This window comes from Gopherus evgoodei, chromosome 4 (assembly GCF_007399415.2).
Source record: "Gopherus evgoodei ecotype Sinaloan lineage chromosome 4, rGopEvg1_v1.p, whole genome shotgun sequence".
Classification (NCBI taxonomy): domain Eukaryota; kingdom Metazoa; phylum Chordata; order Testudines; family Testudinidae; genus Gopherus; species Gopherus evgoodei.
Window position 1 is genome coordinate 122,613,438 of NC_044325.1, and position 110,652 is coordinate 122,724,089.

The 110,652-nt window shown below is 45.4% G+C and overlaps 1 protein-coding gene across 1 annotated transcript; it reads left to right on the forward strand.

Moving 5' to 3' along the window:
- The first annotated feature begins 8,543 nt into the window (after positions 1–8,543).
- LOC115651213 (NACHT, LRR and PYD domains-containing protein 12-like) lies at positions 8,544–95,529 on the forward strand. The gene is made up of 13 exons (XM_030562166.1): positions 8,544–8,646; positions 27,173–27,315; positions 29,108–29,393; positions 33,338–35,036; positions 43,759–43,875; positions 54,718–54,900; positions 68,503–68,673; positions 71,295–71,408; positions 73,750–73,920; positions 88,188–88,358; positions 93,566–93,736; positions 94,759–94,950; positions 95,493–95,529. The coding sequence occupies exons 3-13, from the start codon at positions 29,108–29,110 to the stop codon at positions 95,527–95,529; spliced, it is 3,312 nt and encodes a 1,103-aa protein (XP_030418026.1). The 5' UTR covers positions 8,544–8,646; positions 27,173–27,315.
- Positions 95,530–110,652: the final 15,123 nt, after the last annotated feature.

A 110,652-nucleotide genomic window follows, 5' to 3' on the forward strand; every position in this document is an offset into this window, starting at 1 on the left:
GTACAAATTGGTTAGTAAGTGTGAATTTAAGTGACTAAATAATTGTAAGGGGAGTTTAAGCAAGTCACAGAGGTTGGGACTTTTAGGGCAGTTGTGTGTCTAAGCGCCCTAGTCTGCTTTGAATATCTCTAGTGAGTATCCTGTGGACTTGTGAAGCAGAAATACAGAGACAGAAGGGCAGGGATTGATTAAAAGAATTTTCAGTAAAACCTTTTAGTTTGTGGTGCATCTGAGCTCACTTGGTTCAATCCTCCAATTTGATTTTTGCACTGAAGAACTGCTGCTGCTTTTTTGATGATTCATTGGCTCATTCTTTGTCTTCCCTGCTTCCTAGCTGTACTCCCTCTCTCACCACTATGTGAGACCTAACAATCTTTTATAGTCCTCATCATTAGTGACCAAGATGTACAGAAACAGCAGGACAAACGAATATGGAGGCCAGACAGTTTTAGGTTAAGTGTGTGCAGTCTTCTTTTATGAAATATTTTTGTCCCATTGCCATGATTCTCAGCTCAGATTCCCCATTTTATTATGTTGTGGGGAATCTCCTCTGTTTAATTTGTGTGTTATTTTCTGAAGTTTCATTTTTGAAATGGGAGAGAAATTCATATGCAAAAAATCCACCGGCTTGAAGTATAGTGAGTAAATTGTGCTTGGAAACATTAAGGACTTTTTAACCAGTCCCAGTGTTTGCTTTTATGAAAGTAATTAAACACTTCAGTGCATCTCTGCTGGAACTGTGGCTCCATCATTTCCAAGATACTGTCCACATGCTTGTTCCAGCCTTAGAGTTCAAAGCAACTATCTGGTATGATCTTTTTCAGGTACCAGTTTTAATGTATGTGGTTTAAAGGAAACTCCGAGGAACTTAGTAAATGTTGCCAGTTTGACATAGATTTGCCTCAGTTATTATCATAACAAAATCTGGCATTTTCCTTTCATACCTACTGTACCAACAATGGTAGTGATACATGGATTTCTTCTTTGTAATATTGAATTACACTGGTCTACAATTTTTGAGAAGTCGTCTGCTTCAGATATAAAATGTGCTATTTATTATGTATTTTGATGTGCTGAATTCAAATATGACAATTAAAACAACTGATTGGCTACTGTTTCTAAGATATTTAAGTTTTTACATTTTATGTCTATGTATATTGTGTAGATATTAGAGTTTTAATCATAAATTGTAAACCTAGGTCCTTTCATGTGTTTATGGTTGCTTTTTATATGATAATATTTCACCTGTCCTGTTTATGTAACACTTTAAAAATCAGCAAAAGGGTTTTATAAATAAAATTTATTATGAAACAAAAGGCAAAAAACTATTATGCACATAATTTAGTCCTATTCAGTGTCTACTCAGCACTTCTTGGCTTGTCTCTTGTATTCATTAAATGGAGCATCTCTTGCCACTGTCCAGCAATAGTCTGCAAGCAATGATGGACTCCATTTGCCCTGATAGCCTGCCAGGAGATTCCACTGCTGTAGTCTGGAGCCCAACAGCTCTGCCTTACTCTTGGGTAGTTCCAAATCCCTGACAAGGTCATTTAGTTCACCTTGTGTTATGAGGTGTGGTTCAGAGGAGGACGATGGGAGAAAATGTGGGTCCTGTGACATTGGTGATTCAGAACCGAAGTTTCATCCTCTTCCTCGTCTGACTCAAGTGAGAATGATTCTGGTGCATCAGGGACTGGCAGTCCTTCTCCGTGGGGTACTGGGCATATAGCTGATGGAATGTTTGGATAATGCACAGTCCACTTTTTCGTCTTTGACACACCTTTCCCAACTGGAGGCACCATGCAGAAGTAACAATTGCTGGTATGATCTGTTGGCTCTCTCCAAATCATTGCCACTGCAAAAGTCATAGATTTCCTTTTCCTGTTCAACCACTGGCGAAGATTTGTTGCACAAGTGTTGCAGCATATATGTGGGGCCCATCTCTTGTCCTGATCTCCAGTTTTGCAGCCAAAATAAAGGTGATAGGCTTTCTTAAGCATAGTGGTTATACTGCGCTTTTGTGATGCAATAGTCACTTCACCACAAACATAGCAGAAGTTATTTGCACTGTTCACACAAGTACGAGGCATCTCTGCTCACTTTGGCTAAACAGAAATGTGTCCCTTTGCAAAATCAAACACTGACAAATAAAAGAGCATGACACTGTATTATTTCTAGAGCTGATATAGGGCAATTTGTTCAGCAGAGTGATGTGAGCTTCGTTATGATTGCATCATCCATGACTTCTAGGAATAACGTGCAATTCATATCATGTATGACGCAATACCAGCTTCAGATTGCAACCATCATTGTTTTGCCTAAAAAGCAAGTACTATCCAAACCCAGTCATAGATTTATTCATAGATCCAGTCAAAGATATATTTTAGTCATTTCTGGTTTAAATTGAGATCCCTTCCCTTTATAACTCACTTATCCTCTGCCATTCCCAAGTCAAGGGTCGTATATACTAACCCAATAGCATATCTTGAAAACTAGAGCCAATCAACAATTTTAAGCATCATTTTCATTTTCAGTGACCCAGAATTAGTAAAGTTGGACTACATTTATTTCAGAAGCATTTTGGCTGTAGAGCAGTGTTATTAGTGTAAATGAATGACTTGTGCATTGATATAGTGTTTGTCATCCTATGATCTCTAAGCAATTTACCATCTAACCTTCATTATTTTTCAGTAATGTATCAAGTATAAATTTCAATAGCTAATTAGATCCTTTCCCAAATCAAGCCCTCTGCCTCCTGCACTATTAAAAGAGGATACAAACAGAGAACTGAACTGCTTTTGGTTTATTGGAATAAAAAGTTTAAATCTAAAACATCATCTGTGGCTTTTTTTATGCATTAGAGATTAAAAACTCTTGATCAAAGAATCAGGAAGAAGAGAAAATTAGAGAGAGGAAATCAACAAGAAGCAGTCAGCAGGTAGGATTATGATGATTTTTTCAGTGGTGCAGATCCATGGAGTTATGGTGCCTCTTAACACTTTGCCAGGATATTTTTCTGAAACAGAGATTAAGAACAGTGAATGGAGAAGGCTTGACTCTGCTAAGAAGATAATGCAGGTAAAATGCCGTACAACCAACTAAATTGAACATTAGGGTTCTAGTACAACGTTTTGGAGTGTAAGAGCATGTTGACTGGCCGCACAGTCACTTTTGTCGTGGTAGTATTAAATCTGGGTGTTCTTAAAACCATGAGATTTCATCTTTCAAACAGTAGGTTCTGCCAAGCACATTTTATTTTAAATATGCCTAAGTAAAATTGTCATGATAAGCAAGAAAGGAGCTATTTCTTACTCTAGAAGGAGGAGTAAAATCTCATTGTTATTTTTTTCACTAGTGTAACCCTTTGGACCTGAATATGCTTCACGTAGGGCCTGATACAAAACCCAATGAAGTCAGTGACAGTTAACTGACTTCAGTTTGTTTTGGATTAGGCCTTTACGTTGCTTTTACACAGGGGTATTTATTTTGACTTCAGTGAAGTTATTCCTGATTTACCCTGGTACCCTTTTATTTAATAATAATTTAATAAATGAAATTACCATCAGTTCCCCCATGGCTTCTGAATGTTCCTGTGAAATTTTAAGCATACATTTCTTGAACTTATGTATGTTAGTCTGGATCTGTAAAAGCAGCAAAGAATCCTGTGACACCTTGTAGACTAACAGACGTTTTGGAGTATGAGCCTTCGTGAGTGAATACCCACTTCGTCAGATGCATATAATGGAAATTTCCAGGGGCAAGTATATATATTTCTTGAACTTGTAAGCAGCAGTCTTCATCACATCACTGGTTACACAAGAAGCAATTGACTCCATGTATTCCGGAGGAGAGCCCAAGAGGTACTTGTTAAGAATGTTAATGAGAAGTGGACACGTATCAGCAGTAACTGGAATGCAAACACATGAAATAGAGTTAAGCAGGATAATATCAAAATATTTTAAACTATTTATTGCTAAAATATTTAGTGCAATTTCTCTACTGTCTTAAAACTCATGGTATCGATGCCATAGTAGAGGTTGTGATGGCTATTTTATTCTAAATGTCTGATCTTGTGGTTATACCTCTATCACAGTGTACGTGTGGCTGAAATTTTTCCTCATTTTCATTGAATAGGGAATACCTGTAGAATAAGGTACTATTTAATGAGAGTAAGGGTATTATAATTTGTCCTGTTGTGGATGGTTTCTTGCCTGGCGATAACTCCAAAACAATTATATTTTGAAAAATCAAACAGACCGTGGATGTATATATTTTTTCTCAGTAAGGCCAAGAACCTTGGATATTTTTGAAGAAATTTGGTTGAGTACAGCACAGTAAGCATGTCTACTATATTACTGTTTTTACTGATTTAAGCAAGATATGGGTGTAGATGTCTCAATGTACAGAAGTGGGATATACACATTCAAATAACATTAAAAACTGACATTGTGTAAATGGTCAGCCTTTCCCCAGCCTGCCCCACTTCTGAGGGAGGGGGAACGATGAAAAGATAGTATGACAATGAGTGAGCAGAAAGACTGAAATGCAAATAGAGAGAGAGAGAGAGACTGAAAAATGGAGATGAGATGGGGAATAAAAATTGTTCATTATTTCTTAGAATCGGTTAATCTATACTTAGGACACCCACTCATCCCAACCAAGCTTTTCAGAGAAGCTGCTCTTTCTAGGACTGGGGTTGGTCTCCTAGTACATAGTATAGGCTTTCTTCTACCAAATCACCCTGCCATTCAGTTTTTAAAAACTGAATCTCACTGGGAGAGTGGGGAAACCACATTGGTTTTAGTTTGCAAAGCAAAATGTTTTGTATATTCAATCTAATTTTGTGAACCTCAAGAAACAAAATAAAGCAGTGCATGAGGATCCCTTAACCTCTTAAGTTCCCCCCAAGTTCACTCATCCCTAATTTAATCAAACTCTAATAGCCCTTGCTAACCCAAATTCATAATATGTAAGGTAGTGTTACATGTTAGGCTACAATACCAATTTGATATACTAATGCCCATCTTTATCAGTGCTACTTTGAATCCCATATATACTTACATCAATTGACCAGATTCTGCTCCCAGTTTACCTGATGTAAATCAGGAGTAGCTCCAATAAAGTCAGTGGAGTTGCATCAATCTAAAGCCAATGTTTGATTAAGAAGCAACACAACATGATTCTGATCTAAGGTGGTAGAAGTTATGCACAGGTCAGAATTCCGATGTAGGTAATTAAATTGCACAGCTGTGTAGCTTCCACTATGTGACATTCAGGGCCAGATTCCACCACTATCACTAGTGTTGAGTAGTACCTTACTCCTTGAGTACCCTATTGATTTCATAGACTAAAGTGGCAGAATCTGGTCCTCAGTGAGTGCAAAATAAGTGTAACAGACCTCAGTTGTTTGTCTTTCCAGCCTAGAAACTGGAATGCATTTGCTGTGGGAACCTTATAAACTTCTTAAGGCTGATTTCAAATAGTTTGATTCTTGAGGCTTCAAGAATTTGAGGTTTCATATAAAGAGTGGACAATTATATAAGGCTCCATTGTGAAACACCTACTCATACAAATCATCCCATTGACTTCAGTCAGTAAATGTTTTACTGTCTGGCCTGTAAGTAATACTCACCAGAGTAGCAGCACAATGTCAGGCTGATCAGCAGAAGGGCAACTGGCAGTTTCATGGTGAAGATGATGATTTATCGCGTATCACAACTCAAACTGGAAGAGCCAATGAACTCGCTTAGGAACTTTGCATGCAGAGATCCAATATATAAGCACAGCAGCAACATCTGCTCCTGCCAGCAGACTCTATGCCAGACCACATGGCCTCATTAACACTGGAATCCATCCCATATTTGCCAGTGGAGTAGAAATAAGAAAAAAATGTAAATATTCCTCTTTGTTCTCTTGGGAATGAAATGATCTGAAGAGTTAAACATCTCCAGTTCTTGTTATGTAAAGGTGCAGCATGTGCACTAGAGATCAAGAAAAAGGGCAGGAAAGAATCAGATGTTATATAACGGACAGTTCTCATGGACTAGGTGACCTCACATAATTGGTCTCTTCCATCTGTAATTTCTATGAGTCTTCAGTATTTGTGCTAATATTTGGTTTGATACAAATAAACGTCCCCCTAAATTACTTGTATTGCCCTTCCCTAACTTAGTCTAATGACAGAGCGAACAGCATGTGCAAACTGAGTAGCCTTCTACACTTTCAGAGAGACAGATGGTCTCCTAAGATACCATCTGCCTAGATTCTCACTCTTGGATCTTAACTCCTTAGGAGGAGACCAGTGGAACACCCATGGTTGTTTAAAAAAAAAAAGTTGGCCTCTGAGCATAGCTGTAGCATGGTAGAGGGGTGAGCATAAGAACGGCCGTACTGGGTCAGACCAAAGGTCCGTCTAGCCCAGTGTCTGTCTACCAACAGTGGCCAATGCCAGGTGCCCCAGAGGGAGTGAAGCTAACAGTCAATGATCAAGTGATCTCTCTCCTGCCATCCATCTCCATCCTCTGATGAACAGAGGCTAGGGACACCATTCCTTATCCATCCTGGCTAATAGCCATTTATGGACTTAACCACCATGAATTTATCCAGTCCTCTTTTAAAAGCTGTTATAGTCCCAGCCTTCACAACCTCCTCAGGTAAGGAGTTCCACAAGTTGACTGTGCACTGTGTGAAGAAGAACTTCCTTTTATTTGTTTTAAACCTGCTACCTATTAATTTCATTTGGTGACCCTTAGTTCTTGTATTATGAGAATAAATAAATAACTTTTCCTTATCCACTTTCTCAACATCACTCATAATTTTGTATACTTCTATCATATCCCCCTTTAGTCTCCTCTTTTCCAAGCTCAAGAGGCCTAGCCTCTTTAATCTTTACTCGTATGGGACCCTCTCCAAACCCCTAATCATTTTAGTTGCCCTTTTCTGAACCTTTTCTAGTGCGATAATATCTTTTTTGAGGTGAGGAGACCACATCTGTACACAGTATTCGAGATGTGGGCGTACCATGGATTTATATAAGGGCAATAATATAGTCTCAGTCTTATTCTCTATCCCCTTTTTAATGATTCCTAACATTCTGTTTGCTTTTTTGACCGCCTCTGCACACTGCGTGGACATCTTCAGAGAACTATCCACAATGACGCCAAGATCTTTTTCCTGACTTGCTGTAGCTAAATTAGCCGCCATCATATTGCATGTATAGTTGGGGTTATTTTTTCCAATGTGCATTACTTTACAGTTATCCACATTAAATTTCATTTGCCATTTTGTTGCCCAATCACTTAGATTTGTGAGATCTTTTTGAAGTTCTTCACAATCTGCTTTGGTCTTAACTATCTTGAGTAGTTTAGTATCATCTGCAAACTTTGCCACCTCATTGTTTACCCCTTTCTCCGGATCATTTATGAATAAATTGAATAGGATTGGTCCTAGGACTGACCCTTGGGGAACACCACTAGTTACCCCTCTCCATTCTGAGAATTTACTATTAATTCCTACCCTTTGTTCCCTGTCTTTTAACCAGTTCTCAATCCATGAAAGGACCTTCCCTTTTATCCCATGAGAGCTTAATTTACATAAGAGCCTTTGGTGAGGGACCTTGTCAAAGGCTTTCTGGAAATCTAAGTACACTATGTCCACTGGATCCTCCTTGTCCACATGTTTGTTGACCCCTTCAAAGAACTCTAATAGATTAGTAATACATGATTTCCCTTTACAGAAACCATGTTGACTATTGCTCAACAGTTTGTTTTTCTATGTGTCTGACAATTTTATTCTTAACTATTATTTCAACTAATTTGCCCGGTACCGACGTTAAACTTACCAGTCTGTAATTGCTGGGATCACCTCTGGAGCCACTGACCTCCACTCCCTATAGGTATAAATGCTGCCTCTGAGCATTCCAAATAGTTGCTTCTTGTCGGTAGAGGAGCTCCCAGTTTGCTGTGCTTCTGCATTGCTCCAGCTTTTTCTGTTTCTCTGTCCTTTATAAGATTTATGCATCCTTCCAGTCAGTTTGGTAGGTTGCATGAATTCTGTTACCCTGGCCTCAGCAATGCTATGTATTTTTGTAGCACTTCAGGGTTTGTTTTGCCTGGGGGCTCTGGATTCCACCCCAGAACAGCCACTCCCACACTTTCTTCTTCCTCTTAGAGCACCTCTTCCTCCTCTGCGTTTTTGGTATGTGCCTCAGTCTCTCTTGGTGCTTGTACATTTTTACACTTGAGTTACCAGAGTTTGTTCCTTTCTATTTTCCTCACCAGGATTTGACTTCCAATTTGTAAAGGATACATTTTTGTCTCCAACCGCCTATCTTACTCTACTGTTTAGCCATGTTGGCATTTGTTTGGTCCTCTGACTTTTTCTTTTTTAATTTGGGATATACATTTAGTTTGAACCTCTATTATGGTGTTTATAGATAGTCTCCATGTTATTTTCAGGCATTTAATCCTTGTGACTTTTTGCAATAAATTTTCTGTTGTTGGGGTGTTTTTTATTACAGATTAGACCATTCGTGTTCAGACTGGACTCACGACATCCATGGAAGCAGATCTGTATCAGGAGAGGACAAATGCACACAGTCTCTGGTTGAAATTCATGATGTACTGATAGAGGTTTGAGCAGTTACTGGTAAGCTGGATCTGTGACTCTCCTGGCTGTTCAAATCAAGTAGACAGGTATTGTCAATTATTGACAATGAATTCTTCAAAAAGAGTATGCTGCTAGCAACCCTCAGACAAGCCTTTGCTAGCTCCTTGCTCAAAAGGTGCATCTTGGATTTGACACACAGACTGACTTGGTTGTGTTGGCAGAGGGTGGTGGATGAAGACCAGGTGTCATGATCATGACGCTTGATCTCTTGATCATGAGGTGTTGGCTCTCATGTGGCCCCTGGAAGGATTAAATGGATCTGTGTTAATGTAGCTCTGTTCTTTTTTTCTTGGAGAAGCCATGTGGAGTAGTTGTTGGCAATTGCTCTGCTTCCCCAAGGGCCCTCAGGTATGAGATTCTGCAGGCAGTCGTTCTGTTACTTATCTTATTTAATATGTTAAATGGAGCCATTAGGCTGGTTAATGATGAAGTATGGGGTTCAGTCTATATGGAGTATGCTGATGATACTCCGCTTTGTGTGTCTGCTTAATCTGACTAGGACAGTGCACTTAAGCTCCATAGCAAAGGTCTGGTTGAGATTTGGGCATGGAAAGGGGCAGGGTGGCCAAGACTTAATCCAGATGAGTGTGAGGTCATAGTAGGGAAAATGGGAGAAGCAGCTGAAGGACGAGGCAGAGGTAACGCTGTCCCTGTTGACTGTGAGTGTTCATCCTCCATTGATCACCTCAGTTCACCGTTTGGAGGTGGTGGTAGATCCCCAGGGACATATTGCAGCAATGACCAGGAATACTTATTTTCATCTACATGACCCTTTATCTCTCCTTTCTATTATTGTGCAGGCCTTTCTCACTCCAAGAAAAGACTAAACTTGCATGAGTTTTCAACCTGTGGGTTGCAAACCCTGAGAAGTTCGCAGATAGCTTACAGGGGACCCCACAACCACCTTCTCTTTCTTTATGGTTAGATGAGAGGGAGCATGACTCAAACCATGGGAGGGAGCATGATCCACCCACGGTCCTCCCCGAGGCCAGGCTCCACCCACTTGAGGTGCCAAAAATAGATTAAAGGCTTTATGAATAATACGATATCACAAATATCACATGTCATATTTCACATCACACACATCACGATATTACCCTTGCAATGAAAAAACTTCCATTACCACTGGAAAAAGTGTTAATGACAGGCCCACGAGCTCTGTCTGAACTAAGCAACATCCTTCTCTGCAGTAGCTCATGCTCACAGCTAACTCAGACAAATTCTGCTACCCTTTTTCTCATTCAGCATGGTCTTACTCCACAAATATTTCCATTTAAATCAGTTCTCAACATAAGGTGGCAGAATCTGGCCCTTGGTGAGGAAAAGACATGCAAGAGTATGTTACCTTGTCCACATCAAAGATAGTAAAATGTGAGATTTTCCTCTTTGCTTGTCGGAGAATGTGTTATACTTGATCGCTGAGCTTCCAGACATGTGAAACTTAGCCATGGTAGAGAATTTCCTTCCTGAATGAAACTGTGTGGCTCAGTAGGCCAACAAGCCTCTGGATGCCATTATCCTCCATAGTGCTGTATGGCTGCAGGGATAGGCAGGCGTTTCTGTTAATTGCTACCTCCCTGATGGTATTGGATGATGGGAGGACTATTTTCCCTCCTCCTTTAAACCACATGTCAGATAAGTTGTTGTTTTTTCCCATCTCATGATAAATTCTTTCTTAGCGGTGAAGCTCGGGGTGAAGTCGTGCCCATACTTGTTCCGATGCTTCATGCTAGCAACCTATTAGAAGATTGCAAAGCAGGACTGGCTCCATCCTCCATCTCCTCTTCTCTTGCAGCACAAGCTCACCTGGGCTGCATTACAGCCATCCTGCGGGGTTAGAAGCAAGCTCAGTTTTTTGTCTGAATCACATGAAGGTCCGTCAGCCTATGTACAATGAAAACAAACTACACAGCATGGATCTTCACCCTTGTGGTACCAGTGAGCCCACAGAGCTGAGGGCCTCCTCCTTTGAGGAGAACACCCTGATGTTGAGGAATAAAATAAGGGCACAAAACATGATTTAGTTCTTGTTCACATAGGTCAAATAGAACGAAGGTGTGGTCCTTAGTCCCCAAACGCAGCATAGCAGGTTTTTTGTTTGACTTGGATTCAGAAGTGTTAGGACAAATCTTCTCTTGTCTACACAGTGTAGAGTGACCAGACTTCCCAATTTTATAGGGACAGTCTCAATTTTGGGGTCTTGTTCTTATATAGGCTCCTATTACCCCCCACTTCCTGTCCTGGTTTTTCACATTTGCTGTCTGGTCACCCTAATACAGTGTAAATCTGAAGTAACTTCATTGAAGTCAGTGGAGTTATCTGGTCTTGCATTGATGTAGCAGAGCAGAATTTAGCCTACTGGAGTACTGGCTGTGTTTTGGCCCTTTCCCTGCATGATGCTAGCTTCTGTGTGATCTTTGCAGGTTTGGGGAGCAACATGGTGGTGTTGCCGAACCAAATTACTCCAGAGTTCCCAACAAAGGGGCAATACAGTCATCTTCAGTATGAGATTGTGCCAAAGTTACTTCAATCCTCTGTTTTGGGGTATGATTCTTCTCTCATTTACATTGCTGTACATTCAGCTAAGTGCAATGGAGCTCATTCTGATTTACACTGGGTTAAGTGAGAGGAAAATCAGGCCCTTGAATTTGTTCTTGCTCTTATTTTCTAGCTGGTTTAGAGAGTTTACAGATGTCAGCAGCCTGTTACAGAAACAGGCCTGAACAACTGTTTGGATCTGGATTCAGATTTTAACGTCTCCAGAGCTCTGGTATTCTGGCACAGGCTCATCTCTAATTTACAGCACAGGACCCAATTGATAAATAAGAGGAAAGGATAGAATGTGTGAAACTGACAAAGTGTGCTGCAGCTGGAAAGGTACAGTGCTTGGCAGAGTTAATGTTGCTACGAAGACCTGCCAGGCCCTGCATTGTCCACAGGGTTACTGTTACAGACACTAATACCTGTGGAACACTTCATACATTATTCACGCCTGCTTTTCTTGACCTCCTTGGGAGCTTTAATCACACTCCATCAAGCTGCCAATGAGGTACTTGTTGGGTTGAACAATCTCAGTATAAAGTTGCAAAGTGGTAGCCATGTTAGTCCTATCTTGGGGCCTCTCCTTCTGCCCCTCCACCCCCATGAACATGATACCATTCTGCAGTGACCTAGAATCGTACTTTCAATGTCTCTGACTCCAGGAATATTTGCAACAAACCTCTGAACTGCACACTAACCCACAGAAACCTTCCTACCAACACTACAAAAAGAAGGATTCTATGTGGACTCCTCCTGAAGATCAAAACAACAGATTGGACTTCAACATAGAGTGCTTCCGCTGACGTGAATGTGTGGAAATTGTGGAAAAGCAGCATCACTTGCCCCGTAACTTCAGCCGTGCAGAACACAATGCCATCCACAGCCTCAGGAACAACTCCAACATAATCATAAAGCCTGACAAAGGAGGTGCTGTAGTCATCTTGAATAGGTTGCAGTAGGAACGAGAGGCTGCTAGGCAGCTCTCTGATGCCATATTCTACAGGCCTTTACCCTCTCATCCCACTGAGGGTTACCAAAAGAAACTACACCATCTGCTCAAGAAACTCCCTGAAAAAGCACAAGAACAAATCTGCACAGACACACCCCTAGAACCCTGACCAGGGGTATTCTATCTGCTACCCAAGATCCATAAACCTAGAAATCCTGGGGGCCCAATCCTTTCAGGCATTGGCACTCTGACAGCAGAATTGTCTGGCTATGTACACTCTCCCCTCAAGCCCTACACCACCAGCACTACCAGCTATCTTTGAAACACCACTGACTTCCTGAGGAAACTGCAATCCATTGGTGATCTTCCAGAAAACACCATCCTGGCCACTATGGATGTAGAAGCCCTCTACACCAACATTCCACACAAAGATGAACTACAAGCCGTCAAGAACAGTATCCCCGATAATGTCACGGCAAACCTAGCGACTGAACTTTGTGACTTTGTCCCCACCCACAACTATTTCACACTTTGGGACAATGTATACCTTCAAGTCAGCGGCACTGCAATGGGTACCTCCATGGCCCCACAATATGCCAACATTTTTATGGCTGACTTAGAACAACGCTTCCTTAGCTCTCATCCCCTAACGCCCCCTACTCTGCTTGCGCTACATTGATGACATCTTCATCATCTGGATCCATGGAAAAGAAGCCCTTGAGGAATTCCACCATGATTTCAACAATTTCCATCCCACCATCAACCTCAGCCTGGACCAATCCACACAAGAGATCCACTTCCTGGACACTACAGTGCTAATAAGTGATGGTCACATAAACACCACCATATACCGGAAATCTACTGACCGCTATACTTACCTCCATGCCTCCAGCTTTCATCCAGACCACACCACACGATCCATTGTCTACAGCGAAGCTCTAAGATACAACCACATTTGCTCCAACCCCTCAGACGGAGACAAACACCTACAAGATTTCTATCAAGCATTCTTACAAGTACAATACCCACCTGCTGAAGTGAAGAAACTGATTGACAGAGCCAGAAGAGTACCCAGAAGTCACATACTACAGGACAGGCCCAACAAATAAAGTAACAGAATGCCAGTAGCCATCACCTTCAGCCCCCAACTAAAACCTCTTCAGTACATCATCAAGGATCTGCAACCTATCCTGGACAATTTCTCTCTCTCTCAGATCTTGGGAGACAGGCCAGTCCTTGCAGACAGCCCCCCAACCTGAAGCAAATACTCACCAGCAACCACACGCGACACAACAAAAACACTAACCCAGAAACCTATCCTTGCAACAAAGCCCGTTGTGAACTCTGTCCACATTTCTATTCAGGGGACACCATCATAGGACCTAATCATATCAGCCACACCATCAGAGGCTCGTTTACTTGCACATCTACCAATGTGATATATGCCATCATATGCTAGCAATGCCCCTCTGCCATGTACATTGCCCAAACCAGACAGACTCTACGCAAAAGAATAAATGGACACAAATCAAACGTCAAGAATTATAACATTTAAAAACCAGTCGGAGAACACTTCAGCCTCCCTGGTCACTCCATTACAGACCTCAAAGTCATTATACTCCAACAAAAAAACTTCAAAAACAGACTCCAACAAGAAACTGCAGAATTGGATTAATTTTCCTGGACACCATTAAATTAGGCTTGAATAAAGCCTGGGAGTGGATGGGTCATTACGTAAAGTAAAACCTATTTCCCTATGCTAATTTTTCCCCTACTGTTACTCGCACCTTCTTGTCAGCTGTTTGAAATGGGCCATCCTGATTATCACTTCAAACGTTTTTTTTCTCCTGCTGCTAATAGCCCACCTTAACTGATTACTCTCATTATAGTTAGTATGGCAACACCCATTTTTCATGTCCTCTGTGTGTGCATATATATCTTCCTACTGTATTTTCCCAATGCATGCATCTGATGAAGTGGATTTTAGCCGACGAAAGCTTATGTTTAAATAAATTTGTTAGTCTCTAAGGTGCCACAAGTACTCCTCGTTCTTTTTAGTATAAAGTTGCTCGTTTTTCTCTGGTTGTCTCACAAAACCTAAATAATACCCTTTCCATGGGCCTGATCCAAAGCCTACTGTGTGAGAAGCTTTCTATAAACTTCAATGGACTTGCATCGGGTCTCAAGTCCTTGCTGCTTGGTTTAGCGTTGATCAGAATATGTAGAAAAGTCTCTCAGTCACAAATGAACTTTAGGATTCATTCCTGCAAAAGAAAATCAAACATGGATTCTCCCCTCACTGAGTCCCTGTGATGGGATGAAAGAAGGGTACAATTCAATACGTAATAAGACTAGGATGTGGCTGAATTTGCTTTGCATAAAACCCCAGAAGAAGTGAAAACTAAATGACACAAAATGTACTGCAAGGGAAATGTTTCAGACACTGGAGGAAAACTGCTACCATGGAATGTGATTAAAATTTTCTAACCCAAATCACTCGGGTAGTTTTAGGGAAAAGGGTGGAAAAGCCATTCAGAAAATACAAAAAAAGTCTGATTGAGGGCCTGATCAAAGCCCACTGAAGTCATTGGGAGTTTTTCCATTGACTTTAGTGGGCTTTGGATCCATCTCTTAGCAAGTGCCTAACTCTGTCTTGCAAGAAACAGTTCAGGTGCCTAGGCTGCTTGACTCCAGGAAAGGGTTTCCTGGCTGTGGATTGCAAATAGAGAGAGGTGCCTCCCTGCTGCCCAATGCAGGCACCTAACTCCGTAAGAAGAGCGTGGCTCAATACACACCCCTATCATCAGCATCTCCCATTGGCTAGCTTAGGTAGGGATCTGTCCAGCCTGCTGCCTCTTAGGGATCCTATTCTTAGGCATCTCTCTCTCCCCATTCATTGTATAGGGAGCCGGGTCACCTAACTCAGGCTTTGTGGAAGCTTTCGTTCTTCCAATGAATTTCTAGGTGCCTAAAAGTTAGCCGTTGCCATGCTCAGCATGGCCACACCTACATCTTTGTGGACTCGGGCCAGAGACACCTGCTCTTCTGTGGGGTTGGGTTCTATCGCAAGCTGCCTAGCCCTTTCAGGGCAATCGGGCTCAACCTTGCCTGTGATTTAGCAGTTCACCACCACCGGATCTAGGGACTGCATTATAGCTGGTGATCTCTGCTGTAGAAGTGTCAGAGAGACTGAATAAGGGAACAGAAGAAGTTGGAGGAGATGACCCAGGAAGCTAAAAGGGCCTGGTGAAGGCAGCCTAAAGAACATAAGAATGGCCATACTGGGTCAGACCAAAGGTCCATCAAGCCCAGAATCCTGTCCTCTGACAGTGGCCAATGGCAAGTGCCCCAAAGGGAATGAACAGACAGTGATCCATGCCCTGTCGCCCAATCCCAGCTTCTAGCAAATAGAGGTTAGAGACACCATTCCTGCCCATCCTGGCTAATAGCCATTGATGGACCTATCTTCCATTAATCTATCTAGCTCCCTTTTGAACCCTGTTATAGTATTGGCCTTCACAACACCCTCTGGCAAGGAGTTCCAGAGGTTAACAGTGCGTTGTGTGGAAAAAATACTTTCTTGTGTTTGTTTTAAACCTGCTACCTATTAATTGCATTTGGTGGCCCCTTGTTCTTGTACTATGAGAAGGAGTGAATAACCCTTCTTATTTACTTTCTCTATACTACTCATTATTTTATAAACCTCTATCATATCCCCCCTAAGTCACCTCTTTTCCAGGCTGAGAAGTCCTAGTCTTATTAATCTCACCTCATATGGAAGCTGTTCTATACCCCTAATCATTTTTGTTGCCCTTTTCTGAACCTTTTCCAATTCCAATATATCTTTTTTGAGATGGGGCGACCACATCTGCATGCAGTATTCAAGGTGTGGGCATACCATGGATTTATATAGAGACAATATGATATTTTCTGTCTTACTATCTATCCCTTTCTTGATGATTCCCAACATTCTGTTTGCATTTTTGACTGGCAACTACACATAGAATCATAGAATATCAGGATTGGAAGGGACCTCTGGAGGTCATCTAGTCCAACCCCCTGCTCAAAGCAGGACCAATCCCCAGACAGATTTTTGCCCCGGATCCCTAAATGGCCACCTCAAGGTTTGGCAGGCCAATGCTCAAACCACTCAGCTATCCCTCCCCGATTGAGTGGATGATTTCAGAGAACTAGCCACAATGACTCCAAGATCTTTCTTGAGTCGTAACAGCTACTTTAGACCCCATCGTTGTATATGTATAGTTAAGATTATATTTTCCAATGTGCATTACTTTGCATTTATCAGCATTAAATTTCATCTGCCATTTTGTTGCCTAGTCACTTGGTTTTGTGAGATCCTTTTGTAGCTTTTAGCAGTCTTCTGGGACTTAACTATCTTGAGTAGTTTTGTATCATCTACACATTTTGCCATCTCACTATTCACCCCTTTCAGGGCCGGCTCCAGGCCCCAGCGGGCCAAGCACGTGCTTGGGGCGGCATGCCGCAGGGGGCGCTCTGCTGGTTGCCGGGAGGGCGGCAGACAGCTCCAGTGGACCTCCCGCAGGCGTCCTTGCAGAGGGTCTGTTGGTCTCGCAGCTGTGGTGGAGCATCCACAGGGACACCTGCGGGAGGTCCACTGGAGCTGCGGGACTGGCGAGCGGCAGAGCGCCCCTGCGGCGTGTCGCCATGCTTGGGGTGGTGAAATGGCTAGAGCCGGCCCTGACCCCTTTATCCAGCTTGTTTATGAATATGTTAAATAGGACTGGGCCCAGTACAGGTCCCTAGGAGACACCACTATTTACCTCTCTCCATTCTGAAAACTGACCATTTATTCCTACCCTTTGTTTCCTATCTTTTAGCCAGTTACCAATCCGTGAGAGAACCTTCCCTCTTATTCCATGACTGCTTATTTTGCTAAAGAGCCTTTGGTGAGGGACCTTGTCAAAGGCTTTCTGAAAATCTAAATACACTATATCCACTGGATCTTCTTTGTCTGCATGCTTGGTGACTCACTCAAAGAATTCTAGTTGATTGGTAAGGCATGATTTCCCTTTACAAAAACCATGTTGACTATTTCCCAACAAATTATGTTCATCTATGTGTCTGACAATTTTGTTCTTTATGACAGTAGACCTATGGGGAGCAGGATAGGCTGCTGTGAGGGCTCTGAAGTAGGGCCTGTTGGAAGCAGGACGGTGCCTTAAAGAAGCTGCTGGAGTTCTCAGGGTGAGGGAAGCAGTTGGGGAAACCTGCAGGGAAGAAGAGTCCCAAGTGACAAAGCCCTGAGAGGCAGTATTCTGTTTAAAGAAGCAAAAAAGAACTCTGCAGGGTCCAGGGGGAGAGGTGAAGAGCAGATCTGAGATGACAGAATCAGGACCCAAGGATCTTTTCTACAATTTCATGTCTTTTGACAAGTTGGAATTCTTCAGGGAACAAAAGGTTAATAGGATGACTTTGAAGGAGGTCTATCACCAGTACTTAGCTATACAAATTAACATAAGACAATTTGCTTGTTCCTCCACCATTCACAGTATATTTCAAAGAGAGATGAATACCAAGATCTCCCGTGTTTACAATTCATTTAAATGCTAGGATGTTCTTTTAGGGTGACCAGACGTCCTGATAAAATCGGGACTGTCCCGATATTTAGGGTTTTGTTCCATGTCCCGACTGATGTTTAGTTGGGATGCAATTTGGCCTGATATTTCATGGCACTCCTTTTTATTTTATTTTTTTTGCTTTGCCAGTGACCGCGCCGCCCCCCCCCCACCCTCAAGTGTCCCAATATTTTCTTCCTCTCATCTGGTCACCCTATATTCTTTTGATCTCAGAACTATCAGAATGCAGCATAGTCAGGGACTGTTGATTACATTGTCCACTCTACTCATACATATGTAAACACACAAAAACACAAACATTACCTCCCCACATGTCTTTTGAGGGTTATTTATTTTCCAGGATGTTTAACCCTTTCTGGCCATGTGTCGCCTCTGGGAAAAACAGTGTTGCCAGGATCCTGCAGTTAGGCTGACCAGATAGCAAGTGTCAAAAATCATGACAGGATGTGGGGGGTAATAAGTGCCTATGGGAGAAAAAGACCCAAAAATCGGGACTGTCCCTATAAAATTGGGACATCTGGTCATCCTACCTGCAGTCCTCACTCCCCAGCAACAAGAGAGAAGTACTAGGGACAGGGAGAGATATTTCAGAAGTAGCCTCCAGGGAGTAGCTCAGCAGTCATACCAACGTCTGGATGGGAGGATTCCTTCACTTGACCTCACGTATCTGCCCAATGTCCAGCTCAGATCCTGAGTGGGCATATATCTAAGAATTTGGCCCTGTGGAGCCAATTCTATTCTTACTGAAATCAATTAGATTTGCCATTGACTTAACTGAGAAAAAGATCACTCCCTTTGAGCATACTGGGCAGTTTATCTGTGCTAGTGATGAAGCCTGGATGAAGAATCCTATTCTATAACTCAGACTTTGCTTATTTTTTCTGCTTTTATCATAGCTAAATATGTAACAATCACATCCCTTCTGTGTCCTGACTTATATTTGCATCCCCCTGGACTACATGCTACAAAAGTGCAATAATTAAATGCAGTAGCCCCCTACTGGCTAGAAAATCACTGTCATATCTGAGAGTTAAAAAGAAGAATAATAGTTGAAAAAATTTAACCTAGAGGCAAATAGATATCTGGGGTTGGGAAAAAAGCTCCAGAAATGCAGTGTGCTCTCTTGGCAAGAGGTACCAGGGTTTGGTTTTGCAAGCTGCTTGGGGAGTTGTTCCTTTATTTGTTGTTCTAGGACCTGGTGCTATGTGTGACACAAACAATCGATTGGGCTAACATAAGGAAAAAGCTGAATTGAAAGGCCATAACAGGTGAAAAGGAGAAATCTCTTGGCCTGTGGAAAGGGACAGTTACAGACAGAAGGAGAGGCTAAGGAAGTTTTAATAAGTTGCACGATATTTATCTCCAAGGTCATTGTTACTGTGTTAAATGCTATGAGACAGATTAGGCCCTGCCATGGAAATTGGGGAGAGGGTACATGAAGCCTGCACCATGGCCAAACACAGTTCTGTGTGGAGACCATAGACCCTGGACCGGGCTATTTGTAATGCTCTGTCTTCTAGAAGGCCAGACATTAAAGATCAACTGTATAAATTTGCTTTCTAAAGATAAACGTCTATAAATTCGACCTAATGTCCTAGTGTAGACATTCCCTTAGTGATGAATCTGCTAAGAAATGAAACGTCTTTACTTTTCCCTATTGCATCAGGGGCTTATAGGGCACCAGGAAGGAGAACTGTCCATGCTGTTTTGGACGATGGTTGGGGAAGACTGGATCATAGTGGCAAGGTGTCTGGGGCTCTGGAACAGTGTGTGTTTGTTTAAGACAGTTGGAGACCAAAATGGACCGTGACTGTACTTAGTGTTCATACATAGTGGAAATAACTCCATGTCACTGATTTCTCCAACAACAACAACAACTAACCTATAGCAAGCCTCTCATGTTGATCTCCACTCAGCCAAGAGGCAACAATATAGTTCACAAAGCCAATGTTACAAAATTACACAAACCCTCCCTCACAAAAAATCCCAAACACATTATGCAATAGTTAAAGTTCATAAAGGAAAATAACACCCAAATCAAAACCACATAAACTACGAAATATAGAGTCACTCAGTAAGAACACTTTTCATGCCAAGAGGACTCTGACTAGTTACCGATGATCAGCTTTGGGTAAGAACAGGAGATATTTGTAGTGTATACGCATAAGAAGATGATATATGTAGTTGTATGGCTTTATTCCGTATTGTGGTTTTGCATTTGGTGGTATTTGCCATTAGCGATTGTAACCCTTCTCCCCCCACCCATTCCTGTTCACTGTCCCGGTATGAGGTTGTTCAAGGTAGTCTGCTTCGTGGTGTGTTATGCCGTATTGTTGTAGCTGCCCATGTCAGTCATAGGATATTGGGGGGGAGGTAGTATCTTTTATTGGATCATCTTCTGTTGGTGACAGAGATTATTTTTCATTGTGTAGCTTGAAAACTTCTCTCACCAGTAGAAGTTGGTCCATAAAACACATTACCTCACCCAACTTGTTGCTTTGTACACAGCTCTGGGGAACTGAGCCTGAGAAGCCTCGATACCCACTGGCACACGACGTAGCGTACATCACCTCTCAGACCATACCCACTCAGACAAAGCACCAGGAACAAAGTTTTATTCTGTAAGAAAACACAGAATAGGGTTACAGTGCTGCAGCCTCCTCTCTGCTTGCTTACCTTGGGCTCCCAGCTTCAGTCAGTGCTGAAATTTTCTGCTGGGGGGGTAGAGGGTGCTTCGTGACAGGAACCAGGCTGTTCTCTCAACATACAGCAGTTTGTATTAGGGTTACCAGCCCTTAAGGATTGTCCTAAAGTCTCCAGGAATCAAAGATTAATCTCTAATTAAAGATTGTCATGTGATGAAACTTCCAGGAATATATCTAACCAAAATGGCAACCCTAGTTTGTAGTGCACAAACTGTAGTTTTCGCTGCTGCGGCAACTGAGGCACATTGGACCTTGGGCTACACCCCCTTAATTGTTTTTAAAGATAGTTCACCTGTTTGAATTGTATGATACATATTTACAATTGTTATTTGACCTTAGCAAAGTTGTTTCCCCTCCCCACCCCAACCTCACTGGGATAGGGACTAAGCTAGTTAAGTGAAAGTGAAACTGTTTTCAGTTCTCAAAAGATTTCAGAGACCATTCTCCTCCATTTACTCTGGGGGAAATGATACAAATTCAACCTAAACAAGCTCTCTGCAGGCTTCAAGGTGAGTCTTCAATGTCGGTCTCATCTGTGACCCATTGGTCCCCTGAACCTATAAACCAAGCCACATCCAAAACCTTTGTGTTTAAAGCAGAGCAGAGCGGACAGGGAGCTGCAGACGGGAATTTGAGAGAGTTTGACAGAGGGAGGCTTACAATCGTTAGGAGGACCCGCAACAGCTGTGGCAGCACTGCTTCTGTATCCTCCACCTGCTCCTGTAGCCAGACAGAGCACCAAAGCATGAATGCTTTTACCCAGATTCTGGTGTGGGTTTGCAAAGACTGTAACTTGCAATTTCCACTTACTGATATCCAGGCTGGGGGTGGCATCCAATGTGAAAGGTGCCTACTGGTGGAATCTCTCAGGCAGCAGGTGGGAGAGCTACAGGAGGAGGTGGCTAGGCTGAGGAACATCCGTATCCATGAGCAATTCCTGGACAGTATCCATGTGGAGACAACTGTCGTAGCTGTCCCAGTTCACAGGACTACTGACACACCAGTGGAGGAGGAGATATCTCAGGGTGTATCTGCCACACCAGTGGAGGAGGAGATGGCTCAGGGTGGTCACTGGCAGCTGGTTACTTCTGGCAGCAGGCAGTGCTCCACTCCTGCTGCGAACCCTCCTGCTGTATAATAGATAACCGTTATGCTCTTCTTGATACAGGAGAGAAGGAATCACCCCCAACAGTTAAGGAGGGGAAGCTTCATACCCCTAAGGCTGGGAGGTCTGCTACCACCACTGATAATAAGAAACGTAGGGTAGTGATGGTCGGAGACTCTCTGCTGAGGGGGACGGAGACACCCATCTGTGGCCCTGACTGTTCATCCCGGGAGGTATGCTGCCTGCCAGGGGCCCATATCTGAGATGTTACAAGGCATTGTCAAGGATTATCCAGCCTTCTGACTACTACCCCATGCTACTCATCCATGTGGGCACAAATGATACTGTGAGGTGTGACACTGAGCAGGTCAAGAGTGACTACAGGGCTCTGGGAGTACGGGTTAAGGAGTTTGGAGCGCAGGTGGTATTCTCTTCGATTCTTCCTGTCGAAGGTAGGGGCCCGGGCAGAGACAGATGCATCGTGGAGGTGAATGCCTGGCTGTGAAGATGGTGTCACCAGGAGGCCTTTGGCTTCCTCGACCATGGGATGCTATTCGAGGAAGGACTGCTAGGCAGAGATGGCGTTCACCTTTCGAGGAGGGGAAAGGCCTTATTTGCGCACAGACTGGCTAACCTAGTAAGGAGGGCTTTAAACTAGGTTCGACGGGGACAGGTGAGCAAACCCCACAGGTAAGTGGGGAACCAGACCTGGGAGATGGGTCGGAAACAGGAGGGAGCATGGGCTATAATGGCAGAGAGAAAGGAGGGTCAGGGCAAAGCTGGGAGGCAAGATCAAAGCAGTATCTTAGATGCCTATATACAAATGCAAGAAGTATGGGTAATAAGCAAGAAGAGCTGGAAGTGCTAATAAATAAATACAACTATGACATTGTTGGCATTACTGAAACTTGGTGGGATAATACACATGACTGGAATGTTGGTGTGGATGGGTATAGTGTGCTCAGGAAGGATAGACAGGGGAAAAAGGGAGGAGGTGTTGCCTTATATATTAAAAATGTACACGCTTGGACTGAGGTGGAAATGGACATAGGAGATGGAAGTGTTGAGAGTCTCTGGGTTAGGCTAAAAGGAGTAAAAAACACGGGTGATGTCATGCTGGGAGTCTACTACAGGCCACCTAATCAGGTGGAAGAGGTGGATGAGGCTTTTTTCAAACAACTAACAAAATCATCCAAAGCCCAAGATTTGGTGGTGATGGGGGACTTCAACTATCCAGATATATGTTGGGAAAATAACACCGCGGGGCACAGACTATCCAATAAGTTCCTGGACTGCATTGCAGACAACTTTTTATTTCAGAAGGTTGAAAAAGCTACTGGGGGGAAGCTGTTCTAGACTTGATTTTAACAAATAGGGAGGAACTTGTTGAGAATTTGAAAGTAGAAGGAAGCTTGGGTGAAAGTGATCATGAAATCATAGAGTTTGCAATTCTAAGGAAGGGTAGAAGGGAATACAGCAAAATGGAGACAATGGATTTCAGGAAGGCGGATTTTGGTAAGCTCAGAGAGCTGATAGGTAAGGTCCCATGGGAATCAAGACTGAGGGGAAAAACAACTGAGGAGAGTTGGCAGTTTTTCAAAGGGACGCTATTAAGGGCCCAAAAGCAAGTTATTCCGATGGTTAGGAAAGATAGAAAATGTGGCAAAAGACCACCTTGGCTTACCCTTGAGATCTTGCGTGACCTACAAAATAAAAAGGCATCATATAAAAAATGGAAACTAGGTCAGATCACGAAGGATGAATATAGGCAAATAACACAGGAATGCAGAGGCAAGATTAGAAAGGCAAAGGCACAAAATGAGCTCAAACTAGCTATGGGAATAAAGGGAAACAAGAAGACTTTTTGTCAATACATTAGAAGCAAGAGGAAGACCAAGGACAGGGTAGGCCCACTGCTCAGTGAGGAGGGGGAAACAGTAACGGGAGACTTGGAAATGGCAGAGATACTTAATGACTTCTTTGTTTCAGTCTTCACTGAGAGGTCTGAAGGAATGTCCAATATAGTGAATGCTTACAGGAAGAGGGTAGGTTTAGAAGATAAAATAAAAAAAGAGCAAGTTAAAAATCACTTAGAAAAGTTAGATGCCTGCAAGTCACCAGGGTCTGATGAAATGCATCCTAGAATACTCAAGGAGTTAATAGAGGAGGTATCTGAGCCTCTAGCTATTATCTTTGGGAAATCATGGGAGATGGGGGAGATTCCAGAAGACTGGAAAAGGGCAAATGTAGTGCCCATCTATAAAAAGGGAAAGAAAAAGAACCAAGGAAACTACAGACCAGTTAGTTTAACTTCTGTGCCAGGGAAGATAATGGAGCAAATAATTAAAGTATCAGAGGGTAGCCGTGTTAGTCTGGATCTGTGAAAGCAGCAAAGAATCCTGTGGCACCTTATAGACTAACAGACATTTTGGAGCATGAGCTTTCGTGGGTGAATACCCACTTCCTCAGATGCATGTAATGGAAATATCCAGGGGCAGGTATATATATGTGTGCTAGCAAGCAAGCTAGAGATAACGAGGTCAGTTCAATCAGGGAGGATGAGGCCCTGTTCTAGCAGTTGAGGTGTGAAAACCAAGAGAGGAGAAACTGGTTCTGTAATTGGCAAGCCATTCACAGTCTTTGTTCAATCCTGAGCTGATGGTGTCAAATTTGCAGATGAACTGAAGCTCAGCAGTTTCTCTTTGAAGTCTGGTCCTGAAGTTTTTTTGCTGCAGGATGGCCACCTTAAGGTCTGCTATAGTGTGGCCAGGGATTTGCAGACGTCTGGCTCTGTTGATCTGTTTCCTTATTTCCTCATGCGGGTATTGTGCCCGGGATGGAAGCTGGAGGCATGAAGGTAGGCATAACGGTCGGTGGGTTTTCGATATAGGGTCAAAATTCAAAATGATCTGAACAAATTGGAGAAATGGTCTGAGGTAAACTGGATGAAGTTCAATAAAGACAAATGCAAAGTGCTCCACTTAGGAAGGAACAATCAGTTTCACACATACAGAATGGGAAGAGACTGTCTAGGAAGGAGTATGACAGAAAGAGATCTAGGGGTCATAGTGGACCACAAGCTTACTATGAGTCACATAGTGTGATACTGTTGCAAAAAAAGCAAGCGTGATTCTGGGATGCATTAACAGGTGTGTTGTAAACAAGACACGAGAAGTCATTCTTCCGCTCTACTCTGCGCTGGTTAGGCCTCAGCTGGAGTATTGTGTCCAGTTCTGGGCACCGCATTTCAAGAAAGATGTGGAGAAATTGGAGAGGGTCCAGAGAAGAGCAACAAGAATGATTAAAGGTCTTGAGAACATGACCTATGAAGGAAGGCTGAAGGATTTGGGTTTGTTTAGTTTGGAAAAGAGAAGACTGAGAGGGGACATGATAGCAGTTTTCAGGTCTCTAAAAGGGTGTCATCAGGAGGAGGGAGAAAACTTGTTCACCTTACCCTCCAATGATAGAACAAGAAGCAATGGGCTTAAACTGCAGCAAGGGAGATTTAGGTTGGACATCAGGAAAAAGTTCCTAACTGTCAGGGTAGTTAAACACTGGAATAAATTGCCTAGGGAGGTTGTGGAATCTCCATCTCTGGAGATATTTAAGAGTAGGTTAGATAAATGTCTATTAGGGATGGTCTAGACAGTATTTGGTCCTGCCATGAGGGCAGGGGACTGAACTCGATGACCTCTCGAGGTCCCTTCCAGTCCTAGAGTCTATGAGTCTATAAATTATTAATTCAGTTGGATCATATTTACAGTTGATGATGATAAGAAGAAAGCTAGAATCTTTCACATGTACAGAAAAAGACACCCAGAGGTAAAGTCAAGGGTTATGTTGCCTGAGGCATGATTTTCTGTAATCTCTGTTCTATAGCATTCATCAGATCTTCCAAACCTCCCCTGCAAATTGATACAATTTAAAGCAGACCAAGTCAGCTTTATGGGTTCATAGAATATGAGGATTGGAAAGGACCTCATCTAGTCCAACCCCCTGTTCAAAGCGGGATCAGTCCCCAGACAGATTTTTGCCCCGAATCCCTAAATGACCCCCTCAAGGATTGAGCTCCCAACCCTGGGTTTAGCAGGCTAATGCTCAACCCACTGAGCTACCCCTCCCTTTGCGTAACAGGGAGCTCCATGGCAATGGTAGTTTTGCCTCAGTCAGTAAAGTGAGCAAGAGCCCATGGTCTTTTCTTGTTTTGTCTTTTGCAGATGAGCAGAAAGGGAGGAGTAATGTTGACTCCTGCCTCTGACTGACCTATTATGCCAGCTTGAATTGCCCAGTTATTGGCTTTTCAAATAACGACCTTCGTGGTGTCTCCCATGCAGCCGCTTATAGAGTGCCCTATAATCCTCCAGCCTAGCTACTTCTTTTTCTTCCTTCATATGCTGTCTTAAAACTCCCCTTTGTCGTGATGCAAAGAACTTGACAAGTTTGCGTTACTGCAGTACAAATAATAGTAGCAATAGTTCTCATGTTTAGGAGATTTTTTTTTCCTGATGTTCATCCTAAATTTTCCTTTCAGCCAGTTACTCCTTTCCATAAACTGCCTTAAACAAATCCTGTCTTTGATGTTTATAGCCTTCAGATACAGTGCTTCATAGTGATCATGTTATATTATACATAGTTCGTTCTTTTAACCTATTATAAATCGGTGGAGGTATTTGAGTGCCTCAGCAGCATTTACAGATTATTTTTGCTGTTTTTGGTTTATCTCTATTTTTCTGGTGCTGAGAGTTTCCATAAATTAATACAGTGGCTCTGGTCCTCAAGTCTGATCAAGCTCTGCTAAACATGGGATCCAAGGACTGTATCTAACTGTATGCCAACTTTGCACTCCCCCAGTCCCTAAGATGGCTCAGTTTCAGCCCCTGGCAAAAGTTATGGTGGCTTCATGGCTACTATTACTTGCATCTGGACTAACAAGCCTCTTAGGGAAGGGCTGCTCTATGCACCATGCTGCTTCAGCTACTGGTGGGTATTGGCATAGGCAACTCAAGCATTAATGCTGATTGAATACGTAGTAATTCTCTCACTGATGCCTTCAAATCTCACTCAGAGACAGGCGTAAGGAGGCATCGAAGGTTTAGCTAATAGCCTATAGCTCGTAAGAAAAGTTGGTTGAAAAACACCAAATTAATCTATTTTTCCATATAGGCCCCCATTTTTTCAACCCCTTACTATGAAAAATATTTCCCTATTTAACTGTAAACAGTCCCTTTCCTCATTTTTGAGGCTTCCATTAGGTGCCCTCCAAAGACCCTGTTCTCCAATGAAATGGATTCTAGCTAGTAAAAATGAGTACTGTTCATTTGAAAGAATAGGATCATGAGGGGGAATTTGTACATTTTGACCTATATGTGGTATTAAGAAAAATACAGACACAATTATTATACCATAAAAAGGTGGAGAAACTATGTTACTGTTATTAAAATGGTAAGTGTCCAAAGTCCCAATGTTATCTAAAAGTCAGATATGAGTAAAAGAAAAACAGGATGTCTGTTAGGTATTGCTAAGCTACCTATCAGTGTAGTATTGCCACCTGTGCTAGTTTTATGGAAGGAATTTGCTTTTGTTACAGTGCTGATGTGGCTTTTTGGTGACAGTATTGCAGCTTGGACTTCCTGTTTTTTTTATTCATGCGTCTGACCACTGAGAAGATTGAAGGAGAAGAAGTACATTGAACTGATTATGTCTTGTGTATAACGTCTTCCTGGCCAACAGGTATTTATATGTGGATGCATTTTTATTTTAACTCGTTAAATTTTAGTAAGTTTGTCTCTTGAAATTTACAGCCTTGTTGGAATAGGGCCTCAACCTTGACCTTTCTGGTATGTGAACTTCAGCTTGCAGCCTGAAACTTCATGAGTCAGAGAGAGAACTATTGGTTTCATACGACCTTAATCTTTACCATTATTAAAAGTAACCGATTATATGTAACTTTCAGGTCATCACAGGCCACATAAACGCAGGACATCATTACAAAACAAGTTTGTTTAGTCAGTAGGGGTTAGATCAATGGAGGGAAACCTGTGGCCCATCAAGGTAATCTGATTGCAGGCTGCAAGACATTTTGCTGACATTGACAGTCTGCAGGAAGCCCTCCCCGCCCCACAGCTACCAGGGGCCGCAATTCCCTGGTTCCCATCCAATGGGAGCTGTGGGAGATGGCAGCCAGCATGTCCTACCACCCCTTTGCCTACAGGCACTGCTCCCAGTACAAGTTCTCCTGAGATAAGACAATAGTAGTGTGATATTTATGTTGAATGGTCCCATCCTAGAAACTCGGGTGCTCTGAGAACTGAATTCAGCAGAATTACTAAAAAAAAAAAAAAAAAAATCATTTTTAATAGGGGTTTGTGTCTGATCCCCACCATAACCTCCCACTTGCACTCTCAGTCCACTTAAGCACAGATATGGGGAAGATATATAATCCCAACCGGAGAAACATTAATTTCAGCACATCCCAGAATATGTCAATTTCTGCTGTCATCCTGATTTGCACAGTTCTCTCATCTGAACAATTATTCCCATACACACTTCTGTAGCAGGTGGCTAACTACTCTAGTGATGGTGAGTGGCCTGGGGAGAAGTCTGTTTGTGGGTGGGAAGCTGGTTTATAGCCCTTACCCTAACCCCTGCATTCTGCTGCAGCTTTGTGAGCTGGATGGAGAGTCTTCATCCTGCCACCCTTCACTTTTAGTTATACTGTTGCTACTACAATCCTGTGTTTCCAGAGATCAGCCAGTAAAAAGATCTCAGGCACTAAATAGCTGTTAACCCCTTATACAAAATTGGTCAAAATTTGTTCCCCTTTGATTGTCAAATATGAACATCATAGGCACACCATGGTTCAAATTAAGTCATGTGCTACACTACAGATGCAATTGACCCTGTGTTGCAATAGACTCACGTGGAGTCTGTTACAGCAGTGGGTGGGTGAGATTCTGTGGCCTGTGTTGTGCAGGAGGTCAGACTAGATGATCATAATGGTCCCTTCTGACCTTAAAGTCTATGAGTCTATCCCATCACTCATTTTTTTCTAGGCTGTAAAACCACTGCATATGTAATTCAAACTTCTCCTTCAGGTGAGCAATTCAGTTTAATATTCTCTCCTGAAAGAACATGCTGTATGAAACCCAAAGTAATTGGGTGGTAAAATTTATGAATTTATTATCTTAAACTGGTTACGTAATAATATTGTGTATTTACCGTCTATTTGAGGATCTCAAAGCACTTTACAAATGTTAATTGAGTTTAAAAATACCTGTGATATATGTACAGAAGCTACTACTGTGCTCATTTTACAGATAAATAAACAAGCCCCAGAGAAGTCAGTAGACATGGTCACATAGCAAGTCATTGTCAGAACTGGGAAAGGAACCCAGGAGTCTTGAAAGCTGTTCTAGGCTCTTCTTTTCTCTACAAGGAAAAATTGTGATTGTATGCTGATTCCTAGTAAAAGGACTCTAATCCTCAGTCCTACTGTTATATTTTTATTTCCTCCTGGTTCCAGATGATGGCAATTACAAGCAGCAAAATTAATGACCTTCTCTTATGTGCACTGGATGAACTCTCTCAGGAAAATTTTAAAAGATTTAAAGACAAATTATCTTTTATTGACTTTGATGGAGGAGGTAACATCCCCCAAGGTCCACTGGAGAATGCAGACAGAATAGATACGAAGAATCTCCTGGTGAAATTCTACGGTGAAGACACTGTGTTAGATGTAGCTATAGAAGTATTCACCCAGATCAATCTGAGAGACTCTGCAGTTAAACTCAAAGAAGAAAAAAGAAAAGGTAAATACATATCATTCCTGTAACTCCTTTAAACTTTTTTCCCCTTGAATATTCACAGATTAGGTGCGGTAAAAGAAGCAGCAGTAGGAACAGGCTTTTGACACCAATTTGAAATTCTAAGACAATAAGACTAAAAACCAAGATGCATACACTTCGTTGTCACAAAAAATAGCTAAATAAACATACATCTTTTCTAAGATTTTTAAAGACAGATTCAGGCAGGAACTTCTTCTACAAGATATATTATTATTAAAAAGATAAATTAGGCAACTACAAATATTCAAACAGCAGCAACAAAATCTGTAGAGCACAAGCCTGAAATGTCCCAGAATTTCTGTACTTTTCCATGTTCCTCAAGAATATAAGACATGACAGCATGGATTTACTCTATGGGGGAACTGCAAACTTCATTAAAAATATAAGGCATATATGAATTACAACCTGTGTAGGAACCTTACAATGCATTGAAGCAGAGTTTTATATGAACAGTAAAAGAGAAATTCATTCCAAAATGACCATATTTGTATGCCTAGACTTTGTTTGATCCAATATGTTTTAATGTCCGATAATGATTTACAGGAGACTGGAAAGTTTTAATTTTTTTTTAAAAAGCACAATTTTTAAATTTTACCTTGACAGAAAAGCATCCAAAGCTGGAAAACTCTTTTTTTCTCTTAATACTTAAAAATATAAAATCACTTTTTAAAAAAAAATCACTGCACAAATTAATCATTTTAACTCAATTTAAACTACAAGTTAATTTCATCTGAGCTACAAATCCTATTAAAGATGCCACATCAGTCCATCAGAGCCCTGTCTACAGTAGAACCTTTCTAATGTGCACTTCTTATAACTTACATCAAAAATATTAATTTCTCCTAACTTCTCAGCTAATTTAACAGCCTGGTCATGACATCTGATAAGACTTCATTATTTGATTAAATGTTTTACATTACACTTTACTCCTGGGATAATTCTGCACCACTGCAGAACACAGAATTTTGCACGATTCCGTTTCCCCCGCAGAATTTCTGGCCACCATAGGGGCTGCTGGACTCTGCAGAGCCCACCATGCAGTGAACTGGGCATCCAGCCTGGCAGGGGTGAAGGCTGCATGCTGTTTGTTCCTCATTTCTCCTGTGGACAAGAGAGAGCCTGGGAGATCCAGCCAGCTCTGGCAAAGTGTGAGGAAGAGGGATGCACCACACCATGTCCCCCAGCAGGACAGTAAAGAAGTTGGGGGGAGTAAAGGCTCTGGGGGTGCTAGTGTCTGGGCTGGGGGCTGCCCCACGACTGGGCTCTGTGGGGAAGGGAGTGCAGATGTCTGGACTCTTGGGGCTACACACAGCCCCCTCCAGTACCCCGCAACTGGAACTAGGTTGTTGTAGGGGTTTCTTTAACTCTTGTCCATATTGTTGACATACTTGTTGGCAGGTATTTTGAAATAAATTACCAAAATAATTGAAACTGGAGTGATTATACGGCGTTATTTTGACAAATAAAATTTGCAGAATTTTTAATTTTGGGGAACAAAATTGGCAGCATTTCGGCAGCGACGCCTCTGGATGACGCCGCTTGTCAGCGGCATTTCGGCAGATGCTCATCCGCTGACCAGTAGGCAGGCGCACTTGGATGCCCCGACGGGTGCCATGGCACCTGCAGGCACTGCGTTGGGGACCCCTGGTGTAATTCACATGGGGCTCTATTTCAGTGGTCACCAACCAGTTGATTGCAATCAACTGGTCGATCCTGGGGACTCTCCCAGTCAATCGTGATCTCCAGTGGTGGAGCGGGGCTGTCGCTAAGCAGGCTTGCTCCCTGACTGCCTCAGCCCCATGCTGCTCCCCATGTGGTCACTGCAGCCCCGTGGCCCCATGTAGGGGGGAGCAGGGATCTCAGCACACTGCTCCTGCCTGCAGGCACCACCCCCACAGCTCCCATTGGCCAGGAATGGGGAACTGTGGCCAATGGGAGCTGAGGAGGCAGTGCCAGTAGAAAGGAGCAGTGCGGCGAGCCACGTGCCCTACCCTCAGGGGCCACAGAGGTGTGTTGGCCCTTCTGGAAGCAGTGTGGGGATGGGGCAGACTGGAAGCCACCAACTGGGAGCTGCCTGTGGTAAGTGCCGCCTGGTGGGAGGCTGTACCCCAACCTTCCCTCCCAGACCCATACCCCCCTGCACCCCAAACCCCCTCCTGCACCCCAAGCCCCAGCCCTAAGCCCCCTCCCAGAGCCAGGCCAGCACCCATATCCCCTCCTGCACCCCAAACCTGATCCCCCTCACAGAGCCAGCACACAGCACCCCTTCCTGCACCCCAACCACCTGCCCCAGGCTCAGCCCAGAGCCCCCTCCCATACTGTGAACCCCTCAGCCCAGAGTCCACACACCCCTCCTCCAAACCTCAACCCCTTATCCCAGCCCAGTGAAAGTGATTGACATTGGGGGAGAGCGAGTGAGGGGGAGGAATAATGGAGTGAATAGAGCAGGGCTTCTTGGAAGGTGCAGAGTCTTGGGGAAGGGACAGGGTAGATCCTGGGTTGCCCTTAAATTCAGAAAGTGATCTTGGGTATACTGCTCTATTTATAGGAGAGGGGCCTTAGGTGCTAATTTGCAGAAATAAGTTATTTGAAATGTGTGTTTGTTTGTTTGTTAGATTGTGTTGTGGAGTGAGGCCACCAAAGCGAAAACACTTAGAATAGCTGAACCTCCAAGTCAGGAAATTATGTCGTAGATCTATTGATCTCTTGATAATCTTCTGCGTCTCTTTGGCGCTGCCCATATCACTCTGAGATTAAAACAATGCACGTTACAGAGTCGAATCCAAAGGGCCACGCGAGGAGCTAGTGTATATCCTTATGCAGTCAATTGACAGAGATTTTTCCTGCTGACAATTTTTTTTCTTTCCAAACATGGCCATGCATACGCCTGTTTTAGAGACAATTGTAATATAATTCTCACTGCCTATCTGTCTGGTTTTAGGGATCTCTCTTGACATTACAAATGGCATGTTTAAGAGGGATCTCCTTGGTCACCTAGTGGGTATCTTGCTTAGTATCACTTAAATCTCTGTTCTTTGTTAATAAACTTACCTTGTTTTATTACCAAACCATCTCAGTGCTGTGGATTAAAATGAAGTGAGAGTCTTTGGCTAATCTAACAGGCTGGTGTGTGCTCTGCCTCTTGGGAGGCAGCAATGAAGCTTAACAATTTCCGTGAGTGTCCAGTGAGAGGTACTGGATGCTGCTGGGAGACATGTCTGGGGAACTCGGGAGCTGGAATTATCTGCAAGGCAAGGTTGAAACTGACAGTGTCTTGAAGAGTGCACTGGCAAGGCACACAGACACACAGGGATCTGACACAGCTTAGTAGAAACGCTCTTACTCTTTCTAAGGCAGAGAGGTACACAGTGACTCATAGGTTTGGATCTCTTGAGCAGGACATCACAGTTCACCCCATGCAGCATTGTCCTCTGTGTTAATAATTTGTTTTCTTTTTTGAGCATGAGTGTTTCATTGTTCTTACTCTTTTGATTATTTTTTAAAGTCCATTAACCCTCTGGATATACCCATTTGCTGACAGCTGACTATGTGACTTAATATATGAACATATGATTTCTTTTTCAGCTCTGGATCCTAATCCAAAATCATTTGGGATAGCAGCAAACGGTATGTGTTATCTAGTTTGTATGTTGCATAATCAGTAAGGATTGAGCAGCAGTGGAATTGTGTGAGTGAGGGAGTGGCTTCATGGCATGAGAACCAGCTGATCGCTCATCCCCCCAGGAGTGGTCTGTGCTGTGGTCACACAGGATGTCAGTGATGTCCATGACCTAGTGTTTCAGGATTTCATGTCCATCTAAATGGCTTCATTATAATGTCTTTCCTTTTGTTGAATGTTTTTTGTATTGTATAGTCAAAGTTTCTCATGCTTCATGTCACTGAATTAGATTACAGGATGACATACAGTCAACATATACAGGAAGAATACCAATTTATAGAAGACAGGAATGCTCGTCTGGGTGAGTGTGTGAGTCTAAACAGAAGATACACACAGCTGCTTATTGTAAAGGAACATCGCCATTGGGAGGCCAAACAACATGAAATAATGGCAACAGGAAAGAGACATGCAGAGATCCTGGCTAAGACAGCTACTCCAACTAAGGTAGAAAGTTTGTTCAACATTGATAAACACAGACCAACACCACGAACCATTGTGCTTCAGGGAGCTGCTGGGATTGGGAAAACAATGACAGTAAGAAAGATCATGTTGGACTGGGCATCTGAAAAAATCTATCCTGGCAGATTTGATTATGTTTTCTACATAAGCTGCAGAGAAATGAACCTGTCTACCAAGCAGATAAGTGTTGCTGATTTGATTTTAAACAATTGCCCTAACAAAAATGCGCCAATTAAAGATATTTTGATGGATCCAGAAAAACTCCTTTTTATAATTGATGGTTTTGACGAATTTAAATTTTCATTTGATCAACAAATTACTAATTTGTACACTGATCCCTGTGAGAAGCAGCCAGTGGAAATCATATTGGGCAGTTTATTTAGGAAAAAAGTTCTTCCAAAATCATTCTTACTGATCACAACAAGACCGACTGCTCTGGAAAAACTCCAAAACTGTCTAAAGTTTCCGCATTATGCAGAGATCTTGGGATTTTCTGAGGAAGACAGGGAGGAGTATTTCCACAAGTTCTTTGAAGATAAAAAACAAGCAGCAAAAGCTTTTGGATTTGTAATAGAGAATGAAATTCTCTTTACAATGTGTTTTGTCCCAATTGTATGTTGGATTATCTGCACTGTGATCAAACAACAGATTGAAAAAGGTGAAGATCTCACACAAACTTCAAAAACAACCACTGCAGTGTATATGCTCTTTCTGTCCAATTTATTACGGGATCATAGCTGCATGTCAAAGCATTCCAGACAAACTAATCTGAGAAAGCTGTGCTCCTTAGCCAGAGAAGGAGTCTGGCGAAAGATAATACTGTTTGAAGAAGATGATCTCAAGAAGCATGGTTTAGATGTATCCAATATTCAATCCCTCTTTCTCAACAAGAGCATTTTTCAAAAAGATATTGACTGTGAACATGCCTACAGCTTCATTCACCTAAGTTTTCAAGAGTTTTTTGCAGCTTTGTTTTATGTACTGGAGGAAGAGGAAGAAACAGTGGAAGAGTCAGTGATAGTTACAAAAGATGTGTCTAAACTATTACAAAGTTATGAAGAACCTAAAAATGATTATTTAATGTTAACAGTGCGTTTCCTGTTTGGTCTCTTAAACATGGATAGAATGAAGGAGATTGAGAAATTCTTAGGTTGTAAAACTTCGCTTGAAACAAAGAGCAAAGTACTGAACTGGGTTGAAGAAGTAGGCATAGCATTGGCGTCTCTGTCCTCTAAAGACCGGAACAAAAATAAGTTCAAGTTTGAATTGTTCCACTTTTTGTTTGAGATTCAAGAAGAAGAAATTGTGACACATGCAATGGATTGTTTCCCATGTATTCACCTGGAACGGACTTGTTTTTCAAAAATGCAGTTTACAGTTCTTTCCTTCTGTTTGAAGAACTGTCGAAGAATGCAGTCACTTTTTCTGTCTTTTTGTTCATCTCAAGCCAGTGCAAGAAAACCAAAAAGGTAGGGAGAGACAGTTTGAGATTTTATATTTAGAAAGTAAATATAACTTCCTTATGACAACAATTAGTTCTTTTTCCAGTGCTTGCTCATGTTGATTCTATTCTAGGTGTGTGCGCACTCATGTGCACAGTCATCAGAGATTTTTGCCTTAGCGGTGTCCATAGGGATAGCTGTGGCACCCTGTTGTGCCGTGCTCATGTGTTGGTATATCAGGCACCACCGACCCTATGCCCTCTCAGTTCCTTCTTACCACCCGTGATAGTTGGTCTTAGCAACTTTCCTGGCCTATCAAGGACTAGCAGTTTTGTCTCTTCTCACTTCGAGCATTAGGGCCTTGTAAATAGTTTGTTTATAGTAGTTGTTAAGTATGTTTAGAAGTTAGACTCCCATCAGGGACTTTGCCCCAGGCAGGGCATGCCCCAGTCTCTGAGGTTTAAGGCCTGCTCAGATTGCAACAGGCCTATGCCTGTTAGTGACTCCCATGGCAGCTGCCTGAAGTGCTTGGGGAAAATCACGTGAAGGACAAGTGCCTTATTTGTAAAAACTTTTGACCCAGGACCCAGAAAGAGCATGAAATCTGTTTGCAGGCTCTCCTCATGAAGGCTGCCCTCTGCCCAGCTTCTGAGCCTTTCCAGCCAGTCTCTACCCCTAGTACCTTGACCTGGGTTTGTAGCACAGCCATGGCACTGGGCTCTGTCTGGCACCGCTCTCCATCACCGGTGCCCAAAAAGACCAAAAAACATGGCTCCCTGGCTCTGGGCAAGAAAGGCCATGGGGTGTCAGTCAAAGGTCCCAGTTTGGGCCACCCATCCACACCAGAGCCACATGGACGTGCCTCCCCAGTTGGGGCCCCTAGTCCCTCCAAAGGATCTGCCACTGACTTCTGGGAGCAGTAAGGGACCCAGACTTGTGGCTGGACCAATGCCTTCCCAGGCTTTCCTGGACCCTAGAGAGCAGAGGTCTCTACCAGCGCTGCCAGCATTGCGTGTGCCATAGAAAGTAGCAAAGGCTCTGTATGAGGGCAAGCCAGCCACCAAGACACCCCACAGAACAGTTGAGCATCACCAGTCCCCTGAGCGAAGGCAGCGCTCTGACTCCATGCTGCAGATCTCCAGCTTCGCAGCCCAGATCCTCTGGGGTTCACCCTAGATCACTGGCACTGCGTTCACGGTCTCTGCTTCCTTGACACGGGTCACCTAGTGGGAGGCACTGTCACCATATTGCCAGCACCGTTCACCCTCCTGCCAGTCGTCTTCTTGGCACAGATGGGAATCATCTCCATCGCAGTACCAGTCCCCCCAGCCCCATCCTCCTAGTCAAAGTTCTGGTCTCCAGTGGTGATGGTCAGCTGGCAAATGCTGGCATTGACATCCCCACCGTGGTCACTGGAAGGGGATTTCTCCCGCATGGAAAAGGAGGTTAGCCCCTCGCTGAGGCATCACCAGCGTGATTGGCCATCAAAGGTTGCGTCAACTTCTACAGTGCCACCTTGGCAACATGGCCAGTGGCCAGCGCAGTGGCCCTATTGCAGTGCATGGTGCATTCCTGCCTGTGATGCAGATGCCGATACCCCCTTTGCACCACTCATCTGCTGCTCCCTCACAGCAACAGTTGACAGCACCAGCAGCACCAGTCTCAGTGCGGGAAATGCACTTGGAGATTGTGGTAGAGGAGCCAGCATCAACTCCAGAACCCCTTTCCTCCACGGGGGATGATGCCCTGGGGCCTCACCAGCGATACAATCATCATCGTCCTCCCCGGACGAGGTGGTGGTGGGTCCCTCGAGAGCCAGTCTGCCAGACGATTCTAAAGAGCACAGGCCCTGCATTGACGGGTTGCCATAAACTTGGGCCTAGAGCAGGGCTAGGCAACCTATGGCATGCATGCTGAAGGCGGCACACAAGCTGATTTTCAGCAGCACTCTCACTGCCCGGGTCCTGGCCATCAGTCTGGGGGGCTCTGCATTTTAAATTTAATTTTAAGTGAAGCTTCTTAAACATTTTAAAAACCTTATTTACTTTACAGACAATGATAGTTTAGTTATATATGATAAACTTATAGAAAGAGACCTTCTAAAAACATTAAAATGTATTACTGGCACGCGAAACCTTAACTTACAGTGAATAAATGAAGACTCGGCACACCATTTCTGAAAGGTTGCCGACCTCTAGCCTAGAGATAGAGGAGATGGCCGAGCAGGCAGGCACCCTGTTCAATCTACTCTTGGGCATCTGCCCCTGCCTGTGTCATACTACCAGTGCATGATGGGATCCTAAAAATTGCCAAGGCCCTCTGGCAGACCCCCTCATCCATCCCTCCCACCTTCAAGAGGGCTGAGAAAAAGTACTTCATCCCAGCCAAAGGGATGACTTGTTGGTCATCTCTGCAGCCAATGAAAAGGACAAGCAGGGGCACTTCAGTTCAACCCCCAAAAACAGAGAGGCCAAGAGACTGGACCTTTTTTGAGAGGAAGATTTATTCTATGGCCAGCTTGCAATTCCGTGTGGCAAAACACCAAGCTGTCTTAGGCAGGTATAATTTCAATTTGTAAGACAACCTCTGTAAGTTCAAAGAGTCCCTGCCCCAGGATTTGGCGCAGAAGTTTGGCACCCTGGTGGAGGAGGGTACAGCAGCAGCAAGGTCCTCTCTTCAAATGGTGTGAGACGCAGCTGACTTGGCAACCAGGCTGGTCTCATTGGTGGTGGTCATGAAGCACAGTTCCTGGCTTCAGACCACTTGCCTGTCCCAAGAAATGCAGGCCTCGGTCCAGGATCTCCCATTTGATGGGAATGGATTCTTTGCAGAGCAGATGTATGTGAGGGTGCATGGGTTAAAGGACACTCAGGCCTCCATACACCGCAGTCTGCAAGGAAACAGTTCTAGCTGCCTCCTCCACCAAGGCTTGACAACTTCATAGGGATCTATGAAGAGAAGGGATAGAGACATGAGTGTTTGAGGGCTTATCCCTTCACCCTCCTACTTCCCTGATCCTTCTCACATAAACAGAAAGGAGCAGTACCCGAAGTCCAGAGATGCAGACAATTCGATGTTTGCTTGCTGGAAGTTAATCCCAATAATGATTCCAGTTTCCTTCCTCAGTGTTCCATTCCCAGCTCTGACACCGCAGAGCATTTACCCTGTGTCCCCCTTCCCAGCTCTGATGCCCCAGAGCCCTGCCTGTGTCCCTGTTCCCATTCCCCCCTTTAGCAAAATATGGTTCCAATTTCTCCCTTTACTTCCTGTTTGACCTCAGTCTCTATAGTAAAACTTGAGTTCTACTTAGCTATACCTTATCCAATCATTTTATTGAAATTTAACTAACCAACCCTAACATATTGTAACGTGATTATCTAACCAATTAGATCTCCAGCTTCGCAGCCCAGATCCTCTGGGGTTCACCCTAGATCACTGGCACTGCGTTCACGATCTCTGCTTCCTTGACACGGGTCACCTAGTGGGAGGCACTGTCACCATATCCTACCACCTTAATTGGTTTACACCCAGCAAAATTAATTATACAGCAGACAGAAACAATCAAATAACCAGACAGAGACCATACAGATAAACAGTAGAAAAGTGGGGACCATAAAGACAAAATAACAAGAAGTGAGTGTTTCACAATCACAACTATTGATAAGTGAGTTCTTGCCAGACAGAATCCTATCAAACCACGTTTTCTTTAAATCTTCTAGGCTCTTCCCTTTCTCTGGAGGTGATAGATTGGATCATCTTTTTAACAGCCCAAAATTGCCTTATTTCAATGTGACAAGTGAGGATGTGACCTTTCGCTTCCCAGCTTATGGCTACCCCTGCTGTTTAGCCACAGGCCTTAGCTTAAGAACAAGGCCTTAGACTATCATAGTGAGAGAAGGCCTATAAACAGGCAGACTGTGATTCTGATTTTTGTTTTATACCTCTATAACTGGCTAAGTGATAAGAATAGACCTAAATTCTTAAAGTATAGGCCTTTGCAGACAGGCCTGAATATCTATATCCTAACAATGAGCTTTTGTCGTCGCCACCCTTCTTCCTCCTACTCTCCCAGTCTGGCAAAGCATCCAGGGGGGCAGAAGTGCTCATTTTGAGGGTGCACTCAAAAGCGACACTCCAGTCAACTCCCCCAATCCACCTTGTTCTTTCCTCAACCATCTCCATCCCTACTGTTTGGCCTGGTCACAGGTCACCTCAGACCGCTGAGTGCTAGAAATAGTATCTTGGTACCCTGCAATTCTCGGCCACCCTTCCATACCACGCCCCCTCATCCCTGTCTCTCTTTGAGGACCCTTCTTATGAGCAACTCCTCATTCAGGAGGTTGAAAACCTACTGCACCTGGGGGTAGTGGAGGAGGTCCCTTGGGACATGGAAGGAAAGGGGTTCTACTCCTGCTACTTCCTAATCCCCAAAGCAAAACGGGACCTTGGACCTATTCTGGACCTGCAACGCCTCACCAAGTCTCTCATGAAGTTGAAGTTTCTCATGGTCGCTGTGGGATCCTCTATCCCTGGATCCAGGACACTGGTATGCCACCCTTGATGGGAAGAACACTTTTTTCCATATTCCAAGGCCACAGACATTTGCTCTGTTTGATAGTTGGCGGATGCCATTTCCAGTTCACAGAACTGCCCTTTGGCCTCTCATCAGCCCCAAGGGTGTTCACAAAATGTGTGGTGCTAATGGCCACTTACATGAAGCATCCGGGTCTTCCCATATCTAGACGATTGGCTCATTAAGGGCAGATCTCAAGAACAAGTGTAGAGGAGCCTCGATTTGGTGTGTTCCACCTGCCATTACCTCGGCCTGTTGATAAATGAGAGAAAAATCCATCTTAAGGCTGGTACAACTAATAGAGTTCATTGGGCCTGTTCTAAATTCCATGTGTGCCAGAGCCTTCCTTCCAGAGGTGCGTTTCCAGGCCATGTCAGCCCTAATCTCCAATGTCAAGAACCACCCGCTCACACCTCCCTGTGGTTCTTTTTGGGCCACATGCATGGGCGGCAGGGATCGTAGGCAAGGGAAGGTGTTTCTTTCCCAAACTGCCTCATGTGCGCCACCCATGCTCCGCCAGAGTCCAGATCCTCTCCTGTCTGCTGTTCCCATGCCAGAGGCTGGGGCAGACAGGCTGGAGGCTATGCCGTGCTGCCTGTCCTGGCCCTGTGGCCACTGTGGCCACCCAGCACTAGGCGTTGGGGATGCTCCGGCCACGTCAAATGTCCAGCGCTGGGGCTGGCAGCTTGGCTGCAGAGGAGGTGTCTTCATGGTTGGAGGTCATGCCAGCAGGCATGCCCTGGGAAGGCTGACAGCGCGCCACCCAACTCTCCTCTCCAGTGCTCCAGGGCTGGGGGAGGTTGCAGCCACGTGGCTCTGCTCTCTGGAGCTGGGATAGGCTGTTTCCGCACTGCCTGGCTCTCTGGAGCTCCGGGGATGGGGGAGACTGGAGGTGCTACTCAGGGGCAGGGACCAGCAGCCACAGTTGAGTGGGGGGGGGCTGGGCATGGGCCAGCAGCAGCCACAGCGGGGTGTGGGCTGGGCTCTGGTGGGCATGGAAGGGGCAGGGTGGGAGGCTAGCCTCCTCAAGCTGTGGGTTCACCCACTACCCGTGGCCATATGGCTGCATGTACATATGTGGTCAGTCATACCCAGCTACATCTCTGGCCTCTGCAAGTGTGGCTGGCATCAATTTAGATTCCCAACAGGCATGACCTAGACCGGGTAGTCTGGGTGCTGGATCACATCTGGTCATCCCTAGATTGGTGTTTGGAACCCGGGTTAGTGTTGAAGAGAGTTCCCTTCACAGCCCTGGCCGAGTTGCTGACCCTGGTCTCCGATGCTTCAGACCTGGGTAAGCTCAGCACACAAGGTCACTGTTTGTGGGATAATCTGGACCTCCATATCAATGTCAGGGACCTCCGAGCAGTTAGCCTGGTCTGTCAGGCTTTCTTGCCCCACCTGAAGGGCAAGGTAGTGCAGGTCCTGACGGACAATATTGCTGCGATGTATTACATCAACAGGCAGGGTGAAGCCAGGTTGTCAGCCCTTTTCCATGAAGGTCTCTGCTTTTCAGACTTTTGTGTGTGGCATGCCATTCATCTGGTAGCCGTGCATCTGCCCAAGACCCAGAACATAATAGCAGATTGCCTCAGCAGGACTTTTTCATCTCACCCAGAGGCAATCAATACGATCTTCCAGAGATGGGGGATTCCCCAGGTGGACTTGTTTGCATCCTGTCAGAATAGGAAATGCCACGTGTTCTGTTCTGCTCCCATGGTCGGGAGCTCTGGTGTACGCCTTCCCGCCAGTGCTGTTAATTCACAGAGCCTTCGTGAAGATCAAACAGGAAAGGGCAAAGGGTATCCTGATAGCCCCTGCGTGGCCTCACCAGCACTGGTTTGGCAGGCTGCTGGATTTTTTGGTGGTCACCCTGCTGCAGCTACCTTTCTGGGTAGGCCTGCTGACCAAGAACCACAGCAGTCTTCTGCACCCAAACCTGGTGGCGTTGCAATTGACAGCATGGCTACTGCATGGCTGAATGTGGAAGAACAGGAATGTTTGGCCCGGGTTCAACAGGTCTTGTTGGGTAGCAGAAAACCCTCCACCAGAGCGACTTACCTGGCCAGGTGGAAAAGATTCATGTGCTGGGCCTTGGAACAATGTGTCTGGGCTGCGCAGGCCTTGCTTCAGGAGATCCTGAATTATATTCTGCACCTCAAACTCCAAAGATTGTCCCTGTCATTGATCAGGGTCCACTTGGCCTCCATTTTGGCTTTCCACCCTCCATTCCAAGGCAGGTCAGTTTTCACTCATGATATGACAGCCTTTTTTATTTAAAGGTTTGGAGCATCTCTACCCACATATCCAGGATCCTGTCCCACCCTGGGACTTGAATCTCATGCTGTCAGGGCTCCTGGGGCCTCCCTTTGAGCCGCTGGCTTCCTGCTCTCTCCTGCTTCTGTCCTGCAATGTTTCGTTCCTGGTTGCAATAACTTCTTTCCACAAGGTGTCTGAGATCATGGCATTTACTTCAGAACCGCCATATATAGTATTCTACAAGGATATGGTCCAACTACGGCTGCAACCTGGCATTCCTGCCCAAGGTATTTTCCCAGTTTCATACTGGCCAGGACATATACTTACCTGTCTTCTTCCCAAAACCTCATACATCCAATGAGGAATGTAAATTGCATGCCCTGGAAATCAGAAGGGTGCTGGTCTTCTATGTAGACAGGACAAAGCCATTCTGTAAGTCAACGCAGTTGTTCGTTGTGATGGCAGACAGAATGAAAGGTCTCCCAGTGTCTGCTCAAAGGATTCTGTCCTGGATTACTGCTTGCATCTGCTACTGCTATGAGCTGGCAAAAGTGCCTTCACTGGTAATTGTCACAGCACACTCAACTAGGGCGCAAGTATCATCACTGGCCTTCCTGGCGCAGGTGCCAATCCAAGAGATCTTTGGGGCTGCTACCTGGTCATCTGTCCACACATTCGCATCGCATTATGCACTTATCCAGCAAGCTTGAGATGACACTGGCTTTGGCAGAGTGGTGCTGCAAGCTGGATGACCGTGACCTGCAAGCCCACCTCCATGGACTCTGCTTGTGAGCCATCTAGAATGGAATTAACATGGGCAAGCACTCAAAGAATTAAAAATGGCTACCTAATTTTGTAACTGTTCTTCCAGATGTGTTGCTTATGTCCATTCCATTACACACCCTCTTGACCTTCTGTCAGAGTTGCTGGCATGAAGGAACTGAGAGGGTGGAGGGCTAGTGGTACTTGATATACCGATGCATGGGTGTGTCACTCAAGTGGGTGCCACAGACTACCCTACAGAGACCGCTAAGGCAAAAATCTCTGATGACCACGCACATCGGTGCACACACACCTAGAATGGAATGGACATAAACAACACATCTTGAAGAACAGTTATAAAAAGGTAGGTAACCATTTTTTATCTTACATTTAGTTATAGCAATACCTACTCATGTCATTTTAGATAAGGTTGTGTCATTATTCAATAGAATAATAGAAACTAATTAATGAGATTGATTAGGTCCAAATTAGTCCACCTCAAAAGGACTTTTGCTTACTTCCCCCCCCATCATATATTTTCCATACCAGTCCCTGTTAAATGTGTCCTGGATTGGGGCTTCCACTACTTTCCTTATGGGACTGTGTCTCCATCTTATCTCTCTCATTTTCAGGAAACCCCACTTCCAGGCATTCTCAGTACTGTTAATGGTGATGTCACTTCTACTTTGGTGGTGGCACAGGCCTGACTCTTTAGAATGTTCATAGTCCATTGTTATTTTGGATGCTACTAAAACTTTCATGTGGAACCCAGCCACAGTAGGGAAATGATTATTTTTAACAGTTTATAACTCAGCTGCATGTGAATGGAATTTAATCAGACAAGGGGAAGGCCCTTCTCTAGGCTGAGGGCTCTGTGCCAGATTTCAAAGGGCTGCTGCAAACAATCAAGGTGTTTGAGCTTCCCAAATAAAGGTCAATGGAATATTTAAAATGGGTAGCATTAGGTATCCCAAATACAGGGATCACTACCAGCTCCACGTATAAACCTGCTGCCAGTCATAAGCCAACCACTAACTGCCTGAGGTTAGGAGAAACTTCACATGTGGGCAGGTTGCTTGATAATTGGATGTTTTAATTAACTCAAATTTGACTCACAACTGCTATTTACTGTAGAGACCTCTCTTCTGTTTTCAGTGCAAACCAGCCCTTGACACAGTTGGATGAGGATGAAAAGGCTTGCCAGAGTAATTTAATAAAAAAAGAGCTGGTGGAAGGATTGAAGCATCCAAACTGCAAAGTGCAGAAACTTGGGTGAGTAGTATGATAGTTTTGCCTTTACTTGTGAATTTGTCTTGTTATAAAAGACTGAGGCAGCTGCCAGGTCAAAGAGCTGGTGCCCAGTTACCCCAACCCCCGTATATACTCAGGTACTCTGCCACGAGTTTATTCAATAGCTTCCAATGCCCTAAGTTCTCTGAAACACTGACATGGGAGGGAAAAAAACCAAACAGCTGGATTCTCTGTTAGAAGATGACAAATTTGCAATTAAGAATGAAATTGTATTATTCTCATACATAGGTAGTCTAATACCACTAGTTTGGAAAGGACTACAAAGAATTAGCAAGCAGTCCAGAACCCAGAAAGGGAAGGAGAGAACAGTTAGAAAGATAGACATTAAGGACAGATGAAAGATTGCAAAATCTGAAGACCAACAATAGCCTCTGAGGAAGCTGATATGCACCTTGAAGTTGTTTTGTGAAGGAGTGGAGAGATGACCAAGTTATTGCAGTTTACAAATTTTCTCATAAATTACTGTGTTTCTCTCTGACCATTGGATGAAACAGACTGGACCTGCTGGGAGATGACTGCTTTGAGGCGTTTCTTTGTATCAGTCTAGGACAGATGTGGTCAAGCCATGGTTTGTTAGCCATTGGAGCTCCTGCCCCATGGGAGGCGCTGGAGCAGAAGCCCCCAGCCCCACCACTCCGACATAGGGCAGAATCCCTAAGCTTCCTCCCCGGCCCCTCAGTCTGGTACGTGGAGAATGAGGGGCAGGGACTCTGGAAAATACTTCAAGAGAATTTAAGCGCTGAGCTATTGTGAGAGTGAGACTAATAGAAAGAGAAGCTGTCACATGTGTTTTATATCAGGAAATTGTCATTCTGTATTCAGACATTGTGCTGTGCAGCCCTCATGTGCTCGTAATCTCCCTTCATTCTGCAGAATATAGGCTGTGTTTACTGTTCATAAATTGCATTTGAATAGTTTTAGATTTAAGTGTTAATCCTACTTTAATTTCACGAATTACAATGAAATCTTCAAATTGTAAGAAACACAAGTATGAAGAAGAAAATGGAAGTTTTAAACCAGATTGGGAGAAACATTTTGCATTCACCGTTACAGGTGGCAAATCCCTGTCTTATCTGCAATGCATAGCTTACTGCAAAGGGAGCAACTTGAAACATCACTGTGACTCAGTGTGCCTAGGGCAGCCCTCACTGGAAATGCCAAGGTCAGGGAGGCTGCAAAAGGGAGAGCAGATATACTCCCAACACTAGTGGGTAACACTGAAGTTAGGCTCCTCAACCAGTTACAAACTGTGCTTGTGATCTCACAAACTGGTTATCAAGAAGCAAAAAAGAAATTACACAGCCCCCTTTATTGCATTCCAGTTCTCTGGCTCCCAATCAACACACAGGTCCAGTACAGTGAAGTTATTTAAAAAACTCTTACATATAGAAAAACGTTCTTCTGACCCCAAAGGGTCACCCACGTCGCCAGGTTTGGATCTTACCCAAAATACCATGCTGCCAGCCAATCCTTTAGTGTCTAAAACACATCCACAGCTTGGATGGGTTATTCAGCCCTTTGTTCAAAGCTTCGTTTGTAGAAAGGTGACTCCAGAGGTAAGAAGGCAGGAATGAAGACAAAAAGCAGAAGATGCAGCTGGCTTTTATAGATTTTTGATTTCCTTTGTTCCAAACACACGCTGCCCAGTACATGGCATGGAAGCCGTAGAGTTCTGTCCATAGGCATGCCCCTGCATGCCTTGCTGAGTCATAAGGTGTATCCCTTGTCTTCTCTAAGGGCTTGTCTACACTACCAAGTTTGTCGATGAAACTATTGTCGACACAAAAAAATTGAAAAATCAAAGTCGCCAAAGTGAGTCTGCATTTGCTTCCTGTGTCGACATATTGTGTCCACATTTTGGGCATCATTATTGACAGCATGAGCAATGCACTGTGGATATGTATCCCACAGTCCCTGGTGACACCATCTGTTGCTAGGTATTGTGGGAAGGTGGAACCGGAGTGCAGCGCATCTTGGGATATGAAAAATGTACCGTCATGCACCGCTTTGTTTCCCAGTCCTCCAGTGGTTTCTGGCTTCCTTTCAGGCCGTTTTTCCCAACTGTCAGTCTTTGCAGCGCATGCCAGCATCTGCAGTGAGAAAGGATGGATCCTGCACTTCCTGTGTGCTGTTAAGTGTCGTGAGGACATCGCGTATGGCAGCGCAGTTACTCACAAAGTTTTTACTGACAGAGGATGACTCGCAGGTGCCCAACATTCTGTATGATATGGACAGTAGCAACTTATCAGTGCTTTTGGCATTCACAGAGCAGCTGCATACGGTAGACCATCGCTTTTGGGCTCAGGAAACAAGCACTGATTGGTGGAATCGCATTGTCATGCAGGCGTGGGATACAGAGCAATGGGTATAGAACTTTAGGATGCATAAAGCAACCTTCCTGGAACTATGTGCTGAGCTGGCCCCTGACCTGTGGTGCAAGGACACGAGAATGAGAACTGCCCTTTGGTAGAGAAGTATATTGCAATCGCTGTGTGGAAGTTGGTGAATTCAGACTGCTACTGGTCAGTTGCAAATCAGTTTGGAGTGGGGAAGTCCACTGTTGGGGCTGTATTACTCTAAGTGTGCAGGGCAATAAATCACATCCTGTTACAGAGGACTGTGACTCTGGGAAATGTGCATGAAATAGTGGATGGCTTTGCAGAGATAGGTTTCCCTAACTCTGTCAATTGATGGCACACACATTCCAATTTTAGTGCCAGACCACCTTGCCTCAGAATACATCAATAGGAAGGGACACTTCTCTATGATGTGGCAGGTACTTGTGGATCACAGTGGGCGTTTCACGGACATCAGTGCAGGCTGGTCTGGAAAGGTGCATGACACATGCATCTTCAGGAACAGTGGCCTGTACAGAAAGCTGGAGGTGGGGACTTTCTTTCCAGACCACAAGATCACAGTGAGGGATGTGGAAATGCCCATAGTAATCCTGGGAGACCCAGCTTACCCCTTGTAGCCTTGGCTCATGAAACCTTACACAGACCACCTGGACAGCAGCAAGGAGCATTTTAATAACAGGCTGAGCAGGTGCTGCGTGGTAATCAAATGTGCCTTTTGCCATTTGAAAGCTCTCTGGAGGGGTCTTAATGGCAGCGTATACAATACCGAGGATAATATTCCCGTGGCCATAGCTGTGTGCTGCACTTTGCATAATGTGTATGAATCTAAGTGAGAAATGTTTGCTCAGGTGTGGAGCACTGAAGCAGAGCGCTTGGCTGCACAGTTTGAACAGCCAGATGCTTGGGCTGTCAGAGGAGCCTAGAGGGTTGCTATTAATATCAGAGAGGCTTTAAGGAACCACTTCGACAATGAGGGGGTACTAACAGGTCTGCTTGGGAGTTGCTTCCCTGGTGCAGCCATGTACAATTTTGAGGCCCAAGATCCATGCAAGAAAATGCTTTAGAAACCTGTTCCCAAGTGTGAACTGATTGCCATACGATTTTGTAGAACACAGAATAAAAACATTGTACCATTAAAAACCTTTGCATTTATTTATTTTTAAAAAGGCAAACCTCAGCTGCATGTAGCTCCAGCTATCATTGTTCAAGCTGTGAGAGGAGGTGGAGAGATGGGGAAACTCAGGAGTGCTGTGAAGTGAAAAGGAATGTGTGGGTGTAGAGGGCGATGGGGTTGGCAAAGAATTGTGCATGTGCAGGTGCTGCAGTGGAGGTTGACCATGAATCTGCTCAGTCTGCAGCTGTATTAAAGACTTGAGCATCTCTGTCTGATCCTACATTACTTTTATCATCTGCTCAGTTGCTTCCCTAGCAAACGCTTGATTCTTCTTTCTGTCTTGAATTTTGGCTTCCCAGCACTCTTTCTGTTCCCTAGTCTGTGTGTCTGCACGCTGCATCATCTCTCTGAACATATCTTCTTTGCTGCATCTTCTTCCTTATCTGCCGAAGCCGGATGGCAGGGGTGTGTGGTGTGTTCCTCAAGGTCTCAGCTGCTGTGGACAATGCACAGATGAGGGATTGTTACCTTCCAGCAAACAACTGAAACATTTCAGTAACGGGCCTTTTGCAACTAGTAGCAATCAGTTTCTCACTGACTCTAGGCAGGCACACAGCTCCACAAATACACAAATCAGGGTGAGTGTCGGATCGGGGGGGAGGGCGGTTGTGCATATGGATAAAACAGTCACTGCTTCCAGTGTAGCTTTGCAGGGAACTCATTCTAAAATTATCCAACACTTTTCCACAGGCGGGCTCCCTAGCTGACATCTCACTGCTGCGGGAAAGCAGGGCACAACTACTGCATGCTTGCGACTTTCACCCCAGTCTATATGCAGCTCAGCTATGTGCCGCTTTGGTCCCGCTGCAGGGATTGCTAAATGGCAAGGGACATTGTTCCTACAATGGGGGAACTAACAACACTGCACTCCCTTGGAATCTGTGGCAGAGGATTAACAACTGCCTCTTGGAAACTTTCCAGAGCCTCTCTCTGGAGGATTCCATGCAGATCTTGATGTCCATCGACACCCTGCTTGGCCACGCAGATTAGCTACACAAGACAATGTCCAGCTGACATAAAAAGACAACCTGCCTCCCACTTTTTGATTCCCTACACAGCAACTTACCTTGCATCTCATCTGCTTCCTGCTCCCCAGAGAGCACTTCTGGAGTGGAGAAAAGTTCCTGGCTGCATGCCCCACCAGGAAACACTGCTGGGAGTTCCACGTCCTCTTCTACCTCCACTTCTTCATCAAGAATTTCAGCCTCTGGGTGGTCCATGCAACAAACCTCGATGCCAACTCTGCCCACATATCTACACCAATGACACCATCACAGGACCTAGCCAGATCAGCCACACCATCACCGGTTCATTCACCTGCATGCCCACCAATGTAATATACGCCATCATATGCCAGCAATGCCCCTCAGCTATGTACATCGGCCAAACTGGACAGTCTCTACGGAAAAGGATAAATGGACACATATCAGATATTAGGAATGGCAATATGCAAAAACCTGTAGGAGAACACTTCAACCTCCCTGGCCATACTATAGCAGACCTTAAGGTGGCCATCCTGCAGCAAAAAAACTTCAGGACCAGACTTCAAAGAGAAACTGCTGAGCTTCAGTTCATCTGCAAATTTGACACCATCAGCTCAGGATTAAACAAAGACTGTGAATGGCTTGCCAACTACAAAACCAGTTTCTCCTCCCTTGGTTTTCACACCTCAACTGCTAGAACAGGGCCTCATCCTCCCTGATTGAACTAACCTTGTTATCTCTAGCTTGCTTGCATATATATATATACACACACACACACGCGCGCGCGCCCCTGGAAATTTCCACTACATGCATCTGAGGAAGTGGGTATTCACCCACGAAAGCTCATGCTCCAAAACGTCTGTTAGTCTATAAGGTGCCACAGGATTCTTTGCTGCTTTTACAGCCTCTGAGTTAGCTCCTCTTTCTGCTGCCTCTGAAGTATCCTTGGGGCTCTTGGCTATGGAGGTGTGGTCACCACCGAGGGTAGCATTCAGTTCTTCATAGATGCGACAGGTCTTAGGTGCACCACTGGAGTGATGGTTTTCCTCTCTCATCTTATGGTACGCCAACCTCAGCTCCTTTATCTTCACTCTGCACTGCTGCGTGTCCCCATCTTAGCCCTTTTCACAGAAACTTTGAGAAATCTGACCATGTGTCCCAATTCCTACGGGTCACTTGCAGCTGTGACTGAACAGACTCCTCTCCCCATATACTGATCAGATCCAACAGCTCCACGGTGGTCCAAGCAGGAGCGAGTTTCGTGCGATAGCCAGCCATGCTCACCTGGGAAGATGCCAGGATACCTCTCCATGCTGAGCCAGCAAGCAGGTCATGGGATTTAAAATTCCCAGCGCTTGCAAGGGGGACAGGCGGATTGGCTGCAGGGCAGCGGAGTTCAAACTGCTGACCAGAGCAGCAGCATGGGAATTGTGGGACACTTTCTGGAGGCCATTAAAAGCAAAAAAAAACAAAAAACAGACGTATTGTCTACACTGGCTGTTTGCTGACAATAAAGAGAGGGGGAAAGACAAAATTCTCTTGAAGGGGTGGAAGTTTTTTGTTGCCAAAACTGGGGATTTTTTTCAACAGAAGTCCCATTGCAGTGTGTACGCTCTCACTGTTTTGTCACCAAAAGGCATTTTTTGGCAACAAAACTTGGTAGTGTAGACAAGGCCTCAATGAGTCAGTTGCATAGCTGATGTCCCTTGATGGGTCATCAAGCTGACTAGGCAGTGCTAATGCTAATCTGTCTGGGGTGTCACCCAGATGCACAGCACAAGTTTGTAACTACAGATATACCATACATATAACTTACAATACAAAGGTGATAGAAACACAAATAAATTATTATATCTTGAAAATTATAACATTTTTGCAAACCCCTTACATGACATATCTGGGACAACTCTTTACAATTTTACAATATTGATATTCATAATATCTTCAAGTGTCGTCCATACAGCATCAGTCACTACAAAATGAATCACAATAATTTTAGTCTAAATACTCTAACCAGAATTAAGGAAAGACAATCTACCCACATTAAAATTGTGTCTAAATAGTCAACAGACGCTACCTTTGATGTTGAATGAGGAAGCTGACAAAATAACCAAAGCTAATTTTTTTTTGTCATGAAATATCGCTTGTGCTAAGCATCCATATTCTGATGGAGAATTTGTTAAGAAGAATGTTGCAGAAGTGGTTGCAATTTTAGATCCAAGTAACACAAAACTTCAAAGATTAATAAAGCAAATTCCAATTTTGCGCCACATTATGGAGAGATATATATTCCAGATCAGTGTTGATTTTGCAAGAAAAATGCAAAACGATCTGAAGAATTCTCTAGCAGTCAGCCTACCTGTTGACAAATCCACAGATATACAAGATAAACCCCAACTCGCGATATTTGTTTGCTATGTTTCTACAGATCTAATTATGAAAGAAGAAATGTTGGACTTAGTGGTGCTAGAAGAAACAACCCATAGTATTGCTGTAAAGAACACACTTGACAAAACATTGACAAATGCTGATGTACTGCTGGATAAACTTGTCAGTATTGCAATGAAGGGAGCACTTGCAAAGTGTGGGGGAATTAGGCCTTATCAGACTCTTAAAAAGCAATCCCAGATTTCTGGAGTTTCTCCCTTTCATTCATCATCCACCATGATCATCTCACAGGCAGACACTTCAAGTACGAAAATGTTGCAAAGATGGTCCTAGTAATTGTTGATTTTATCCGCTTGAATGGAAAGACTCATCAACAGTTCAAAAATTTCATCAAAGAGCTGGATCTTGAAGACAAACCTAACAACGTCTCTTTCTACTGTATTATGAGGTGGTTATCAACCAGCAGCGTCTTAAATAGGTTCGTGGAATTGATGGAGCCTATCAGTGCTTTCCTTCAGGAAAAGAAAAAGTTCTATCCATAACTGGAAGATGAGAAATGGATGCAGGATCTGATGTTTTTCACTGATACTATGCAGCATCTGCAAACTCTCAACTCCAAGGGAAGGATAAGATTATTTCTGATCTTACTCAGAGAGTCTTCAGCTTCGAGAACAAGGTAAAGCTTCTTCAAAGAGACAAAATTTCAAGAGATTTCAACCACTTTACCTATCTCAAGAGTAGGGTAAACACATTCCCTGAAATCAAAGTAGAAGATCACAAACGTGAGGAATACAGAGGTAAATTACAAGGACTGCCTGATGACTTTTGGGCCAGGTTTGAAGACTTGTAGAAATTGAGATCCTGTTTCGCCTTTCTTGTAAACCCATTCATGGTTGATGTGATCAACAACAGCTGTCTGATTCCCAAAACCATGGTTTTGGAAACATCTACTGTAAAAACAGAACTGTTGGAAATCCAGGAGGACCAGGCTCTAACGATGATGCATAAATCAAAGTCAAAGGGGTGGCAGGTGGGGCTGGGAGAAAGAGCTGGCCCCGACATTGGTGGAGCATGGGCACCCCGGGCCCATACAATTCGCCATTCCTGGCTAAGAGGCAGTGGGACATGGTGAATGGTATGTGGTCCCTTTGCGGGTTTTCTGTATACGGGCTGTGTAGCTGGGCCGTGGCCCCCTGAGGAAACAGTTTAGACAGGTCTGTCCTGGTAAGGGCCATGAGGCCATGAGGTTCTGACCCTTGCAGCTTTGATCAATCCTGATGTTTGAAGTCTCTGAGTGGTTACTTACTCCCTAGTGGTAGGGATAGAGCTGAACTAAGCAGGGAGACTTGGTATAAAAAGTCACTTGCTAGATGAACTTGAGAGCTGCAAACAGAGGCAGCTAACAGGATAATTTTGGAGGTGGTTGGGGCTGGGGGGGGCGTTGTGTGTGAGAGGCTCTCCTTCCAGGTTCAGCTCTACATGTGATTTCAAGATGGCCAGTGATGGAACAAGGTGGTGACCTGCAATGGATGTGCCATATTTTCTTTCCTGCCTGATGCCAAGAGAATTTTCCTGGGCATGAAGTGCAAGTTCGTGGCAGTGCTGGAGGAAAAGATTCTTGGATTGGAGGGACTAGTAACAGATGCTATTGAGAATGAGAGACTCTGAGAAGTTCTTATGTAGCCAGGTTCAGGAAACATCAGTACCTTAAGTTCAAGGAAGAAAAGGTCTGGCCAGCAAGGAGTCAGAGAGAAAGGAAGTCGAAGGAGACTTGGCAGTTTGTAACCACCAGAGGCATGAGGTCACAGCAGCATTGTACAACATTTGGAAACAGACAAGGATGGGCAGGCTGTGGCCACCAGAGAAAAGAGGACCAGGAGGAATTCCACACAATTCAAAATTTCCAATCAATGCCAGATCCTCAACATGGAAACTGTGGAAGATAGTTCTCAAGGTGTAGCTGGTCTAAGGGAATGGAGAGGTGTATGGGACACACCTGTGGAAGACAACTTGGCCCAACCTGTAAGAAAATTAAGCTTGCCCACAAAGAGTTCTCCTAACCTCCAAGGACGACAAATGATCCTTCTTGGGTGTTCAGTACTCAGATGAATTGAAAGAATATTCTGCGAGGGATTGGAGGACAACAGGATGGCGCACTGCCTTCCAGGAGCCAAAACACGAGACCTTATTCTAAGATTGGCTTGGGTTCTGAAGCTGATGAGCAAGGATCCATAGGTGAGGTTTCATATTAGCACTAATGACATTGTGTTGTGGCATATTGCATAGTTAATAGGTTACTTCAGGAATCTCAGAAATGTGCTGAAGAAGAAGCATGTCCAAGTGATCTCTGAGATCCTTTCTGTCCCGTAAGTGAAGGAAGACAGAAGGCAGAAGATTCTGGAAGTGAACTGTTGGCTAGGTAAGTGGTGCAGGGTGGAGGGTTTGGGTTTTGTGGAACATTGGTCCACTTTCTTTGGGAATAGGGGGCTGTATACTTTGAATGGCCTTCATCACTTCAGTAGAAGGGGGACCAATCTTCCCAGGGATTGGCTGGATAGAGTAGTCAAGGGGCATTAAACTATAACAGAAGGGGAGGGTAAAAAGGGAAAATAGCATTCATTTAGCACAAAATCGAGATGTTGAGAACAAAATTCATCAAGAAACCAAGAACATGAAGAGAAGAAAATATTGAATTGCCTATACACCAGTGCCAGGAGCTGGATAATAAATAGTAGGAATTGGAATTGCTCATTTATGAGCATAAATTCAATCTAGATGGTATTACTGAAACTTGGTGGGATGATCCACACAATTGGAATATTAAAATCAATGGTTATAACCTATTTAGGAAGGATTGAAGGGAAGCGGCATTACCTGTTTCTGACTCAGAGGAAAATGGACTTCATCCCACAGTTTCTTCCATTTCAGCTTGTCTTACTCGTGTCTAATGCATATAGGGTGACCAGATAGCAAGTGTGAAAAATCGGGACAGGGAGTGGGGAGTAACTGGCACCTGTATAAGAAAAAGCCCCAAATATCAAGACTGTCCCTATAAAATCAGGACATCTGGTCACCCTAACTACATAGTTCTTCTAAATACTGATCAATCTTATACTTTTATCATAAGCACCAACTCTGTGGGTGCTCCGGGGCTGGCCCACTGTGAAAAAATGCTCCAGCAGGCTCCCTCTCCTGCCAGTGCTTCCCTGCCTGCCAGCAAGCCTCACCAATCAGCACCTCCCCCTCTCTCCCTCCCCATGCCTTCCACCCATCACGATCAACTGTTTTGCGGCGTGCAGGAGGCTTTGGGGGCAGGGGGGAGGAACAAGGACAGGCATGCTCGGGGGAGGAACAAGGCAGGAAGAGGTTGGGCAGGGGTGGAGTGGGGGTGGGAAGAGGTGGGGCAGGGGCGGAGTGGGGCCTTGGGGGAAGGGATGGAGTAGGGGCAGGGCCTGGGGGTCAAGCATCCCCGGCACATTGATAAATCCGGCACCTGTGATTTATAATCCTACAAATCAACTCTGATTAACATACAATCAATATAGGTAGTATGACACTGATTAATTATAGTATCACACAATAAATGAATACTAAACTAAAATCATTGGCTACACATGGCATCTCTACAGCATTTATTCCCTGTGCCTTAACCAGTGTTATTTCAGGGATCATTTCATTTATTTAAACACTCATTATACTATTGTTGTATTTTTATTGTTTTGGATAAAAGAATCTATTGAAACAACACATGGCCAACTCCTTCCTTGATGTAGTTCTACTGAACACAATGAATATAGACTGGTGATGAATTTGGTTCACATGAATTTGGCACACTGAAGTGAACTCGCCAGAATGTTTAGAACTAGCCAATCACCTCTCTGTTCTTTTCAATCTCCTCCAGGTTTCCATGGTGCCAGCTCAATTATGAGGATTATAAGAATCTCACCTCACTTCTTAGTGCAAAGCAGATGCTGACAGAGCTGGATCTGAGAGGTAATAGTTTTCGGAGTAGTATGATGAATGAAGGACTGAGTCTCCTATGTGAAGGATTGAAACACTCCAACTGTATGCTACAGAAGCTAGTGTAAGTAACTGCTGTTTTACTTTACAATTCTCCAGTAAGTGCCAAAAATATTGCCCACTATTTTGGGTGCCACACTCAAAATATTGCCTGCTATTCTGGGTGCTACATAACATCAAGAATACGCTAGAACTGGGGAGATGGACCTTTGGTCTGACCCCGTATGGCCATTCTTATGTTCTTAAGAGTGTCTTAATAGGTAATTATGTGTAAGTAGATAGAGTTCCCAACCTGCCATGAGCAGAGTATATGCACACTGGGCCAAATCCTCTGCTAGTGTAAATGAGCAAAACTTTTTTGAAGTCAATGGCGCTTCACCCATTCACAGCAGTAGAGAATTTGGACCAAAGGACAACCCAAACTTTTCCCTCTCCTGGCATTTGCATTTATTAGTAACTTACAAAATAACAAACAAACAAAAATTCAGTCTAAGCTTTCTTCTGAGTGTGGATTTTCCTAGGGCTTTTTCCACATGACCCTTCGGCCCCAGCACCTTGTTCCCTGTCTCACAGAAACATTCCAACCTTTTTTCTGTGCTGGATGTAATAGGAGCCACCTGTCAGTACATATTACTCTGTATCTTTATTCAGGAGTCTGGCAGCTGACATTAGAGGAATGCAGCAGAAGAGCACTTCCTCCCTAGCATGTACGGGGTCCTAGAGTCTACTCCATTACACCAGAGTAAGAAAGAGGCTTATGGATAAGTAATATGAGTAGTGGTTTGAAAAAATCAGGTTTATATTCAATGCAAAATGCCATTAATGCAACATTATAGTGGTAATTTCACACATAGCAAACATAAGAAAGTAAAAATTATGAGGCCAGATCCTTGATCCTGGTTTGGCATCTTTATATCATTTCAGTGGCACAAATGGGCCATAAAGCCCCTAACAGGGCAGCTGTGGATTCTTCTGGCATGAGGGAATCCCTGGGAGGCATAGAGATATAGCTTGCTCAAGCCCCTGTGTAGGCAAGGCCAGGGGAAAATGCATAATCACAGTGCGCTGCACCCTGGCAGTTCTGGCCAGCAGAGCTGCCCACAAAGTTCTGAGGATGCTCTTACTTGCACAGGGCAAACCTAGATGTCAAAAGACTGTAATGGTAGCTCAGAGTCAACCTTTGCCCTGGTTCCTTCGACAGGCTGCATGGATTAGATCTCCACCATACTGAAGGATCTGGCCAATAGTTCCTATTGTGAGCATAACTGAAAGCTGGTGTGCATAGTTAGTATTTTGAATACATTGTCATATTTATGTTTGGTGTATCTATTGTGACAAAGCTCCTCCTCCACCTTGGTAGGTTCTGCACTTATTGGTGGATTTGCTCACTTCAGAGATTGTCCCTTCTGGTGGAACCCACAGTCTGGGTCAACTCCTCCTGTGTCTGATCAGGAGTTGGAAGGTTTGGGGGGAACCCGGGACTGCCCTCTACTCTGGGTTCCAACCCAGGGCCCTGTGGATTGCAGCTATAGTGCCTCCTGTAACAGCTGCATGACAGCTACAACTCCCTGGGCTATTTTCCCATGGCCTCCTCCAAACACCTTCTTTATTCTTACCACAAGACCTTCCTTCTGATGTCTAACACTTGTACTCCTCAGTCCTCCAGTAGCACACTCTAAGCTCCTTGTGCCTCTGGCTCCCAGCTCCTCACACACACACCACAAACTGAAGTGAGCTCCTTTTTAAACCCAAGTGCCCTGATTAACCTGCCTGGATTGGCTGCAGGTGATCTAATCAGCCTATCTGCCTTAATTGGTTCTAGCAGGTTCCTGATTACTGTAGTGCAACCCCTGCTCTGGTCACTCAGGGAACAGAAAACTACTCATCCAAGGACCAGTATATTTGCCCTCTACCAGACTCCTGTACCCCACTGGTCTGGGTCTGTCGCACTATGCAGCGGGATGAAGTTACTGTGGGCGCCATTCTGTGTTTTTGCTGCACCTAGCACAATGGGGTCCTGGTCCATGACCTGGGCTCCTGGGCACTTCTGCCATACAAATAAATAATAGTAATAAGGGAATTTTTTTGTCTGCTGTGCATTTAAATGCTCAGCAATAATGTTAAATCAACACAATTTTCTAGATTATTATAAGTATTCACATGCTGCTGTGTGCTTATATCTGAAGTCCCATGCTTCCTTTAAATTAAACACCAAGCAAAATGTCAAAAGAATGCTAATGGAAATAAACCCACCTTTGTGATGTGAGAATACAAATTAGTTTTATATATGTATATTTACATACCTACACATTAAATACTGCAATACATATTACATCTACACACGCCAAAAGCTATGTTTTTGCATATGCATTCTCTTCCTAAATTTGGGTTGACATTCAAATAAATGTAGCACGAGTTGCATGTATTTAAATGTCCAGTCACTGAAATAAACAAACACATCTTAGTATGTGCCTAAACATTTAGTCAAAGTCACTTATTGTCCATGAGAGCACAATTATAAAACCTGTCAGGTTCATTGATCCTAGGCAGAATAATGGAATGGCTGACACAGGATTATATTAATCAAAAATTAAAAGAGGATAATATAACTAATGTTGACATGAGTTTATGGAAAATGGATCCTATCAAACTAAGTTAATATATTTTTTGATGAGATTGCATGTTTGGTTGATAAAAGTAATAGCAATGATGTAATACATTTCTGTAAGGTATTTGACTTAGAGTTGCACAGCATTTTGGTTAAGAAACTAGAATGATACAAAATTAACATGGTACACATTAAACGGATTAAAAATTGGCTGATGGGTGTCAAAATGTAATTGTAAACAGGAATCATTATCTAGTGGTGAGTTTTTAGTGAGGGCCTATGGGGCTCAGTTCTTGGCCCAATGCTAATTAAAATTCTAATTAATTCTAACCGAATTAACAATGACCAAGAAAAAAACACAAAATCATTACTGATAAAGTTTGCAGATATACAAAAATTGGGGTAGTGGTAAATAATGAAGAGGACAAGTCACTCCTACAGAGCAATCTGTATCTCCTGATATATTGGGTGCAGTTAAACAATATGCCTTTCAATACTGGCAAATATAAGGTCATACATCTAGGAACAAAGAATGTCAGCCATACTTACAGGGTGTGGGACTGTATTCTGGGAATCAGTGACTCTGAAAAAGACTTGAGGGTCATGGTGGATAATCAGCTGAACGTGAGCTCCCAGTGCTACACTAAGGCATCTTTATTTGTTTAAAGTAAACTCCCTCAGACCTCTCAAAAGTTCTTGTCCTCGTTAGTTCCTCAGGGCCGGTTTCTCAGAAGAGTTCAGCATGCTGGGTACACAGCAAGTGCTGAGCAATTTTGAAAATCTGGCCCCATGTCTACAAGCAGTTTAAAGTTTTCAGGTTCAGCTGTATTCTATGTATCTGAGCACAAAGAAAGCATGTCCACAAGTCTGTTTATCACATTTTCCCCTGGGTATTTGGTGTTCTACAAAACATAAACAGTGCCTATCCAGGGATACAGGCCCCTTTTATCATGCAATAAAAAATCAAATTGAAACAACATTCAAAACTAATGGACTCTGACCACATTTTCAAACAAATTCCCCCTGGGTTTGAGAAGCATAAAATATTCAGCCCCCAAAGAGTAAATGTTATAAAAGTTATGAACAAGTGAAAACAGAGGCTAAGACTGAAAATGTCCCCATAGCATTAAGCTCCAATATCACTGTTATAATTTATTGTGAGAGAGAAGATAGCAGGGAGGGAATGTATAACTGAGAGGAGTTGGGGCAGGTTAGGATTTGGCCAGCATACGTTACATGCTTCAACCACAATAGGGCTGCCATGTACGAAGCGTTCTTTGCAGGCTGTAGTCAGACTCTGGCAACCCCTCTACCAACAATCTAGCTGGTGATTAGCCAGATTAGAAGATGAAGATTTATACCAGTAGCCTCTAGGACAGGGAGGATTTGGGGATATAGTGTGAAGAGAGAGGCTCCTCTCTACTCCCAACTTTCTCCTGAAAATCTCCTGAGTTCCACAGGTGACCTCCTTCCTGAGGCAGAGCTCTACCATAGCCATGGTCATCTATGATAACTAACTCCTTTAGGCTCCAAACCAGCACCCATTGAAGTGGAAAGACTCCTATTGACTCGAACGTCTAGTGATCAGGCGCTTGTTGACTTGAAAATAAAACCCTTGTTAAATAACAGGGAGAGCCACCTTCCTTCTCTAGAGCAGTTCCCACGTAGCGAAAAGCTGGTGATATTTTCCTAGACTGTTGCTGCCTTGGTTTCTAGAGCTGTAGCAGTGTGTCCCAGAACAGCCTAAAAACTGCTCTTGATCAAATGGTGGTTAAAGGGTGATGTCCAATTATCATCCTGGGAGGAGGAAGAAGAAGAGGAACCCTCAGGAAGTTCTTGGCTGTAACTTGTTTTCATTTCTTCCTCCTCCTCAATTGTCCCTGATACATTTTAAGACAAACTCCCCAGTGTTGTATGAGCAACATAAAGAAAGGCCCAATTGTAGCATACTGTACTGTATGTCTGAATTTCCAGACTTGTGTAATTAAATTCTCCAGTATATAATTTCATTAATATAACTACTTTTTTCTTTAAAGGCTTTATTGAGTTTTTGAAAAGACAAAACCAGTCAGCTGCAGCGGCACAGGAGGCGGCGAACAGAGCGGCTAACAGGGGAGTTTCAGTGGGAGTTTCCAGGGGGAGGTTACAGGGGAGACCAAGGCAGAGGAACCAGGAAGGCAGACCAGGGAAGAGGCAGGGGTCTGCCAGCAGCCCAACGCTTGTTGGTGGCCTGTGGTGTGGTGTGAGTCGTGGATTGCCAGGCACAGAGTTGGAGCGCTACGATGGAGGCGGAGGCAGCAGGTGCAGACACACTGAGGATGACTGGATGCGGTAGCTGCGGCACGTACATGGTCTTAGAGGTAGCACCTGAAAGGAGTTTCATTTGCATGAAGTGCCGCCTGATAGAGCTGCTGGAGGAAAAGGTAAGGGGACTGGAGATGCAAGTGGAAACTCTGGCTGAGTTTAGAAGGGGATTTGAGCAGATGATGGAACACAGACATGATGAGGCGCAGGGGACAAGCTCAGACGAGCTGATAGAAGCAGGACCAAAGGACTCTGAGGAGGGGCTGCTGGGTGAGGAAAGTGGACGATGGAAGCATGTGACTAGGAGAACCAGGCAGAGGAAAAGACGGGCCAGCGATGGAGAACTAGAACTCAGGAACAGGTTTGCTGAGTTGGGAAATGAAGATGGAGCACAGCAGGCTGCTGAAGGAGAAAGGGCGAGGAAGAAGAGGCGAGCAGCTAGTCCTGCAGAAGGAGGGGAGGAGTCAATGGAGGCGACACCAAGTATGAGCCCTAGGAGGATTGTAAGGGCGAATACAAATCAAAAGGAATTGCGACCACCTGCTGTGGGGGATAGACCGCAGAATCGCACTGTCGCCAGGAAAAGGCAAGTCTACATGATTGGAGACTCTTTACTGAGAAGAGTAGATAGGCCTGTAACTAGATCTGATCGGGAGAACAGAAGGGTGCGCTGTCTGCCAGGGGCTAAGATACAGGATGTGGACCTGAGGCTGAATACGATCTTAGCGGGAGTGGGAAAGAATCCGTTGATTATCCTTCATGTGGGAACGAATGATACGGCTAGTTACTCGCTGGACTGTATCAAGGAGGACTATGCCAGACTGGGGAAGAGGCTCAAAGACATCGAGGCTCAGGTGATCTTCAGTGGGATTCTGCCGGTTCCTAGAGCGGGGCGACGAAGGAGTGACAAGATTATGGTGATCAACAGATGGCTTAGGGAGTGGTGTTATAAGGAGGGCTTTGGGATGTACGGTCACTGGGAAGCGTTTACGGATAGACAACTGTTCGCTCAGGATGGACTTCATCTAAGCAAGGAGGGAAATAGAATTCTAGGATGGAGGCTCGCCGACCTCATCAAGAGAGCTTTAAACTAGGAAGTTGGGGGAGATGGTTGAGAGATGTTCGGGAGATCTCCACGCCGGAATATAACCTGGAGAGGAAAGTAAACAAAGTGAGAGGGGATACCCTTGCGGTCCCAAGATTTGATCCAAGGAGGAATAGTGGAGTAGAAACCAGAGTAACGGGTGATGCTGGTGGTAAAAGGTCTCTGCACGACGGGGGAAAGAATGTCACTGACGCCAAACGCCGAAAATTAAAAGGTCTGTACACTAATGCGAGGTGCCTAGGTAACAAGATGGAGGAACTGGAGTTACTGGTGCAGGAAGTGAAACCGGATATTATAGGGATAACTGAAACCTGGTGGAATAGTACTCATGACTGGAGCACGGGTATTGAAGGCTATGTGCTGTTTAGAAAAGACAGGAAGAAAGGCAAAGGTGGTGGAGTAGCCTTGTACATCAATGATGAAATTAACTGTAGTAAAATAAGAAGCGATGGAATGGATAAGACAGAGTCTGTCTGGGCAAAAATCACACTGGGTAAAAAAGCAACTAGAGCTTCCCCTGAGATAGTGCTTGGCGTGTGCTACAGACCGCCGGGATCTGATTGGGATATGGATAGAGACCTCTTTAATGTCTTTAATGAAGTAAACACAAAGGGGAAATGTGTGATTATGGGAGACTTCAACTTCCCGGATATAGACTGGAGGACGAGTGCTTGCAAGAATAATAGGGGTCAGATTTTTCTGGATGTGATAGCGGATGGATTTCTTCATCAAGTAGTTGAAGTATCTACGAGAGGGGATGCCATTTTAGATTTGGTTTTGGTGAGCAGTGAGGACCTCGCAGAAGAAATGGTGGTAGGGGACAACCTTGGTTCGAGTGATCATGAGCTGATTCAGTTCAAACTAGATGGAAGGATAAACAAATGTAGATCTGGGATTAGGGTTTTCGACTTCTCGAGGGCTAATTTTAAAGAGTTAAGGAAATTAGTTAGGGAAGTGGATTGGACTGAGGAACTTGTGGATTTAAATGCGGAGGAGGCCTGGAATTACTTTAAGTCGCAGCTGCAGAAATTGTCAGAAGCCTGCATCCCAAGAAAGGGGAAAAAAACATGGGTAGGAGTTGTAGGCCAAGCTGGATGAGCAAGCAACTCAGAGAGGGGATTAGGAAAAAGCAGAAAGCTTACAGGGAGTGGAAGAAAGGCGGGATTAGCAAGGGAAGCTACCTTGGTGAGGTCAGAACATGTAGGGATAAAGTGAGGAAGGCTAAAAGCCGCATTGAACTGGACCTTGCAAAGGGAATCAAAACCAATAGTAAAAGGTTCTACAGCCACATAAATAAGAAGAAAACAAAGAAAGAAGAAGTGGGGCCGCTGTACACTGAGGATGGAATGGAGGTTAAGGATAACCTAGGCATGGCCCAATATCTAAATAAATACTTTGCCTCAGTTTTTAATAAGACTAGTGAGGAGTTTAGCGATGATGGAGGGATGATAAAAGGGAATGTGGAAATGGAGGTGGATATTACCGCAACTGAGGTAGAGGCCAAACTTGAACAGCTTAATGGGACAAAGTCGGAGGGCCCGGACAATCTCCATCCGAGGATATTAAAGGAACTGGCGCGTGAAATTGTGAGAATTTATAAGCAATCGATAAACTCGGGGGTTGTGCCGTATGACTGGAGGATTGCTAATGTAGTTCCTATTTTTAAGAAAGGGAATAAAAGTGATCCGGGTAATTATAGGCCTGTTAGATTGACGTCTGTAGTATGTAAGGTCTTGGAAAAAATTTTAAGGGAGAGAGTAGTTAAGGACATAGAGGTCAATGGTAATTGGGACGAATTGCAACACGGATTTAGTAAAGGTAGATCGTGTCAAACCAATCTGATCTCCTTCTTTGAGAAGATGACGGATTACTTAGATAAAGGAAATGCGGTAGATATAATTTACCTAGATTTCAGTAAGGCGTTCGACACGGTTCCGCACGGGGAACTGTTAGTCAAATTGGAAAAGATGGGAATGAATATGAAAGTTGTAAGGTGGATAAGGAACTGGTTAAAGGGGAGACTCCAGAGGGTCATATTGAAAGGTGAACTGTCAGGCTGGAAGGAGGTCACTAGTGGAGTCCCTCAAGGATCGGTTTTGGGACCGATCTTATTTAACCTTTTTATTACTGACCTTGGCACAAAGAGCGGGAATGTGCTAATAAAGTTTGCGGACGACACGAAGCTGGGGGGTATTGCTAACACGGAGAAGGACAGGGATACTATTCAGGAAGATCTGAACCACCTTGTAAACTGGAGTAATAGAAATAGGATGAAATACAATAGTGAAAAGTGCAAGGTTATGCATTTAGGAATTAATAATAAGAATTTTGGATATACGTTGGGGGCGCATCAGTTGGAAGCGACGGAGGAGGAGAAGGACCTTGGGGTACTGGTTGATAGCAGGATGACTATGAGTCGCCAATTTGATACGGTTGTTAAAAAAGCAAATGCGATTTTGGGATGCATCAGGCGGGGTATATCCTGCAAGGATAAGGAGGTGTTAGTACCGTTATACAAGGCGTTGGTGAGACACCATCTGGAATACTGTGTGCAGTTCTGGTGTCCCATGTTCAAGAAGGATGAATTCAAACTGGAACAGGTTCAGAGATGGGCTACAAGGATGATCCGAGGAATGGAAAAACTGCCTTATGAAAGGAGACTCAAAGAGCTTGGCTTGTTTAGCCTGGCCAAAAGAAGGCTGCGGGGGGATATGCTTGCTCTATATAAATATATCAGGGGGGTTAACGTTAGGGAGGGAGAGGAATTATTTAAGTTTAGTATTAATGTAAGCACGAGGACGAATGGGTATAAACTGGATATTAGAAAGTTTAGACTTGAAATTAGATGAAGGTTTCTAACCATTAGGGGAGTGAAGTTCTGGAACAGCCTTCCGAGGGAAGTAGTAGGGGCAAAAGACTTTCCTGGCTTTAAGACAAAGCTTGATAAGTATATGGAGGGGATGTTATGATAGGATCGTTAATTTGGGCAATTGATCTTGGATTACCACCAGATAGGTCTGCTCAGTGGTCTGTGGGGAGATGTTGGATGGAATGGGAACTGAGTTACTGCAGAGAATTCCTTCTTGGGTGCTGGCTGGTGACTCTTGCCCACATTCTCAGGGTTTAGCTGATCGCCATATTTGGGGTCGGGAAGGAATTTTCCTCCAGGGCGGATTGGCAGGGGCCCTGGAGGTTTTTCGCCTTCCCCTGCAGCGTGGGGCACGGGTCGCTTGCTGGTGGTTTCTCTGCAGCTTGAGGTCTTCAAACCAATTTTGAGGATTTCAATAACTCGGTCCTGGGATAGGGGTTGTTATAAAATTGGATGGGTGGGGTTCTGTGGCCTGCCTTGTGCAGGAGGTCAGACTAGATGATCAGATTGGTCCCTTCTGACCTATGAGTCTATGAGTCTATGAGTCTAAAACCTTAAGAGCTGAAAGGGTATTTCATCAAAGGAAACAAGAATTCCTGTGCCTTTACCTGAGCATCTGATCCTTCAAAACATCTGAACAGACCATTCATTACAGGTTCAGATTCATTACTGTACAGATTACAGTTAAGATTACAGCAGGACTCTGATAAATGAGGGGGATAGCATCCTTGTGTAACTCCCCAACCATTCAGTTAGCTGTATAATCCTCCTTGGCAGCTGTACCCTAACTGACTTACCTGTAAAGGGTTAAGAGATAAGTTCAAAATGAGTTGGCACCTGACATGGGGAACCAATAGGAAGCTGTACCTTTTCAAATTGGGAAAAACTGCTGGTGGTCTGTGTCTTTGCTCTCTTGGACACCGAGAGATACCAGATAGTACCTATGCTGTAAGAAACTTGAAAGTCATGTATGAGAAATCATCTATATCATACCTAGAAACTGCTCATTTGAAACCCCAGGTATATAAGTAGATTAGGAAATGTTAGAAAGACGCAGTCAGGGATTTTCTTTGTTTTGGTTTGTGGATTCCCCTGTGCTAATCCAAGGTGCTTTTGTTTTGTTTTTGTTTGCTTGTAACCTTTAAGATGGACCTCAAGAAAGTTTTTGTTGATGTTTAATCCCTAACATCCTGAGTTTTCAGATGTTTTCTTTCTTTTTCCAATTAAATTTACCTTTTTAAAGAATTTAATTGGATTTCTGTGTCTTAGGAGGTTTGTGCACATGTTTTTTAGTTAGCTGGTGGCAGCAGCTGATTTCTTTTTATTTTTTTTCCTTCTCAGTTCTTCACTGGAGGGGGAGTGAATGGGCAGGAGGGTACTCCACAAGAAGGAATTCCCAAATGCACCTTCCTGGGCTCTCAAAGGGGTTCTGCACTTGGGTGGTGGCAGCATCTACCAATCCAAGGTCAGAGACAAGCTGTAACCTTGGGAGTTTTATACAAGCCTGGAGTGGCCAGTATTAATTTTGAAAGTCCTTGCAGGCTCCCACATTCTGCACTCAAAGTGCCAGAGTGAGGAATCAGCCTATGACAAGGACATATGCCAATCAGTCAAACGCTGAAAGAACAAACATAAGGGGAAATACTCTGCATTTCTTTCCATCTTCATATTGTCTACATTATTGTTAGACAATGCACTCCATAAGGCATTCTACAAGGGGAAAAAATTCATAGGGAAGGGTTACAGACCAAGCTGGATGAGCAAGCATCTCAAACAGGTGATTAAGAGAAACCAGAAAGCCTACAAGGAATGGAAGATAGGAGGGATCAGCACGGAAAGCTGCCTCTTGGACGTCAAAAAGTGTAGGGTTAAAGTGAGAACTGCCAAAAGCCAAGTAGAGTTGGAACTTGGCAAGGGGAATTAAAACCAATAGTAAAAGGTTCTCTAGCCATATAAATAAGAAGAAAACAAGGAAAGAAGAAGTGGGACCACTAAGCACTGAGGATGGGGTGGAGATTGAAGATTATCTAGGCCTGGCCCAACAGCTAAACAAATACTTTGCCTCAGTATTTAATGAGACTAATGAAGATCTTAGAGGTAGTGGCAGGGTGGCCAATGGCAACAAGGATATGGAGGTAGAAATGATCACATCCGAGGTGGAAGCCAAACTCAGACAGCTTAATGGGACTAAATCAGGGGGGCCGGGTAATATCCATCCAAGAATATTAAAGGAACTTGCACATGAATTGCAAGCCCAATAGCAAAGATTTTTTAATGAATCCATAAACTTAGGGGTCATATCCTATGATTGGAGAATTGCTAATATAGTTCCAATTTTCAAAAAAGGGAAAACAAGTGATCCAGGAAACTACAGTTCTGTTAGTTGACCTCAATTGTATGCAAGGTCTTGGAACAAATTTTGAAAGAGAAAGTAGTTAAGGACATGGATAAAATACAACATGGTTTTACAAAAGGTAGATTGTGCCAGACTAACCTGATCCACTTCTTTGAGAAGAGAACTGATTTTTTTAGACAAAGGAAATGCAATAGATCTAATCTGCCTGGATTTCAGTAAGGCATTTGATTCAATTCCACATGGGAAATTAGTTAAATTGGCGAAGATGGGGATTAATATGAGAATTGAAAGGTGAATAAGGAACTGGTTAAAGGCGTGATGACAACAGGTCGTACTGAAAGGTGAACTGTCAGGCTGTGGGGTGGTTACTAGTGGAGTTCTTCAGGGATTGGTCTTGGGACCCATCTTATTTAATATTTTTATTACTGACCTTGGCACAAAAAGTGAGAGTATACTAATAACATTTGCAAACAACACAAAGCCGGGAGGTATTGCCAGTACAGAGGAGGACCAGAATGTCATACAAGAAGATCTGGATGAGTTTGTAATCTGAAGTAATATAAATGAGATTATATTTAATAGTGCAAAATGCAAGGTCAGGCATTTAGAGACTAACAACAAGAATTTTTGCTATAAGCTGGGGACTTATCAGTTGGAAGTGACAGAGGAGGAGAAAGACCTGGGTGTATTGGTTGGTCACAGCATGACTATGATCTGTGACTATGACACAGCTGTGAAAAAGGCTAATGCAGTCCTAGGATGCATCAGGCGACGTATTTCCAGTAAAGACATAGAATGTTCGTACAAGGCACTGATGAGACCTCATCTGGAACAGTGTGTGTGCAGTTCTGGTCTGCTATGTTTAAGAAAAAATAATTCAAACTGGAACAGGTGCAGAGAAGGGCTACTAGGATGATCCTTGGAATGGAAAACCTCTCTTATGAGAGAAGATTCAAAGAGCTTGGCTTGTTTAGCCTAACCAAAGAAAGCGAGGGGAGATATGGGGGCAAAAAAATTAACTGGCTTCAACACTGAGCTGGATAAGTTTATGGAGGGGATGGTATGATGAGATTTCCTACAATGGTGTGTGGCCCATCAGTGACTGCCAGCAGCAAAAATCCCCAAATGCTGGACACAGGACACTAAATGGGGAGGGCTCTGAGTTACTACAGAGAATTCTTTCTCAGGTATCTGCCTGGCGGGTCTTGCCCACAGGCTCGGGGTCTAACTGATCACCATATTTGGGGTCGGGAAGGAATTTTCCCCCAGGTCAGATTGGCCAAGACCCTGATGGTTTTTTGCCTTCCTCTGCAGCATGGGGCACAGGTCACTTACAGATCTAAACTAGTGTAAATGATGAATTATCTGTAATTTGAAGTCTTTAAACTATGATTTGAGGACTTCAGTAACTCAGCCAAAGGTTAGGGGGTCTATTTCTGGAGTGGGGGAGATCTTGCCGCCTGCATTGTGCAGGAGGTCAGACTAGATGATCATGATGGTCCCTTCTGACCATAAAGTCTATGAATCTAAGGCTTTCACTTCCATTTCTAGTAGATACCTAAAAGCAATATGTACCCCAGCTACATCAAACTTGTATTCGAATGCAACCCGTTAGCAGTGATGTCATCTGTTTTTATATTAATAGAGCAATACATCTTACCCTCCCACCTCGGGAGTTATTCTAGCAATGGTCACTGTTAAAGTTCAATAGCTCTTCCCTAAGTGTCTTCTAGGTTAGTCAATAATAATTGCACTGGAATTTAAACAACAGTTAGAAAGTGAGAGTTGAACTCTAGATCTTCGCAACTCAGGGAACTTTCTCTTACACTACAGGGGAGGTTGATGGTTTGTTGAACCAGTCAGTTTGTCTTTTCTTTCTTTATTTTTCTGTCTCCAGAAGAGTTAAGTGAATAACAGTATTCATGCTGCTGCTGATTTGTTGTCAAATTCTGCAGAATCGCTTTGGTGCACATATTTTCTGGTCTAGCTAAAAAGTTATAAAATGTTCCATAAACAAACGTTCCTGGTATATTACTGATTCTAATAATCAATACATAAGGAGTGACAACATGGCCAAAGGGCAGGTCACAGTGTGTAGTATAGTTTGTAAATTTCTTGCAAAATGATATTTTCATCAAATTACAATGAAAAATTCAAATAGTGTTCAATGTTTATATTCTATATCTCGGTTTTTTGGCATTTCAGTTAAATGTTTGAAAAATAAAGGTTATAAATAAATGTTTGAAAAATAAATGCTCCTGGAGGCATTGTGTTACAAAGTTCGCTTTAACTATGGGGTGGCTGCCACCACTCTTATAGAATTATCATAGTGCTATAATTCAGAAGGAGAGAAACACTAATGAATTCAGTGAATTTTTGAGAAGCAAGCAAACAATTCTCTCTGTTTTTCCCTGTCTCTTGTAGGTTGAGAAACTGTTGTATCAATAACTCTGACTGCAAGCAGCTTGCTTCAGTTCTCAGTACAAATCAAAACTTGAAAGAGCTGGACCTGAGAGGCAATAATCAAGGAGATGCAGGAGTGAAGCTGTTGTGTGAAGGACTGAAACATCCAGATTGCAAACTGCAAAAACTAGTGTAAGTAGTTGCTGGTCCCCTTTACAATCTTCCAGTAAGTGGAGTTCTGCTTCACTCTCCAATCTATTTATATGTGACTCATTGCAAACAGCCTGTGGATACTGTGCATTTTTCTGGGTTCCATTTTCTAAATGATGTTAAAGAACTGAGAAGGGTGCAGAAAGGGTGTAACATACCAGGATACAATCCAAAGTACAGGAAGGAGGAGGGAGAGGAATAGCTTAGTGGTTTGAGCACTGGCCTGCTAAACACAGGCTTGTAAATTTAATCCTTGAGGGGGCCACTTAGGGATCTGGGACAAGATCAGTACTTAGTCTGCTAGTGAAGGCAGGAAGCTGGACTCAATGACCTTCATTTTTGGGGGGAGGGGTAGCTCAGTGGTTTGAGCATTGGTCTGCTAAACCCAGGACTGTGAGTTAAATCCTTGAGGGGGCCATTTAGGGATCTGGGGTAAAGATCTGTCTGGGGATTGGTCCTGCTTTGAGCAAGGGGTTGGACTAGATGACCTCCTGAGGTCCCTTCCAACCCTGATAGTCTATGAACTAATGAGCAGATGTCACCTCTGCCCTGCAACCTTGGGTGCCTTACAATGTCTTGCTGAAGTGGCTTTCACCTGGGCTGCTCACAAACAGCCTTTCAGAATGCAAGTCGCACCCTGTGTCTTTGGGTGTAACTGCAGCCTGCCAGCCACACTTTGGTTACACTCTGGCTCTCACCAGCCTTGGTTATACTGCAGGGTGACCTCAACACACCTCCAGTCTTAGATTTTCCTCCAGAGATATACGTCCTGTACTACCCAGCCCTCTCCTGGACAATTCAAGTTATTTTGTCCGTCATTGCTTTAATATATTTGTATGCACACAACTTGTCACCCCAAATGGAGTTACCCAGGCACTTCAGTTTAAACACATTGGATTAAATAAAACAATAAAATAAGTCTATGAACTACAAAGAGAGATTTTAAGTGAATACAAGTAATGAGGCATGAAAGTCATAAATGGTTACAAGAAAAATAATATTTACTATTACCTAACTTAACAAACTTTATCAGATTCAAGCAAAATTTCTCACCACATGCTTCCAGCAGTCTTACTGACCAAACCCTGTCGATCAGGACACCTTGTCCCAGAGTTCAACGAATGTTTCCTTCATTGCTTTAGGTGCAGTGAATCAGATGGGCATGGAGATGGAGAGGAGTGCCTTGGGGTGTTTGTCCCTCCTTTGTTTAGGTTCAATCCGTCCATTCAGAAACCTTTCCAGCTGTGCACTAGGGAAAAAAGAGTCTATGTGGAAGGATGTTCTCTGCTGTTTTTTTCACCTGTTTGAGTTTCCTTTGTCTTTCCTTTCTGCTTGATTACTCTGTTTACCGCTTAAATGCAAATTAAGCAGAGCACAATTACTTTGTTTAAGACAGACCTGTTTCCCAGCTTCTGTTTGGGCAGGTCTCTAAGGTTTGGAACATGGGTTAATGAAAGCATACAGGGAAATCTTATAACTTTACATGCAATGTTGACACACATAATTTGCTGGTCAGTTTTTTCCTGATAAAATATGAGTTTTCAAATGACACACTTTGTACAAAGATCATTACAGTGTAGGGTGTGAATACGGGGGTATATTCTGCTGCAAAGGGTAATTATGGAAATAAGGTTTTGAGGGCTGAAATTCTGAGCACAGAACTTCCTGGTTATAGACTCATAGACTCTAGGACTGGAAGGGACCCTGAGAGGTCATCGAGTCCAGTCCCCTGCCCTCATGGGTTATGGAGGATTGTGGTGACAATCAATAGTTCATTTGACAGGTCTCTCTCCTTGGCGTGCCCCAAAGTTAGTAACTGTTTTGACATCTTGAATAAATGAAAGAAACAGCTAATGAGGATTAAGGCCAGATCTAGCGGTGCTAATCCAACCCTTGTGCTGTGGGTGGTCACCTGAGTCAGAGGTATCGCTAGGACATCCCATACCACATGGCATGTAGGAAAGAGAGAAGATAATTCTCTGCCCTGCCCGATCACTTTCACCCTTGTAGGTGTGAAGATAAGGAGCCATAGGAGGTGGGACATCCTCCCATAACCCATAAAGGTGCATTTGAGACTACTCCCTTACAGAAGCTGGGAGGTGAAGTAGAGGTGTGGTTTTGGGGTCTCAGTGTTATTCTGGACACTATTTAGATTTAATCCATCCCACCTAGAAACAATTCCAAACACCTGTAATATCGTTACTTTCATTGTTAGTGTCCAGAACCTGATGAAGAGGCATCACCACATGGACATTTATTTGTATAATTTTATAAACACTTCGCTTATAATGTTTGATATTTGTAATGATAAATACTTAGTTCTCTTTGTTTGAATTCATGTCCCTATACAAGGTGCATTTTCTTTAATCTTTGCCTATTTTTAAAGTGTGTCTCTGCCATTCATAAGTGATCCTAGGTCCTCTCTATTGTCCATTTAATATCTGACAGATTTCATTTTCCTTTACCAGGAGGTTACAGTAATGAATTAGGTAAAGAAAAGGATGGTTTCCAACCCTAACTCTCTCCTAAATCTCTGCCTGCTGCAGGTTGTCTTACTGCATGCTCACGGCTGCTTGTTGTCAGGGTCTTTCCTGTGTTCTCAGCACCAACCAGAATCTGAGAGAGCTGGACCTGGAGATAAATAAACTGGGATATTTAGGAGTGCAGCAGCTTTGTGAAGGATTGAAACATGCAACCTGCAAACTGGAGATACTCCGGCAAGTAATCCTAATGACTCATTAGTTCATTATACCACAGCCTCTAAGGATGCCAGCCTTCTAGTGCCACATCCCCAATTCCCTCCCATGAGAAACTGGATGTATGCACATGCTTTCTCTCTCTGTATCTCTCACTCCTTTCTACACAGTTCTGCACAGTTCACTAATATTTGGGAAACAGGGTGCTTGTTGGATTGACATCCTCACTAGAGCAGAGATAAAGCTGTGTGTGTGTGTTCTGTGGATCTCTGTTCACTTCCAAGTATTTGGGGGTTCAGGAAGGATCTCCAGACCAGCAATGGTTTATTTCACACACAAAAAAGGATCTTTGTGAAATTACCCACTTAGTGCAGAAGCTCCTCTTTCTGAGCAGGGCACTTTCAGAAAGGTACTTTTCTTTGGGAGAGTAGACACTGCTTTGTGAAAGGCCTTCCTCTACAAAGCAACACAAATGTTACCCTATAGAAAAACTTGGGGCCCAGTTTTGCAGTAAAGGAACCTGACAGTAGGCATAATTGTTCTGCTCTCCTAATGACTAGAGGACATTTGCGCATGAAATAACTATTTTTCAAATTAATCTAGATTAAGAAGACGATAGTTTTAGACACTTGGCAATAATATTCTTCTGTGTCTTCTAGATAGAATGGCTTCAATCTCACAGCTCCTTGTGTCACAGACATGTGACTTACTGTTAGTATAAATCATTGCCTGACATTCTCTAACCATCTATCCTTTAGTTCTTGGTCTGTACAGGAACTGAAATGTAACAGAAAATACTCTAAACATAAGGGTATAAAATGAACCTGTCCTGAGCTATTTCAGGGTGTTTTCAACTCTCAAGTGGTTTCTCAACTTTCAGTGAACTAGTCTTTGAACTGAACTAAGTTGAATAAACTAAAATGAAGAAAATATTCTCTCTGTACCTGCAGAAGAGGCTACTACTGACAGAAGCTGGTGGAAATCACTAGCTAAGTCCATGGAACCAGAGTTTGTTGGAAGTGCTAAACCAGCTTTTGTCAGCAGCAGGAGCCTCTTCTGCAGTTGCAGGGATTATTTTCTTCATTTCAGTTGATTAAACTACCTTAGTTCTAAAACGAAGTCATTCAAAGCCGAGAAACCATTTGGGAGTAGAAAAAGCAGCAAAGCTTGTTTTCCTCATCCAATCTATGAATAGAAGTGAAGTGCGAGAGGATGAGATCTGCTAGTTCAGAAATCTTGAAAAACATCATGACCACAAACAACCAGTTCAATTCACTAACTACAGATAAACAAAAGAAGTAATAAATCAGTTACTTTTAAATGCAAAACATTTTGATACTTTTTTCTTTATGTATCCAGCACATTTAAGATAGTTCTGTTTACTAAAAAAGATTTTTAAAATCCCATTTGTTCATTTTAAATTCATTCTAATTTGCATCCAGATGGAAGTTAATAGAGATCATGAATAAAAACTTAATCTTCATCTAGTAAATAAATGCATCACTCACCATTCTCTAGCGTAATTAAAAATGTAAAATTTAGGAATCTGAATAAATGTTAAGCTACATAACTGCTCAGTTAAATGGGTATGGGTATAGGGTAGCCTCCTGGTTTGGAGAAAAAGAAAAAAAGAAGGTGTAGTACCAGATTATACCAACAACCGAGGATCAACCTTTCTTTAGGGGAAAAAACCTAAAAAGTACATATTAAAAAAGATTTAAATTAATTATTTAAATCTGTAAACAGGAAACCTTGATTTAAATGATGATTAATACTGGTAGTTTAAATCACTTTGTTTTAAATAAATCCACTGGTGGCAAAGCCGTCTATGGAAACTAAGAGTTTATTTTTAAAAAATTCTAGCTATTTTGCTGTTTAAGAAATTTCTGAATTCAAATAACTACAGTAAGGAGGTTTCTGCATCACAGTACTTTTTTGTGAAAGAAGTGAAGAGGATGCTGGGATACATGCATGGGATACAAAAAAAGTTTAAGCACTAAGATGTGTGGAATTAGTATTAAACCCACATTTATCTATTCTACACAAACCTGCATTCATTTTCTATTCCTGTCTTCCTGACCTTGCATGCTGTCATATCTCTTCATTCAGATCAGAACTCTTTTCAGGCTCTGCTGCAGAAACTTGCACTTTGTTTAAAAAAAAAAAAAAAACAAGTAATTTGTTTGTTGAACTAAACTGTGTAATGCAACCTTAACTATGCAGCCACCATGCCATCCTCATAGCATTGCCATAGCGCTAGGATTCTGGAAAAGAGAACTTGTTGACTTGAAACACATTCATTAATACAGTGAATTGTTGTGCATCAGGGTATCAGCTCCCTCCGTTATTCTGTCCTTTGCAGGTTGGGACACTGTGGTATCATTTTCTATGATTGCAAGTATCTTGCCTTAGTTCTCAGTACAAATCAAACTTTGAAAGAGCTGGACCTTAGTGGCAGCAAACTGGGAGATTTAGGAGTGAACCAGCTGTGTGAAGGACTGAAACATCCCGATTGCAAACTGCAGAAACTGATGTAAGTAGTTGGGGGTTCCGTTCATGGTTTTCCATTAAGTGCAGTTCTGCTTCACTCTCCAGTCTGGGTATACGTGGCTCATTACAGATAGCATGTGGAACATTGTGCTGGGTGCCATTTTATAAATGATGTTAAAGACCTGAGAAAGGTGCAGAAAGGGTAATTACAGAAATAAGTGCTCCTGGGGCTGAAATGCTGAGCACAGATGTTCCTGAAACTTGAGGGTTGTAGTGACAGTTCACTCGACAGATCTTTCTCCTCACTGCACATCTGAAGGGCACACCAGTGGCCCAAAATATGCCACTGTTTGGCTATTTCTATCATTTATTCAAGATTTCTAATGAGGATTAAGGCCAGATCCAACAGCACTAATCCAGGCCTTGTGGTGTGGGTGGTCACCTGGGTCAGAGGTATCACTAGGACATCCCAGACCACACACTGCATGTAGGAAAGAGAGAAGACTGTTCTCTGCCCTCCCCCAGCACTCTCACCCATGTGAGTGTGAAGATAAGGAGCCATAAGGGGTGGGACATCCTCCCATCAGCCAGAAGTGAACGTCTGAGTACAGCAAAATAGAGACAATGGATTTCAGGAAGGTGGATTTTGGTAAGATCAGAGAGCTGATAGGTAAGGTCCCATGGGAATCAAGACTGAGGGGAAAAACAACTGAAGAGAATTGGCAGATTTTCAGAGGGACACTAAGGGCCCAAATGCAAGCTATTCCGATGGGTAGGAAAGATAGAAAATGTAGCAAAAGACCACCTTGGCTTAGCCACGAGATCTTGCATGACCTACAAAATAAAAAAGAGTCATATAAAAAATGGAAACTAGGTCAGATTACAAATGATGAATATAGGCAAATAACACAGGAATGCAGGGGCAAGATTAGAAAGGCAAAGGCACAAAATGAGCTCAAACTAGCTATGGGAATAAAGGGAAACAAGAAGACTTTTTATCAATACATTAGAAGCAAGAGGAAGACCAAGGACAGGGTAGGCCCACTGCTCAGTGGGGAGGGGGAAACAGTAACAAGAAACTTGGAAATGGCAGAGATGCTTAATGACTTCTTTGTTTCGGTCTTCACTGAGAAGTCTGAAGGAATGTCTAACATAGTGAATGCTTATGGGAAGGGGGGTAGGTTTAGAAGATAAAATAAAAAAAGAGCAAGTAAAAAATCACTTAGAAAAGTTAGATGCCTGCAAGTCACCAGGGCCTGATGAAATGCATCCTAGAATACTCAAGGAGTTAATAGAGGAGGTATCTGAGCCTCTAGCTATTATCTTTGGAAAGTCATGGGAGACGGGAGAGATTCCAGAAGACTGGAAAAGGGCAAATATAGTGCCCATCTATAAAAAGGGAAATAAAAACAACCCAGGAAACTACAGACCAGTTAGTTTAACTTCTGTGCCAGGGAAGATAATGGAGCAAGTAATTAAAGAAATCATCTGCAAACACTTGGAAGGTGGTAAGGTGATAGGGATTAGCCAACATGGATTTGTAAAGAAGAAATCATGTCAAACCAATCTGATAGCTTTCTTTGATAGGATAATGAGCCTTGTGGATAAGGGAGAAGCGGTGGATGTGGTATACCTAGCCTTTAGTAAGGCATTTGATACGGTCTCGCATGATATCCTTATCGATAAACTAGGCAAATACAATTTAGATGGGGCTACTGTAAGGTGGGTGCATAACTGGCTGGATAACCGTACTCAGAGAGTAGTTATTAATGGCTCCCAGTCCTGCTGGAAAGGTATAACAAGTGGGGTTCCACAGGTGTCTGTTTTGGGACCGGCTCTGTTCAATATCTTCATCAACGACTTAGATGTTGGCATAGAAAGTACGCTTATTAAGTTTGTAGACGATACCAAACTGGAAGGGATTGCAACTGCTTTGGAGGACAGGGTCAAAATTCAAAATGATCTGGACAAATTGGAGAAATAGTCTGAGGTAAACTGGATGAAGTTCAATAAAGACAAATGCAAAGTGCTCCACTTGGGAAGGAACAATCAGTTTCACACATGCAGAATGGGAAGAGACTGTCTAGGAAGGAGTATGACAGAAAGAGATCTAGGGGTCATAGTGGACCACAAGCTTAATATGAGTCAACAGTGTGATACTGTTGCAAAAAAAGCAAACGTGATTCTGAGATGCATTAACAGGTGTGTTGTAAACAAGACACGAGAAGTCATTCTTCCACTCTACTCTGCGCTGGTTAGGCCTCAACTGGAGTATTGTGTCCAGTTCTGGGCACCGCATTTCAAGAAAGATGTGGAGAAATTGGAGAGGGTCCAGAGAAGAGCAACAAGAATGATTAAAGGTCTTGAGAACATGACCTAGAAGGAAGGCTAAAAGAATTGGGTTTATTTAATTTGGAAAAAAGAAGACTGAGAGGGGACATGATAGCAGTTTTCAGGTATCTAAAAGGGTGTCATCAGGAGGAGGGAGAAAACTTGTTCACCTTAGCCTCTAATGATAGAACAAGAAGCAATGTGCTTAGACTGCAGCAAGGGAGATTTAGGTTGGACATTAGAAAAAAGTTCCTAACTGTCAGGGTAGTTAAACACTGGAATAAATTGCCTAAGGAGGTTGTGGAATTTCCATCTCTGGAGATATTTAAGAGTAGGTTAGATAAATGTCTATCAGGGATGGTCTAGACAGTATTTGGTCTTGCCATGAGGGCAGGGGACTGGACTCGATGACCTCTCGAATCCTAGAGTCTATGAATCTATGAATCTGAGACTGCTCCCTTACAACAGCTTGGAGGTGTGGGTTTTGGGGTCTCAGTGTTATTCTGGATGGCATCAGTGTTCTGCTCTCCTAACGACTAGAGGATTTTTGTGCATGAGAGAACTATTTATCAAAGTTTATTTTAATCTATATTAAGAATAGAACACATATATGCAATAATGTTCTTCGTCTCCTCAGTTCCCTGCCTCAGAGACTTATCATTTGTTAGTATAAACCATTTCCTGACATTCCCTAACAACATTTCCTTTGGTTAGTGGTCTGTACAAGGATCTGAAATGTCACAGAAAGTAATGAAAAAATCAGGATGTAAAAATTAGAATAATAGAATATAAGGGTTGGAAGGGACCTCAGGAGGTCATCTAGTCCAACCCCCTGCTCAAAGCAGGACCAATTCCCAACTAAATCATCCCAGCCAGGGCTTTGTCAAGCCTGACCTTAAAAACCTCTAAGGAAGGCGATTCTACCACCTCCCTAGGGAACCCATTCCAGTGCTTCACCACCCTCCCAGTGAAAAAGTTTTTCCTAATATCCAACCTAAACCTCCCCCACTGCAACTTGAGACCATTAGTCCTTGTTCTGTCATCAGGTATCACTGAGAACAGTCTAGATCCATCCTCTTTGGAACCCCCTTTCAGATAGTTGAAAGCGGCTATCAAATCCCCCCTCATTCTCTTCTGCGGACTAAACAATCCCAGTTCCCTCAGCCTCTCCTCATAAGTCATGTGCTCCAGCCCACTAATCATTTTTGTTGCCCTCTGCTGGACTTTTTCCAATTTTTCCACATCCTTCTTGTAGCGTAGGGCCCAAAACTGGACACAGTACTCCAGATGAGGCCTCACCAATGTCGAATAGAGGGGAATGATCGCATCCCTCGATCTGCTGGCAATCCACATTCTTATACAGCCCAAAATGCCATTAGCCTTCTTGGCAACAAGGGCACACTGTTGACTCATATCCAGCTTTTCGTCCACTGTAAGCCCTAGGTCCATTTCTGCAGAACTGCTACCTAGCCATTCGGGCCCTAGTCTGTAGCAGTGCATGGGATTCTTCTGTCTTAAGTGCAGGACTCTGCACTTGTTCTTATTAAACCTCATCAGGTTTCTTTTGGCCCAATCTTCTATTTGTCTAGGTCCCTCTATATCCTATCCCTGCCCTCCAGCGTATCTACCACTCCTCCCAGTTTAGTGTCATCTGCAGACTTGCTGAGAGTGCAGTCCACGCCATCCTCCAGATCATTAATGAAGATATTGAAAAAACCGGTCCCAGGACCAACCCTTGGGGCACTTCACTTGAAACTGGCTGCCAACTAGACATGGAGCTGTTGATCACTACCCGTTGACCCCAATGATCTAGCCAGCTTTCTATCCACCTTATAGTCCAATCATCCAGCCCATACTTCTTTAACTTGCTGGCAAGAGTTCTGTGGGAGACTGTATCAAAAGCTTTGCTAAAGTCAAGGAATAACATGTTTTCCCCTCATCCACAGACCCAGTTATCTCCTCATAGAAGGCAATTAGATTAGTCAGGCATGACTTGCCCTTGGTCAATCCATGCTGACTGTTCCTGATCACTTTCCTCTCCTCTAAGCGCTTCAGAATTGATTCCTTGAGGACCTGCTCCATGATTTTTCCAGGGAAGGAGGTGAGGCTGACTGGCCTGTAGTTCCCCGGATCCTCCTTCTTCCCTTTTTTAAAGATGGACACTACAGTAGCCTTTTTCCAGTCATCCGGGACCTCCCCCATTCACCATGAGTTTTCAAAGATAATGGCCAATGGCTCTGCAATCACATCCGCCAACTCCTTTAGCATCCTTGGATGCAGCGCATCTGGCCCCATGGACTTGTGCTCGTCCAGTTTTTCTAAATATTCCCAAACCACTTCTTTCTCCACAGAGAGCTAGTCAACGTCTCCCCATCCTGTGCTGCCCAGTGCAGCAGTCTGGGAGCTGACCTTCTTTGTGAAGACAGAGGCAAAAAAATGATTGAGTACATTACCTTTTTTCCACATCCTCTGTCACTAAGTGGCCTCCCTCATTCAGTAAGGGGCCCACACTTTCCTTGACTTTCTTCTTGTTGCTAACATACCTGAAGAAACCCTTCTTGTTACTCTAAACATCTCTTGCTAGCTGCCACTCCAAGTGTGATTTGGCCTTCCTGATTTCACTCCTGCTTGCCTGAGCAATATTTTTATACTCCTCCCTGGTCATTTGTCCAATCTTCCACTTCTTGTAAGCTTCTTTTTGGCATTTAAGATCAGCAAGGATTTCACTGTTAAGCCAAGCTGGTCGCCTGCCATATTTACTATTCTTCCTGCACATCGGGATGGTTTGTTCCTGCAACCTCAATAAGGATTCTTTAAAATACAGCCAGCTCTCCTGGACTCCTTTCCCCCTCATGTTATTTTTCCAAGGGACCCTGCCCATCAGTTCTCTGAGGGAGTCAAAGTCTGCTTTTCAGAAGTCCAGGGTCTGTATTCTGCTGTTCTCCTTTCTTCTTTGTGTCAGGATCCTGAACTCAACGATCTCATGGTCACTGCCTCCCAGATTCCCATCCACTTTTGCTTCCTCTACTAATTCTTTCCTGTTTGTGAGCAGCAGGTCAAGAAGAGCTCTGCCTCTAGTTGGTTCCTCCAGCACTTGAACCAGGAAATTGTCCCCTACACTTTCCAAAAACTTCCTGGATTGTCTGTGCACCACTGTATTGCTCTCCCAGCAGATATCAGAGTGATTAAAGTCTCCCATGAGAACCAGGGCCTGCGATCTAGTAACTTCTGTTAGTTGCCGGAAGAAAGCCTCGTCCACCTCATCCCCCTGGTTTGGTGATCTGTAGCAGACTCCCACCACCACATCAGCCTTGTTGCTCACACTTATAAACTTAATCCAGAGAGACTCAGGTTTTTCTGCAGTTTCATACTGGAGCTCTGAGCAGTCATACTGCTCTCTTACATACAGTGCAACTCCCCCACTTTTTCTGCCCTGCCTGTCCTTCCTGAACAGTTTATATCCATCCATGACAGTACTCCAGTCATGTGAGTTATCCCACCAGGTCTCTGTTATTTCAATCACATCATAGTTCCTTGACTGTGCCAAGACTTCCAGTTCTCCCTGCTTGTTTCGCGTACTTCTTGCATTTGTGTATGGGCACTTAAGATATCTCACTGATTGTCCTGCTTTCTCAGTCTGAGACAGGAGTCCTCCCCTCTTGCGCTCTCCTGCTCGTGCTTCCTCCCAGTATCCCATTTCCCCACTTACCTCAGGGCTTTGGTCTCCTTCCCCTTGTGAACCTAGTTTAAAGCCCTCCTCACTAGGTTAGCCAGCCTGCTTGCAAAGATGCTCTTGCCTCTCTTCGTTAGGTGGAGCCTGTCTCTGCCTAGCACTCCTCCTTCTTGGAACACCATCTCATGGTCAAAGAATCCAAAGCCTTCTCTCCGACACCACCTGCGTAGCCATTCATTGACTTCCACAGTTCGATGATCCCTATCCAGGCCTTTTCCTTGCACAGGGAGGATGGACAAGAACACCACTTGTGCCTCAAACTCCTTTATCCTTCTTCCCAGAGCCACGTAGTCTGGAGTGTTCTGCTCAAGGTCATTCTTGGCAGTATCATTGGTGCTCACGTGGAGAAGAAGGAAGGGGTAGCGATCCGAGGGCTTGATGAGTCTCAGCAGTCTCTCCCTCACATCGTGAATCCTAGCTCCTGGCAAGCAGCAGACCTCTCTGTTTTCTAGGTCGGGGCGGCAGATAGATGACTCAGTCCCCCTGAGGAGGGAGTCCCTAACTACCACCACCCTCCTCCTTGTCTTGGGAGGGGTGGTCGTGGAACCCCCATCTCTAGTACAGTGCATCTTGTGCCTTCCAATCAGTGGAGTCTCCTTCTGCTCCCTTCTCTCAGATGTACCGTCTAGTCCACTCTCCACATTAGTACCTGTGGAAAGAACATAAAAACGGTTGCTCATCTGTATCTCCATTGCTGGTACATGGACGCTCCTCTTTCTTCTTCTGGAGGTCACATGCTGCCAAATTTCTTCACCATCCCTTTCTCCCATCTGCACAGCCTGCTCCGATTCTTCAGGACGTTGTGCCCGTAGAAGCATATCCTGACGTCTGTCCAGGAAATCTTCATTTTCTCTTATGCTACGCAAGGTTGATACTTGTTGTTCCAGACCTCGAACCTTCTCTTCCAATATGGAGACCAGCTTGCACTTTGTGCAGACAAAGTCGCTTCTGTCCTGTGGAACAAAGACAAACATGGCACAACCTGTGCAGATTACAACAGCTGAATGCTCACCTTCCATAATTTCTTCCTTCTGAGATTTTCCTCAGCTGTTGCAGCTACTCACAGAAGCCCGCGAGATGAAAGCCTCAGTGGGCTCTCCCCAGGCGAACTCCCAGGCAAACTCTCTCTGTTAGCCTCTGCTGTTCGTCGCTCAGCTCAGAAAATTATTTGTTCTGAGCAGTGTGAGGGCTCATTCAGCTCCCAATTGATTTCTCATCTTTCAGTAAACTAGTAATTGATCTGAACTAGTTGAATGAATTGAAAGTGGGTAGAGCTCAGTGGCAGAGCATTTGATTGCAGTATCACGCTGCCTGGCATGGCTCACAGCTAGGAGTGCTAATCTCAGATCAGACTGTCAGAAAACAGGGCAAACACACCCCAGTTGATGGTATACAGGGCCGGCTCCAGGCCCCAGCGCGCCAAACGCATGCTTAGGGCGGCATGCGGCAGGGGGCGCTCTGCCGGTTGCCGGAAGGGCGGCAGGTGGCTCTGGTGGACCTCCTACAGGTGTCCCTGCGGAAGGTCCGCTGGTCCTGTGGCTCCAGTGGAGCATCCACAGGTACGCCTGTGGGAGGTCCACCAGAGCTGCGGGACCAACGGACCCTCTGCAGGAACGCCTGCCGGAGGTCCACCAGAGCCGTGGAACCGGCGAGCGGCAGAGCGCCCTCTGCGGCATGCCGCCGTGCTTGGGGCAGCGAAATGGCTAGAGCTGGCCCTGATGGTGAAGTCTATACTTAGATTTCACCAACTCTGCAATAAATGTATGCTCCTGGATCACTATATTAGTTTTACCATGGAGCCATAGACAGTCTCCCTTAAGCTCTCCAGTCCAATTTACCACCCAGATAAACTGGACTTTATGATAAAAGATTATTAAAAGCAAAATTCACCACACGTTAGGTTCTCCCAGTCACAAAAGGACTAGCCACTTAGGTCAAAATATTCTTCAGGATCTCACCAAAAACAATGCTGTAGCCAATCCTTAGTAAACTAGTTAAAGATTTATTGACTGAAAAGAGAAATGAGTTATTAAATGGTTAAAGCAGATAAAATATATTCTAGTTGGATCAGAGTATATAGTCCAAAATGAAGAGATATAATAATCTGCCAGTCTCTCAGAATCTTTTCATATGTTCCTCAGGGGTTCCCAAAAATGACTTTTCAGGATCTCTGTCCAATTGCTTAGGATTCCCCCTGCCAAAAGCCAAGCACTCCAGAGATGCAGAATCATTCCCAGGCTATGTCTTTTATAGTTGAAACAGGCTGACAAGTTGTAAGACATCTTTGCCAGGTGGACTTTAATAAATAGAAAATGTAGACAGTTTGCAATCTTCATTGTTTCACATTCAATGGACCATACAAAGATAATGCATTTGATAACAGCCGTCCAGACTACTAAAATGGTTTACAGATGGTTTACCATGAAAATCAACCAGTTTCAGAGAGACGAAGACAATAACATTAGCAGGAAAGGCAAAGCAGGTCCCTATGGTTTGGAAGGAGCTCAGCCAGCAGTCTGTTGCTTCCATTCCCTCCTGTCTGCAGCTTCCCACACTGCAAGAACTCACTGCCATCAGCCAGGTACTTGATTAACACTGGTGACCGGACATGAAAAATCCAGTTACCACAGGAACCTGTGCCCGCCTTGTGTAGTTTGAGCAGGCATTGTCCCCACCACCCCAATTTCCACCATCCTCGATTTCTCCGGATCTCTGCTTAGCTGTCAGGGAAGGAGGAGGCTCCCCCTTCCCTCTCCTCGGCTGAGGTTGGCAGACAGCTCCAGGACACTGCGTCCTGGGTCCTAGTGCCTGTCATCGCCATCTTCTATGTGTGCTGGGTTCCATTTCTGGACAACTGGTGAGTGCCATTGGCAGGAGGAAGAGGCAGTACCAGAGTGGTAGGGTGGGAAGCTTGCACAGAACCTGCACACACTCTGTCCAGGTCCAGCCGCAACTATTGCCCTCCCCCACCTCCATATAAGCAACAAATTCCCACACATTTGTAGGAGAAACAAAACAAAACATCCCATTCTGGATACCAGTGAGTACTTTAACTTTTACAGCTCCTTCTATCAAGGGGTTTCTGATTTATGATGCACTGTGTACAATACTGTATTGAAGTGTTTTCTGTTCTGGGGTGCACAGGCAACCAAGTTCTTTCCTTATACTCAGCCTAGTTCCACAGGCCAACACAACTTTGTACTTTTAAGGGGTTGAAAAAGCACTGGAGGAAACTCAACACACAACGTTGTAGGTTTCTCCCTCTTCTCTCCCTCAACAATTTTAAATCCACTTCTTAGCAGGCTAATAGTCTAAGACAGGGTTCTGTCCATTTGCTGGGTCTCTAGCAGCTCAATCCATCAGAAAAGTACCTCACATTTGATTTCTTTTGAGTTTCATTCCAAAAAGTTAAAGCTCAATAAAGCTTAAGTTAGTTCTCATTTTTCTGCCCCAACTCAAACTAACTTCTTTCCCAAGTGGAAAATCGTGGGTAAGCATGGAATGAGTGAGAGGCCCTGTCTACACTGGCAAATTAAAGCACTCTAGCTTGCCAGCTCAGGGGCGTTAAACACGCTCTCCCCACCCCTCCCTCGGCGCAGAAAGTTTGAGCGCTTTAAAGCACTGTTGTGGACAAGCTTTGAGCACTGAGAAGTGGATTACCAGGAGTGCTGGAAGAGCTCTCTCCCCACTGCTCACCAGTGACCACATTCATGCTTCAAAGCACTGCTGCGGGAGCACTGCCGCGGGAGCACTGCCACAGCAGCACTTTGAACTTTCTAGTGTAGACTTAGCTTGATTCTAGAAGGGAATGAGAACACAGACCAATTCCTGTTGACAGTTACACCTGGGTAGCTTTATTGACTTCAGGGAGAACCGATTTTTGCAAAGAATGGATTTTGGTCCCTTCTGCTTTTTCACACCTCATATAAGCAGAATCTCATTCAATTTCCTCCCCAAAACTCTGAGCTCTTTAAGGGGAAAAAAATAAACAAGGTCTGCTTGATTTACACATGCAAATGAAACAGGAAGCTCTCCTTTCATTCTACACCAGCCTTAAACAAACACCAGACCTGATGTAAGAAGGGTGTCACTACAGCAGTTCTTTGAAAGATCCTTAATGGTGCTTTTAAGATGCTGATTTTCAGTGAAGTCTTTTTGTTCAGGGGGGCAGAGAACACAACAGGAAATAGCTCTGTTTTGTCAACTCCTAGGCCTGGTCTACACTACGACTTTAGGTCGAATTTAGCAACGTTACTTTGATTTAAGCCTGGACCCGTCCACACGATGAAGCCCTTTTTTTTACTTAAGGGGCTCTTTAAATCAATTTCTTTACTCCACCTCTGACGAGGGGATTAGCGCTGAAATTGGCTTTGCTGTGTCGAATTTGGGGTAGTGTGGACGCAACTCGACAGTATTGGCTATCCCAGAGTGCTCCATTGTAACTGCTCTGGACAGTTCTCTCAACTCAAATGCACTGGCCAGGTAGATAGGAAAAGGCCCTCGAACTTTTGAATCTCATTTTCTGTTTGGCCAGCGTGACAAGGTGCAGGTGAGTGCAGATCTCATCAGCACAGGTAACCATGATAGAGTTCCAGGATCGCAAAAGAGCTCCAGCATGGACCGAACGGGAGGTACGGGATCTGCTCGCCGTATGGGGAGACAAATCCATGCTAGCTGAACTCTGTTCCAGTAAACAAAATGCCAAAACATTAGAAAAAGTCTCAAAGGGCATGAAGGACAGAGGCCATAATAGGGATGCACAGCAGTGCTATGTGAAAATTAAGGAGCTAAGGCAAGCCTACCACAAAACCAGAGAGGCAAATGGAAGGTCCGGGGCAGAGCCACTGACATGCTGCTTCTATGCTGAGCTGCATGCCATGATAGGGGGTGCAGCCACCACTACCCCAACCCTGTGCTTTGACTTTGTCAATGGAGAATCACGCAACAAGGAAGCGGGTTTTGGGGACAATGAAGATAGCTCACAGCAAGGAAGCGGAGAAACCGGTTTCCCCAACAGCCAAGATATGTTTCTCACCCTGGACCTGGAGCCAGTACCCCCGAACCCACTCAAGGCATGCTCATGGACCTTGGAGGCAGAGAAGGGCCCTCTGGTGAGTGTACCTTTGTAAATATTACACATGGTTTAAAGGCAAGCGTGTTTAATAATTAATCTGCCCTGGCATTTGTGGCCAGTACAGCTACTGCAAAAGTCTGTTAATGTATGGGGATGGAGCGGAAATTCCGGTGTTCACTGACATTCAGACAACATCCATTCCTTGTCACTCTCTGTGTTATCCTCAGGAGAGTGATATCATTCATGGTCACCTGGTTGAAATAGGGTGCTTTTATTAAGGGGACATTCAGAGGTACCCGTTCCTGCTAGACTGTTTTCCTGTGGCTGAACAGAAATGTTCCCTGCTGTTAGCCACGCAGTGGGGGGAGTGGTGAAGTGATCATCCCAGCGAATAGCGTGGTGGGCGAGGGGGTTGGGTTTGTGCTGCACGCTAACCCACAAACCACAGCCCCTCCTTTTAAATTGCAAGCCCATTTTAAATGGCCAACCCAATGGCCGCTTGGTATGGGAAATGAGGGTGCTGCTGTTTGAAACCATTCCCACATGTTATGAAAGTTAAAGAAGCCAAAAGACTGTAGCTTACCATGGCTGCCTGCAAGCCAAATTCTGTTGCCTGGCACTGCGTGAGTGATCTCTCACGCCACACTGGCAGGCCCTCAATATAAGAGGCAAAATGCTACCTTGTAACCAAAGCACATGAGCTGTGTAATGTGAAAAGCAAGGTTTAACGGGAAAGTGATCCTATTGCTCTCTAAATTTTTCACCACCAATCTCCCTTTTCCCCCAGCAGCTGCAAATGTTTCTCCTTTGCAGAGGCTAGCGAAGATTAGAAGGTAAAAAAAACACACTTGAGATGAGATGTTCTCAGAGCTACTGCTGTCCTCCCAGACTGACAGAGCACACCAGAATGCGTGGAGACAGACGATGTCAGAGTGCAGGAAAGCACAACAGGAATGCAAGGAGAGCTGGCGGGCTGAAGAGGATAGGTGGCGTCAGCTTGCTGACAGAAGGCAAGAGTCGATGCTCCAACTGCTGGAGCATCAAACTGATATGCTCCTGCGTATGGCTGAGCTGCAGGAAAGGCAGCAGAAGCACAGACCGCCGCTACAGGCCCTGTGTAACCAACAGCCATTCTCCTCAAGTTCCATAGCATCACTGAACAAACAGGAAGGGGACTGAGGGGCGAGGCAGTAGAGTTCAAACCGATGGCCAGAGAGGTGAGAACAGGCATTGTGGAACACCATCTGGAGGCCAGTTGCAGCTCTGTAATCACCATGGTGTCTGCATTGGCTCCGCTGCGTGGGAGCCACAGCGCAGAAAGCTCTATGCCTCTCATCGGGGTGAGGTTTTTTTTAGGGCTCTGCATCTGTGCAGTTTCTGTGCACTAAGTGGCTTGGCAGTGTGTGCACCTCGGGAGTTACAGCGCTCAAAGCTGCTTTACTGTGCACAAACCTGCCAGTGTAGACGGGGCCTTGCTTCCTCTACTTAAGTGGATTTTACACCTGAGTGGTTTTCTTTTACATAATAAAAGCTGGCTGCCTCCCAGACTGCAGTCAGAGTGACACAGGGTGTGTGGTGTAGAGTCCGTAGCTTGGGGGAAACACCTGCAACAGGGATTGGCTTTGCCCTGTGGGCCGTGTGGAGAGCTGAGGGTAGAAACACAAGGCTGAAAGGTGAGCAGTAGGGAATGCTGCAGTGTTCATCCTCATACAGATGAGCACTCCACTACCCAAGAGGAAGGACAGATCCGTCATGCTACTTCTTACTCAGAAGTATCTGTCTGAATAATTGAGTGTAGTGAGAGTAGAATAAACTTGTTAATTTTACATAAATAGATATGTACGTAGATAAATGTGTGATGTCTTTTTTTTTTGTTTGTTTAATGTGTGATTCATACTTAGGCCCTTCCTTCGTATTAGCCTTAAGCCCCTCATAACCTTAATCAGGCCCTGAGTCTACCCAGCCTCTGACTGCCAGAAGCTGGGAGTGAACGGATCACTTAAATGATTGCCTGTTCTGTTCCTTCCCTCTGAAGCACCTGGCAATGGCCACTGTTGGGAGACAGGATACTGGGCTAGATGGACAATTGGTCTGACCTAGTCTGGCTGTTCTCATGAAATGAAGAAAATATTCTCTGTGTGCCTGCAGAAGAGGCTACTGTTGACATAAACTGGTTCAAATCACTGGCTAAGCACCCAGCTTTTGTCATCATTAGTTCCTTTTACAGGCACAGAAAGAATACTTTCTTCATTTCAGTTTATTCAAGTAGTTCAGTTCAATGACTGCTTCATTCACAGCTGAGAAACCAATTGGGAGTGGAAAAAGCAAGAAAGTTTGTTTTCCTCTTCAAATCTACGAGCAGAAATGAGGTGTGAGAAGATGAGATCTACTAATTCTGAAATCGTGGAAGGACATGGTGACCACAGATAATTTGTTCAATTTATTAACTACAGATCTCGTTGACTTGTATGCATGGGCAGCATGTGAAGCACCCCCCTTTGGGGAGGCTAGCCCCCTGACCATGCCTGAGGCCCTGGACCTACCTTGCCCCTTCTGCAGCCTCCCCCCCCCCCCCCGCGTGTGCTGGAGCCCCAGCCAAACCACCCCAAGCACCGGCCCACCCGCCCCTGCTGCCCCGAGTCCTGGATCACTGAATGGCCTGAGCAGTGGCCCAACATCCAGGCTGATGCAAGCAGCCTTTGGCTGCCCTCAGACTGGCCCAAGCCGCCTGCTGACCCAGGATGCCCTGAGCTCCAAGCCACTGCCCGAGCTGAGTGCCCACTGGCTTTGGCGGAGATAGTGAGCAAGGGCACATCTTCTGGGTGGAGCATGGGCAGGGCCATGGCCTGGAGTAGGGGAGGCTAGCCTCCCTTGACCTATTATACACACCTCACATGCTTGTATGCTCTTATATCTGTTCATTCAGATTAGAACTCTTTTCAGGCACTGCTGCAGAAACTTGCACTTTGTTTTAAAAAAGTATTTTTATTAAACTAAACTGTTGTGTAACTCAGTCTTAACTGTAGGGCAGCTGTCACACCATCCTCATGACATTACTATAGTGCTAGAACTCCTGAAAAGAGAACCTGTTGAAACACATTCATGAATCCAGTTGATTTTGGAGAATCAAGCAAACAATTCCACCTGTTGGTTTTTTTTTTGTCTGTTGCAGGTTGGGAGACTGTGGTATCACAGCCTCTAGTTGCAAGTATTTTGCCTCAGTTCTCAGTATGAATCAAACTTTGAAAGAGCTGGACCTGAGAGGCAGCAAACTGGGAGATTTAGGAGTGAAGCAGCTGTGTGAAGGATTGAAACATCCCAACTGCAAACTGCAGAGACTGGTGTAAGTACTTGGGGGTTCCCTTCATGGTTTTCCATTAAGTGCAGTTCTGCTTCACTCTCCAGTCTGTGTATATGTGGCTCATTACAGATAGCAAGTGGAACATTGTGCTGGGTGCCATCTTATAAATGATGTTAAAGACCTGAGAAAAGTGCAGAAAGTGTAATTATGGAAATAAGTGCTCCTGGGGCTGAAATGCTGAGCACAGATCTTCCTGTAACTTGAAGGTTGTAGTGACAGTTCACTCGACAGGTCTTTCTCCTCACAACACATCTGAAGGGCACACCAGTGGCCCAAAATATGTCACTGTTTAGAAATTTTGATAAATGATAGAAATAGCCAATGATAGTTAAGGCCAGATCCAACAGCACTAATCCAGGCCTTGTGGTGTGGGTTGTCACCTGGGTCAGAGGTGTCACTAAAACATCCCAGACCACACACTGCATGTAGGAAAGAAAGAAGACTGTTCTCTGCCCTCCCCCATCACTCTCACCCATGTGAGTGTGAAGATAAGGAGCCATAAGAGGTGGGACACCCTACCATCAGCCAGAAGTGAGCATCTGACACTGCTCCCTTACAGCAGCTGGGAGGTGAAATAGAGGTGTGGTTTTGGAGTCTCAGTGTTATTCTGGATGGCATCAGTGCTCTTATATTTGTTCATTCAGATTAGAACTCTTTTCAGGCTCTGCTGCAGAAACTTGCACTTTGTTTTAAAAAGTGTTTTTATTAAACTAAACTGTTGTGTAACTCAGTCTTAACTGTGGGGCAGCTGTCACACCATCCTCATAGCATTACTATAATGCTAGGACTTTGGAAAGGAGAACCTGTCACACTTGGACAAGAAGTGGAAGCTTGGACAAATGACCAGGGAGGAGTATAAATATATTGCTCAGGCATGCAGGAGTGAAATCGGGAAGGCCAAATCACACTTGGACTTGCAGCTTGCAAGGGATGTTAAGAGTAACAAGAAGGGTTTCTACAGTTATGTTAGCAACAAGAAAACAGAGAAAGTGTGAGCCCCTTACTGAATCGGGGAGGCAACCTAGTGACAGAGAATGTGGAAAAAGCTTAAGTTCTCAATGCTTTTTTTGCCTCTGTCTTCACGAACAAGGTCAGCTCCCAGACTGCTGCACTGGGCAGCACAGCATGGGGAGGAGCTGACCAGCCCTCTGTGGAGAACAAAGTGATTCAGGACTATTTAGAAAAGCTGGACGAGCACAGGTCCATGGGGCCGGATGTGCTGCATCCGAGGGTGCTAAAGGAGTTGGTGGATCTGATTGCAGAGCCATTGGCCATTACATTTGAAAACTCATGGCAATCGGATTAGGTCCCGGATGACTGGAAAAAGGCTACTGTTGTGCCCATCTTTAAAAAAGGGAAGAAGGAGGATCTGTGAAACTACAGGCTAGTCAGCCTCACCTCAGTCCCTGGAAAAATCATGGAGCAAGTCCTCAAGGAATCAATTCTGAAGCATTTAGAGGAGAGGAAAGTGATCAGGAACAGTCAGAATGGATTCACCAATGGCAAGTCATGACTGACTAACGTAATTGCCTTCTATGATGAGATAACTGGGTCTGCGGATGAGAGGAAAACAGAGGATGTGTTATTCCTTGACTTTAGCAAAGCTTTTGATACAGTCTCCACAGTATTCTTGTCAGCAAATTAAAGAAGCATTGACTGGATAAATGGATTATAAGGTGGGTAGAAAGCTGGATAGATCATCGAACTCAACAGGTAGTGATCAATGGCTCCATGTCTAGTTGGCAGCCAGTATCAAGTGGAGTGCTCCAAGGGTCGATCCTGGGGCCGGTTTTGTTCAATATCTTCATTAATGATCTGAAAGCTGGCTTGGACTGCACTCTCAGCAAGTTTGCAGATGACACTAAACTGGGAGGAGTGGTAGATACACTGGATGGTAGGGTTAGGATACAGAGGGACCTAGACAAATTAGAGGATTGGGCAGAGTCCTGTACTTAGGATGGAAGAATCCCATTCACTGTTACAGCCTAGGGACCAAATGACTAGGAAGCAGTTCTACAGAAAAGGACCTAGGAGTTACAGTGGATGAGAAGCTGGATATGAGTCAACAGTGTGCCCTTGTTGCCAAGAAGGCTAACAGCATTTTGGGCTGTATAAGTAGGAGCATTGCCAGGAGATCGAGGGACGTGATCATGACCCTCTATTTGTCATTGATGAGGCCTCACATGACAAGAAGTATGTGGAAAAATTGGAAAGAGTCCAGAAGAGGGCAACAAAAATGATAAGGGGGGGTGGAGCACATGATTTATGAGGAGAGGCTGAGGAAATTGGGATTATTTATTCTGCAGAAGAGAAGAGTGAGAGGGGATTTGATAGCTGCTTTCAACTACCTGAAAGGGAGTTCCAAAGAGAATGGAGCTAGACCAGAGGTGGGTAAACTACGGCCTGCGGGATCTTCCTGCCCGGCCCCATAGCTCCTGCCCCAGGAGGCTAGCCCCTGGCCCCTCCTCTGCTGTTCCCCCTCCCCTGCAGCCTCAGCTCACTCCGCTTCTGGTGCAATGCTCTGGGTGGTGGGGCTGCGAGCTCCTGGGGCAGCGCAGCTGCAGAGCCCGGCCTGACCTGGTGCTCTGTGCTGCATGATGGCATGACTGGCTCCCGCCAGGTGGCACAGCTACCTGTCCTTGTGCTCTGGGCGGAGCGGCTGTAGCACCATCAGCCACTGGTGCTCCAGGCAGCGTGGTAAGGGGGAAGAGAGTGGGGGTGGGAGGTTGAGAGAGGGCAGAGGAATTCGGGGTGGAAGTTGGGTGCAGGGGTGTGGATAGGGGTCGGGGTGGTCAGAGGGCAGGGACCACAGGGGTTGAAAGGGGGCAGAGATCCCGGGGGGCAGTCAGAAAGGAGCTTGGGGTTGGATGGGGAGGCGGGGGGCAGTCAGGGGCAGGGGTTCTGGTGGCAGTCAGGGAACTGGGGGGGTTGGATGGGGCAGGAGTCTGGGGGGTGCTGTCAGGGGGCGAGAAGCCGGGGGGATCAGATAGGGGATGGGGGCCATACCATGCCTGGATGTTTGGGGAGGTACAGCCTCCCCTAACTGACCCTCCATACAATTTCCAAAACCCGATGTGGCCTCAGGCCAAAAAGTTTGCCCGCCCCTGAACTAGACTGTTCTCAGTGGTAGCCGATGACAGAACAAGGAGTAATGGTCTCAAGTTGCAATGGGGGAGGTTTAGGTCGGATATTAGGAAAAACATTTTCACTAGGAGGGTAGTGAAGCACTGGAATGGGTTACCTAGGGAGGTGGTGGAATCTCCTTCCTCAGGGTATATCTACACTATGAAATTAAATCAATTTTATAGAAGTCGATTTTTAGAAATCGATTTTATACAGTCGATTGTGTATGTCCCCACTAAGTGCATTAAATCAGCGGAGTATGTCCTCACTACCGTGGCTAGCATCAACTTACGGAGCGGTGCACTGTGGGTAGCTATCCCACAGTTCCTGCAGTCTCCGCTGCCAATTGAAATTCTGGATTAAGCTCCCAATGCTGATGGGGCAAAAACATTGTTGTGGGTGGTTTTGGGTACATGTCATCAGTCGCCATTCCCTCCGTGAAAGGAACGGCTGTCAACCATTTCATGTCTTTTTTTTTTCCTGGATTACTCATGCTGATGCCATACCGCGGCAAGCATGGAGCCTACTCAGCTCACCATCATGTACCTTAAAAGCTCGCTGGTGCTGTCTGCTGACTTAGCGCAACCAACATTCCCATTGTTATTGCTGCTTGCTGTGTGCTCCATAATATCTGTGAGAGTTTATGGTGGGGTGAGAGGTTGAGGCAAATCGCCTGGTGTCCAATTTTGAGCAGCCAGACACCAGGGTGATTATAAGAGCACAGCAAGGCATGCTGTGCATCAGAGCAGCTTTGAAAACCAGTTTCATAACTGGCCAGGCTTCAGTGTGACAGTTGTGTTTCTCCTTGATGCAAACCTGCCCCCTTTGTTGAGTTTAATTCCCTGTAAACCAACCACCCTCCCCACTTTGAAGTAAAGTAACTATTGTTTTGAAACCATGCATTCATTCTTTATTAATTAAAAAAAAATGAGATAACGGACAAGTTAGCCCAGGTGGGGTGGGGGAGAGGGAAGGACATGGCCACATTGCCTGTTGTAGCCACTCTAAAAATCAAACTGTTTGAATGACAGCCTTCTGTTGCTTGGGCCATCCTCTGGAGTCGAGTGGCTGGGTACCCAGAGCCTCCCCCACAGAGTTCTTGGGCGTCTGGGTGAGGAGGCTATGGAACATGGGGAGGAGAGTAGGCGGTTATACAGTGGATGTAACAGGGGTCTGTACTCTTGTTGGCTTTCCTGTAGCTCCAACAGACACTTCATCATGTCTGTTTGCTCCCTCATTAGCCTCAGCATGGCGTCCTGCCTCCGCTTTTCACACTCACTTAATTCTTTTCTGGCCTCTGCCACTGAATGCTCCATGCATTAAACTGTGCCCTATCAGTGCGGGAGGACTGCATGAGCTTGGAAAACATGTCATCACAAGTTCAGGTGTTTTTGCCTTCTAATCTGTGATAACCTCAGGGACGGAGATGATAGGGGGAACATAGAAACATTCTACACTCGACGATTCTGAGGGGACTGCATGGTCACCTGTGCTGCTGAGTGCTGCTGAGTTCACCATGTTGACCAAACAGGAAATGAAAAATTCAAAAGTTCCCAGGGCTTTTCCTGTGTACCTGGCTAGTGCATCAGAGTTCAAAGTGCAGTCCAGAGCTGTCACATTGGAGCACTCTGGGATAGCTCCCGGAGGCCAGTACCATCGATTTGCATCTGCACTACTCCAAATTTGACCCAGCAAGGTCGATTTTAGCACCTCTCCCCTGGCCGGGGAGGAGTACAGAAGTCGATTTTAAGAGCCCTTTAAGTTGACAGAATGAGGTTGATTGTGTGAACGCATTCATTTTAAAATCAACCTAACGCAGCTAAATTCGACCTAACCCTGTAGTGTAGACCAAGCCTTAGAGGTTTTGGAGGTCAGGCTTGACAAAGCCCTGGCTGGGATGATTTAGTTGGAGATTGGTCCTGCTTTGAGCAGGGGGTTGGACTAGATGGCCTCCTGAGGTCCCTTCCAACCCTGATAGTCTATGATTCTATGATTAATTAATACAGTTAATTTTGGAGAATCAAGCAAACAATTTCACCTGTTGTTTTTTTTTTGGTCTGTTGCAGGTTGGGAGACTGTGGTATCACAGCCTCTGGTTGCAAGTATTTTGCCTCAATTCTCAGTACAAATCAAACTTTGAAAGAGCTGGACCTGAGAGGCAGCAAACTGGGAGATTTAGGAGTGAAGCAGCTGTGTGAAGGATTGAAACATCCCAACTGCAAACTGCAGAGACTGGTGTAAGTAGTTGGGGGTTCCCTTCATGGTTTTCCATTAAGTGCAGTTCTGCTTCACTCTCCAGTCTGTGTATATGTGGCTCATTACAGATAGCAAGTAGAACATTATGCTGGGTGCCATCTTATAAATGATGTTAAAGACCTGAGAAAAGTGCAGAAAGTGTAATTATGGAAATAAGTGCTCCTGGGGCTGAAATGCTGAGCACAGATCTTCCTGAAACTTGAGGGCTCTGGTGACAACCAATAGTTCACTAACAGGTCTTTCTCCTCACTGCACATCTGAAGGGTGCAACTGTGGCCCAAAATATGTAACTGTTTTGAAATCTTGAATAAATGATAGAAATAGCCAATGATAATTAAGGCCAGATCCAACAGTGCTAATCCAGGCCTTGTGGTATGAGTGTTCACCTGGGTCAGAGGTATCACTAAAACATCCCAGACCACACACTGCATGTAGGAAAGAGAGAAGACAGTTCTCTGCCCTCCCCCATCACTCTCACCCATGTGAGTGTGAAGATAAGGAGCCATAAGAAGTGGGACACCCTGTCATAAGCTAGAAGTGAGCATCTGACACTGCTCTCTTACAGCAGCTGGGAGGTGAAATAGAGGTGTGGTTTTGGAGTCTCAGTGTTCTTTTGGACTCTCTTTAGATTTAATCCACCCCACCTGTAAACAATTCCAAACAATTCCAAACACCTGTAATAGCATCACTTCTATTTTTAGTGTCCAGAAGGTGATGGGGAGACATCACCGCTTGGACATTTATTTGTGTGGTTTTTCTAAAAAAAAGTTTCCTGTAATACTTTTTATATTCCCAATATAGATGCTTGGTTTACTTTGTTTGATTTCCATGTGTCTATATAAAGTGCATTTTCTTTGCCTATGTTTGTGTGTCTGCCATTCATTGCTTCTCTCTATTGTTCAATTAACATAAGACAGTTCTCATTTTCCTTTATCCCCCAAATTAGCTAGCGAAAAGGAAGATTTCAAACCCTAACACTGTTCTAAATCTCTGACTTCTACAGGCTGTCTTACTGCATACTCACAGCTGGTTGTTGTGGGGATCTTTCCTCTGTCCTCAGTACCAATCAGACTCTGAGAGAGCTGGACCTGGAGAGAAATGAACTGGGAGATTCAATGTTGTTAGTGGGATATTCAGGAGTGCAGCAGCTTTGTGAAGGATTGAAGGATGAAACCTGCAAACTGGAGATACTCAGGCAAGTCATGCTAATTATTTTTGTTTATTATATCACATCCTCAGCTCTGCCATAGGAGGGATGCCAGTCTTCCAATACCCCATCCCCAATTTTCCCCACCGTAAGAAACAAACCAGTTTTTCTCACACACACACACACACACACACACACACACACACACACACACACACACACACACACACACACACACACACACACACACTTTTGTCTTTTGCCATTTATTGAGTGAATTCACACAGAAAAATAATAAGATAAAAACACCCTCTTACCCACGGGCAAATGTTTTTCATTGAGCAATCACTTCTCTTCTGATCTTTCGATACTCTTCTTCAGTGGAAACCTCCACAACACCTTCAAAAGGCAAGCCTGGGAACTCACATTTATAGCACTGCTAGACACTAAAAACCATGGAGCTAGCAGGGTCATTGGTTTCATGGCTTATTACAAAAATTTGTAACACACACCTGCCTGCTAACTGTTAATGGCCCACCTCGTACCTCTTTTGCATAAGAATCCAACCCTTTTTTCCCACTCCATTTCAGGTGGCCTCCTATGACATGCATTACCCCTTATGCTTAACAATCTGACCCAAATTGTATTTAGCTCAGACACTTTTAATTTCTTCCTCAGATCTGAAGAAGAGCTCTGTGTGGCTTGAAAGTTTGTACCTTCTACCAACAGAAGTTGGCTCAATAAAAGATATTGCCTCATCTAACTTGTCTCTCTCATATCTCAGGGCCAACATAGTTACAACAACACTGCAAAGAGACTTTCCTTTATTTATTCGTCAGTACAAGTAGTTGAAATGTCACAGAAAGTAATCTAAAGATAAAAATGCAAAAATCACGTGCTTTGAGCAGTTTGAGAGTGTTTTCAACTACCAATCTCAACTTTGAATGAGCTAGTAATTGAACGGAACTACTTGAATAAACTGAAGAGAAACAAGCATTCCTCTCTGCATCAGGAGAAGAGGCTACTGCTGACAAAAGTTGTTGGAAGTCACTGGCTAAGCACCTGGAACCAGAGTTTGTTGAAGTGATAACCTAGCTTTTGTCACCAGTAGCCTCATCTACAGGCATAGACAGAATATTTTCTTCATTTCAGTTTATACAAGTAGTTCAGTTCAATGACAACCCCTTTCAAAGTTGAGAAACCAGTCGGGAGTGGAAAAAGTGGAAAGTTTGTTTTCCTCTTCAAATCTACGAACAGAAATGAGGTGTGAGAGGATAAGATAAGACGGTTACTCACCTTTGTAACTGTTGTTCTTCGAGATGTGTTGCTCACATCCATTCCAGTTAGGTGTGCGCGCTGCGCGTGCACGTTCGTCGGAAACTTTTTACCCTAGCAACTCCAGTGGGCCGGCAGGTCGCCCCCTGGAGTGGCGCCGCCATGGCGCCCAATATATATCCCTGCCGGCCCGCCCGCTCCTCAGTTCCTTCTTGCCGGCTACTCCGACAGTGGGGAAGGAGGGCGGGTGTGGAATGGATGTGAGCAACACATCTCGAAGAACAACAGTTACAAAGGTGAGTAACCGTCTTTTCTTCTTCGAGTGATTGCTCACATCCATTCCAGTTAGGTGACTCCCAAGCCATACCTAGGCGGTGGGGTCGGAGTGAGAAGTCGCGGCACGGAGCACTGCAGTTCCGAAGGCCGCATCCTCCCTCGACTGCTGGACCAGGGCGTAGTGGGAAGCAAAGGTGTGGACCGATGACCAGGTCGCTGCCCGACAGATTTCCTGGATGGGCACGCGGGCGAGGAAAGCCAGTGACGACGCCTGCGCCCTGGTAGAATGCGCAGTCACACGGCCCGTAGGGACATGGGCCAAGTCATAACAGGTCCTGATACAGGACGTAACCCAAGAGGATACCCTCTGGGAGGAGATAGGAAGCCCTTTCATACGATCTGCTACTGCCACGAAAAGCTGGGGGGATTTTCGGAAGGGCTTAGTCCTCTCTATGTAGAACGCGAGAGCCCTACGGACATCCAGCGAGTGGAGCTGCTGCTCCCTGCCTGAGGAGTGAGGTTTTGGGGAAAAAACCGGAAGGAAAATCTCTTGGTTGACGTGGAAGGCTGAGACCACCTTGGGCAGAAAAGCAGGGTGTGGTCTCAGCTGCACCTTGTCCTTGTGGAAGACCGTATATGGGGGGTCTACCACAAGAGCTCGGAGCTCCGACACCCGTCTAGCTGAGGTGATAGCCACTAGAAAGGCAGTTTTCCAAGAGAGGTAGAGCAGGGAGCAAGTAGCTAACGGCTCAAAGGGGGGCCCCATGAGCCGGGACAACACCAGGTTAAGATCCCAGGTTGGAGCAGGGGGACGGACGTCAGGGAATACGTTCCAGCCCTTTAAGGAATCTCGACACCGTCGGGTGAGAAAAAACGGAGCGACCGTCCGCACCCGGGTGAAAGGTGGAGATAGCTGCTAGGTGGACTCGCAACGACGATAAGGCCAGACCTTGCCCTTTGAGGGACCAAACGTAGTCTAAGATTTCGGTTATCGAAACTTCCATAGGGCGGAGATTTCTCTCTACGCACCAACAGGAGAAGCGCTTCCATTTCGCCGAATATGTGGCTCTTGTGGACGGTTTCCTGCTGCTCAAGAGCACCTCTCTCACAGGCGTGGAGCAGCGCAGCTCGGAACCAGTCAGCCACGCAGGAGCCAAGCCGCTAGGTGCAGCGACTGCAGGTTTGGGTGACAGAGGGTCCCGTGGTCCTGGGTAATCAGGTCCGGATGAAGGGGCAGGGGAACTGGGTCGGCTATGGCCAAGTCCAGCAGCATGGTGTACCAGTGCTGCCTGGGCCATGCCGGGGCCACCATGATCACGAGAGCCCTGTCTCTGCGCACCTTCAGGAGGACCTTGTGGACCAGAGGGAACGGGGGAAACGCATAGTACAGGTGGGTCGACCACTGGATGAGGAAGGCATCCGCTATCGACCCCGGCTCCCTGCCCTGAAAGGAGCAGAACGCTTGGCACTTCCTGTTCCCCTTGGACGCGAAGAGGTCCACCCGGGGATAACCCCACCTCCGGAAAATGGAGAGAGCGACGTCCGGGCGAAGGGACCACTCGTGTGACAGGAAGGATCTGCTCAATCGATCCGCCAGTGTGTTCCGTACTCCAGGGAGGAAGGAAGCCCTGAGGTGAATGGAGTGGGCTACGCAAAAGTCCCAGAGTCGTATCGCCTCGTGGCACAGGGAGGAGGACCTGGTGCCACCCTGCTTGTTGATATAGTACATGGTCGTCGTGTTGTCCGTGAACACGGCGACACAACGACCCTGAAGCTGATGACAGAACGCTTGACAAGCAAGGCGGACCGCTCTCAACTCCCGCATGTTGATGTGTAGCCCCACCTCCTCCTGGGACCACAGGCCCTGTGTCCGCAGGGCCCCTAGGTGGGCCCCCCAGCCTAGATCTGAGGCCTCCGTTGTCAGGGATACCGAGGGCTGAGAGGGGTGGAAGGGAAGACCCGCACATAATACGGACTGGTCTAACCACCAGCCGAGAGAATCTAAGACCTTCTGGGGGATTGTGACTAACATGTCTAACGGTTGCCTTGCCGGCCTGTAATGACTGATAAGCCACAGCTGGAGAGGCCTCATGTGGAGCCGAGCGTAGTCGGTCACAAAGGTGCACGCCGCCATGTGGCCTAACAGGGTTAGACATGTCCTCACTGACGTCAATGGGGCTGACCGCAAACGTTGAACGATCGCCGCCATGGTCTGGAACCGTTGCAGAGGCAGCGAGGCCCTGCCCACCGTGGCGTCCAGGACGGCCCCGATAAATTCCACCTTCTGCGTGGGCCTCAGGGTGGACTTGTCTGTGTTTATCAAGAGGCCCAGACTTGCAAACATGCCGGTGATCACGCGGACATGGCTGTTGACTTGCTGTTCCGACGTGCCCCGAATCAACCAGTCGTCCAGATAAGGGAACACGTGGACACGGTTGCGCCGAAGATGCGCCACGACAACTGCCATGCATTTTGTAAACACCCTCGGGGCCGTGGACAGGCCGAATGGGAGGACTGCAAATTGATAATGAAGAGCCCCCACAACGAAGCGGAGAAAGCGTCTGTGGCGCGGCCAAATGGCAATGTGGAAATACGCGTCCTGCATGTCGAGGGCGGCGTACCAGTCTCCCGGATCCAGGGATGGAATAATGGTCCCCAGGGATACCATGCGGAACTTCAACTTCACGAGGTATTTGTTGAGTTCTCGCAGGTCGAGGATAGGCCTGAGGCCCCCCTTGGCCTTGGGGATCAGAAAGTAGCGGGAATAAAACCCCTTGCCTTTCTCGTTTTCCGGAACCGCCTCTATAGCTCCTTTGCTGAGGAGCGTCTGCACCTCCTGCCGAAGGAATTGCTCGTGAGAGGGGTCCCTGAAGAGGGACGAGGAAGGAGGGCGGGAAGGAGGAAATGAAACAAACTGCAGGCGGTATCCCGTCTGCACCATGCTTAAGACCCAGCGGTCCGATGTTATTTGGGACCACGCCGGGAGGAAAAACGAAAGGCGGTTGGAAAACGGGGGGGAAGGATCCATAGGGGAAACTGTTACCGCGCCCTCGGGCGCACCTTCAAAATGAAGGCTTAGGACCAGGCGGGGGTTTTGAGGAGCCTTGGTTCTGCCCCCCTTGGTTCCCCGACTGCCTGCGCCTTCCGTTCCTGCCGCGGCGCCTGTAAAGGTCCTGCCGCTGGCGGAACTGGGAAAACGGCCTACGTTGTTGCTGTTGTTGCGACCTAAAGGGTCTACGCTGCGTCACGGGGGTGTGCATCCCGAGGGACCGCATAATGACCCGGTTGTCTTTTAGACTCTTGAGTCTGGGGTCTGTCTTATCAGAAAACAGGCCCTGGCCTTCGAAAGGAAGGTCCTGTATAGTATGCTGGAGCTCCGGCGGAAGGCCGGAAACCTGCAGCCAGGAGATGCGACGCATCGTAACACCTGACGCAAGGGTACGGGCAGCCGAGTCCGCAGCGTCCAAGGAGGCTTGCAAGGCCGTGCGTGCGACCTTCTTGCCTTCGTCCAAGATGGCCGTAAACTCTTGGCGAGCATCCTGTGGCAGCAGCTCCTTAAATTTGTCCACTGCCACCCAGGAATCAAAGGCATATCTGCTCAGCAGGGCCTGCTGGTTGGAGACCCTGAGCTGCAGCGCCCCAGCCGAATACACCTTACGGCCAAGGAGGTCCATCCGCCTGGCCTCTCTTGATTTGGGGGCCGGAGCCTCCTGGCCATGACGCTCCCTATCGTTCACCGATTGAACCACCAGTGAACACGGGGTTGGGTGTACATGGAGATATTCGTATCCCCTGGAAGGGGCCATGTACTTCCTCTCGACGCCTTTTGCTGTCGGAGGGATGGAGGCCGGAGACTGCCAGATGGTGTTGGCGTTGGCCTGGATGGTTCGTATAAAGGGCAGGGCGACCCTGGTGGGAGCATCAGAGGAGATGATGGTTACAATTGGATCCTCTATCTCCGAGACCTCCTCCGCCTGCAGACTCAGATTTTGAGCCAATCGCCTGAGGAGGTCTTGGTGCGCCCTGAGATCCAGCGGGGGGGGACTGTTGGAGGAGGTACCCGCCACCGCCTCATCCAGGGAGGAGGATGATGAGACCCCCGGCCCGAGAGTGTCTAACTGAGGGTCTTCCTCAGCCCTCGCCTCTGCCTCCGGAGCCACAGCGGAGTCCTGCTGCTTGGACCCTTCCTCCCCTTCCGGGGAGGGAGGGGGGCGAGACAACGAGGCTTCCGGGGCCCTACGTTCCGCAGTCGCCGGCCTAGGAGGGAGCTGCTGGGGGCCCAGGGCCTGATGGTACGCCCAGGGTGTCCAGAATCCCCACTGTTGTGGGCCTTGGTCCTGCAGCGGCGGATCACCAAACAGCGCCGCCTGCCGGTCGGTGCCCAGCGCATAGCCGCTGTCCGTCTGGGAGGATACGGACGGCTGTCTCGAGGGCCACGGTGGGGCCGACCCTGGATGGTACGGGTCTGCGCGGGCCGGCACGGAGGATCGTCGCGGTGCCGGGGACCGGTACCGGGAGTCATATCGGTGCCAGGATCGGGACCGGGACCGGGATCTGTCACGGTGCCGTGATCCTGATCGGTGCCGTGATCCTGATCGGTGCCGGGCGCCGCTTCGGTGCCGGGACCTGCTACCAGCTCGGTGCCGGGAGGTCGACCGGGACCTGCCACCAGCTCGGTGCCGGGAGGTCGAGCGAGACCGGGACCGGGACCTGCCACCAGCTCGGTGCCGGGAGGTCGACCGGTGCGGCGAGTAGCGTCGGGACCTGCTCCTGGAGTCGCGGTGCCGGTGTCGACTGGAGCCTGACCGCGACCTTCTCGATGCCGACCGGTGCCGCGAGTGCGACCGGTACCGCTGAGGGGAGCGGTGCCGGGACTGCGAGCGGCGTCGGGATCTGGAGCGCCCAAGACGTCGGGACCTGGATCGGGAACGACTGTCTCTGGGCGGTGCCGACATCATGGGCTTGCCTCTGGACACGACCCGCACCGGAGGTACCGGGGGTGGCAGCCGAGTAGGCTCAGTCAGGGCAATAAGGTCCCGAGCCGAGGCGAAGGTCTCCGGTGTGGACGGGACCACTATCTCAACCCCAGATCTCATGGGGGAGCTCGGCGGCACCGGACTCAACGGACCCGCCGGGCCCGGAGTCAACGGTGCTGACGGTGCCGGCGGCGCCGCGGCCGATGTCGAGGCCGGGCGCTCTAGCCGGGTCTGCCTGGCCGGAGTATTAGACTTCGACGGCCTTGGCTCTGGCTCCAGTGCCGGAGAGGGTCGGTGCCGAGGAGTCTTCTCGGTGCCGGAGCGATCCGGTGCCGGTGCCGATACCACGGCCTGCGAAGCCGTCGGGTCAAGTGCCGCCTCCATTAGGAGAGTTCGGAGCCTTTGATCCCTCTCCTTCTTTGTCCTCGGCTTAAAGGCCTTACAGATGCGGCACTTGTCGGATCTGTGCGATTCCCCGAGGCACTTCAGGCACGCTTCGTGGGGATCGCTGGTAGGCATGGGCTTCTTGCAGGCCGCACACTGCTTGAAGCCCGGCGAACCAGGCATGAGCCCGGTGCCGGGTGCCGGGAAGGGCTAAGCCCCCGGCGATAGAAGTACTTTACAACTAATTAACTTAACTATCAACTTAACAAACTAATTAACAACTATAATGAAACTAGAGATAACGATAGATAACGATAGATAACTAGGAGAGCTAGGGACGTGGAGGACAGCTATGCCGCGCTCCACAGTTCCAACGACCGACACGGCGGTAAGAAGGAACTGAGGAGTGGGCGGGCCGGCAGGGATATATATTGGGCGCCATGGTGGCGCCACTCCAGGGGGCGACCTGCCGGCCCACTGGAGTTGCTAGGGTAAAAAGTTTCCGATGAACGTGCACGCGCGGCGCGCACACCTAACTGGAATGGATGTGAGCAATCACTCGAAGAAGAACTAGCAACTCTCATGGCTGACCCACCCTATACCTTCTTTTTTAAAGATAGAGTGTGTCTCAGACCACACCCTAAATTTTTACCTAAAGTGGTATCATTCTTTCACCTCAACCAAATGATATACTTACCCACATTCTTCCCAAAGCCACATATGGACAGTAGACAATCCAGACTACACACTTTGGACATCCATAGGGCTCTCACCTTTTGTATCGACAGAATGAAACCATTTTGCAAGTCTCCAGAACTATTACTTTCCATCACTGATTAATCCAAAGGACACACCATTTCTAAACAATGCCTGTCCAAATGGATATCAGACTGTATCAAACTTTGCTATCTACAGTACGAATGGCAATCACCTATGGGGATCTGCACACATTCTGCTAGGAGTCTCTCAACATCAATAGCCTTTCTCAACAACATCACTATTATGGAAATTTGCAGAACTGCAACCCGGACTTCACCTCATACTTTTACACAACACTATGTGTTGCTACAGCACGCATCTTCCGACACTACATTGCTCACATGGTGCTCTCATTCACTACGACATCAACTCTGAAGCCTCCTCCTTCCCTCGGAGGGCACTGCTCTGAAGTCACCTAAAGTGGAACACTCACAGGGACAGCACCTGAAGGAGATAAAGAGGAAGTTACTCACCTTGTGCAGTAATGGAGGTTCTTACTGCACTGCACATGCACTGCACATGCACTTAAGATTTGTCCCCCTGTGGGTGCTCCACTACCCTCCCTCCTCCCCTCTGCTTCAGAGTTCTAGCCTATACAGACTCTGCAGTAGAGAAGGAAGTATGTAGGGGGGTGGGGAGGTTGACCACACAGCATCAGTTAATCACCTGAGGCAGCGCGAGATAGGATTTGCACATGTGCTGCCCAACCAGGCACTGCTACCTTAAATCTCCGGCTATGAGCACAGGAGCGCATCAACACCTAAAGTGGAGCACCCACAGGGACACACATCTCAAAGAACCTCCGTTACTGCACAAGGTGAGTAACTTCCTCTTTTTTGTTTCGTTTAGTTTTTTAAGTTCCAAATTATACCAACAGCTGATAATCAATCTTTCTTTAGGAAAAAGACTAAAAATTAAACATTCACAAGAAGATTTAAATTAATTTAATAAGGTATCTACATTACAGTATATTTTTTCTGAAATAGTGAAGGAGGATCCTAGTCAGTGGTTTTCAACCTGTAGGGGTCTATGGACTATGTCTAAGGGATCCATGAAAGACTTAGACTGAAAACTGACTGAACAGAATTCAACTATATATACAGAAAATAGATTTCCAAAGGGATCTGCACCTCCATTTGAAATTTGTTAGGGGTCCATAAATGAAAAAAGTTTGAAAACCACTGTCTGAGGTTATATATGGGTGTTACAGAGAAAAAAGGTTAAGAACATCTATTCTGCCTCACTAAGGTGTGGAAGTAGTTTTAGACCCACATTCATCTATTCTACACAAATCTGTGTTCGTTTTCTAATCTTGGCTTGTTGACCCATGCTGTCATATATGTTCATTCAGAGTCAAACTCTTTTTCAGGCCATACTGCAGAAACTTGCATTTTGTTTTTAAAAAATGATTTTTATTTATTCATTTTTTATTAAACTGAACTGTGTCATGTAACCGTAAATACAGGGCATCCAGGACTCCATCCTCATAGCATTACTGTAGTGCTACAATTCTGGAAAAGAGAACCCATGAAAACACACTACAGACACAGTGAATATTTGAGAATCAAGTGAACAATTGCCTGTCTTTTGCAGGTTGGGATACTGTGGTATCACGGCCTCTGATTGCAAATATCTTGCCTCAGTTATCAGTACAAATCAAACTTTGAAAGAGCTGGATCTGGGAGGCAACAAACAGGCAAATTCAGGAGTGAAGCTGCTGTGTGAAGGACTGAAACATCCCGACTGCAAACTGCAGAGACTGGTGTAAGTAGTTGCTAGTTCTCTTTACAATTTTCAGGTAAGTACAGTTCTGCTTCACTCTCCAATCTCTGTATATGTGGCTCGTTACAGACAGCATGTGGAACATTGTGTTTGGTGCCATTTTATAAATGATGTTAAAGAACTGAGAAAGGTGAAGAAAGGGTAGTTATGGGAATAAGTGCTCTTAGGGCAGAAACACTCAGTGCCGAAATCTGTTACTTGAGGGTTTTGGTGACAACTGATGTTTCTCTCCACTGCACAACTGAGGGGCACACCAGTGGCTTAAAGTCAGTAACTGCTTTGACATCTGGAGTAAATAAAAGAAATAGTCAATGAGGATTAAGGTCAAATCCAGCAGCACTTCCTGGAACATGGTCAAAGTTTGCTTCCTTTCCCTCCTGTACGGGAAGTATGTGAGTGACCTGCCAAGAATGACACTGAGGAAGACCTAGAAAATTCCGTGGTCAGAGCTAGAAGCCAACCTGATTTATGCATAAGTAACAGTCCAGACACATGTTGTATTGACTTGTAAGAGACTAGGTCAAAGTTGAAATTTTAATACTGGCAGTGGCTGAAACAGCAGCAAATCTACTGGCAACAATCCAGACTTTTGTGTATTCAGGAAGTGTTTGATTCCTCTTCCGCCAACCACCCACACACCAGAATCTCTCTTTGCAAGGAGCATTAGAAACACATGAACAGCTCCAAACTAGACAACTGTAGGATCTGACATGGGAATTGTCTAATGCATTGGCCAGTCAAGTCCTTTAATTGATTCAGGTAACAGGCTAGGAATGAGTGTGAGCACTTTGCCATGGCAGTGACAGAGCTGGGGTCAGTGCTTCGTGTGAGTCCTACCTCAATGGACAGCCCTCACTCAGGCCTTGACCCTGATTTTACAGATGCTGGAGTAGCATGCAGGGGTCTTTGGCGGCTGTTCAGGGCATCCTCCTAAGATAGATAACTCGCTAGAGGGAATCCCAAAGTTTAGCTACCCTGCAGCCAGCTAAAATATCGTGCCCTGAGTGTGCAAAGTGGTTCCACTCAGAAGAACTGGCCAAAGGAACCTGGGAGTAACAGGGCTTTGGAAAGAGACATTAGCGAAAAAACAGAGGCCTGTATCTCTACTGGCAAAATTCAGATCCATCAAGCTTCAGCAGCGGCAGTGGAAGCTGTCATATAGATGGGGCAGGTGGTGTTTTTTTTATCACTATCTGTTGTTTAACCCAGAGCTCCTCTTGGATACAGCCATACATCTGATTTTTTTTCCCCTTAATGTAGACAAGGCTGAAGTGGGTGGCTATGGCAGAGGGCTGCTTTCAACTTTCCTCATGTTGCCTATACAGTGCATGCTGTCCCTCTTAGAAAAGTTGTTTTAAAGTTTAACACCTAATGATAAGGTGTCTCCATAGTTTTATATTTCCCTCTTAAAGGCGCACTCTCACTTGGGTCAAGTCCCCCCTTACCCTCTCCTTTGCTTGTCTCTGGCAGCTCTGCTCCAGAGCTCCTTGGGTTTAACTCTGTTCTTTCTCAGGGGCCCGGGGGACCCTGGGATGTCACCTGGTGTGCTGAGATTCCATTGAGTCAACCTGTTCTACCATCCTGAGCCCCCATCCTGATCTTGTTGTGGCTCACAAACGTCTTCCAGCCAAGCACACAGGCAGGGCCACACCCAGCTGCACAGAGAGATATCTGCTCTGAGAAAGCTCAGCTTAAGGAACTTGCTACAGCACCCAGATGTCCATTTCCCTTGGGATACACACCCAAAGTTATATGAAATTTGCCTCTTCCCTCAACTTGGAGGAGGATAAACAACTTCTCCCCCATCACCCTGCCCCATTATAAATCACATAAACTGGGTCATATTATAAACCAGAAATAAGTTTATTAACTATAACAATTATGTTTTAAATAGTTAAGGAGGTGGCAAACAGAACAAAGCAGATTACTAGGAAAATAAAACAGAGCTCACAGACTAAGCCCAATATACTTAAGAAGCAGGTTACAAAATGTAAATTCTTACCCTAAATGTTATTTTAAGCAGGTTGCAAAGTTTCAGTGGTTCAGAGCTCCAGTTATATTCCTTTCCAGACTGGACCTCTGTCTCAGTCTGGACTCTCCCCTTGCCTTCCCTTCAGGAGGCTTTCATAGTTTTTCTTCTTGGGCAGGCAGCCATGGAGGAGAGGAGACAAGTTTGCCTTCCTCCCCACCCTTAAATAGGATTTACATAAGGCGAGAATCCTTTGTCTCCCAAACTTGACCCCGCCCTTCATCCCCCCTTCCCCTCTGGCCAGTGGGTGCTTGAACCCCCTCAGCCCCAGGTCCTGCTCCCACTCCACCCCTTCCCCCAAGACCCCACGTCTCCTTGCCACACCCGCTTTCCCAAGTCCCTGCCCCTGCACCATCCCTTCCCCACCCCCATTCCACCCCCTTCCCCAAGTCTCCACCCCCACTCCACCTCTTCCCCTGAGCGCATTGCCTCCTGCTCTTCCCCCTCCCTTTCGGAGCTTCCTCAGCTCAGCAAAACAGCTGTTTCCCGGCCGGCAGGAAGCTCTGGAAGGGAGGGGAAGGAGCAGGGATGTGGCATGCTGGGGGGAGGAGGTGGGGAAGAGATGAGGTGCAGAGGGGGAAGCTTGGCTGCCAGTAGATGTGGAGCACCTGCTAATTTTTCTTGTGGGTTCTCCAGCACCCATGCAGTGGGCGCCTATGCCCCTTCCCTTCCAGTGGAAAGATAGCAGTAGTCCCAGGTAATATTCAGTATCTGTAGTATCCTGGAGTCCAGAAGTCTGTAGCAGCATGGAGAGCCTCAGGAAGGCCAAGCCTTTTCACAGTTCATTATCAGTGATGATGGCCCATCAGTGCTGTCTGGCTTTTCCATTGTTGTACTTGAAGTGTTAGCAGGGGTGTCAACTAAAGTAACATAGCTGAAATACAGATACATGGTCAATATTCCCAATTCCAGATACAGAAATGATACAGACATACAAATAGAATAATCATATTCAGTAATTCATAACCTATCCAGTGATAGCTCACAAGAGTTATCTTGCATGAAGCATATCTTGGTTATGCCATATTCCTACCATAACTATATTTTCATAAAGAATATGAAGTATAGTGTCACACTGTTCCTGGGGTTTGTTCTCATTATCTCAAGGGGGCATTCGGCTACTTTGTAAATATTGACCTCTGCTGCTGTGATTTTATAATTCCAGTGGTGGGGAAAATAAAATCATTTCTTTGTTTTAAAAAAAACACAACCAAGAGAGACTAATCCTGGCCTTGCGCTGTGAAGGTATTTACGTGGGTGAGAGGACTTGCTAGAACATCCCAGCCCATGTCATGAAGGAAAGAAAGAAGCATTCTCTGCCCTCCTCTATCACTCTCACTCCTATGGATGTGAGGATAAGGAGCCATAGGTAGGGTTGCCAACTCTGACTGAAGCTATTCCAAGAGATTTTTTCCCCCAACATGACATAAAAGACGGTTACTCACCTTTGTAACTGTTGTTCTTCGAGATGTGTTGCTCATATCCATTCCAATTAGGTGTATGCTCGCCGCGTGCACGATCGTCAGAAGATTTTTACCCTAGCAACACTCGATGGGTCGGCTGGGTCGCCCCCTGGAGTGGCGCCATTATGGCACCGGATATATTCCCCTGCCGACGCAACGGCCCTTCAGTTCCTTCTTGCCAGCTACTTCAACAGAGGGGAAGGAGGGCAGGTTTGGAATGGATATGAGCAACACATCTCGAAGAACAACAGTTACAAAGGTGAGTAACCGTCTTTTATTCTTCGAGTGCTTGCTCATATCGATTCCAATTAGGTGACTCCCAAGCCTTACCTAGGCAGTGGGGTTGGAGTGAGATGTCGCAGAATGTAAAACTGCTGAGCCAAATGCCGCATCGTCTCTGGCCTCTAGTACCAATGCGTAATGTGATGCAAAGGTGTGAACTGATGACCAGGTCGCAGCCCGACATATCTCTTGTATGAGTACATGGGCCAGGAAGGCAGCAGATGAAGCTTGAGCCCTAGTAGAATGGGCGGTGAGGTGGCTCGTTGGAACATGAACCAAGTCAAAGCAGGGGCGGATACAGCACGTCACCCATGATGAAATTTGCTGCGAGGAGACCGGCAGGCCCTTCATACGATCCGCCATCACTACAAAAAGCTGAGGCAACTTTCGAAAGGGTTTTGTTCTTTTGATATAAAAGGCTAGGGCCCTGCGGACGTCCAGGGAGTTCAACTGTTGATCCCGACGGGACGAGTGCGATTTCGGGAAGAAGACCGGGAGGAAGATGTCTTGATTGACATGAAAAGCAGATACCACCTTAGGGAGAAGGCGGGGTGTGGTCGCAGCTGTACCTTGTCCTTATGAAACACCGTATATGGGGGGTCCGCTGTGAGGGCCCGGAGCTCAAATACTCGCCTTGCCGATGTAATAGCGATGAGGAAGGCTGTCTTCCAGGAGAGGTACATCAGCGAGCAGGTGGCCAGTGGTTCAAAAGGAGCACCCATTAGCTTGGCTAGAACCAGATTGCAGTCCCACTCTTGTAGGGGCATCTGCAGATAGGATGTCCACTACAGGGTCCTCTATTTCAGGGACTTCCTCCATCTGCAGGTTCATGTTCTGCACTACTCATCGCAGGAGGTCCTGATGGGTCCTTATGTCAACTGGGGGAAGGCCGGAGGAAGATGTCCCCGCCACAGCCTCATTTGGCGAGGAAGATGAGAGGCCAGGGACAAGAGGGTCCTGTGAGGGCTCCTGATCTTGAGGAGCTGCGTCAGGCTCAGGTGGGACGTGGGTGCCTGTAGGCAGTACCAGAGCCACATCTGTACCCATGGGGGGGTGGCTTACGGTTGCCTCTGGTGCCCGGTGTTCAGACGGAATGGACTGCGGTGCTGCTGATGGAGCACCTTGGACTCGGTGGTACGCCCATGGTGTCCAAAAAGACCACTGATGGGATCCTTGCTTGTGGCCTTGGCTCTCTGGAAATATATGGCTGGGGACATCAGAGTCACAATCCTGTGGATAGGACACACTACCAGCCTGTGACGACACCGAGGTGTGCCTCAACGGCCACGGTGGTGCTGACAGACTCTGCGAGGAAGCCATGTCTCTGGTTGGTCTGTCACGGGACGGCACTGGGGAGCGGTACCGGGAGCTGTAACGGTACCGCGAGCGAGACCGGGACCTACGATCGTGGCGGTGCCGGGAGGTCAACCAGGATCTCGAGTCTCTTTACCTAGAGCGGCTGCAAGATGCACGGTGCCATGAACAGTGCCGGGAGCCAGACCGGTACCGAGAATGTCTGGCAAGTGAATGGCGGCCGAGCGGTGCTGTGAGTGTGACCGGTACCGCGATGGAGAGTGGTGCCGGGACTGCGAGCAGCGTCGGGAGCGGGATTGGCGGCATGATCGAGAACTTCAGTGAGAATGAGATCGTGAACGTCTCTGTACGGGACTGACAGAGGGCGGCCTCATCAAGGCAGGTTTGCTAATAGATTGGATGACCTGCACTGGTGGTGCCGGGGGTTGAAGCAGTGTGGTCTCTGTCATGGCTGTCAGCTCCCTTGCCGTGGAGAAGGTCTTCAGCATAGATGGGAGTGCAAGCTCGACCACAGTGCGAGCCAGGGAGTGTTCAGGCTCCGGACTCAACGGACCTTGCGGGACCGGAATTGACGGGGCTGTAGTTGACGGTGCTGTGGCAGATGACGGTGCTGGGCCATCTGTCTTTGACGGGCGCTCCTTCCTCTGTGTGGATGTTGAGGCAGCTGGAATGCTGGGTTGCTTCCTGGGCCGCGGGGACAGGGAGCGGTGCCGAGCCGGCAACGGTGCCAGTGATGGTCGGTGCCGTGGCTCCTTCATGGTGCCAGGGCGGTCCGGCGCAGAAGAGGCACTCCTTACAGAAACAGGCTGTTGAGTGCTTGGTACCGAGGATGCAGGGCTAAGTGCCGCCTCCATGAGGAGCTGTTTCAGGCGAAAGTCCCACTCCTTCTTCGTCCTCGGCTTGAATGCCTTACAGATATGGCACTTTATCAGCAAGGTGGGATTCCCCAAGGCACTTAAGGCAGGAGTCGTGGGGATCCCCTGTTGGCACTGGCTTTTGACACACCGAGCACGGTTTGAATCCCGGTGACTTGGGCATGAGCCCCAGCACTGGGGTGGAGGGAAGGGGCTAATCCCCAATCCCCCCTCAATTATATACACTAACTTTATATGTACACAACAACTAACACTAACTATAACTGTGAAACTCGAACTATAAACCGAACTAAGAGTAATAACAACGAGAATGCTAGGGAAGTGGAGATCAGCAA

What these genes read in the sequence shown, in the direction of transcription:
- LOC115651213 (XM_030562166.1), top strand. Translation starts at nt 29,108, where the DNA reads ATGATGGCAATTACAAGCAGCAAAATTAATGACCTTCTCTTATGTGCA. An exon ending in TGCAAACTGCAGAGACTGGT is followed by an intron (nt 88,359 to 93,565) that starts GTAAGTACTTGG and finishes GGTCTGTTGCAG; the next exon opens with GTTGGGAGACTGTGGTATCA. An exon ending in TGCAAACTGCAGAGACTGGT is followed by an intron (nt 93,737 to 94,758) that starts GTAAGTAGTTGG and finishes TGACTTCTACAG; the next exon opens with GCTGTCTTACTGCATACTCA.